General features: G+C 41.1%; 2 protein-coding genes and 1 non-coding gene across 6 annotated transcripts; 1 reads left to right on the top strand and 2 right to left on the bottom strand.

Annotated features, from left to right (window-relative positions):
- CXADR (coxsackie virus and adenovirus receptor) lies at positions 34,618-100,878 on the top strand. Of its 4 annotated transcripts, none has more exons than XM_018052031.1 (8): positions 34,623-35,108; positions 59,566-59,732; positions 66,944-67,148; positions 76,339-76,494; positions 77,393-77,515; positions 78,301-78,439; positions 79,500-79,683; positions 93,775-93,891. In XM_018052031.1, the coding sequence occupies exons 1-8, from the start codon at positions 34,874-34,876 to the stop codon at positions 93,808-93,810; spliced, it is 1,245 nt and encodes a 414-aa protein (XP_017907520.1). In that variant the 5' UTR covers positions 34,623-34,873; the 3' UTR covers positions 93,811-93,891. The 4 variants fall into 4 exon arrangements, with proteins under 4 accessions (XP_017907566.1, XP_017907520.1, XP_017907456.1 ...); XM_018051967.1 differs by lacking the exon at positions 93,775-93,891 and adding an exon at positions 100,380-100,539 and having other exon boundaries at positions 34,624-35,108; XM_018052077.1 differs by lacking the exons at positions 79,500-79,683; positions 93,775-93,891 and adding an exon at positions 100,380-100,878 and having other exon boundaries at positions 34,618-35,108.
- On the bottom strand, positions 101,269-120,759 carry BTG3 (BTG anti-proliferation factor 3; the record flags this gene model as incomplete). The annotated part of the gene is given in 5 exon segments (NM_001289948.1): positions 101,269-101,554; positions 107,005-107,212; positions 112,415-112,552; positions 117,129-117,307; positions 120,708-120,759. Coding segments are annotated over 4 exon segments (759 nt in total). The 5' UTR covers positions 117,302-117,307; positions 120,708-120,759.
- Positions 113,231-113,303, bottom strand: TRNAK-UUU. The gene has a single exon. It is a non-coding gene; the product is annotated as a tRNA-Lys (tRNA).

Below are 144,179 nucleotides of genomic sequence, written 5' to 3'. Positions count from 1 at the left end.
GAAAGTACAAAATGTAGAAGATTGGATAAGTACATCCATCAAAATATGGAAATTAAACTAAAGGTAAAAAAATCAAATGATAAAAATTTCCATATTTTTAAAGTATTCAAATATGAAAAAAATATTCAAAGATGTGTTGAAGTTTAAGGTAAAATACAAACTAGAATTAATATCACAATTTTAAATTAAAATGATTTTTAAATATGGAATTTTTATTTACTGTTTGGCAATTTAATTACATCGTATTCATTGTTTTAAACTAACCATTTTAAACTAATTCACTGTTTTAAACTATGGACCTAAAAGAAGCAGAAGATATTTAGAAGAGGTGGCAAGAATACACAGAAGAACTATACCAAAAAGACCTTCATGACCCAAATAATCACAATGGTGTGATCACCCACCTAGAGCCAGACATCCTGGAATGCAAAGCCAAATGAGCCTGAGGAAGCATCACCACAAACAAAGCTAGTGGAGGTGATGGAATTCTAGCTTTTTCAAATCCTAAATGATGATGCTGCTTAAAGTGCTGCACTCAATGTGCCAGCAAATTTGGAAAACTCAGCAGTGGCCACAGGACTAGAAAAGGTCAGTTTTCATTCCAATCCCAAAGAAAGGAAATACCAAAGAATGTTCAAACTACCTCACAATTGCACTCATCTAGCCAGCAAAATAATGCTCAAAATTCTCCAGCCAGGCTTCAACAGTACTTGAACCATGAAATTCCAGATGTTCAAGCTGGATTTAGAAAAGGCAGAGGAACCAGAGATTAAATTGCCAACATCCACTGGAACATGTAAAAAGCAAGAGAGTTCCTGAAAAACATTTACTTCTGTTTTATTGACTATGCTAAAGCCTTTGACTGCATGGATCACAACAGACTGTGGAAAATTTTCAAGAGATGGGAATACCAGACCACCCTACCTGCCTCCTGATAAATCTGTATGCAGGTCAAGAAGCAACAGTTAGAGCTGGACATGGAACAACAGACTAGTTTCAAATTGGAAAAGGGGTACGTCAAGGCTGTATATTGTCATCCTGCTTATTTAACTTATATGCAGAGTACATCATGTGAAGTGCTGGGCTGGATGAAGCACAAGCTGGAATCAAGATTGCTGGGAGAAATATCAATTACCTCAAATACACAGATGGCACCACCCTTAGAAGAACTAAAGAGCCTCTTGATGAAAGTGAAAGAGGAGAGTGAAAAAGTTGACTTGAAACTCAGCATTCAGAAAACTAAGATCATGTCATCCTGTCCCATCACTTCACAGCAAATAGACGGGGAAACAATGGACAGAGACAGACTTTATTTTGGGGGGGCTCCAAAATCATTGCTGATGGTGACTGCAGTCATGAAATTAAAAGACACTCGCTCCTTGGGAGAAAAGTTATGAAGCATATTAAAAAGCAGAGACATTACTTTGCCAACAAAGGTCCATCTAGTCAAAGCTATGGTTTTTCCAGTAGTCATGTATGGATGTGAGAGTTAGACTATAAAGGAAGCTGAGCACTGAAGCATCAATTGCTTTTGAACTGTGGTGTTGGAGAAGACTCCCTTGGACTGTAAGGAGATCCAACCAGTAAATCCTAAAGGAAATCACTACTGAATATTCACTGGAAGGACTCATGCTGAGGCTGAAACTCCAATACTTTGGCCACCTGATGCGAAGAACTGACTCATTTGACAAGACCCTGATGCTGGGAGGGATTGAGGGCAGGAGCAGAAGGGGACGACAGAGGATGAGATGGTTGGGTGGCATCACTGACTTGATGGGCATGAGTTTGCACAAGCTCCAGGAGTTGTGATGGACAGGAGGCCTGGCGTGCTGCAGTCCATGGGGTCGCAAAGAGTCGGACACGACTGAGCGACTGAGCTGAGCTGAAACTAAGCCTAATTCTAGCATTCACGGTCTGTCAAGTTACCAATACAAAGAATCGTTATCCCATGTCAGTATGTCCAGACATACGTATGCACTTGTATGAGTAACACGAATTCTTCAACCTCACTTGTCACTCTTCCAAATACCATGTGAACACCAAATGGGAACATGAACAGAAGCGAGAAAGCAGAAGCTCCCCAGTAACTGGAAAATGACACGTGCATTTAGCAAGGATCTACTGCATTCACACAATCTGAAGGGAAGGACCTGAGAATCTGTCTTGTCTCTTACCTGGTTTTCCTGCTCTGCGACTCCTCTTCACACCATAAGGCAGGGTGTTTTCCCAACACTGACAGCAGCAGACCTCAAGGCTTCAGTTTGATCACAGGTGGTCTTCAGTTTCAAGAAAAGGAGGCAGGTGAAGTATCTCTCTGGAGCCTGAGAGATGTCAGCCACCGGAGTGACTTCAGGGTCACGGACCTCATGGAACCTCATGCCCATGATACTGATAAAGATGCTGTCTCGGGCAGTTCAGGCTGCTACACCAGCGTACCTCAAACTGGGCAGGCATGAACAACAGATGTGTATTTCTCCCAGTTCTAGAGGCTGGAAATCTGAGCTGAGGGTGCCAGCACATTTAGGTCCTCACCAATTCTTCCATGGTGCATGCACAGACATTAATTTCTCCTCTTGTTTTTATAAGGACATTCATCCCATTGCCATTTCCCCTGCCTTTATTCATCAAGGTCATTTTGAGACTTGCACATCCTCCAAGAGTCAGGTAGGGGAAACAATATGATGCTTGCCTGAGTTATTTTCCAGGCACCTGAAGTTGGCTGTGCCTAGTTGGAACTGAGCTGGTTGAGATTGGATAGGACCACTGACCCTCCAACTGGGCACGTGCAAGTGTCTGTTCAGTGACCTCATGACAACAGGGGACCAGAGATGATGATCAGGGGACCACCCACAGATGATGCTGAATGCCTCCGTTTTTCAATGTGCTCAGGCCTGTAGCTTAGTTACATCTGCACAGAATAACAATTGCCACATCTTTTCCAATCACCTTTCTCCATGTTCCCATGCTCCTGAGGCCTCAGATAGCCCTGCTTCACTATTTTTCTAAATCTGATCATTTTATTTTATTTATTTATCTATTTGGCTGTATCGAGTCTTTGTTGCAGCACGTGGGATCAAACTTCGGCCCAGTGCATCAAGAATGTGGAGTCTTAGCCACTGGACCACCAGGGAAGGCCCCTGCCTCATTATTTTTTACCCCCAAAATGCCTCAAGCTCCTTGCCTTGAAGGAAGTGGATCTGAGACTTGCTCTCCTATCTCCTCATTTGGGTTTGGCTGCCTTGAGTATAAATCCTCTTTTGGTTGCAAATATTGGCATCTCTGGTTGTTCAGACAGTAAAGAATCTGCCTGCAGTCTAGGAGACTGGGGTTTGATTCCTGGATCTGGAAGATCCCCTGGAGAAGGGAATGGCTACCTACTCCAGTCTTCTTGCCTGGAGAATTTCATGGACAGAAGAGCCTGGTGTTCTACAGTCCATGGGATCGCAAAGAGCTGGACACCACTAAGCAACTAACAGTTTCACTTCACTTTTGGCATCTCAGTGTTTTGGCTTGCTGCATGTCAGAAATGAACCTAGTTTCGTAGGTTCAGTAGGCAGTTCACCCTAGTTCAGGAGGCAGCGCCCTCAGGACCTAATTTAACCCCAATGGTTCCCAAAGTGCATGTGTGTGTGCTGAGTCACTTCAGTGGTGTCCGATATTTTGTGACCCCATGGACTGTAGCCTGCCAGGATCCTCCATCCATGGGGCTCTCCAGGGAAGAATACTGGAGTGGGTTGCCATTTCCTCCTCCAGGGGATCTTCCTGACCCAAGGATCAAACCCAAGGCTCCTACGGCTTCTGCACTAGCAGGTGGATTCTTTACCACTGAGCCACCTGGGAAGTCTCATAAAGATCTGATGCTACATACCATCACACTGGGGGCTAGGGTTTCAGCATATGAATTTGGGAGGACACAAATAAGCCGTCCATAGCAGGTACCCATGTGTTCTTTAACAATAATTTGTGGATATTTTTGTGACATGTGTGGCCCTCTCTAGTGCAGGACTCAGGGCAGCAGTGACTCTTGACCAGTTCTGAGAGTTTATTACTGCAAGGGAGTGAGGATTGCTCCCATCATGAGAGTTTCTGTGAACACCCAAGTTGAGATTCCTAGAGTTAGAGCTGCTAGCACAGAGCCCTTTGACATTCTCAGTAGGTTTTCTAGGGCAGGCATTCCTTCAGAGGCCAGAATCTCCAGTGAGAGTTCAAGGGGTCAGCTCTTCTATTTACAATGACAGCAACTCAAAGAGCAGGAGGCCCCAGAAGAGCCAGCTCAGGACAGACAGAAGGGCGAGCCCCTCAGATGTCCTGCTTCTCCTGTTTAGTGCCCGAGGCAGCTCCTCGCTCCCACGTCTTATTTCAGAGGCCCTGCTGCATTATTTGCACCCGGGCCTTGGTTGGGACCACCTTCATCCAAATCTATGAATCTAGCTGAAATCAAACCTCAGGGAGAAAACTTGGGGTGGGGAGAGGCAAGGATTGAAGTATTTATCTCTCCCTTTAAGATCCTTGGGCTACTGATGGAAATGGTTTCCCTCAGAAGCTGGCATTAAACGAAATCCTTCTTTTTACCTTTCTTCTGGGCATAACTCATGTCTTCCTAGTATTCAAAAGGCACAATGAACTACCACCATCTCTACTGGTACAAGGAGGGAGTGGTAACATTTTTGCATAAGAAAAGGAAGAAAATATTTATATAATATCTTCCAGGGTATAAATTTGGCAGATAATTCTATTTGGCAAGTCAGTAAAAGCTTGATATTTATATTTTTTTAATTGAGGGAAGGACTTCCTAGGCGGCTCAGGGGTAATGAATTTGCCTAGAATGAGGGAGACCTAGGTTCGATCCCTAGGTCAGGAAGAGCCCCTGGAGAAGGAAACGGCTACCCACTGCAGTAGTCTTGCCTGGAGAATTCCCATGGACAAAGGAGCCTGGTGAGGTATGGTCCATGGGGTTGCAAAAGAGTTGGACATGACTTAGTGACTAAACAACAGATTTAGGGAAACCCTTCAAACAATTCTGAGATATTATCATAGTAATTGGATATATGTGGTAATTCAATGTTTTATCTAGTTAGTGTTCTTGGAGAGTCTCTTTATGGTTTGTCAAAACTAATACCTTGGTTGTTTATTAGTGGTTATTGTTGATTAATCCCAATGTTGAATGCTTGTCAGGATCCTGGATTTCACCACAGAGAGGCAATCATAACATGTATGTCTTTAAACATGAGTAGGAAATTTCTTAACACTTAGACAAAAATAAAAATGAGTCAGTATTTTTATTTCTTCTTACGTGCACCTCTCACATAAATTGAAATCTTTACTGCCTAGGATATGGATGTTATGCAATCACACTATAAAACACTTTAAAATTATTTTTATTACCTACATTTTTTCTGATTACAAAATTAATGCTCTCTACTGAAAATCTAGAAAATATAGAGAAGCACAGAGAAAAATTAAAATCATCCACATTTTAAAATTCAGATATAAACCTCTCCACATTTTGATGTAATACCTACTAGTATTTTTTCAGCATATATGTGTGTACATAATTTATTTTAAAAACTGAGTTCTGAGTATACATTCAGTTTTACAGTTTGCTGTCTTCACTTACTATATTGCAAATTTTTCATGTTATTCAATATTTTTTGTGATATTTTATAGTTACTTATTTATTTATTGGCCACTCTGTGCAGCTTGTGAGGATATTCATTCCCTGACCAGAGGTAGAACCCAGGCCCTTGGCAGTGAAAGCACAGAGCCCTAACCATTGAACCACCAGGGAATTCCCTGTGATTTTTTTTTAATGGTTGAAGAAGATCATATCATATAGCTCTACTGTTTAACCAATCCCTATTTTGAGACATTTTAAATTATTACTTATGTTTTACTATTATTAAGTCCAAGCAAATTTCTAGAAGTAGATTTTTGAGCTTAAGTATCTATACATGTTGGGGTTCCAGATATGTACTAAAAATTGCACACAGCCAACCACCAGTACCTTTCACTACACATTTACCTGAAAGTCCTTGTATACTCTTATAAGAAATGCATATTTCCAGCACCTTCCATCATGGAGTGTTATACGTTTTTCAGTACTGCCAATTTCTTTAGTTATTAAAGAGGGGTCTCTCTCTTTTTTTCTTTTTTATATATTTAATTGCTTTTGTGTATACCATTTTATTTGAGGTATTTAAGTTTCTTAATGATAGTTTTACTCTGAAAAAATAAACGTTAATTATCCTTGTCATATATTTGCAAACTTTTTCCCAGTTTACCATTTTCTCTGAAAATCTTGACATTTTTTTGACATACAGATGTTTTAAATTATTTGTGCTGTCAGCCTTGTCAATATTCCCCTTATGTTTCCTTCCTTTGCTTTTATGTCATTACACAGAACTGCTCACTCAGTGCAAATTTATCCAGCACACTTATGATCTGTGCACTTTCCCATATTGATATTTCAAAAAAATTTCCCACAGATGTAGAGAGCTTCTCTAGTCTATAACATGCATGTGTACACACACCCAATCACACAAATATATATATACATACAATATATATATTACTTTTAAAAATATGTATTTATTTTATTTGGGGCTGTGCTGTGTCACTGCTGCCAGCAGGCTTCTCTCGAGCTGTGGCAAGCAGGGCCTACTCTGTTGCCGTGCACCGGCTTCTCTTTGAGGTGGCTACCTTTGTTGCAGAGCATGGCTTCTGGGTGCTCGGGCTTCAGTAGCTGCAGCTTGTAGGCTCTGGAGCACATGCTCAGTAGATACGGTTCATGGACTTAGCTCTTCCTCAGCGTGAGGGATCTTCTCGGACCAAGTATTGCACTGGTGTCCCTTGAACTGCAAGGTGGATTCTTAACCACTGGACTGCCAGGGAAAATCGGATTTTTCGTCTACTTCTTTAATCCATTTGAGTATATTGCTGTAAAGGGAATTAACTAAATACATTTTTCTAAATTGTCAATTAATTTTAGCAAAATAATTTTCCTTTGAATAGGAATAAGTTAATACCTATTTCTCGCCAAACCTAAGCATCAGTATAAGCAAAATGAGTAAGATGGATGGATCTCTTGGCTTTTCTCTGTGTAGGAAGTTCTCTGATATAGTAACATAGATGTTGGAGAATAACCTATGGTGATTTAAAATCATAAGTGGAGGAAACACTGAAATTAAATATATTTCATCTAACAAGTTCAGATAGACATGAATAACCAACCTAACAGTTATTATGTTCAATTAGCAAAGTCTATGATATTTAAAAAAAAAAAAGATGCAGCTGAAGGTAGAAAAACTGTTTCTTCCAGGCTTGTAAGGGAAGTGGTCCAGGGAAGAAATTACCAGAAGAAGCCAATCTAGCCACATAGCAGCTGAGCAGTCAGTCCTTTATTTGATGGGCCAGCATGACTGCACCTTCTCTTCCTTTTGGTAATGGAATTTTTGTCTGGTCCTGTGGTTCCTGCACATCCATATATGTCCCCATCGGCTTCTGACATTGATTTTGGTAGCACGGCAGATTTTGACCTTTATGTTGTTTGTTGTTGTTTAATCGCTAAGTCATATCTGACTCTTTGCTACCGTGCGGACTATAGGGTGGGACCCTCTGTCCATGGAATTCTGCAGGCAAGAATCCTGGAGTAGGTAGCCATTTCCTTCTCCAGAGCAGTAAGGAGGGACCCTACAAATTCATGGAAGCAGCTATGCTCCCAGGTAGCTAGAGAATCACCTCCCACCATGGTAACCTGAGGTCCCCTTAACTCTTTGGTCCCTAGAACACGAGGCTTCGTGAAATTGGTACACTGCCTGTTTGACCTAACACTCAGTGTTACTTGCTCAGTTCTGTGCAACTCTTTGCAACCTCATTGTAGCCCACTAGGCACCTCTGTCCATGGAATTCTCCAGGCAAGAATACTGGAGTAGGTTGCTATTTCCTTCTCCAGGGGATCTTCCTGACCCAGGGATCAAACCTGGGTCTCCTGCATTGCAGGCAGATTTCTTTATTGTCTCAGACACCAGGGAAGCCTCAACACCCAGCTGCTCCAGGAATTCTAGGTACCAATGTTTATTAAAGACTCATACAGCCTTTAATATTATTGACAAAACAACCCATATTTATTGCTCAGGGTAGGTGTCAATAAAGAAATCTACTTTCTGTTTACTACTTGGGACAGACTGCCATTATCAACTAACACTGGTTTTCTGTTAGTTTCTTTAATCTCAGGCATCTTTTATAAAAACTTTAGTATCCCTGGGTGTATACTTCTGCATGGGTCTCATTTTGGGTAAAAGAAGTTAGGAGTGAAGAAATGAAAACTGAAGTGTAAGACATAATCATGCTGTTTTGACTATTTTACACTCAAGGGATCTTATAATGAGTTGCGTTTTCTACCAAATCAAGACCTGGTATCTACTCCAGGAGCACAGAAAACTTGTCTGTCCAGCTCCCTAATTTATTACTAATGTATATAATAATATCCATTACATACTTATTGAGGGGAATAAAGGGTATTTTTAAAGTTTATTTTCTGAATAGATAATGTATACACACAGTTCAAAATTCAAAAGATACTACACAATATACAATGAAAACTTAGTTTTTCTCCCATGGTTTCCCAGCCACCCAACTACCCTCCTCAGAAGCAATACCTATCATCAGTGTTTTTCTATAATTTTTCAGAAATAATGATCATAGGCATATCCACACTCATATACATAATGGTATATGACAGACAGTTTTGTACCTTGCTTTCTTCAGTTAACAAAAAGATCCTTGATACATCATTATTGTACAAAGAGAGAAATATTATTGCATAAAAAGCTGCCTCAATGAAAGATATTTTGGTTTTCTCTCTTAGTAAATATATAAAGTTAGTTAAAACTGGTTTTGCCTTTCAGTGAGAACAATTTTGTAAACTAAAAATATGATTTTAAAAAAATATTTGAATTTCCAAGAAGGCAATAACAGTCCAGAAATTAAATGACTTCCCCGATTGGAGTATATTCTACAATTCAAAATTCTTCCAGAATGTGCTAGGTTTCAGATGGATTCAAGTAGAGTCCTCCCAAAGATCTAACAGGATACCTCTCCCTCTGAACTTATGAGTGCTAAAAACCACAAGCAGAAAGTGCCTACCTAAAATAAAGCCAAACTGAGAAAAAGCAGAGCCAAATGATATGGCTAAGTCAAGATGTGTTCATTTGAACCCCTGGATTCAGCCATGCCTGAATCAGGTAGGGACTAGAGTGAGGCAAGTGAGGCATTCATCTCTGGAGCAAAAGTTGAAGAGGATGTGAACAAAACTTAGTAATCAAAAAACCAGAATTTTATGCAAATCAAAACTACAATAAGGTATCACCTCACACTGGTGAGAATGGTCATCATCAAAAAAATCTACAAACAATAAATGCTGAAGAGGGTGTGGAGAAAAGGGAACCCTCTTGTATTCTTGGTGGGAATGTTAATTGCTATAGCCACTACATGGAGGACAATATGGAGATTCCTTAAAATGCTAGGAATAAAACTATCATATAACCCAGTAACCTGACTACTGGGAATATACCCTGAGAAAACCATAACTGAAAAAGACACATGTACCCCAGTGTTCACTGCAGCACTTCTCACAACAGCTAGGACATGAAAGCAACCTAGATGTCCATCGACAGATGAATGGATAAAGAAGCTGTTATACATATATACAATGGGATGGTACTCAACCATAAAGAGAAACACATTTGAGTCTGTTCGAAAATGAGGTGGATGAAACTAGAGCTTATTATACAGAGAGAAGTAAGTCAGAAATAGAAAAATAAATATTATACATTTATGCATACATATGGAATCTAGAAAGATGATGCTGACAAACACATTTGCAGGGCATCAGTGGAGATGCAGACATAGCGAAGAGACTTGTGGATACGGTAGGAGAAAGGAGAGGGTAGGACAAATGGAGAGAGCAGCATGGAAACATATACATTACCACATGTAAATCAGACAGCCAGTGGGAATTTGCTATATGATACAGGGTGCTCAAACCCGTGGTGGTCTGTGACAACCTAGAGGAGGGGGATGGGATGGGCGGTTGGGAGCGAGGTTTAAGAGTGAGGGGACACGTGTTTACCTATGGCTGATTCATGCTGATGCATAGCAAAACCAACACAATATTGTAGAGCAATTATCCTTCAATTAAAAATGAATGTTAAAACCCAGTATTTTAAATAATATTTTTAAGAATCAAAATTAATATAAAAAATTCCTGATGGAAAAGAATATTGACTTTTTCAATGAAAACAGGATCCTACTCTCTTTTTACACCTACCGCACTTTCCTCCCTCTAATCTCAGATCTGAGACAACCTGCTTTAGTGAGCAGGTAAATTTTTAGAAGTTCTTTTTTTTTTTTCCACCCAAGTTAATTTTAGTTCCATCATGTCCAACTGGAACAGTCCTGTCTAAACAGCACTTCGTGATGTCATGGCAAATATTGCATGATTTGATGCACGCATAGAGCTTAGCAAGTATCTGGTGCATATATATACGTGTGTTAGTCACTTGGTTGTGTCCGACTCTGTGCAACCCCATGGACTCTAGCCATCCAGGTTTCTCTATCCATGGGATTTTTCAGGCAAGAATACTGGAGTGGGTTGCCATTTCCTTCTCCAAGGGATCTTTCTGATCCAGAGATCGAACCCGGGTCTCTGGCATTGCAGGCAGATTCTTTACCATCTGAGCCACCAGGGAAGCTGTCAATATAGCTGTCAGTTGTTTGGGCTGAAGTTATTCCCTGATGAGTCACCTCTTCTCCCCCACCATCCTGAAATACTCCAAACTCTACACAAACTTACTACATATATTTTCAAAATTGTAAAACCAACCCTGTCTACATGGTATCTAAGGGACATTCCCAGGTTCTGTGAGCTGAATTCAACACCATATGAGTTCCAAAGTCAGGCTGCCCATGAGCTGCTCCCAGCCAACGGCCCCATGTGGGAGGGAAATAAGGTAGGCTCCTTCCTCACCTGGTGACTTTCTCTTGAGGACTCCCCACTGGCTTGGCCAAAAGTGTTTGAACCCCACTGCAGTCCAAGACTCTTTCCACCCTCCCTTCCTTCTGTTAGGTAGGTAGAATAGGGAAAAGGAATCCAAAATGGCGGTGGCTAAAAGACAAGGAAGGGAAAAGCCCGCGAAGATAGAACAAAAGAAGGTCCGAGGACCAGAGTGAGGACCTCAGGTAAAACACACAACACTCCTGGCTGGCCCAATTTACATAGGACAGGCCCAGGGAGGGATAAACATATAAATAGAGGAGCCAAAGCTAGCTCTCTCTTTCTCCTGCGTGCTGGGGCGCTCTTCTCCTCGTGTCTTTGGATTGACGTGCCCTCACGCCTCGAAGATGGATTTTCCTGCTATCTTCTAAATAAAATAGAGCTGTAACACTGAGCTATAACACTGATTTGTCTAAGAGCTATAACATGGTCCTTTCGAGACCTGAGGGCTATAACACGGTCTATCCAAGACCTGAGAGCTGTGACACGCTGAGGGGGCTTTAATGTCCCTCACTCCAAATCTTTGTTGTGACGAGACAAAGAACCGAGGAACATACACTCGTGTGACACTTCCTTCCCTCTCTCCTTCACAGGAATCAGATCAGTGTAGTTACCTGAGGCCTCTCTCAGCTTCCTCTGTTCCATTTCTCTTCATTCTCCCTCACAGGTATTTTCTCCAAGAAATTCCATGTGCTTCTAACCCTGATTTGACACCTGATTCTTGAAGGACCTGAATTAACACAGGTCATAATCTGTCTTTTCATTCCTGGGTGCATATTTCTCCCTAAATGATTCAGGCCCACACACACATACACACTCAGAATCAAAGGCCAGGGAATTCCCTGGCAGTCCAGTGGTTAGGACTTGATGTTTTCACTGCTGAGGACACAGGTTCAGGGTTCAATCCCTGGTCAGGGAACTAAGATCACGTAAGCTGTGAAGTGTGGCCAAAACTAGAGGCCAAAACTCCTTGGCCGATGGTCAGCCTTAGAGACTTGGAGGCATTATATAGGGGAAATTGGGTTGTGGTTAAATCAGATTCTCAGGAACCATGAGTACAGAAGAATTATTAAGAAACTGAATCATGGGCAATTGTTCCTCCACCTCTGTCTTCTGCTTTTGGCCATAATTTATCTATTTAAATTAGTTAAGAAATAGGAATAACCACAGGGTATTCTAGTTTAATTTTCTAAAACATCTATATTCATGAAAGTGTTGGTCACTCAGTTGTGTCCAATTCTTTGTGACCCATGGACTGTAACCCACCAGGTTCCTCTGTCCATGGAATTCTCCGGGCAAGAATAATCAAGTGGGTTCTCATTCCTTTCTCCAGGGGATCTTCCTGACCCACAGATCAAACCCAGGTCTCCTGAATTGCAGGCAGATCCCTTACCATTTGAGGCACCAGGGAAGCACTACTTATATTCTTGGCAGCCCCAGGCTGGAGCTTCTGACCCATAAACCAGAGTTCCCATTCCCCACCACCCATCTCCAGTTACTAAGGCACCACATGGAAACCACAGGTCAGGGATCCCCAGTCTCGGGGATCTCATACCTGAAGATATAATGTGGAGCTGACACAATAATAATAGAAATAAAATACTCAATTAGTGTAATGTGTTTGAATCATCCCCAAACCATCACCCCTGCCACAGTCTATGGAAAAAATGTCTTCTGTGAAACCAATCTTGGTTGGGACCACTGATGTAGGTCCAACATGTTTCCACCTTTTACTTTCCTCTGGATCCACAGATCCTCTTGGAAAACAAAGACACAGAATTCTTATACCTTCAAGAGTTGTTTTACGATGTCTACACTGACCAGCATCTGTTTAAGAGAAAGCCTGTGTCTCGGCAGTGAACCAGATTGCTGCTGGTCTAGTCCCACAGGGTGTATCAGAACCACTGAACTGTGTGCTACTTCCTTACCAGGAGCTCTCCACACATTCCTCAAGACATAACCCAGCAACAAGAGATATCCAGTGACCCCTGATCCACCACAGCGAAGGAAAGCATGCATACATGTGCCAGGTCTACGCCATGCCCTAACCCTCACCAGTAAACCCAAAAGCCTTCTTCTTAACCTACAGTGGGCAGGGAGGGCTATATTTACTGGTTTTGTGGTGTGGCCTTTGCTTCAAAGTCTTGATGACAGCCTGGCAACTGTGGATATTCTTTCAATGATGGTTCATTTTTCCTAGGTACTGAGAAACTACCAATGCTATCACGCTTGAAACTGATAATGGTTACTACTTCTGGAGAAATTAGAGATGATTAGCAGTCAGGGCATAAGTCATGATTTTTATTTCTGTAACCTCTTATAGTAGACTGAAGCGATTTAGTGTGCATGCATAGTTATTGATAATCACTGTAGCTCAAACAGTAAAGAATCTGTCTGCAATGCAGGAGACCCGTGTTCAATCCCTGGGTCAGGAAGATCCTCTGGAGAAGGGAATGGCAACCCACTCCAGTACTCTTGCCTGGAGAATCGCATGGAGAGAGAAGCCTGGAAGGCTACGTAAGGTCGCAAAGAGCTGGACACGACTGAGTGACTAACACACACACACACTCACACACATACACACAGTTACTGAAGTTGGGGCTATATAGTTGCATTATCCACTCAACAAACAAACTGTAAAATAAGTGATTGTGCTGTTCCTATAGGAATTTCAGATGGTCTTACTAAAATCAAACCAAGACTCAAAATTCACCCGCTAGGGAAGAGACTCACCTTGGTCTGTTTGGTCTGCACTCACAGAAAAGGCTTAAACAACAAATATTTATATCTTACAGCTCTGGAGGCTGGGAAGTCCAAGTTCAAGGTACCAGAAAATTCAGTGTCTGGAGAGGACCCGTTTCCTAGTTCAGTGATGCCTTCTAGCTGTGTCCTCACACAGTAGAAGGAGTAACGTAGAGCTCCGTGGTCTTTCATTACAAGGACTTTAATTCCATTCATGAGGGCTTAACCCCCATGACCTAATTGTCTCCCAAAGGCTGCACCTTCCAATACTAACATATTAGGGGTTGGGGTCTCAACAAGTGGCTTTGCGGGCAACACAAACATTCGCTCTATAGCTACGTTACTCTTCGGTCACTAGGTATCTCTCTGGTACCACACTTTTACAGTGTCTTATTTGTGCCTCCTGCTACAAGAACACATGAGTCTTCCCACTCCACATCTCTGAAGCCCTCTAATAATGGCCTCCATTCACCCATCTAGAACACGGAGTCTCAAGAAAACTATGCTTTCTCCCAGAAGACTTTCCAAGATAGATAGTTCCCTAGCTGGCCCCAGTCACTCTGTACTCACCTTTCAGCAGACTGAGACAAGGTGAAATTTTTCTATAGATCAGCATAGATCCCCAAAGACAGAGCTTCTTTGGCACTTGAAGTGGAACTTTATAATCCCAATAAATTGAAAAATGCACTGATTACTTTTTTTCTAGTGTAAGGATCTAGGACTTTGAATCAAATTCTCCAAGTGATTGACAACTGTCAAAAAATCTTAAGAGTCAGGTAACAGATACTGTAGGTGTCTGGTCTATATATATCCTACATTTACTGTCCCCATATTTCCTAGCTCAGTTGGTAAAGAATCCACCTGCAACGCAGGAGACCTCAGTTCGATTCCTGGGTCAGGAAGATCCTCTGGAGAAGGGATAGGCTACCCACTCCAGTATTCTTGGGCTTCCCTTGTGGCTCAGCTGGTAAAGAATCCACCTGCAATGTGGGAGACCTGGGTTCGAACCTGGGTTGTGAAGATCCCTGGAGAAGGGAAAGGCTATCCACTCCAGTATTCTGGCCTGGAGAATTCCATGGACTGCATAGTCCATGGGGGTTGCAAAGAGTCAGACATGACTGAGTAATTTTCACTTTCACTTTCTATTTCCTATAGGTAAGAACCAATGGCTGACTGACTGCCTAAGGGCTTCTCCAGGTATGGAGTGTGCTAGGCCCCGAAAGGGCAGATGGGGAATGCTGGGGAGTTACTGTCTCCAGGAACAGCCTTGAGCCATTGACAGATGAGAACTTGTGAATAAGTGCCCTGGCTCCTCACTCATCATATAGGACAACTCCAAGACCTACTTTCCGTGTCTTCTAAGATCTTCCATTAAGATTGACTCATTATTCACAGAGCCAATCTTCTCATCAACATACCTTCTATTGGCTTTTTCCCATGGTTATCTCACTTCTCCATTTCCCCTCTTGTGTGTCCTGTGACCTACTGAATAAAAACCTATACTCAAATCTGTATCTCAGGGTCAATCTAAGTCAAACCACTACCCTTTTGGTTCCCATATAGCTAATCCATTATGGCTGTCATTTGGGTCATCTATACTCCAGCCAATCAATACTAAAATCAGAAGGCCTGTTAATGGGCCCAGTCCTATATCCATCTTAGGAAGCCTACCCGCGTCTCCCTCATCCTTCCTGAAGTGGTTACATTAGACCCTGCTTCCTATTCAACCTCACCACGTTCCACACCACACAAGGTAACTTATGGGAAAATACATTACTCTTCCTCTTATTTTAGGCTTCTGTGCATTGCATCACTACTTTAAAAAATCTCAGCAATCCTTTGGGGCCTGAGGATAAAAATGAAAGGAGTGTAAAGGGAGCTGACCTAGGGTATTAGGAGGCTAAGTGTTTATTCCCTCATTCCTTTGAAGATTACAGCCTACTTTGGTTTATTTGTTTCTTTGACTTGAGACTCCTCCTTCTTGCTGCTGTTACTTGGCTCTCACGCTTCCTAAGAAATTAATAGGAGTCTTAGTAGCATTCTAAGAAGTTGGCCCCTGGAATCTGCAGGCGTGTCTTCTGGCAGATGGTTTTTTGCAGTTCTGCAGACCAAACCTAATTATCCTCTTTGAGTCCTCATCTGAGTTTCCATGTGAGTTGCCAATGTTTGTCCATTTGATTCTTCTCCTGTCCATTAAGCAATTTTAGTGCATGAGAGAGCATCTGAAGAAAAAGAATGTCAGGAAACCAACAGCTATGTATTGAGAGCCACATGGGATACACTGAGACATTTACCAGAAATCCATTTATTTTCTTAATCAAGCAAGTAGGAAACACATAATAATGGAGTAAAGAACTCAACAAAGGTATTACCTAGAACACCTACAGTTCAGTTTGGGAAAATCCTATCATGTTAACGGAGTCCAATGTATGCGCCAAATGCATTTCTACTTGGTCAAGCAGAGTGTACATAATCTCTATTGAAAATAGCACTGCATTATAAGCTATAAATTGGAGCTACCTAAATACTTTGAAATAAGTGCATATTAAATATCTCTAAATGTCCTTTTCTCAGTTTTATGTTTCAACAAAGGGTCAACTCCCACTCCGCTCCCTACCCAGCATCTCTTGTTTGTCTGACTCACAACAAAAATTAATCTTCTTTCACTGATTCTCCCTATATTCCTTCCTTGCTTTAGCAACAGCAGCAGCAGGAAAATAGAAAACAAACAAGCAAAAAAACACCCTAAAATCAGCCAGTTTATTTTTATATACAATAAGGTTTCCCTGGCAGTACAGTGGATAAGAATCTGCCTGTCAACGGACACAGGTTTGATCCCTGGTGTGGGAAGATTCCACATGCCTTGGAGCAACGGAGCCCATGTGCCACAATTACTGAGCCCACGTGCTGCAACTACAGAAGCCCAAAGACCCGAGAGCCCACTTTTCACAACAAAAGAAGCCTCCACCATAAGAAGCCTGCACACCACCACCAGAGAAAGTGCATGTGCAGCAACGAAGACCCAGAGCAGCCAAAAGAGAAAAACAGTGAATCACAATTGTCAGAGATGACAAGAATACTTTAAAAAAATAAATAAAAGTGTTAGCCACTTGGTAGTGTCCGAGTCTTTGCAACCCCATGGACTGTAGCCCACCAGGCTCCTCTATCCATCGAATTCTCCAGGCAAGATTACTGGAGTGGGTAGCCATTCCCTTCTCCAGGAGATCTTCCTGATCCAGGGATCAAACCTGGGTCTCCTGCATTATAGGCAGATTCTTTACCATCTGAGCCATTCGGGAAGCCCATGAAATAAATAATAAGGACTTCTTAAATCTTTCAAGTGCTTTTGAATCAAGGATGCCTAGCTTATTTTTAAGCTCATAAAAGTAGGGACAGGTGAGATCACCTTGACAGCAGGCTCATCTTCACAAGAGTAAAGTTCCTCCTAGGACACATTTCCTAGGTCTTCAGAGCTTGAGTTGTAAGTTGAGATAATTTGTTCTCAATACTAGCAATCCCAAACTAGAAATATCCAATTTACCTATGAATGGCTGTCCTAGATAGGGAGTCACCTGGTTATTCAAAGAACAGGCTTTCCCTGCCCATCCCCACTGTCCCTGGGCCCTCTCCACATCACCTTTCTTCTCTTCTTCACTACTGATTAGCAGAACCGGTGGCAGATAAAGGTTCTGTTCCCCAACTCCAATGTGCTTGTGTGTGTGTGGATGCTCAGCCGCTCAGCCTTGTCCAACTCTTTGTAACCCCATGGACAGTGCCCAGTCAGGCTCCTCTGTCCATGGGACTATCCAGGCAAGAACACTGGAGTGGGTGGTCATTTCCTTCTCCAGAGGATCTTCCTGCCCCAGGGAGTGAACCCAAGTCTCTAGTGTCTCTGCTACCAGGCAATTCTCTGATACCATTTGGGTGTCCTACAATTCAACTCAATTCTGACACTGTTTACCTGGATAGTGCATCAGGTTCCACAGGCTAAGAGCTCAGTCCTTCAAGGAGTGCCCCTTCTTCCTCCAACACACACACGCATGCGCGCGCGCACACACACACACACACACACACACCCCCTTCAGAGGCTAGTTGAAAGCTCTTACCACCTGTGCATCTTACTAACTGGCTATAACCACTTCCATGATGGGCTTGATTAATTTGCTGGAGTAGACTGCGGATGCCAGTCACAAACCCATGCTGTCACCTGTACTTCTGACCATCTGACTATAAAGCAGAGGTTCCCATACCACCCTCCTTAGGTTTGCTAGTGTGGCTCCCAGAACTCAGGAAACCCACTAGATTATCACTTTATTACAAAAGGATATTAAAGGATACAAGTCAACAGACAGATGAAGAGATACAGAGAGTGAAGTCCTAAACAAAGGAGCTTCTGTCCACAGAGGTTCGGGCCCAGCACAATGGCGCAGGAAAGAGTTTTGTTTCACCAAGAATTCTTTTGGATTTTTATGGAGACTTTATCACATGAGCAATGATTACATCACTGGCCATTGGTGACTGATTCTACCTACAACTCCTCTCCTCACCCCAGAAATCAGGGGATGGGATTGAAAGTTCCAACCCTCTATTCATGGTTAGTTCACCTGGCAACCAGCCCTCATCTTTAGGGGATTTCCATAAGTCACCTCATTAACATAAACCCAAAGGTGGCACAAAGTTGCTTGCTATGAAAATCAAGACACTCATTCCACATTTATGCCTTTGAAGCATTGTCAGGAACTGAGAACAAGAAATCAAATTTTGTAACAAAAGATTCTCCCATTGCTCTTATTGCTAAGGAAAATTCCAAGAGTGTTGGAAGCTGTTTAAGTCAGGTACTGTGGACAAAGAGAAAATCTATAGGAGTTATATATTCTGATCGTCTGAATGATATATACGAAGTTGATTCAGTCGTGTTTAACTCTTTGCGACCCCATAGACTGTAGCCCTCCAGACTCCTCTGTCCATGGGATTCTCCAGGCAGGAATACCGGACTTGGTTGCCATGCCTTCCTCCAGGGGATCTTCCCTGACCCAGGGACTGAAACCCGGTCTCTTGTGTCTTCTGCATTGGCAGGCGGGCTCTTTACCACTAGCACCACCTGGGAAACCCCATATACATGTAAATGCATATCACAATATTGCAACTGTTATTGTCTCAAACTCATCAACAAAGTCTCCAAAGCTGCCTGGGACCTGTGGTCCCGGGCTTTCTCTTTCTCCTGATTCACCACTCCTGCTAGACACTTAACTCTAACCAGGGTCCTTTACTCCAACTTTCCACAGCATCCCCACGAGCATCTAGCCATGTTAGATCACTTATCCCCACCTGAATCATCTACCAATTCTCTCCCTCACATCTTTAAATGCAAATATAGTCCTCTCTCCCTAAAACTACAAGCAGTACTAGTCTACATCATAAAAATGTGACTTGCCCTTAAACACTGTATGCTCCATTATCCCTGGGAAAGAGAATAAGGTTTGGTCTAGAAATCTTCTCTTCCCTGATGGCTCAGATGGTAAAGAATCCACCTGCAATGCAGGAGACCCAGGTTCAATCCATGGGTCAGGAAGATCCCCTGGAGAAGTAAACAGCCATCCACTCCAATATTCTTGCTTAAAGAATTCCATGGATAGAGGAGCCTGGTCAGCTATATTCCATTGGCTCACAAAGAGTTGGATACAGCTGAGCTACTAACAAACAGAATTCTCGCTCCCACTTCTATAATCTGAGCTAGAGATGTTGCTCTACAGGGGTCCTGCGTTGGCCTTGTAAATTCAAGTCCCCATAGAAGCATTCTGATGAATGACATTTCATCTGCTCTATCAGGAACACAATAGTCTAAATGGGTGTTTGTGGGCTTTCTGGGGAAATGAGCACGGCTGCTACGGGATTTACAAACACTATAAAAAAAGAAACTAATTCCTCAAAGGAGTGTAATCTAGGTTCCAAAATCTGGATCTCCAGCCAGGTCGTCTCTCTTTCTGGCACTTCCATTTAGAAGTCCACGAGGTGCCAAAAAGCTAACATTTACACTGCACCGTACCTGCCTGTCCTCTATTCCCTATTTAGTTAATAGCACTTTATCCACTGATTGTCCAAACCTAGAAACCCGAGATGGCTGTCTGGTTTCCCGTTCCTCACAGGCTCACATCCTGCTAGGCCTTTCCCTGAAATGTGGCCCAAACCTCGGTCACCACCACAGCTTGAGTGCAGACTCCGGCAGCCTTTCTGTGACTATGACAATAATTTCAACAATTTCCTTCCTTTGTTTCTCCCTACTTTCTTCAGATCTACCCTCGGTACAGCCTCTTCTGAAAATACAGGATTATGACACGCCTTGTTGAAAACAAAAGGCAATAGAAACACTAACACCACCACCACCACCACCACACACACACACACACACACACACACATACACACACACCACCTGCTTTCAGAAGATTATTTTTTTTAAGGTATATGACAGTGAAAGTCATTCAATCGTGTCCGACTCTTTGCGACCCCAGAGACAATACGGTCCATGGAATTCTCCAGGCCAGAATACTGGAGTGGATAGCTGTTCCTTTCACCAGGGGATCTTCCCAACCCAGGGATCGAATCCAGGTCTCCCACATTGCAGGTGGATTCTTTACCAGCTGAGCCACAAGGGAAGCCCAAGAATATTAGAGAGGGTAGCCTATCCCTTCTCCAGCAGATCTTCCTGACCCAGGAATCGAACCGGGGTCTCCTGCAGGCAGATTTTTTTTACCAACTGAGCTATCAGGGAAGCCCCTTTTAGGTATATAATCAATTTCTTAAATTTATTTTTATTTTTTTGGGGGCTCACTGGGTCTTCATTGCTGTGTATGTGATTTCTCTAGCTGTGGTGTGAGGGCTCCTCATTGCAGTGGCTTCTCTTGTGGAGCACAGGCTCTCGGGTGTGAGAGCTCAGTAGTTACGGCATGTGGGCTTAGTTGCCCCATGGTGTGTAGAATCTTCCCAGAACATAGGTGGAACCCATGTCCCCTGCAGTAGCACTTCACCACTGGACCACCGGGGAAGTCCTAAAATAATTTTTTTCACTGAAGTATAATTGACCTGTGTGGGCGTCCCAGGTGGTGCCGTGGTAGAGAACTTGCCTGCCAGTGCAGGAGATGCAAGAGATGTGGGTTCGATCCCTGGGTCAGGAAGATTCTATGGAGAAGGGCATGGCAGCGCAGCCCAGCACATTGCCTGGAAAATTTCATGGATAGAGGAGCCTGGTGGGTTACAGTCCGTGGGGTTGCAAAGAGTCAGACGCAACTGAGCAACTGAGCACACACCTCTAATTGACCTAAAATACTAAGTAAGTTTCAGGTGCACGGTGTAGTGATTCGCTATTTCCAATATGTTACCAAATGGTCACCATGTAGAGAGATTACTGCCCACACTGTGTCACTCAGCTGGTTAGTACCTCTGCAGCTTTTGCTGGCAAAAAACCCCCAAGCTCTGATATGAGTCCTACAATAAGGCCAGGGAACAGATGGCTTGAATGTTTCTAGTCTCTCAGTCTTGCTCTATAGTGAGCCCCTCTTGACAGATCAAATAAAAATGACAAGGTGACTGGAGGCCACAGAGACAAAAGGAAATACAGAGAAGAGACCAGTTCTTGGGTTCAAGTGGGGACTCCTGCTACAGAAACAATCTCCTGGCTTTTTCGTCTAATCTCAGATTTCCAAAGACCAGAGAGAAATGTTGTGTTGTTGTGATAGCTCCTCTTAATCAGTTTTTATGCATTCCCCCCTTTCACCACTTTCCTGATTTGTCTCTGGTCGTATTATTAGAATTTAAATGGCTTCAGTTTGAATTAAGTTATTAAAACAGTCTATATATTTTCCTATTCAGATAAATTTAGAATAATGACTTAGAATACCACCATTTTCTTTCTGCTCAAATTCTGAAAGAATTTTGTTCAAATTCCTGAAATTCAAATTAATTCAATAAACAAACATATGTTGAGCCCATATTTAGCAGCAAGCACAAAAACTGGTTCTGGGGCTACAATAGTAAGGAAACCAGGCATGTTTCCTGCCCTCTGGAGCCTACACGAGGGAGAGTTGAATAGGCACTAACCAAACAATCACATAACACGTTCAAGCATAAAACTGCAAGAGCTCTGAAGGGGAGGTGTCTGGTATTTTGAAAAACTATAAAGCTGAAATTTGACTTAATCCACAGGTCTCCTAGGTAGGGACACCTGATCTGAAGCAGGAAGGATGACTAGGAGATATCTACTTGAGAAAGTCAAGTGTTCCAGGCAGAGAGAACAGCTTCTGCAAAGTGGGAGCATGAGATGAGCTTGGAGAGGTAGGTAATAGCTAATCCCATTCATAGGTAAAATGTATCTATCATTATCATCAACACAATGGAAGCCCTTCAAGAGCTAACCTTACCGAGAGGGAATGTGCGCAACCATGTGTGATTATGGTCTAATCAAAGGGAGGGGAAAGTGCAAGTGTTAGTCACTCAGTTGCCTCAGACTCTTTGAGACCCCATGGACTGTGGCCTGCCAAGCTCCTCTGTCCATGGAATTCTCCAGGCAAGAACACTGCAGAGTAGAATACTGGAGTAGCCATTCCCTTCTCCAGGGGATCTTCCCAACCCAAGGGTTGAATCTGGGTCTCCTGAGTTGTAGGCAGATTCTGAGCCACCAGGCAAGAGAGGGGAACTTCTGAATTCTATCTCTGGGATGCCTTGTTTACCCTATAATGCCTCCATGACTCAAGTGTCTTTACCTATAACCAGCTTACGTCAAGGAGTGCAGTCTCAAGCGTTGTGAGAGATTTTAAGAAACAATGAGTCATAATTGCTGAGCTCTTTGAACTCCTTGGATGAAAGATGCCATACAGCCTATAAACGTAAAGCATTGTTATTACCTATGAGACAGAAAGCTGTCTCCAGTCAGAAAGAAACCAGCAAAACATAAAGTATTTGAGGCTTCAACTACTTCTATAACACATTCATAATCTGGGTATAAATTAAATGGGTTTAATGCTGGGTAAACTCAGCATCTTTGATCTAAAATGCCCAGAGCACTCTGCAAACATGAGGTCACCTCTTCTCAAAACACCAGCCACCATAATTCATTCCTGAGAGTTACGACCGAGTTCACAAAGCTTACGTTTCCTTTTAAAGGTCACCACCCAAGGCAGGTTAAAATCCCCAGAAGAGGATATAACCTCCTGGTTTATTCTCCCAGTCCTGTTGTTTGTTTGTTTTTCACTCAAGCAAACAAAAATACCTCAAAACCAAAATATAAACTATAGAGCACAGAGATGGGGACTTCCCTGGTTGCCAACGGTTAAGACTTCACTTTCCAACACAGGGGGTGTGAGTTTTTGATCCCTGGTCGGGAAGCTAAGATCCCACATGCCTCATGGTCAAAAAAAAATCAAATATTGTAACAACTTCAGTAAAGACTCCAAGAAAATAGTCCACATTTAAAAACATTAAAAAAAAAAAAAGAAGAAGAACATGGAGATGAAGGAAGAGGTTTTTTTTTTTTTTTTTTTTAAAGCAATAAACTTTCCCCCTAGGTAAATGTATTCTCTCAGTGGATTGCCATTTCCTTCTCCAGGGGATCTTCCCGACCCAGGGCTTGAACTCATGTATCTTATGTCTCCTGCACTAGCAGGCAGGTTCTTTACCACTAGTGCCTCCTGGTAAGCCCCTATCTCTTTCTTTAGCACAGGGAAAATGAATACCTTATGTATTGTTGCGGCATAAGAGAAAAAGTAGGGAAAAGGAACTGTAGATGAAAAAACGATGAGGATAGAGACTTTGGGCAAAAGAACTAACATAAAGACAGAGATGAGAAGGAAGTCTGCAAGCTGACTCCTCTTCTTTCCTTTCAAAGAAAACCTTTAATATTATTGGTATCTTCGGAACAGCTTATCTTAGGGGCGAAGAAAGGGAGGGAGAGAGAACCAAGGCCCAAAGTAAACTTATCCCAAGCCTGTGAAAATCTTTTCAGTTCTTTTAAAATGATCTAGTCTGGATTAAATTTGTCTCTATATCAACACAGCCATAAAAGATAATGTAAAAAAAATTTTCTTTATTGGTGGGAGGCGTGCATGGAGGCAAAAATACCCAGGGCCTGTGAAAGTTAGCATGAGGCCTTAGAAATGCATTAACTTAGATATTTTAAAGAAAAATTGCTGAGAAAATCATTGACAAGGATTTATTTATTCTACCCAGGCACTAGAGAATCTCATGAAAACAACTGAATATAATGTTTTTCAAGTGATTCAACAAACTGAAAGGAGCCAGCTAAATGAAAACATCTGGAGGGCAATCAACAAAGGAAGACATGGTTTGATTTCTCTATATAGCTAATCTAGAGAGCACAGGATTGTTATTTTATCTAAAAGGGCTATTGAAGCGATGCAAGTGATGAGTCTCATTGAGAATTTATAAGTTCAAGCTCTTCCTCATGCTGGTTTCTGACCCTAATTTACATTAACTGTGCTCTCTGATAAAATCTATTGCAAAAAATTATTTTAAAAATTTTCCTGGATTGGTAGTGCCCCTAAGATCCCAAAGAAGCTAATACAAATTCTCTCTCAAGGGAGGTATTTAAAAATCCCTCAGATGAGTCACACAAAGTTCCACAAATAAGAAGCCAATGATAAGAAATAATCATAGAACATGAAAAAAGAAGTCTAAAATAATCAAGAACCTGTATAAAAAAACAAGGAAAAAGATGAGACACACAGATTTCAAATAAAGTAATTACTGTGCACCTAATCTATATTCAATATACTTAGAGAAATATGAGGGGTATTTGGAAGTATGAGTAAGGAATAAGAAACCAAACAAATAGGAAAAAAGATTAAATGTCTATAAATGAAAAATGTAGTCGAAATTAAAATCCATTCAGAGAACTGAATAGAAGACTCAACACAATTGAAGAGCAAAGTTGTTAACTCAAAGACAAAATTGAAAAAATTACCTGAGATTTAGCTCAGAATACCAAATACTTGAAAAATAAAAGAGAGTGAGATATGAAAGTTCGAATGAGGAGGTGTAATATATATCTAACTGATATCTGAGAGGATGATAAAAGAATATAGGGAAAATAATACTCAACAAAATTTTGAATACTGAGATTTTTCCAGAATTGAAGGATGACAGTAATTCAGGTTCAGGAAATCCTTGGCTGGATAAATAAACAGAAACTCTGAACTTGACACATTGTGCTGAAACTAACAAATTAAAGAGAAGATCTTAAAAACAGCCAGATTAACTACAAAGATCATTAGATTAACTTCATTCCAGCAGCAAAGGAAGACAGAATACACTGGAACAGAATTTTGAAAGCGTTAACAGAACAGACTGACAAGACCCAAACTCTATACCAAGAACTCTACTTTTTAAGAAGGCAGGCAAAATAAAGATGTATTTTTAGACAAACAGAAATCATCTCTCAGTAAACAAAGTTTCCTCAGTAAAGGAATTTGTAAAGGACATACTTCTGGAAGAAGGAAAAGAAGTGGTTTGACATACAGGAAAAAATAAGGAAGAATGGTGAGAATTATGGACTAAAGAAAAATGCAGAACCTGAAAGTTGTGAGGGAGGTTTTATTTGTGGACCATACTGAGGACTATAGCCTGGGGAGCAGTCTCTCAGATAGTTACAGGCATCGGTTCTGAGGAAGTAAAAGGAAAGCTAGCATACACAATATATATCAATTTTCTGTTGAAAAAGAAAAAAAAATACATGTGGTCAAACATCAAAATATTACTACTAGTAACAAAAAAAACAGACATCTCAAGTTAGTAATTTTAGTGCTTTGCTATATGTGGGAGAACTATCATTAACCTCAGATATGCAGATGGCACCACCCTTATGGCAGAAAGCAAAGAACTAAAGAGCCTCTTAATGAAAGTAAAAGAGGAGAGTGAAAAAGTTGGCTTAAAACTCAACATTCAGAAAACTAAGATCATGGCATCCAGTCCCATCACTTCATGTCAAATAGATGGGGAAACAGTGGAAACAGTGACAGACTTTATTTTGGGAGGCTCCAAAATCACTGCAGATAGTGATTGCAGACATGAAATTAAAAGATGCTTGCTCCTTGAAAGAAAAGTTATGACCAATCTAGACATATTAAAAAGCAGAGACACTAGTTTGCCAACAAAGGTCCATCTAGTCAAAGCTATGGTTTTCCTAGTAGTCATGTATGGATGTGAGAGTTGGACTATAAAGAAAGCTGAGTGCTGAAGAATTGATGCTTTTGAACTGTGGTGTTGGAGAAGACTCTTGAGAGTCCCTTGGACTGCAAGGAGATCCAATCAGTCCATCCTAAAGGAAATCAGTCCTCAATATTCATTGGAAGGACTGATGCTGAAGCTGAAACTCCAATACTTTGGCCACCTGGTGTGAAGAACTGACTCATTGGAAAAGACCCTGATGTTGGGAAAGATTGAAGTCAGGAGGAGAAGGGGATGACAGAGGATGAGATGGTTAGATGGAATCACTGACTCAATGGACATGAGTCTGAGTAAACTCCTGGTGATGGACAGGGAGGCCTGGTGAACTGAAGTCCATGGGGTTGCAAAGAGTCAGGCACAACTGAGTGGCTGAACTGAACTGATACATGAGAAGATGCAAGAGTCTGGCCTCACTGAAATTATTAGTTAGATATGCTTCTTTACTATCCAGGGCCTATAGCCAAAGCACAGAATGCTTCCTGTTTTTCTCCATCCTGAACTACCCTCCAGGTGTACATTGGCAGGGGTGGGCTGGGGGGTAGGGGAGGAGGGTAGTTGCAGTTGCTGATGGCTTGATCCTTGTAGAACTGGAATGGCAGGCAAAATTCTTTGTTTACTGGAATGGCAGGCAACATTCCCTTTCCACAAGACAAATCTAATTAAACAGTGCTATGTAACAACAACAACAAAAAAATGGCAATATATAATTATGAGGTAGACAGAACAAAAACAATGGATTACAATAAATTAGGAGAGGGATTTGGAAGGAGTTAAACCAGTCTAAGATCCTCGTATTATTGGAGAAGAGTAGAGATGTCAATTCTCTTCAGGCCTTAAAATTTTCAATGTGCATGGAGACATTTAGCCCCAACTGAGGACAGAGTTTTGAATAAAGAAGGAGAATTAAACACATGCATTTGCCTCTACTCCTCCCAAAAGAAAATCTCAATAAATTATAGTAAATGGAACTTTTAAAAAGGCCTCCAGGCATAGGGACAAAGGTAAAAAGACAGAAGTTAACAATACCAACATTTTAGAAACTGAAAGCAGATGATGAAAGTTTATAGACAATGCACTCAACTAAGCCAGCAGTGGTCCAAGTGAAGCTTCACATAGTTTTGAAACCAAACAGGACCCTGTGGCGTCCTCCTGGGTACAAATACTTTTTGGTCCTCCTGGGTACAAATGTGTCCCCATTCCCTATTTGTTGGAAATAGGCATTATTCGCTTTCCTTGACCTTCCCTGAAGTCCAAAAGGCAGATTCAAACAGTTGCCAATTAGAAAAGTGAGGGAGGGACTTCCCTGGATAGTCCAGTGGCTAAGACTCCAAGCTCCTAACACAGGGGGTTATGGGGTCTAATCCCTGGTCTGGCAATTTGAACCCACATGCCATAACCAAGGAGTCTGCATGCTACAAGAGTTTTCCTGTCGACACCAGAAGACCCTATGTGCTGCAACTGAGATCCAGCCAAATAAATAAATAATCTTTGAAAGAAAGAAAAGTGAGTGCATGCAGAGACAAACGAGGACCAATCAAGAAACAATAGTGTAGGCCTTCCCTGGTGGCTTAGTGGTACAGAATCCGCCTGCCAATGCAGGAGACATGAGTTCAACCCCTGTCTGGGAAGATTCCACATGCCTCTAAGCAACTAAGCCCTCGAGACACAACTACTGAGCCTGCATGCCCTAGAGCCTGTGCTCCACGACTAGAGAAGCCACTGCAATGAGTAGCCCTCACACTGCAATGAGGACCCAGCCTGGCCAAATAAATAAATACATAAAATTATGTGTGTGTGTGTATATATAAATATATATATATATATATCAGTTCAGTTCAGTCACTCAGTTGTGTCCGACTCTTTGGGATCCCATGGACTGCAGCACACCAGGCTTCCCTGTCCATCACCAACTCCCAGAGCTTACTCAAACTCATGTCCATTGAGTCAGTGATGCCATCCAACCATCTCATCCTCTGTTGTCCCTTCTCCTCCCACCTTCAATCTTCCCCAGCATCAGGGTCTTTTCCAATGAGTCAGTTCTTCACATCAGGTGGCCAAAGTATTGGAGCTTCAGCTTCAGCTTCAGCATCAGTCCTTCCAATGAATATTCAGGACTGATTTCCTTTAGGATAGACTGGTTGGATCTCCTTGCAGTCCAAGGGATTCTCAAGAGTCTTCTCCAACACCACAGATCAAAAGCAATTGATGCTTTGGAGCTCAGCTTTCTTCATGGTCCAACTCTCACATTCATACATGACAACTGGAAAAACCACAGCTTTGACTAGACAGACCTTTGTTGGCAAAGTAATGCCTCTGCTTTTTAATATGCTGTCTAGGTTGGTCATAGCATTTCTTCCAAGGAGAAAGCATCTTTTAATTTCATGTCTGCAGTCACTATCTGCAGTGATTTTGGAGCCCCCCCAAAATAAAGTCTGTCACTGTTTCTACTGTTTCATCATCTATTTGCCATGAAGTGATGGGACCAGATGCCATAATCTTAGTTTCTGAATGTTGAGTTTTAAGTCAACTTTTACACTCTCCTCTTTCAGTGTTATCAAGCGGTTCTTTAGTTCTTCTTTGCTTTCTGGCATATGGGCAGAGATGCCAAGAGATACCTGGAGTAACAGGCAAATTTGGCCTTGGAGTACAAAATGAAGCAGGGCAAAGAGTTTTGCCAAGGGAATGCACTGGTCATAGCAAACACCCTCTTCCAACAACACACTAGAAGACTCTACACATGGACATAACCAGATGGTCAATCTCGAAATCAGACTGACTATATTCTTTGCAGCCAAAAAGGAGAAGCTCTATATAGTCAGCAAAAAAAAAAGACCAGGAGCTGACTGAGGCTCAGATCATGAACTCCTTATTGCCAAATTCAGACTTAAAATGAAGAAAGTAGAGAAAACCACTAGATCATTCAGGTATGACCTAAATCAAATCCTTTATAATTCTACAGTGGAAGTAATAGATTCAAGAGATTAGATCTGATAAAGAGACCTCCTGAAGAACTATAGACGGAGGTTTGTGACATTGTACAAGAGACAGTGATCAAGACCATCCCCAAGACAAAGAAATGCAAAAAGGCAAAATGGTTGTCTGAGGAGGCCTTAGAAATAGCTGAGAAAAGATGAGAAGCTAAAGGCAAAGGAGAAAAGGAAAGACATTCCCATCTGAATGCAGAGTTCCAAAGAAAAGCAAGGACAGATAAGAAAGACTTCCTCAGAGATCAATGCAAAGAAATACAGGAAAATAATAGAATGGGAAAGACTAGAGATCTCTTCAAGAAAATTAGAGATACCAAGGGAACTTTCCATGCAAAGATGGGCACAATAAAGGACAGAAATGGTATGGACCTAACAGAAGCAGAAGATATGACAAGCAGGTGGCAAGAATACACAGAAGAACTATACAAAAAAGATCTTCATAACAACTATGGTGTGATCACCTACCTAGAGCTAGACATCCTGGAATGTAAAGTCAAGTGGGCCTTAGAAAGCATCACTACGAACAAAGCTAGCGGAGGTGACAGAATTCCAGTTGAGCTATTTCAAATCCTAAAAGATGATGCTGTGAAAGTGCTCCACTCAATATGCCAGCAAATCTGGAAAAGTCAGCAGTGGCCAAAGGACTGGAAAAGGTCAGTGCCTTTCTCTGGCAATGCCAAAGAATGCTCAAACTACCTCACAACTGCAGTCATCTCACACATTAGCCAAGTAATGCTCAAAATTCTGCAAGCCAGGCTTCAAGAGTACGTCAACTGTGAACTTCCAGATGTTCAAGCTGGATTTAGAAAAGGCAGAGGAACCAGAGATCAAATTGCCAACATCCGCTGGATCACGGATAAAGCACGAGAGTTCTAGAAAAACTTTATTGACTATGCTTTATTGACTATGCCAAAGCCTTTGACTGTGTGGATCACAACAAACTGTGGGAAATTCTCAAAGAGATGGGCATACCACACCACCTAACCTGCCTCCTGAGAAATCTATATGCAGGTCAAGAAGCAACAGTTAGAACTGATGAACAACAGACTGGTTTCAAATTGGGAAAGGAGTATGTCAAGGCTGTATATATTGTCACTCTGCTAATTTAACTTATATGCATCATCCAAAATGCCAGGCTGGATGAAGCATATGCTGGAATCAAGATTGCCGGGAGAAATATACATATGAAACAATACTGCAGCCACGGGGCAGGGTCCTGGGGCCTCCTCAAAGGATATATATAACAATATCTTTGAGTTCTTCTTCAGGATAAGGTGTCCATGCAGGTGGAGGATGGTAACAAGTCTGAGAACAAGATTTCTAGATCATCAACCTGTTACTGTTGTTAAGTCACTAAGTTGTGTCTGACTCTTTTCAACCGCCAGGACTGTAGTCCACCAGGCTCCGCTGTCCATGCAAGTCTCCAAGCAAGAATACTGCAGTGGGTTGCCATTTTCGAATCTGGGTCTCCATCACTGCAGGCTGATTCTTTACTGTCTAAGCCACCAGGGAAGCCCAACAAAGACTCATCTCCTCCCCAAATGACTAACTACAGTTAGCTTCCTTTTTCTCCCTTTAAAAGTTTTCTTGGTTGAGCAGAATCTTGGGAGTTGGATACAAGTCTCCCTTCTCCCCAGGTTGCTGGTCTCCTGAATAAAGCAACCTTTCCTTTCCAGCTAACACTTGTCTGTGAGTGCTGGGTCCCTTACTAAGAAAGGGCAATTCATTTAACAGCTGTGAGTTATCTGTAAGCTTGGTTTGCAGATACCAAACAATCCATAATTTGCACATTCCAGAACTAATGAGATTATCTCACTGCCCATTCTAGGAACATAATTTCCAAGCAGACAGTAACAACAAAGGTTTTTAAGGTGTCAGATTATTTAATAAGTTTCAGATTATTGCATAATTTCAGCTACTGTTTATATGAAATAATGCACTAGTAAACCAAAGTCTAAAGAGGACTTCAAATAATTTTTTTCCCTTTTTCCCCAGTTTTAATGTAATTTCTAAAAGAAAAATACTTCACTAAATAGGATAAACGGCTCATTTTAAAGTTATTTAATTCTTAGATATACTCAAGTGTGTATGCTCAGTTGTGTCTGATTCTTTGTGGCTCCATGGACTATAGCTTGCCAGGCTCCTCTGTCCATGGAATTTTCCAGGCAAGAATACAGGAGTGGGAAGCCATTCCCCAATCCAGGGTATCTTCCTGACCCAGGGATCAAACCCTCATCTCTCTCTTACATCTCCTGCATTAGAAGGTGGGTTCTTCACCATGAATGCCACCTGGGAAGCCCTCTTTACCAGTGCTACCTGGTAAGCCCTTTAGAGATGATTCATTTGGAAAAATCTATATTTAGTAATCTAAAGAAGAAAACATTAATTTAGTGAAATTTACCTTTTAGAAGTACACTCTAAAAGCTATATTAAGACATAATGATTTGTGAGTTACTGTATGGATATTTACATACTCTATTAATATAGTCAATATATTAATATATGAATCAATTCAACAAATCCTGGGCAACCTACTGTGGGCTATGCTCCCCAGAGTAAAAAAGATGAGTAATTTGGCCTTCTAGAAATATTCGGGAAAGAGAAGTGATTGATAGGAATGAAAATGCCTACCACAGAAGGAGGCAAAAAGCAAGAACTGTATGACAAAGTATCAGAATAAAAGAGATTAAGATAAAAATAATTTGGGGTAATTTCTAAAGATTTCCTTTAGTAAGTGACTGAGATGACCCTGGAGGGTGCATTTGATTTCTACGGAAGGAGACACTCAAGATATTAGCAGCAACTTTATAACAAATGTGTGCTGCTTGGAAGTGATTCACTAGAAGGGTCCTCATAAATAGTCTGAAACTTTAATACGTCCCTGGTGGCTCAAATGATAAAGAATCTGCCTGCAATGTAGGAGACCCAGCTTCCATCCCTGGGGCTGCCCAGTTGGCTTCCTCCATCCAGGTGGTGATAGTAGTAAAGAACCTGTCTGCCAATGCAGGAGACATAAGAGAGGTGGGTTCGAACCCTGGGTCAGGAAGATCCCCTGGGGGAGCGCATTGCAACCCACTACAGAATTCTTGCCTGGAGAATCCCATGGACAGAGGAGACTGACGGTCTATAGTCCATGGGGTTGGTTGCAAAGTCAGACATGACTGAGGGATTAACAGGTCACAATTTTTTCTCATTTCATAAAGTATAATGTGAAGTGAAGTGCCAGTTGCTGGCGTGGGTTGCTGTTTCCTTCTCCAGCAGATCTAGCCATCCCAGGGATGGAACCGGGGCCTCCCATATTGCAGGCAGATTATTTACCTTCTGTGCCACCAGGGTGCATGCTAAAGTATAATTTGGTGCATAAAAATTCAACTTCCAAACATTTTATACCGTACTTTCAACTATGGGCTTCCCCAGTGGGTCAGTGGTAAAGAATCCTGCGATGTAGGAGACAAGGGTTCAATCCCTAGGTCAGGACGATCCCCTGGAGAAGGAAACGGCAACCCACTCCAGTCTTTTTGCCTGGGAAATGCCATGGACAGAGGGGCCTGGCAGGCTATAGTTCATGAGGTCGCAAGAGTGGGAAACGACTTAGAGACTAACCCATCACCATCACCTTCAGTTATATCCAGTAGAATTCTTGTTTCCTCAACTAACAAGAAGTCCTTAGCAGCTACTCTGAACTCTCCTTAAATCAGCCAAGATTCCACCGGAGACAAGTTAAGCCAGGATTGCCGGACTTGGTGTTCAGGTATTTGTATTTTATAAAAGTTCTCCAATAATTTTAATGTGCACCCAGGGTTGCAAACCACCTACCTAAATTGCAGGGGGGCAAGCTTGGCCTTCCTGATAACTGTTTCACTTTCTTTGCTGGTTTGATAAATATCAAGACTTTCCCATCACTTCTTACTAGCTTCCACTTTGACGAGCACTTACTATGTATCAGGCAACATGCCAAGCATTCTTTCGTGAATTATCTCATTTAATTTTCATAGCTACCTGTGAAAGTGTTAGTCACTCTGTGACGTCTGACTCTTTATGACCCCATGGACTGTAGCCCACCATGCTCCTCTGTCCATGGAATTCTCCAGGCAAGAACACTGGAGTGGGTTGCCATTCCCTTCTCCAGGGGAATCTTCCAGATCCAGGGATTGAACCTGGGTCTCCCAACTTGCAGGCAGATTCTTTACCAACCCAGCCACCAGGAAAGGCTCCATGAGGTAGGTGCTATTTCCAAGTTACTTGCCAAGTTATTGCCCCATTCTGGAGAACTCACCTACTGCTTTTCTCCTCTAATTCACTCCTGATAAGGAACTCCTGGGTACACCAAAGTCTCTCAGTAGTTTACTGTCAGAGATAGTAAAACTCTGCCTGCAGTGCAGAAGACTCAGGTTCGATCCCTGGGATGCGAAGATCCCCTGGAGAAGAGAATGGCAATCCACTCCAATATACTTTCCTGGAGAATTCCCCGGACCGAGAAGCCATGGTGGCTACAGTCTATGGGATCACACAGTCAGACACGACTGAGTGACTAACATTTTCACTTTCAGTTATAAATAAACATTATCTGCAAAGACCAACCAAGGAGAAGTAGCAAAATGACAGAAGAACAAGTATGGCCAGCCCCTGGAGGCAGAAGCGACATCGCAGGGCTGACAGGGAGAGTCTGGAGATTCAAGATCTCATTCCCAGGTCTCCCGATCACCGCCCTCTTCCCCACCCCCAAGCCTTTAGCCGTCCCTACTTATCCCCACTTTTCAAACTCATTGATCCTTGGCCAATCTCAGGGCTGGAATAACCTTCAAACACAAGGGAGGAAACCCAATCTGGGTATTTCCCAAATTAGCTCCATCATTATTGAAGACTCGGAAAAGCCTCTAGCCTTCTAGTACAACAGCCCAAAGGACCCTACCTTATGGGAGCAAATGCCCAGGGGCTGCCCAGTTGGCTTCCTCCTTCGAGGTGGCACTAGTGGTAAAGCTTCCCTGGTGGCTCAGACTGTAAAGAGTCTGCCTGCGGTGCGGGAGACAGGGGTTCGATCCCTGTGTCGGGAAGATCCCCTGGAGAAGGAAATGGCAACTCAGTCCAGTATTCTTGCCTGGAAAATCCCATGGATGGAGGAGCCTGGTGGGCTACAGTCCACAGGGTCGCAAAGAGTTGGACACAACGGAGCGACTTCACTTCACTAGTGGTAAAGAACCCGCCTGCCAACGCAGGAAACATAGGAGAGGCAGGTTCGATCCCTGAGTTGGGAAGATCCCCTGGGGGGGGGGGGGAAACCCACTCCAGAATTCTTGCCTGGAGAATCCCATGGACAGAGGAGCCTGGCGGGCTACAGTCCACAGGGTCGCAAAGAGTCGGACAGTTCAGTTCAGTTCAGTCGCTCAGTCGTGTCCGACTCTTTGCGACCTATGAACCTCAGGACGCTAAGCATACAAGCCCACTCCGGGATCCTTAGGTGGGAGAGCCCGCCCCAGCAGCAAATCTCCAGAGGTAGGAGGCGTGGCTGGAAGCTCCTACCCCTTCTCCTCCGAGGGTGGGGTAAGTGCAGGCTGGACCAACTGCTTTAGCAGCCCTTTTGCGTCGGGGGTCAGGTGGGCGAGGGTTGTCTCGTACCTTGTCTTTAAGCCAGGGTACGACAGCAGTTTAAATCGTCTGGGGAGAAGAATAGCTGGTTCGACCCACGTGCACCAACACGATTTAACTGAAGGCATGGAGGCGTGGATCCAGGCGCCGGCTTGGGGCGAGTGGCTGCTGGAGCACCTCAACTCCCGAGCTCCCCGGGGCAAGAATGCTTTCCCGGGAGGGTTCCCCGGGCTCCGCGTTGCCGTAGCAACCCCACGCACCCGACGGGGATGGCGCGGGCCGCCTTGGCTTCGCTACTACCGGAAGTGACGTATTTCACCTGCCGAGCGAGGACGGGGTGGGACCAGGCTGCGAGGTGCGGCCGCCGCCAGCCAGTCGGGAGCGCGCGAGGAGACCGGAGACTGAGACCCCTGGGTGAGGGCCGCATACCTGCCGTCGTCTCCCACGGCCGGGCCGCCACCATGGCGCTTCTGCTGCGCTTCGTGCTCCTGTGCGGAGTGGCGGGTGAGTCGGGGGGGCGGTTCTGTCCCTCGGGTCCTCCTCGCCTGGCCAGCCCTCGGGCGCTCGCTGCCCGCGGCCACCCGGGAACAATGAGGCGTGGGGGAGGGGGCGATTTGGGGGCGCTGCGGCCGGCGGTGGCGGTGCGCGCCGAATTGCGCCGGGGTGGTTCTGCAGCACCCGACGCGCGAGCCGCGTAGGTGGGGTCGCTGGGAGGGGAGCCAGGCGGGGACGTGGGGTGCCTGGTGGCGGGGGCGGGCAATGTAGTGAGGGGGTACCGAGCCCCGGGAAGAGGGGGCGGCGGCGGTGGAGGGGCGCCCCTGGCGCGAGCGGGTGGGCGCGGCGTACTGGGTGCGCCTGGCGCTTCTCCCGGACTATTCTTTGCTGCCGGTGCAGGCTTTGCTTTATTTGCTCTCGCCCTTTCCCTTGTTGGCTGCTGTGCCGTGTCCGTCCAGGGTTACCCGATTTCAAAAGCCTTGGGCATCAGCGGATTTTCAGGTGTCTAGCTGCCCAAGCCAGGAGACCGAATTACAAACGCCATGATTAAATGTTACACTGAGCTTCTCAGCGCCTTTGATCGTCCAGGCTACCTCCAGGAAAGAGGCGCAGAGCGATCTGTAGGCTGAGCATTCTCGGTCTCTGGGAAAAGGCGAGCTCGAGCTGTACAACTAGACGGTAACTCGGAGAAGTAAACCGTGGAAAATCGGAAGTAGGTTCCAGAAAAAAAATGCAGTATTGATTTCGGCAGTCGCCGGGCCGAATGCAAAGGAGAAATTAGTAACCTTGAGTTTATAATGTTTTGATTCATGTTGATGATAAGATAGGATGACTTGTACGGGGTAATTCCGAAAGGATCCGCCAAGTACATGTTCCACTGAGCCTTTATCAAGGGAGGGGGAAAAGGCTTTTAAAATAATGTGGACAAAAGACGTACTCATTTGATAGTTTTAAAAAACGGATTTGTTTCCATGTCCGGGCTTTAGCCTACTGATCTTGTTATGTCAAAGTAAGCACTTGTCGCATTGTTGAGCCAAAAGATTTCAGTAAACCACTCACAACAAAACATCCATCGGTGGGACCCTAGGACGCACACTTTGTGTAGCCCCGGAAGGATAATTTTAAGCATTCTGAAGCTGGATGGAGTGGCCCGTTGTGTTGGGATGGCTCTCTACTTCCTGTTGAAACGTTAATTCCATTGTTGGATGCCACAGCTGTGAGCATTACTCATGGGATCAACATTCTATTAACAAGTCTAATTTTCGATCTGAGTCTGTGTAGCATTACCTCCACCTTTTTAATGCTTGTCATTTCGACATGGCTGAAATATCCAAAGTAAAGCTTCCGGAAAAGATGAACGATCAGTTACCATTTTAGGTGATAGGTTTTCACCTTGTTTTAGTCTAGGACTAAACTGAAGAAGTTGAGAACATTGTGATCTCTGTGGAAAAAAAAGGAGAAAAATGTTTTAGGCTACATCTAAAGCAGAGAAGTGGAGGAATATAAACTTTATAGAGGATTCTCCCTCCCCTCCCCCCAACCATATCAGGATAATTTCATATTTTCTGGATGCCTCACCTTGGTAGGCACAATCTAAACCCAGGATATTTTGATAGGTATAGAGTCCTGCTGCTTGTAATCTACACACTATGGTACAGTGTACATCTCTTTAAAGGACTATTGTCTTCAACTAAACTAGTTTTACTTCAGTTTTCTGGCTTAAGCAGCAACTCAAAAACTGTAATTGATATATGGCTTTGAGTATTTCTTCGGATACTTCTTGACACTTGAGAACTTTATTGCCATGAACTCACTTTGAGTGGTAACACAATTGGAATCTGTTTTACAGTTGGCGACATAAGGTGGAGGCTGTCATTAAAAATGAGCCATTAGTAGATCGTCCTCTAGCGCTGTCTCTGTGTGGGTTGCAGAGTTTTGTGGGGTACTCTGGTTGCTGGTGGAACACTTTACATTGCCTTCCGAGTAGCAAGCCGTGCCGCTAGTAGTTGCAGTAGTAATAGAGTAGTAGCAGTAATAGTAAAAGTAAGGCTTGATTTTGCAGTTATTAAATGCCAGGCACTGTTGTAAGGGCTTTACATACACTTATTTAATGTACCTTGCAGCCCTGGAGGATATGTATTGTAATGATCCCAGCTGCACAAATGGAGAAACTGAGGCATGACGTGGTTTTATAACTTTACTTGCCAAGATCATAAATTTCCTCCTGAATCCCTGCTTTTATCACTGTGCTATGACTTTCCTCTTTGGTTACCTCTGATCGTCACCCTAAATTAATGTCACTGGTTATCTGTCATTTATTAAGCACTTTGGTGACCACATGCCAGGTACTGAAGCCTTTTATTAGTAGCCTTTTATTAATAATTTTATAATCATAGTCAAATATTTTCTGACACGAGGATCCAGGGCTTGGACTGGGGTTGCAAGCTTATATGGCGCGTGACCCAGCAGCATTGTTGTCTCCTAGGGATGGCAGTGTTAAACATTTGAGGTGCTGCTGCTTTTCACAGTATCAGTCTGAGTGAGAATAAAGCACTGGCCAATGAGTCTGGTCTCCAGACTACTTGTTAGCCATTCAGTGACAACAGGACCCTGTTCTCTGTGAGCCTCAGTTGGTTTATGTGTCAAGAATACTTATTGCTTTGCTTTACCAGGAGTATTTTCCTTTACTTAAAAAAAAAAATGAAGATTATTAGATGTGAACTTTATTCCCTCTATATGCCTGTCTCTTAAGTACATGCCTGTATTTATACCACAGAAGTCCCCATTATACCTGGGCAACAGTTGCTTTTCCTCCAAGGCAGGCCACCCAGCATTGGCTCCTTACCGTATCTGTTGTGGGGTTTCCATAAAATTACCCAATATATCTCACTGCACTGGGTCTTGGGCCTTATCTGTGTTGCTGTTCACTGTTACAGTCCCAGTGTTAGCTTGTGGTGCCTAGCAGATAGCAAGCGTTCAGCAAATGTTGAACGACCAGACGTTTTCAGCCTCTTTGCCACTAGGCTTAAGGATATGATACAGCTGTCATCAGTTACATCTCTCATTCTCTCCTGGTTTCACCCCCCTACTTCAATTGTCAAAGGTATCAATAATCACATGCCAAATCCATCCATTTCTTTGGAGCTCCATGACACCTCTTTTGGCTCCTTCCTTCCCACTCTGTTCTCCTGCCCTTCTCTGCCTTCTTCACTGCGTCCCTTAAATGTCAGCTACCCCCATGATTTGACCCGTAGCCATCTTCTCAGTCTCCATCTGAAACCTGGATGACTTAATCTATCCGTCACTGCATTCTCAAAATAGTCACTAGGGACTTTAAAATGTTGCCGGCTCACCTCTCCTTTGATTTCTGGGCCACTGTTTCCAACTGCCTTCAACATTCAGCCTTCCACTTTGCATGCGCTTGAGTACCTGAGACTCTGCAGGTCCTCAGCTGAATTTAGCATTAGTTAGCTGATTGAATGGTCCAGTCATTCAAATATTTATGGCCTGCTGCATACTGTGGTTGTGCTGGATGTCCCGACAATTGTACAGGATTTTGCAAGATGTGCAAGATTTGATGGCGTATTCCCAGCAGATAGAGATCTGGAAGGAAACTCAACTTGCCTTGGGAGCTGAGACATTCAGGGCATATAAGGTATCTAACTAGCCCTTCTTTTGATGTTCAGCTGAGTCAGAGGGACGTGTGGGGTGGAGCTTAAAGTTTTGCACGCTAACAGGTTCCGCGTGATGTCATTGATGACTGCACTTTGGGCAAAGGCCTAGAGACTGTGTGGAGAGCTTAGGGGAGGATCGCTGTCTGTCAAGTAAAGTGTTGTCTTGCCCCCTGCTGCCCAGGGGTGGCACTAAGAAGCTCATGGAGGTGTTAAAGAAGAGAGCCTGTACATTGAGAGTGATTCTCTTGAAGAGTGTAGAGCTCCACGGTAGATCTGGAGGCAGGGAGAACCATAGCTCCAAGGCAGGAATCCATCTAGGATGACCTGGACATGTGCAGTCCCTGGAAATACAGCAGGAGTGATGCTGGGCCCCCTCTTTCATCTGAAAAATTGTTCTGAGGGCAGTGCAGTGGAGCCCAACCAGTATCTGGTTGAATGAATGGGCAAGAAAAAGCTGGAGGGAAGGAGTAAGGCTTCTGGCTTGAGTGAGTGGTGATGTCGCTAATCTACAGGGAATCAAGAAAAAAGAGGCAAATCTTAGATGACTGAGCTTTGGACCAGTCGTATTCTCGGTGGATGCCTGAGGGGAATGGAGGTGAAAGAAATCCAGTGGGAAGATTCCAACAAAGGACTGGATCTCAGGAGAGCAGCGGAGATGGGTGGTACAGAATTGAGAATCACTGCTGATAGTTTGGCATCTATGTCAGGTTAACCAGGAAAAGCAGGTAGGACTCGAAGAGAAGGTGAAACTTAAAGCTGTGGAACATCAGCGTCTTACTAGATGGCGGGAAGTGAGGAGCTGGGGACAGTAAGGAGTGATGGGAATGTCAGAGAACTAGAGGATGAGGAGGTCCCAGAAAGCGATGAAGAAATGAGACCAGTGGGTCTTACTTTAGGAAATGGTTGAGAACATTTGGGAAGTTACTGATTCCAGAGAGAGGACAGTTCCTATACTGAGAGTAAGGCTAGATTTTAGTACATTGAGGAGTGGACATCAGGTAAGTAGAGAATGTACTTAGAGATGTACTTTTCACTTGCCATTGGTTTGATAGTATGTGTTGCTGGGACTTCGCTGGTGGTCCAGTGGTTAAGACTCCATGCTTCTGTTGCCGAGTAGCAAGGGTTTGATCCCTGGTTGGGGAGCTAACATCCCATATGCGTGTGTGCATGCTCAGTCATGTCCGACGCTTTGCGACCTCATGGACTGTAGCCCGCCAGGCTCCTCTGTCCATGGGCATTCTCCAGGCAAGAACACTGGAGGGGGTTGCCATTTCTTCCTTCAGGGGATCTTCCCAACCCAGGGATCAAACCAGCGTCTCCTGCATTGGCAGGCAGATTCTTTTACCACTGAACCACCTGGGAAGCCCTTTTAAGATCCCACATGCCCAAAAGACAAACGCAAAAAAGTAAAAACAAAACAAACAAACAAAAAAAACCAGTGCATGTTGCACATGTGCCCTTAATTCCAGGGGACAGTAGCAGACTCCATGGGAGACTGTAGAAACCCGAAGATAAGAGCTCCAACTTGTAAGTGTATGTTTAATAAAGTGTGTGTTTATACACACACACATACACTTTCTCATGTTCTTTTCCATTCTAGGTTATTACAGGGTACTGAATATAGTTCCTTGTTCCATACAGTAGGTGTTTTTTGTTTATTTAGAACTCTCACTTCCAACCACCCCCACTTGGAATCTTGTTCACATGATTATTCTTCCTTGAAACAGTGTATTCCTCTTTACACTCACTTCAGGACTCTGAACGCTTTGGCTTCCCATCTCATTTGTCTCTTATGTAGGGGTTCCCATCAACTTTAAGGAAGCTTGAATATCCTTCCTGACATGCCCTCAACCCTTGTATCCCTCCTTAAGCACTCCCCTGTCTCTCTTTTCTCCACCAGATCTCTTGAAGGAGTTTGCTGCATTTGCTGACTCCAGTGACTTCCTTCAGGTTCATTCCCGTAGAATCTCATTTTCAGCCCCCTCCTGTGAAACTGCAGCGGCCGCTGTGGCTGCATCGCACAGTGGACGTGTCGCACTGTCACCCTCTTAAAGCGAGAATGGCTCTGTTGACTAAGCTCTTTTCCCCTTGAGTCGTCCCTCGTCGTCCTTAGTGGATCCACTCTTCTCCCTCTGCCTAAATGTCCGTTTCTGGCTTCGGTGACCGTTTCTGTCCCTACAGCCTCCAGCTGGTCTCTGGTCTCACTCACCCGAAGCTTTGCCCATAATGTCAAACCACTCGCTCAACACCGCTGCTTACACTTTGCACGGGCATCACCAATCAGTCGAACCTGTCTCCACACCACTGTTCTCTCGCACATTAAATGGCATTTTCAGCCATCAGACTCCCCAGGCAGAAATCTAGGCACCTTACTTGACTTTTCCTATTCTCTCCTCAACTTACACCCATGTTTCTAGGTCACTTGTATCCTTCCAGCCACCACTCGTAGTTCAAAGAGTACTGCCATCTCTTAAGATGGTTGAAATAGCTTTCTAAGTGGTTTCTCATTGAGTGAATAAATGGGGAAAGATGGACCAGGCAGGAATTTCTGCTTGTTGGCTTCAGAAGAGACGTGGAGCAGGGGCAAGAGCATTTGAAGATCAAGAATAGGTATATCATTTGAAGAGGTGAGCAGGGCTGGGCCCAGTGTCCTGCATAGGCTTGCTTTGTGTGCCAGTTCTGCCACGTGCGCAGTGTTGAGGTGAATTTGTATTACTCCTCCAGTCTCATCGTAATCCTCTGCTTGCAGCCTGTTCTCCTCCTCCCTTCAGTTCCTCCTTTCCTCTATCATACTCAAGTGTAAGTAATTAAGTAAAGGCAAGAGTTGAGACTGGTAGCTTTTGTTTTTTTCAAACTTTTTATATTGTATTGGGGTGTAGTCAGTTAGCAACCTTGTGGTAGTTTCAGGTGAACAGCGAAGGGGCTCAGCCATACGTGTACATGTATCCATTCTCCCCCAAACCCCCTCCCATCCAGGCTGGCATGGAACTTTGAGTAGAGTTCCATCTGCTGTACAGTGGGTCCTTACTGGCAATCCATTTTGAATATAGCAGTGTGTACAGACCTTCCTGAACTCCCTAAGTATTCCTTTACCCTGCTTCATTTGGTGGCCAGCAAGTTAAGGATGTGAACTTTAATTTGATGATTATTAAAGTAGTTAACAGGCTTCCCTGGTGGCTCAGATGGTAAAGAATCTGCCTGCAATGCCAGAGACCGAAATTCAGTCCCTGGGTTGGGAGGATTCCTTGGAGGAGGGCAGGGCAACCTACTCCAGTATTCTTGCCTGGAGAATCCCCATGGACAGAGGAGCCTGGCGGGCTAAAGTCCATGGGGTCACAAAGAGTCGGACACGACTGAGTGACTAAGCACACAGCACAAAGTAGTTAATTATTTAGGTAGCCTGAAAAATAATTAAAAGCCAATGAAAATGAGCTTATGGCTTTATCTTACTGTCTTTCATCCACCTTGCTTTTTAAATGATTTATTAAAATATTCATTTGTTGATTTATTTTGGCTTTGCTGGGTCTCATTTGTGTCTCCAGAGCTCTTCATTGTGGCATGCACACTGATCAAGTTCCCCAGCCAGGGATCAAACCCAGGCCCCCTGCATTGGGAGCACAGTCCTGCCCACTGGACCACCATGGAAGTACCTTGCATTTCTAAAGAAAATAATGTTGTAGAATAATTGTTAGATTGATTTTGAAATTAGATTGTTAAGAGTGTGATGCTAAGTGGAAGTAAAGAGCAGTCACCTTCTCTAGCTCTGGCTCCTTTATCTTCTACCTAATTTCTTCAGTGGGGCTGAAATTACAAATGGCAGAGAGTGAGAGGGTGGGGCACTCATCCTGGCACAGCGATCTGTGCAGGCAGGACACTGGTAGTTCCTGGTTTGGGGATGTCTTGGGAGCCTGTTATCAGTGTTCTTTGTAATGTGTTCAGTATGTTGACTCCATTGCTGTCTCCACAGGGAAGAACATGGGCAGGAAGTTGAACATGTTTCTGCATTGAGCGGCGAGATGGTGACTTAAAGGGACATTTTATCTCTTTAGTCCTTTTCCACTGGTTGTAGGCTTTCCCTCCCCTCATGGACTCACCCTTTCTGGTTTCTAATAATGAGTTAGCCAGTTGAAGTTTAAGCCTTAAAGGCCTTTGCTTGACTCAGCAGTATTTGCAGTTCATTTTAATTGGCAGGATTCCGGGAGAAGAAAAATGATTGCCTGCTCTGTTGAACAAGAGGAGGTAGGATAAGGGACAGTAACAGCCTATTTTTAGGGTGGGTGTGAGATCGGGGACATAGTTCAGTTTGTCCTGTGATAGTTGGTGAGAAAAAGGATTAATAGTCACATTAACCCGTGTTTACATACTGAGACAATGCACTTTTCTTTAGAGACTATTAAATCACTTACATTCTTTCAAAGGTACTTTACAGATTCGAGTGGGAATAACTTTGTTTCATTTATTCCTAAAAAATATCAATAAAACTGCGTTTAGATTTTGAGAAGCAGCAACAGAGCTCATCACGGTTCCCTTTTCACTTCTCCATAGTGTCACTGTATGTTCTGTGTGAGTTTTATAGGTTTCTCCAAAGGAAGAAACACCGATAAAAATGCTCTCAAGGAATCTCAAGGAATATGCAGATGCAGTGAAATCAAGTGTGCTGCACCACATCTTTGTTGAATTGTTAGAGTTACTCGAGTTGACCCTCCTCAGCTCTCAGACTCCCCAGTGAAGAGTGCTTTGAACTCTTGAATACCAGGCGATTCCCAGGGGGGTTTTCTTTAATGAACCAGACAAAAACTTCCAAGTGTTTGTGCCCTAGATAGTTCTACAGTAAGAATTGAGAAGACTCTTTGACCTACTTGGTTGTACAACGTGAAATCTGAGACTTATAGAAGGAACTGGTGACTCGGGGCTAGAAGAGTATCTTACTGTGTTTTTAAAGACAATTTCACACGCATCTCATTTGAATCCAGTCTCCTGACAGCCTATGAGTAGAAGGGACACTGTTTTTTTTTTCCTTTTTTTTTTCCTAACAGGAATCAAGTCATAAAGCCAAGGCCTAAGGCCTAAGTCCAGTAAATTATGGCATTGGTCCAGACAGTGCCGTCCTAGTAGAAACATAATGCAAGCCACATATGTCATTTAAAATGTTCTGGTAGTCACATTTAAAAGTGAAAAGGAAAAGGTTGAAATTAATTTAAATATAATTTTGTTTAACCCAGTATATATAAAATATTAATTCTATATGTGGTCAAACTGAACATCAGTAACATTTTTTTTCATACTGAGTCTTCAAAATCTGGTCTGTATTTTTCCTGCAGCACATCTCAGTTTGCACTAGCCATATTTCATATGCTCAGTAGTTGGGTGTGGCTATCACACTGGTTAGCACAGGTCTAGAACCTGGAGCTTTAATTCCAGTCACCTTCCACTATTATTTAGTTTCAGAACATGCTACTGATTAAAATAGCATGGGTGTGGCGTGCCATCAGAACAGCTTCCTCAGTGGGAAGTGCCTTTGGAATTGCTGTCATGAGATTTTATCTAAAATATTTGTGTCACATAATATTCCTGTTGGCAACAAGTTAAATAAAAGTCTCACTTCATATTTAGTTTCTTCAAATCATTAGAGAATTATATAAACTGTCTTTATTTGATAGCTATATGCATTTGTATTTTAGATATAAGGCCAAAACCCAAATATAGGGGAAAAATAATATTTTTAGCTTGCCCATGAAGGAAATAAATGCATTTATGGAAATACCAAAAGTAAGGATAGAGTGGTCCCTGGTGATGGTTGCTAGGGAAATTTGAATTCATTTTGGGATATTAGAAAGGAAATCATGCCAAGATTAAGGCAGTCAAGTTAAATATACTTACAACAGGAATTTTTTTTTTTTTTTTTTTTGGGTAACCTTTTCCTTACTAACGTCACGGTTTTTCATAAGATCAGTTTATTTTCTTGTTCTGCTATAATCTCTTTGCTTTTTTATTTTCTGTGATCTCTCTAAGACACTCCACCGGAGTTTTTTGTTGTTGTTTTCGCCATGTACTCACTTTTTCCTCTTTCATGTTAATTAAAGGAAGAAAAGAGAGCCTGAGGGTTTTTTGAGCAAGAAGGCAAAGGCAGATTTCTTAAAATGGAGCGATACATACTATTCTCTGAAGGTGATGAAAATATTCACCATGGCAACGGATCTGCTTAACCCATAATGCAAAATACCCAATTTGCATTTGTTTGTCAGAGAATTCTGAAATTAGCATCTCTGTATTAAAGAACATGAGGAAAGTAGTATACTACACAGATTGAAAAAGGCTGACACTTAATTTTAATCAAGAAATGAAATTTGAGTTCTTTCCTTAGATGAGTCTGTTTGTATGCCCTTGAGGAGAGGAGGAAGGAGTGGGTCGCAGTCCAGTTCCACAGATGAAGTCTGTGTGCTCACATTCCTAACTCCCCCGTTTGGCTTTACATTGTAATTTGTGTTTTAACTGCTCCTGATTTATAAGTTACATATTCAGTTTCTCATTCAGGACTGCAATCGCCATAGAAGAAGTTTGGGGGAATAAATAATATGTACATGTGGGTTAGGTCTGGCAGTAGGTTCTTTTGGAGACAGGAGGAAGATGTCATTCCAATACTGTGGGCAAGCTTCAGTCTGGAGGAGGGTGACTGGCATTTAATCCTGAATAAAATAAATAAAACCATAAATGAGTAGATAAGTAAATGAATAAATAAAGAAAAACAGGTACAGATTAGGGCAGATGTGCTGTGTGATGTAAAAGCCATATGGTTTTCTGATTATTCTCTCGAGGACCCACTGGCTTCTCCAAACCATTTCCCCCTTCACCTTGTATGCCAGCCCTTCAGCCCACTGTTCTTACTGTCCACTTGGCTACAGTTTTGTGTTTTTTTTAATGTACATTTTTATAAAGCATCAGAAATATAAAGGGTGGAGCCCACAGCGAGGCTTATTGGATCTTAGTTCCCTGACCAGGAGTGGTAGCAAGCTCGCCAAGTCCTAACCACTAGACCACCAGGGAATTACCAGAACATCATGTTTTTTTAACAAAGACAAAATAAAGACAAGTTTTCTGCTTTAATTCCTTCACCTTTTAAAATTCATTTTTAAATAAACCTTTGATTTCCCTGCTGGCTCAGACAGTAAAGCGTCTGCCTGCAATGTGGGAGACTCAGGTTCGATCCCTGGGTTGGGAAGATCCCCTGGAGAAGGGCAGTGGCAACCACTCCAGTATTCTTGCCTGGAAAATCCCATGGACAGAGAACCCTGGTAGGCTACAGTTCATGGGGTCGCAAAGAGTCGGATACGACTGAGCAACTTCGCTTTCTCTCTTTTCTTTCGCTTGTAGAAAAGCGTGCTGTGCTGTGCTTAGTCACTCAGTCGTGTCCAACTCTTTGTGACCCCATGCACTATAGCTCACCAGTCTCCTCTGTCCATGGGGCTTCTGCAGGCAAGAATATTGGAGTGGGTTGCCATTGAACTCGGGTCTCCCACATTGCTGGCGGATTCTTTACTGTCTGAGCCACCAGGGGAGCCAGAAAAGCATGCAGTTTAGAGCATTATTTACCAGTGAGAGAGCATAATCACAAAGCAGACACATCTATACAATTATCATCCAGGTCAAGAGACAGAACAAAACCCACCATCAAAAGTCCCCTCGTGCGCCCTGCAGTCATTTCCGCCCCTGTCTTCTGCTTTCTAACAGCATAGATTGGCGTCGACACTGTATACACAGAATTATACAGTGCATGCTTTTCTGCCTGAGCTTGGCTTCCTGTCACGTTGGTACAGTTGCTTCTGTTGGATAGCTCTGGTTTATTCATTCGCTTTGCCATATGGCATTCTGTCATGTGACTACCACAGTTGATTTGCCCATTCTACTGTTGATAGACATGTTTCTCCTCTGGTTTTCTGTTCTCATGAAAAATGTGGCTATGACGTTCCCAGCCACGTGTTTCAGTGCACACGGTAACTATGAATGGCATTTCTGGGGTCTTGATTACACACCTGTTTAGCTTTAGGTGATGCTCCCAAACGTTTTCCAAAATTAATTGTACCAGTTGACACTCCCTTCTATAGAGATGAGACTTGCTCCAAATCACTGCCTTTCTTCATTTTGTTCTGCTGCGTGTACAGTGCCACACCATTGTAGTTTTCTTTTTTAAATGCTTTTATTATGGCAAATTTCAAATATATATAAACTAGAAAAAAATGGTATGATGTTATGATATAAAATTAGAAAAAACATGATAAATGTTATTTATCATACCAAGAAATAGTGGGATAAATGTCCTCTTCATCAGCCATCAGCTCGTCACCGTTGGACTCATGGTACCATTCTGCAGTCTTTCCACTCTTCTCCCATTCCTTTTCACATATTAAAGATTTGAACCAGTCTCCAAAAGCCTCTCTCAATTCAGTCACTCAGTTGTGTCTAGCTCTTTGGGACCCCATGGACTGTAGCACACCAGGCCTCCCTGTCCATCCCGTTCCCAGATCTTGCTCAAACTCATGTCTGTCCAGTCAGTGATGGCATCCAACCAGCTCATCCTCCTCTCTTGTCCCCTTCTCCTCCTGCCTTCAATCTTTCCCAGCATCAGGATCTTTTCAAATGAGTCACTTCTTCCTGTCAGGTGGCCAAAGTATTGGAGCTTCAGCATCAGTCCTTCCAATGAATATTCAGGACTGATTTCCTTTAGGATTGACTGGTTTGATCTCCTTGCAGTTCAGGGGACTCTCAAGCGTCTTCTCCAACACCACAGTTCAAAAGCATCAATTCTTTGGTGCTCAGCTTTATGGTCCAGTTCTCAAATCCATACATGACTACTGGAAAAACCATAGCCTTGACTATGGACCTTTATTCGCAAAGTAATGTCTCTGCTTTTGAATATGCTGTCTAGGTTTGTCATAGCTTTTCTTCCAAGGTGCAAGCATCTTTTAGTTTCATGGCTGCAGTCGCACCTGCAGTGATTTTGGAGCCCAAGAAAATAGTCTGTAACTGTTTCCATTGTTTCCCCATCTATTTGCCATGAAGTGATGGGACCAGGTGCCATGATCTTAGTTTTCTGAATGTTGAGCTTTAAGCCAACTTTTTGACTCTCCTCTTTCACTTTCATCAAGAGGCTCTTTAGTTCTTTTTCACTTTCTGCCAAAAGGGTGGTGTCATCTGCGTTTCTGAGATTATTGATGTTTTTCCCAGCAATCTTGATTCCAGCTTGTGTTTCATCCAGCCCAGTGTTTCTCATAATGTACTCTGCATGTAAGTTAAATAATCAGGATGACAATATACAGCCTTGAGGTACTCCTTTCCCAATTTGGAACCAGTCCGTTGTTCCATGTCTGGTTCTAACTGTTGCTTTTTGACCTACATACAGGTTTCTCAAGAGGCAGGTCAGGTAGTCTGGTATTGTCATCTCTTTAAGAACTTTCCACAGTATGTTGTGATCCACACAGTCAAAGGCTCTAGCATAGTCAATGAAGCAGAAGTAGCTGTTTTTCTGGAATTCTCTATCCACATATTTTTGTGCCTCTTATATTCTAGGTAAATACTCCATGTCTCTCCTTTGTTACAGCAGAAGAAATGTCCTTCCCTCGAATCTCATTTAAAATTGTCTTATCCCTTTTTTCTAGGTCTCATTGTTTCCTTCAGTCTCTGCGTGTTCTGTGTATTTAACCTCCCATTCCCCTTTCCTTCTGACTTTATAAGCATGCTCTATATTTCTCACTTCAAAGCAACCTTTCCTTGATGACATATCACAGTGCTATTTTTCTCCTACTCTTAAGAGCCACGTTCCTCAAAATAGCAGTCGTTTCTGTCTTTGCTCACATACTCAACTTCTGTAGTTAGGAATATCCCTCCCCAACCTGAAGGCTTTAATTAAAAAAAAAAAAATCATATTTGTTCTAGGTTGCCAGTGAGGTTCTGATTGCCAGATCTAGTATATACAAGGCAGTGTCCTTTATTTACATAACAGATTTTGAGTTCTGTATCTAAGGTGCTGCTCAGTGTGAGGGATAAAAGATACTTCCCCAACACTACATGAGTTCATTTCCTAGTAGGAATGACGGGTTTTGGAAGACAACAGTAAGTTTTCATACTGGATACTGTTTATCGAAGGGATGATACCTAAGAGCTTTACATGCATTATTGTATTTAATCTCTATGTGGAAGTAAGCATTCTTACTGCTAATGCTCACTTTATAGTAGAAAACATCAGTACTTAAAAGACTAGAAACTTGCCCTGCCTAAGCATTTGGTAGGGTTTCCTAGATGGTGCAGTGCTGAAGAATCCGCCTGCCGACGCAGGAGACCTGGGTTTGATCCCTGGGTCAGGAAAATGTCCTGGAGTAGGAAATGGCAACCTGCTCTAGTATTCTTGCCTGGAACATCCCATGAACAGAGGAGTCTGGTGGGCTACAGTCCATGGGGTCACAAAGAGTTGGACACGGCTGAGTGACTGAGTACGCACGCACGCAAGCATTTGGTAACCTCGGTTTGAAATAGCACAGCTCGGACTCCAGAGCCCACGCTACTTGTAGGCAGAACTGCTTGCACAGTTTAGCCTGCTCATATTTCAGAAATGGCTCACTTGCCGTGAGGTAAGCCCAGACAGCTGTCAATACTGGCATTGAGTTGTGCAGGGAAGGGAGGGGATGGGTGTTGGGGGAAGGCTTCTTGTTGGTTGGTTGCTTAATTGATGGTCTAAACTTCGGACATATTTAGATCTGAAAGAGATAATGCAGTTTAACACCTTTAATTTATGTTTGAGCCCCTGAGAAACAACATGTCCAAAGTGATAGAGGTTTTTTGTGTGACAAACTTGACAACAGATCCTAGTCTGGTATATCTCTTGTTTTAAAAATGGGGCAGCCCATACGCCTGAACTTTGTGCTACCTAAAATGCTGTCTTCTTGGAAATCTAGTATAGGAGAGGAATAGAGAAAATTCCAAACCTTCTTCCACCACAGTGACTGGAAGGGGGTCTAATAATGTACTCACTGTATTATTTTGTGGTGATTTTTTTTTTTTTAAAAGGAAATCTCTTAATGTCCAGGGCTGTTGGCTCATGGACTTCTGCTTGCAGGGTGAGTGTGGCTTGGGAGCCAGTCTGCCTCGATTTGTATCTTGCTCACTTAGTAGCTTAGGTACCTCTTACCGTCTCTGTTTCGTCACTGTAAAATTGAGATAATAGTAGTAACGCCCTCAGAGTTGTTATGAGACTTGAAGGAGTTAATGTGTATAAAATGTTTTGAGAAGTGCCTGGCACATAATCTAACACCCATGGTGGCTCAGACAGTAAAGAATGTGCCAGCAGTGCAGGAGACCTGGGTTCAATCCCTGGGTCAGGAAGATCCCCTGGAGAGGGGAATGGCTACTCACTCCAGTATTCTTGCCTGGAAAATTCCACAGACAAAGGAGGTTGGTGGGCTACAGTCCATGGGATTGCTAAGAGTGAGAAACGACTGAGCAACTCACCCTGGCACTTAATAGATACTCGGTCACTGCTCATTACTATTTATGGTTAAGGTGATGGTTTCCCTATTTCCATCTCAGTTTATTTTCTGGGCGCTTGCTTTTTGATTACTCGCTGGGGTTGGGGAGCTGAGAGTTGATTTTTAAAAAACAGCATAGGAAAGCAAATAAGTATACCTAATGTTGTTTCTCATTGTTATTAACTTATCTGACTCTGTTTTATTTTCTTAGCTCAATGGTACATATTAACACACTGTACTGAGTAACACATGGGAATTAACTATAATTCCAAGGACAGAGGAGCCTGGTGGACTAAAGTCCATGGGATCACAGAGAGCTGGGCACGACTGAATGACTAACACTCACACACTAGGCAGCAAAGAGGGTAATTTCTACCTTCCAGTGTTTTTTTTTTTTCCTCTTCCGGAACAATGTTTGTTTAAAGGCCTAGTTGGAGTAGTTAACTACCCTTAACATATAGTTTTTCTTCTTCTTTCCTAAAAACAAACGCTTAGTATTTAGGTGACTTTTAACATTGCTAATCCCAAAGCAGCTCCCTGGTGAGAAGGAAATTGGCAGATTAGATTTAGGGTCAAGGAAAGGGTCTAAATAGCTTCGCAGTTGCGTTTTTGCAATATTTAAGACAGGATTTAAAGCGTCCCAGTGAGTTGCTTGCTAACCCGGGCATCTGATTTGTAGTATTTGTTAATCAGACATACACAAAAAAATTATACTTGTCCCAATCAACTTCTTAAACATACCACTTCCTGATTTTCCCAGTTTATTTTTTAACATTGCCCTAATGAATCATTTTTCAGTGTTTCTGTGTTTTGTATATGTAAGATTCCTGAACTTCATATTCTGAGCTAAGCAGTACAACTGAATGTGTTCTCTATTTAACATAGTAACCTTTATGACATTCTTTAATATTTCTCACAAAAGGCAATATCAAATAAATTCTTTATAAAAATTGACACTAAGATCATCATAACATATCCCTTTTCAAGCAACCAGAGAATTATGCCAGACCTTTGGAAAATGAAGTTAAATTACTCTTATTTTTATTCCTAGTTTCTCTTTTCTGTTAGTATCTTTGGAATGACTCCAGATATTTTGAGAAAACATGCATAAGTATATAACATTTTTCTCATTTTGCTTCATGTTGTTCTGGAGGGAGTTGCAAGATAGACAAGCAACTTTTTCTTCATCCCTAGTTGTGATTTTAGTGAAGTGAAAGTCACTCAGTCGTGTCTGACTCTTTGTGACCCCGTGGACTATACAGTCCATGAAATTCTCTAGGCCAGAATACTGGAGTGGGTAGCCTTTCACTTCTCCAGGGGATCTTCCCAACCCAATGATGGAACCCAGATCTCCCGCATTGCAGGTGGACTCTTTACTGGCTGAGCCACAAGGGTTGTGATTTTAGAATATTCACAAATTAAAGTTTTGATGTCATACTTCTTTCACATTAACATAAATTTGCAGGCTTCCCAAGTGGCGTGAGTGGTAAAGAACCCACCTGTCAATGCGGGAGATGTGAGATCCCTGGATGGGGACGATCCCCTGCAGGAGGACATGGCAGCCCACGCCAGTATTCTCAGCTGGAGAATCCTGTGGACAGAGGAGCCTGGCAGGCTACAGTCCGTGGGGTCGCAGCGTCAGACACGACTGAAGTGACTTACACACAACATAACTATACAGTTGAATCCATATTAATTTCTTATCACATCCGCTAATATTTCTTGTGATGTGAATATTAAAGCAATAAGCATCGGTCTTTGCTCCTGTTAGCATATAGCCAGGCTTGCTCAGCTCCCTCTGAGCTCCATGCATCCCCAGTGGCTTCGCTCTTCCTTTACTCTGCTAGATACACAGTCTGCCCATGGCCCTCCTTCCCAGGACTTTCCCAGAAGGTTTCATGATCTTTTCTCCCATCAGCATTCCTCTTGCAAACAGCTCCTTCACCTTCACTCTGCCGGAAACTCCTGCTCTGCGCTTAAACTAAGCAGTTTCTTCTGAGGCAGGTCCAGGGTGTGTCGAATAAGGCTTGGAACATGCCCTCCAGAGATGAAACCCTGGGACCCTGTTAAGCAACTAAAAGTGTGTGCTTAAAGGGTGTGCGTGCGTGCTCAGTCATGTCTGAGCCTGCCAGGCCCCTCTGTCCGGGATTTCCCAGGCAAGAATACTGGAGTGGGGAGTCACTTCCTCCTCCAAGCGATCTTCCCGACCCAGGGGTGGAATCTGTGCCTCGAGAGTCTCCTGGATTGGCAGATGGATTCTTTATACCCCTGAGGCTTCGAAGAAGCCCTCAGTTAAGTGTGGGAACTTGGTTTGTGCCTGCAGTAGAGAAGCAGGTTGTGTAATTGCGAGCAGGAAGCAATTAGCACTGCCTGTGGGGATGGGGGGGAGGGGGAGGAGGCCACAGGTGAGAGGCGTGGAATGGCTGCCAGGTGCTTCCAGTGGGAGAAGGTGGGCCTTGCAGACAAGGGGAATGTGTGCAAACACAGATGCTCCACAGAGTGTATGCACTTAATTCTGTCTTCCCCCTTCCGTGCTTTCTCCGGTATCTTTGATTTCCTTTGATGATTGGCCCTTGACCAGAATGCCTTCACTGTTGTGATTCCATCTTTGATAGAAAAAGACCTTAACTTATTTTCACCGACTTTTAGCTGCACCTTGTTAATTTTTCTTCACTACTTTGAAATGGAATGTCTTTCATTCGGGTAGATTCTGTTTCCTTCCTCTTACACAAAGGAGCTACATACTTGTGCTGTAGCTTTTCTTTTCCTTATTTTTAACCCAAGCACTAGAAATTTTGCTCTGCTAAAGGAAATCAGTGATAATCAAGAAGCTTTGGCTTCTAAGTCAAATGTGAACTATTCACCTAGGGTGTAGGGTGGGAAGTTACCAAGTCCAAGTTTGCTCTGCTCACCGCATAACAGGCCAATGAATCCAAGACAGGAGGAGTTGAGGCAAAGAAGAGACTTCATTCAGGGAGCTGGCTGACAGAGGATGGCAGGCTAGCTCCTCAAAATATCCATTTTATCGGGGTGTGGATACCAGGTTCTTTTATAGATCAGAGATGGGGAGAGGTGAGGAAGCAAAGTAAAAATGCCATTAATCTTGGAAACACCTCCTAGAATAGTAAGCCTCAGGCAGGGCATGTGTTAATTTCTTCCTTCTTGCCATGCGCAGGTGGACAGGGTTCTGAACAAAGGCACTCTAGTTTAACAGGCAGTTAGAGGGGTGGGAGTCTTAGGGGCAGGCCTTTCTGTATGATTAATAACAAAAGCAAGTAAAGAAACAGTTCCAACATGGAGTCAGAATTGGCTTCTTCTCTGCAAAAGAGCACTTCCTGAGTGTCACTAGTGGAAAAGAACCCACTTCAGTGCAGGAGTCATAAGAGACTCGGGTTTGATCCCTGGGTCTGGAAGATCCCCTGGAGGAGGGCATGGCAACCCACTGTAGTATTCTTGCCTGGACAGAAGAGCCCGGGGGGCTACGGTCCTTCTGGTCGCACAAGGTCGGACACAACTGACTGAAGCGCCTTAGCATGCAGGCACTACAGCAGAAGGACGCACAGTAAAGAAGCTGCTGCTGCTGCTAAGTCGCTTCAGCCGTGTCCGACTCTGTGCAACCCCCTAGACCGCAGCCCACTAGGCTCTGCCATCCCTGGGATTCTCCAGGCAAGAACACCATAGTGGGGACAGTAAAGAAGCAGCCTCAGTAAAACAGGGTACGTGCTCGTGATGGAGGCCTTATCCAGTCAGTCAGTCAACCGATAAGCCCTCCACCACAAGCACGTACCCTGTTTTACTGAGGCTGCTGCTTTACTGTGTGTCTTCTGAGGCAGTGCGTGCATGCCGAGGAGCTTTGGCCATGTATGACTCTGCATTGGGTTGTCAGTTGCTGGACTGCTGTTTTTGGATTCAGTCTCTCGTTGTTTAGTTGCTCAGTCATGTTTGACTTTGGGATCACCAGGATCACAAGGTCCTTCTCTGTCCATGGAATTCTCCAGGCAAGAAGACTGTAGGTTGCCATCCCCTTTTCCAGGGGATCTTCCCAACCCAGGGGTCGAACCTGTGTCACCTGCATCGCAGGCAGATTCTTTATCACTGAGTCACCAGGGAACCCCTTAATTGGGTACAAAGAATGCTTTCTGGGGAAGGGTCTGGCCTGAGACCAAACTAACATGATTGCCCTAAAAGGTGGGCTTAAGCAGGGAAGGCAGTGTTGTAAAGTGTGTGGGTGCTCAGAGTGGGGGTACTAAGCAGCTAAAGGTGGGGAGGTGCCTGGATATAAAGGGTGCTGAGGAGAATAAAGGCATCTGAGCTAGCGTGGACCCACCAGAGGTTTTCAGACCAGGCAGTGATACAGTTTAAAAAGCAATGTGTAGTGAACACTCTGGGTGAAGCATGGAGATGGTTAGAATGAAGTAGAGTGGGTGCAGGGAAGACCTCAGGCTTAGCCTATGGGAGAAATAATAGAGGCCTGAATGCGTTACGGAATCCGAGCTCAGCCTGCTCACTGCACGGCAGGAATTCGGAATTTGGAGATTAGAAAAAGCAAGCAGAAAACCGGGAGATGTTATTTCAGTCACTGCCAAAAAGGGACATGACTCAGCCAGTTTATTTACATAATCTAGTACTGAGCTCTTACTAACAAGACTCTGCAAACACTTAGGGTTGATCATGTGCTACGTATTTCATCACATTCTGAATATAAGGTTGAGTAAAATTGTTAAGAAGGTTTGTTACATGATTTAGTTTAGAGATCATGTTTGAACTTGAAAGTAGTTTACGAGTTAAACTATCCCTCATGTGCTGCATAAATAGAATTGGGCAGTATTAAGAATATCCAGAGACGCAACATGAGACCAAGTGTCTGCCTTTGTCTTCTACGGTTTTTGATTGATGCATGCATCAATATTGAAAAACTATGCCTCCATGCCGAGAGGCCCCTACAGAGTTGCTAGGAAACCCAATAACTGTTTTGTACCATCCTGAGATTTTAATTCCTTTCTAGTGCAACACAATGAAGAGTAGTTGAATGTTTTAAACATTTTTGGAAAACAAAGTACTGCAAGTCTTTAAAAGTCTGTTTAAAATTTCTTATAGCAGTATACATATTGAGGAAATCTCATTATAAAATTCACCTTTCTTAAAATCTCTGTTGTGAAAAATAACTGCTAACAATTTGTCTATCCAGATCACTTTTATATACATGTAACTGTTTTCTAAGATACTCTTTGAAAGAGAAGTAATTTTATGTATCAAACAGGAAAGAATGGATGATACTATCATGAAAACAAAGTTACATTTCATTCTAATGATGGTAGTGTCAGTGCTGAAAACATGAATTAGGAGGATTGGAACTTTTACTCAGTTTAGATGTCTCAGTGATGCCTTCTTGACTTTTCAATTTGATTTTTATAAAATAAAAACTTGAAGCACAGAGTAACTAGGAGGTTTTAATTATTTTTTCTATAGCAAATTTCATTCTTGCCTCCATATTTTTGAGCTGTCTTGATTCATTTGAAATGGAATTCTCTATCTTAGATCATTTGTATGGTATTCATTTCCAGACCAGTTAGATGCAGGCAACAGTTATAGTAGCTGTAGATAGGAGATCTTCAAATAGCAGGACCTTCTGACAAATTAATGCTCTTTTTCAACATTCCTAAAATTGATCAAACTTACAATCCAGTCACCAGTTATTTTCTACTAATGTGCAAGGAACCCAGCAAGAGATAAAAGCCACAATTTCCCCAAACCCTGATGGAGCTAATGAATCAGGGTATACATTTTAAAAATTTTCTTAAAAATACAAGGTGGTATGGGAAGATAAGTTCACTGATGTCTGGAAGATGAGGCAAAAACCATGGAGCCTGAGTCAATTTCACAGTAAAGTTTATAAAAGGGAAAATAAAAAAATAGTATACATTGAGTGCTGAACGAGTGGTAATACAGATAGCAGAAAGTAAAGTACTGTGAGCATTCCAGGAAGACAGAAAGAAAAATCACTGTAGTCTGAAAAGATAGCAGAATGCCTTAAGTGAATGAAGCAGGACTGGAACTGAGTTATTAGAAGTGATAGAAAGTATTCATTCAGAGAATTGAATATTAATCAGGAGAATTAGTTGTAATTATACATATAAGTATCAAATCATACCATCTAAACTAGAAATATGTACATGAAATGGAGATTGGGGTAGTATGGACTTTGGGGGATGGTAAGTAGTTCATTTGGGCTGAATCAGAGATTTTGGCGGAGAAGGCAATGGCAACCCATTCCAGTCCGTGCCTGGCAAATCCCATGGACAGAGGAGCCTGGTAGCCTACAGTCCATGGGGTCACTAAGAGTCGGACACAACTGAGCGACTTCACTTTCACGCTTTGGAGAAGGAAATGGCAACCCACTCCAGTGTTCTTGCCTGGAGAATCCCAGGGACGGGGGAGCCTGGTGGGCTGCCGTCTATGGGGTCACACAGAGTCGGACACGACTGAAGCGGCTTAGTAGCAGTAGCAGCAGCAGCAGCAGCAGCAGCAGCAGCAGAGATTTTGGATGGCATATCATTAATATTTGCTGTTTAACAAACCAACCCAAACTTAAGAGGCTGTAAAACAACGATCGTGTGTTAGTTCACCGTCCTGTCTGGGCTCAGTCCTGGGGCTGCAGGTGGTAGGTGTGGGGCTGGGCCTGTGTTCCAGGGTGGCCGTGTGTTGGGCACTGGTAGCTGTTGTGCTCACACCTCAGCCCTCTCTTAGGTCATGCATATGGTGACGGGTGGCAGGGGTCCTAGTGGGCCAGAGTGGGAGCAGCAACACCTCCCGAAGCCTGGCTGCGGGAGGTTCAGCGGGACTCAGGCCGCAGGCTGTTGGCCAGAAGCAAGGCCAGCTTCTCGTTTAAGAGAAGTTGTGTAGAGAGTCTGTGTCCAGTTTTTGTTGTTGTTTTTTTAAAATTATTTTTGGATGTGCTGGATCTCTGTTGCTTCCTGGTGTTTTTCTAGTTGCAGCAAGCAGGGGCCGATCCTCTCTAGTTGCAGTACGCGGGCCTCTCGCGGTGGTTTCTCCTGTTGCGGAGCACAGGTTCTAGGGCACATGAGCTCAGCAGCTGCGGCTCCAGGGCTCCAGAGCACAGGCTTGGTAGTTGTGGCACACGGGCTTAGCTGCCCTGCAGCATGCGGGATCTTCCCAGACCAAGGATCAAGCACGTGTCTCCTACACTGGCAGGCAGGTTCTTTACCCCTGAGCCACCAGCGAAGCCATGTGTCCAGTTTAAATTTGCTGTTTGATGAGTGCACGTAAATGTGATAAAAGCTTAGGATGCTGCATGAACATAAATGGTCTTGAATATAACTTGACTTTTCTTTCATTCTCAAATCTATTGGCTTCAGCCTTACTAACATTTTATTACAGCTGATAATCCATGTGTATTAAGCCTCTTGTAAGGGCTAATAGGAAGGATCATATAATGGCTGATAATACAATTCTTCATGTTGGTTTGTTCTGTTGGAATGTCTCATTGGAAAACCAGCAATGAAATCATCATTATGGAGAATTTGGACTGGATTTACTTTTAATTTTGCTCTGTGTTTATTTTTACAGTGTGAACAGGGAGAGGGGGGTAGAGGGGAGAGAGGCAAGCCACATGTATCATCATCTTAGCACTTGGGGCCCCTTCCAGGTCATCTTTCAGGCCTGAAAGTCAGGGTCGGATGATGCAGAGGTCGAAGTGATAGAGCTGCTTAACAGAAACCAGTGTGTGCATTTGAAACTTCAGATCTGCATTCATTACACATTTGACTTTACACATAACAAAATGTTGGGTTATCACAAAGAAAACATACAGTGACAGACTGGTGCTGTGCAAACTTTTATAGTGTAAATAGTAAGAAAAAAATTTAAGTTTTGTGTAATAGTTCATTTACAGACTGAATTTACATTTTAATTGTTGGCTGTTCAAACTGCAGTCTTACTATAAGGCATAAGTAGTGAACAGACCTATTTTTATGTGTGTAATTACACTGGATTTTTTTTCCCTTATAGGTAAGAAAGAGCATCATTATATTCATAGTTTGTTCCATCTTTTATGCATGTAATGGATACTAGTTTTGTTACAGTAAGTTGTTAACCACAAGAAGGAGACTTTTTTTCAATTCTTATGGGATTGTACTGAATTTGAAGTGAAGTGAAGTGAAGTCGCTCAGTTGTGTCCGACTCTTTGCGACCCCATGGACTGTAGCCTATCAGGCTCCTCCGTCCATGGGATTTTCCAGGCAAGAGTGCTGGAGTTGATTGCCATTTCCTTCTCCAGGGGACTTTCCCGACCCAGGAATTGAACCCGGGTCTCCCGCATTGCAGGCAGACGCTTTATCCTGGGAGCCATCAGGGAAGCCCAGTACTGAGTTTAAACCATCTCAAAAAATCAGTTAGCAGAAACTGTGTTGGGATTTTTGTTTGGAGCTCTGGATATCTATTTTTGCTTTTAGAGAGTTTTTAAATATTGCTATTCAGCATTAATTCTCTTAGTAATCTAAGTGGAAGTTTCATAGGCTACAAATTTGAAAATAAGTTATAGAATTTTAAGATGTCTTCTTAAAATTATGTAATAACTTTGACTTTTTCAGAAGGGAAATAAGCAGAGATAAAGTAAGAAATGTCTTAAAGATAATATTGAGGTCAACATTTTGGTATGTTTAAAACTATATAAATTGACAGTATTTTTTCTCCTTTTGAATTGTCATCAAAATTTATTGCTTAGAAATATTTTTAAGATTTCAATAAAAGTCACAAAATCAAATTTAATAAAAATTTGAAATTATAGAAGCCTGGACACAAAATGTGTCAGAATTCATCAGCATGTGCCCAGTAATAGGAATTCCAAGTGTGTTTCTGACACCATGGGAAGCATGAATTAATGTGGCCTTGAATTAGACTGATGTAACTGACCTTTCAGAGACTCTAGCCAAGTTCAGTTTTAAACATCTGCCTGGATAATAAAAATCCTCTTAGGTTCTTCCAACTCATGTGAGAATACTGTTATTCCAAATAATATTGAGAAGCTTCCAGTGCTCTGAAACGAAATTGTATTGAATAGGATGTGTATTAGTATTTCTATTTCTACAGAGGCGCACACACACAAACTGGGACCACTGAGTTGGAGTTTCATTACCCTGGTCCCCAGTAAAGTCCTGTTTCCCCCACACCCTATGGTCCCTCTGAACAGTTGAGGTGTCCTGAGGGTGCTGCCAGCCTTGGAGCAAATGCTCAGTCCATTTGTGTTTCATTTTCTAGATTTCACCAGAGGTTTGAGTATCACTACTCCTGAACAGATGATTGAAAAGGCCAAAGGGGAAACTGCTTATTTGCCATGCAAATTTACCCTCGGTCCGGAAGACCAGGGCCCACTGGACATCGAGTGGCTGCTGTCACCAGCCGATAATCAGAAGGTGGATCAAGTGGTAAGTGCTGCTCACTCGGCAGATGTCGGGGGAACCTGTGTTTGGTGTCTGTCACTGTGTTGATACCATAGGTGGGGGGACATGGGGAGCTGTGAAGGAAGCCTGAGACTTCCTCGGCTTGCAGTGTAGGGGAGAAAGGCAGATGCTTGGAAAGTAAGCACCGTGATGTAATGGAGTGAGATGGATAAGTGACTTCAGATTTCAGAGGAAGGAGAGGTTACCAGACTTCTTACAGAGGACTGCAGGGAAGAAGGGGAGCTTGAGCATGTTCTGAAAATCTGGCCTTGGAAATATGTGTGGCCCAGGGGCCTGGGAGGTGTGTACAGAGCAGGCTTGTTAGTCTGCAGGGAAGTGTGTGACATGTCAGGGGCACCGGGGTAAACTGGATGTTGTGAAAGGTTACATAGAATTGAATTTCCAAGTTTCACACAGGGATTCCATCACCAGTATAAGGGTCAAATCTAACAGAGGTGTGAAGGTACATATTATTACAGTCTATTTCCCATATTTTTGCAACTTAAATAACCTGTATGTTGAATGCCTTAAAAAACAAAATAGCAGTTGGCCCTCCAGAACTGTGAGTTCTGCGTTGGTGGATTAAACCAATCATGGATTGAAAACATTCAGGAAAAAAAAAATTCCAGAATGTTCCAGACAGCAAAACTTGAACTTCCCACATGCCAGCAGTAATTTACATAGCACTTACACTGTATTAAGTATTCTAGATAAAGGTAATCTGGATAAAGTATATGGGATAATGGATAAGTGACCTCAGATTTCAGAGGAAGGAAAAGGTCACCAGACTTCTTACAGAGGGCTGCAAGGAAGAAGGGGAGCTTGAGAATGTTCTGAAAATCTGGCCTTGGAAGTGTGTGTGGCCCGGGGTCATGGGAAACGTGTAAGGAGCAGGCATGATAGTTCGCAGGGATATGCGTGACATGTCGGGGATGCCATCCTAGGCCATCTAGATAAAGATACGGGAGGATGCATATGCTTTACCATCTTACAAGTACGTCAGACTTCCCTGGTGGCTCAGTGGTAAAGAATCCACTTGCTAATAATGCAGGAGACACAGGTTCGATTCTTGGTTCAGGAAGATCCCCTGGAGAAATGGCAACACCTGCTCCAGTATTCTTGCCTGGGAAATCCCATGGACAGAGGAGCCTGGTGGGCGATAGTCCTTGGGGTCACAGAGGGTTGAATATGACTTTAGCGACTAAACAACAACATATGTAGGCCATCTTATTTGAGGGAGCTGAGTATCTGTGGATTTTGGCATCTGAGGAAGGGAAGGGGAAAAGAGAGGAAGTCCTAGAACCAACCCCCAACCCCATGGTTACTGAGGGATGACTGTATTGTTACAGAATCTTTTCTAGTTACACTTTAACAGGGACCTAATGTAGAAAACCCCATTGTTCTGTGACCCATAATCAGAGGCATTTTTATAAAGGTGATAAGGAGTTAAAAAAATAATTAAGGCACGCTTGGCCAGTGAAGGCAGGATACACGTGGAAGGGTTTCTATTAGCTGTTCTCTTGTATGCTATTCTGTAAGACAAGCTCACAACTTCCTGTTAGTCACCAGTTTCCATTAACCGTGTGGGGCTCAATTTCAGCCCCATCTGCAAATACGTGTATCACACTTTGCCTTTTAATGGTAACATAATATTTCACTTCATTTAGAATGCTTCATATTAGCTTTGTCTGACATACTTAAATGTCAACGTTAACAAATACTATTAAACCAGGAAGAGAAAAAGAAGTTCAAATGTTTGGAGTAATGTACCAAATTCAGACTCAAATTGAAGAAAGTTAGGGAAAACCACTAGACCATTCAGGTATGACCTAAATCAAATCCCTTATGATTATACAGTGGAAGTGAGAAATAGATTTAAGGGCCTAGATCTGATAGATAGAGTGCCTGATGAACTGTGAAATGAGGTTCGTGACATTGTACAGGAGACAGGGATCAAGACCATCCCCATGGAAAAGAAATGCAAAAAAGCAAAATGGCTGTCTGGGGAGGCCTTACAAATAGCTGTGAAAAGAAGAGAGGCGAAAAGCAAAGGAGAAAAGATATAAGCATCTGAATGCAGAGTTCCAAAGAATAGCAAGAAGAGATAAGAAAGCCTTCTTCAGTGATCAGTGCAAAGAAATAGAGGAAAAGAACAGAATGGGAAAGGCTAGAGATCTCTTCAAGAAAATTAGAGATACCAAGGGAACACTTCATGCAAAGATGGGCTCAATAAAGAACAGGAATGGTCTGGACCTAACAGAAGCAGAAGATATTAAGAAGAGGTGGCAAGAATACACGGAAAAACTGTACAAAAAAGATCTTCACAACCCAGATAATCATGATGATGTGAGCATTAATCTAGAGCCAGACAACTTGGAATGTGAAGTCAAGTGGGCCTTAGAAAGCATCACTATGAACAAAGCTAGTGGAGGTGATGGAATTCCAGTTGAGCTGTTTCAAATCCTGAAAGATGATGCTGTGAAAGTGCTGCACTCAATATCCCAACAAATTTGGAAAACTCAGCAGTAGCCACAGGACTGGAAAAGGTCAGTTTTCATTCTAATTCCAAAGAAAGGCAATGCCAAAGAATGCTCAAACTACCACACAATTGCACTCATCTCACACGCTAGTAAAGTAATGCTCAAAATTCTCCAAGCCAGGCTTCAGCAATATGTGAACCGTGAACTCCCTGATGTTCAAGCTGGTTTTGGAAAAGGCAGAGGAACCAGAGATCAAATTGCCCACATCCGCTGGATCATGGAAAAAGCAAGAGAGTTCCAGAAAAACATCTATTTCTGCTTTATTGACTATGCCAAAGCCTTTGACTTTGTGGATCACAATAAACTGGAAAATTCTGAAAGAGATAGGAATACCAGACCACCTGACCTGCCTCTTGAGAAATCTGTATGCAGGTCAGGAAGCAACAGTTAGAACTGGACATGGAACAACAGACTGGTTCCAAATAGGAAAAGGAGTACGTCAAGGCTGTATATTGTCACCCTGCTTATTTAACTTCTATGCAGAGTACATCATGAGAAACAATGGAATGGAAGAAACACAAGCTGGAATCAAGATTGCCGGGAGAAATATCAATAACCTCAGATATGCAGATGACACCATCCTTATGGCAGAAAGTGAAGAGGAGCTAAAAAGCCTCTTGATGAAAGTGAAGAAGGAAAGCGAAAAAGTTGGCTTAAAGCTCAACATTCAGAAAATGAAGATCATGGCATCCGGTCACATCACTCCATGGGAAATAGATGGGGAAACAGTAGAAACAGACTTTATTTTGGGGGGCTGCAAAATCACTGCAGATGGTGACTGCAGCCATGAAATTAAAAGACGCTTACTCCTTGGAAGAAAAGTTATGACCAACCTAGATAGTATATTCAAAAGCAGAGACATTACTTTGCCAACAAATGTCTGTCTAGTCAAGGCTATGGTTTTTCCTGTGGTCATGTATGGATATGAGAGTTGGACTGTGAAGAAGGCTGAGTGCCGAAGAATTAATGGTTTTGAACTGTGGTGTTGGAGAAGACTCTTGAGAGTCCCTTGGACTGCAAGGAGATCCAGCCAGTCCATTCTGAAGGAGTTCAGCCCTAGGATTTCTTTGGAAGGACTGATGCTGAAGCTGAAGCTCCAGTACTTTGGTCACCTGATGCGAAGAGTTGACTCATTGGAAAAGACTCTGATGCTGGGAGGGATTGGGGGCAGGAGGAGAAGGGGACGACCGAGGATGAGATGGCTGGATGGCATCACTGACTCAATGGACGTGAGTCTGAGTGAACTCCGGGAGATGGTGATGGACAGGGAGGCCTGGGGTGCTGCGATTCATGGGGTCACAAAGAGTCGGACACTACTGAGCGACTGAACTGAACTGTACTATATATGTATATATATATATTTGGAAGGGAAATTTTTACTTGTGGTTCATCTCAAAAAAAGGGATTATCCAGGCAGCAGTTAGTGGCTGAATCAGTGCAGTTAGGTAATTAATTGTTTTTGGCAAATACAAGTAGTGTGCCCATGTTGTTTTTGTGAAGGAAAAAATTAAGGTGCTTTCCTGAGTTGTAAGTGGCTGGGGCCACTCCCTCCAAGGATATATCTCTACCCTGATTCTGATATGAGAACTTCCTTCTCTCCCTGAAGGAAAAGAAATTGAGCCCAACTCCTCCTGTCTACTCAGCCCAGATACCCTGTCCCCCTCCCATCTTGCTCTTCATCCCTCCCCTCTTCCCATGACAGTGCCAATACCCTGAACTCAGGCTTCTGCCTGAGCCCCTGCACGCCCCTCATTGCTTTGCCAGTGAAGTGCCCACCTCCTTTAGAATCCAGGACTCTGGTTCCATGGTTGAGATGCGAGAATGGAGAGCACAGATCCTGGCTTAAGGCTCAGGGGTGAAGCCCTGTGACAAGGTGCCTCTTGAGATCAAAAAAGCCAGTGTGTCCTGGAGCCTTGTGTTTCCATTCAGGGAAGGAGAATCCAAGGACTTCTTTGCTAAGTGGGAGGCCCAAGCCACACAGTCCACAGGACTGAGAGACAAATGTGATAGTGGGTGCTGGGCTGAAGTGTCCATTTCTGGGTTAAGACACCTAGCCTCTAACCTAAAGCACAGTAAATAAGGCCAAAAGAAAGAAGAGTTAGGGAGAGATTGATGCATAGGAGGATGTGTGCATAGAATTACAACTGTATTATAATGCTTGCTAAATCCTTCTTGTAATATTTTTAAGCTAGCAGGCAGTGTGATGGGGGCCTGGGCTGGAGAAATTTCCCTCCTCATTCCCTGCGTGATCTCTTTAATCAGCAGTTATGATGTACTCATTCACTTACCGTGTGCTGGGCTTTATATGCTTTATAAACCCTGGACAGGGTTTTATATACTTTAATTATATATACTTACTTAAGTTTTAAAACAACACCCCAGAATGAAGATCATTATACATTCGAGGAGGAGGAAAAGGAGGCCCAGGAATTTGAAGGAACATGCCCAGGGTCACATAGCTGGCAACAAACACAGCAGGGGTTTTGAGCCCAGATCTTTCCCGACTACTCCTCCCACCCCCCGTGGGAGGTGTTGACCCGTCTGGATTATCTTATACAGTATCATGTACTGCCTCCCATATTTCATAAGCCTCTGTTTCCTCATATGTAAACTAAGAACAGGTACACTTGCTTCTCAGGGTTGTGATAAGAATTTTCTGAAAATACTGTATGGTTTAGTGTTTTCTGAGTCTACAAGTCATACAGAAATGTTCATGTAGGCAGCCTGCAATGCCAGACCGGATGGATGTGGTTTCCATCGCAGCGGTATTGAGAGAGTTGGTCTGTGACAGCCACTGCCTTCCGCACGGTTAAAACGTTAAATGTGGATCGTGCCTCCATCCCCATTGGGCTGTAAAAAGGAATCAAAATTGCCTGGTACATGTTACTTCTCCATTTCTTAGCTACTGTTTGTAAAATTGTTTTCATGAGAACATGACCACATTAGTTTACAAACATGACTGACCGTGAAGACATATTTGTCAGGCCCCCCCTTGAAAGGCTGGGCTTCCACATGGCTCAGTGGTAAAGAATCCGCCTGCCAATGCAGGAGACTCCAGTTCGATCCCTGGATCAGGAAGATCCCCTGGAGAAGGAAATGGCAATCCGCTCCAATATTCTTGACTGAGAAATCCCACGGACAGAGGATGCTGGCAGGCTGTGGTTCATGGGTTCACAAAGAGTCAGACACGACTTAGGGACTGATGACTAGGGCCTCCTAGAAAGGCGTGTGTGTATGTGTAAAAATGAGGGGTTCAAAGTATCATGGGTTGAACTTCCTGGCTTTTCACAACAAGAGAGTCCATGGGTTAATACAGAGGAAGATACATTTAAGGAGTTCTCAGTACTGCTGTTGACAGGTGGATGTGGGCGGAGATGGAGCAAGTAAAGTGATGGCTTGTGTTTACGGAGCAAGTCAGCTGTGGACCCTTCAACTGCTTTTATTTACTTAGCAAGCTGCTATTGAGTGCTTCCTCAGTGCTGACTCTTAATATGTAAGCAAAAGATCTTTAGTGAATTAGGAGCGGGGGCAACATGGTAGAGGAGGTGATGAAAGAAAACCCAAGTCTGTGCTCTGGAGAAATTCCTACACATAGTGCCGATTCCGATCTTACTGAACATACCAGATGAATGGTCTGCAGGATGTATGCTGTAGTTTTCTGATTATTATTTAAGTTTGGTACTATTGCTCTTTGACCCTTGGGTCTCAGATGGCCAGAATGAAGGACTTCATGACTGAATAAAATGTATGAAGTATTTAAATTAATTTTCAGTTCAGTTCAGTCGTGAAGGGTCTTTGCTTTTAGTCTCTGAAAATTAATTGGAAGGTCCTGTTAACCAGGTTGGGCAGACACATCTTAACAGGTTTATGATTTTATCTGTTGTAGTCTGGAACCTTCAAGTGCCCCTAGCTTAGTATATTAAGATAAAAAAATGTCTTTGTTGTTGTTACTGTTCTTAAGTTCCACAGGTAAATTATCATAAGCCCTCTTTGGGGAGTAGTGGTGGTGGTTGATAACCTGATTGTATACAGTTGATTGGCATACTTCTTTCTCTGAGGCAGCTGAAAAACAGAGTGCATAAGAATTCACAAATCCACGCTCTTGTGGGTCTCACCGAATGGCTCGCATAGAGGACTGTATTATTTAATCATGTCGGGTCTTGGTTTCCCCATCTATAATGACCGCGTGTTAAAATACTTAAGGATCATATTGGCCTCTTTCTGTTTTCTTGAGAGCTCGTTTGGAGATTCTAGTAGGAGAGCACAGCTACTCGTTAAACCCTTGACTGAAGACCGATCCTCCTCTATCGGGGATGGTCTTCATCTCCCACCGTGTGTGCAGCTTTGGGAGGGGCGCTCCTGGAGGGGCGCTGCTGGAGTGGTGAGGGAGGGAGGGGCTAATCTAGCCAGCCAGATCAGCTGAATCAGCCCCGGTGATCAGTGGGCTGACAGATGTTGCAAACAGGTCGCCCTCACATCCTCCTTCCGTTTTCTTAACCTGTGGTTTGAATAGTTGTAGATTCCTCAGAATATTGTGTTCTTTTTTTGTTTTTTTGGATCCTTACAGTACTGTGGTGTATCTAGAACTCCTTTAACAAGACAGGGAGTTCACTTGCTTGCTTGTTTTCTCATTGTCTTATTTTGGCTTTCTATCAGATTATTTTATATTCCGGAGACAAAATTTATGATGACTACTATCAAGATCTGAAAGGACGAGTACATTTTACAAGTAATGATCTCAAATCTGGTGACGCTTCAATAAATGTGACAAATTTACAGTTGTCCGATATTGGCACATATCAGTGCAAAGTGAAAAAAGCTCCTGGTGTTGGAAATAAGAAGATTCAGCTGACAGTTCTTGGTAAGTTACTTATTAACAGGGTAAGGGATCACAGTACTGTAGTAGCAGCATTTACGTGAGACAAAACTTAGAATTCTAGAGTAGTAAGTTTAAATATTTGACATACTGTCCTCAAATAGCATAAAACATAAAGCTGGCAATTTTTTTTAATAGAAAAAATAAGTGAACAGCTTCTTCGTGAAGTTCATGAAAGCATTTGATAGTAAATGAAGGAGGTCTGTGATATGGGAGATGAACCATAAGGCAGGGGTAGGGGATCCAGACTTTTTGCCTTGTTCTCAGGTTTGCCCTGGGAATTAAATAGAACATTTCCTGGGCCTCAGCCTACATTTTTGAAACATAAAAATAATAATCATTAAATCTCTATGCAGTCTCATTCAGCTCAAAATTGTGATGTGTGCTTTAAGCTTTATCAAACCGCATGTCCCAAGGAATAAATGAGATTTCTATGACAGCTAATTGGAGTATTTAGAGTAGAGCAGATGGAATATGGTAGCTGGAATATTGAATTGGGGTACGGCTATTAGACCTCGGACAGTCCTTTAACTTCTCTGAGCATCATGATCTTTTCATCCTTAAAAGTAAGGAGGCTAGACAGATGGCCGCTAGGATGTAGCTCTCCAGGACAGTTAAGAAGGAGAATAAGTACAAACTGCTTTGTGAACATCATAGACTGAAAAGTTTATTATCCTTCTCTAGATTCTGTGGTCATGCACAAGCACCCTTAAGCCCTGCAAACTGAGAAACTCTGAAAGGTATTACTCAGAAATATACTTCTAAAATCTTGCTGTGGTAGCTTTGCCCAAAAGTACAATGAGCTGCCATGTATAGAATCTCAATAGTCTGGCACTATTATATGACAGAAAATTCTCGTGTGACCTAAGGTGTCAGGTTTGGGGAATACTTGGGGACCCACTTTACAAAGGAAATGCTGACTGCTGAAATTGCCTTCCATATCCCTGGAAATAACTCATCTGCACAGTCTCCCTCACATCAACTTCTACCTTTTGTTCCTTTTAATTTAGAGAACTGAGCAGGGGTTAAGTGTCAGATTCCAGACTTATTTAGAGCAGGTTAGTTCAGTTCAGTCCAGTTGCTCAGTCATGGCCAACTCTGCGACACCATGAACCACAGCACGCCAGGCCTCCCTGTCCATCACCAACTCCTGGAGTCCACCCAAACTCATGTCCATTGAGTCGGTGATGCCATCCAACCATCTTATCCTCTGTCGCCTCCTTCTCCTCCTGCCCTCAATCTTTCCCAGCATCAGGGTCTTTTCAAATGAGTCAGCTCTTCATATCAGGTGGCCAAAGTATTTGAGTTTCAGCTTCAACATCAGTCCTTCCAGTGAATATTCAGGACTGATTTCCTTTAAGATGGACTGGCGTGATCTCCTTGCTGTCCAAGGGACTCTCAAGGGTCTTCCCCAGCACCACAGTTCAAAAGCATCAATTCTTCAACACTCAGCTTTCTTTATAGTCCAGCTCTCACATCCATACATGACTACTAGAAAAACCATAGCCTTGACTATACGGACCTTTGTTGGCAAAGTAATGTTTCTGCTTTTGAATATGCTATCTAGGTTGGTCATAACTTTCCTTCCAAGGGGTAAACGTCTTTTAATTTCATGGCTGCAGTCACCATCTGCAGTGATTTTGGAGCCCAAGAAAATAGCTGGTAGAGACTAATTTTTGTGCATCCCAGCAACAACTCCCAGGGAGTTGATAGGGCAGTCTTCTGGCAACATCATCGAGGGCGTCCTGGTAAGAGGCACTCTATGCTGAGTGGAACTCAATTCAGAATATGTCTGTGATATGAAAGCAAGTGAACCTAAAGAGGAACTGGGAAAGGCAATATGGTAACATTGGAAATTCTAGCCTTTTGTGTCTCCATTCAGCAAATGTGGAGTTGTCTTTCTTTTTTATAAATGTGGAAGCTGGTAAAAGTTTAATAACTTGTCTGAACTTATCCCAGACCGTGGCATACCTGAAATTATAACCCTGAGTGTATCTTCCTTCTGGCTTCCCTGGTGATTTCAGACAGTAAAGAATCTGCCTGCAGTGCAGGAGACATGGGTTGGATCCCTGGGTTGAGAAGATCCTCTGGAGGAGGGAATCGCAACCCATTCCAGTATTCTTGCCTGGAGAATTCCATGGACAGAGGAGCCTGGCGGGCTACAGTCACTGCTTTCCAGGAAGTGTTGAGTTAGGATATATATGGAATTTTAACTGGTTCCTGATATACCAAGCAGATTATACATGTTTGTCAGAATTATTTACTGTGGAGTCCCTCTTTGATGGGGGCAGGTACACTGGGAGGGATGTGATTGGCACATGTTCCCAAAAGAGATGTGGACAGATACTCTGTGTATCTGTGTGTGTGTGTGTATGTGTGAGAGAGAGAAAGATCTCGTAGGGGCTGTCATAGACTCTGGCCAGGCACACCCGAGGCAGCAGCCATGACTGTCGGGCAGGAGGGATGGCCTTTTACTTTAAACCTCACACCTCTGACATCTTCTTGCTCAGCCTGGATGGGTGGGAAGCGCTGACACTGTAACTCCTTTTGTTAGCTCTGTCTGGGATCACCATGGCAAGCAAGCTCTGGTGTCAAACCAAGGAGGGAGGGAGAGACTGAGTGGGAGGTGAGGGGAGAGGGGACAGTGATGGCTGAAGGGGGAAGCAGGAATGACCTCTGACCGTGAGGATGACCTCTGACCTGGTGAGACTGTCTCAGAGCCAGAGGAGAATTTCTTCATCTCTCCTCCATATTTTCAGATGAGTCAGGACCACTGTGGTAGAAAACACTAGAAGTTTCTCTCGAAAGTGAGAGCTGGATAGAAACTTAATTTGTTTGCTTTTTTCCTGAAAATACTGCTTAGGCAGTCTGGAGGAAAGATGAAACAGGATGCCTTATAGAGACCAGACTGTCCCGTGGAGCTTTTGATTGCTTCACTCTCAGAGGCTCAGCCTGATACTTCGCTTCGATTTGCTTGTCTGGAATCTGTAGATGCCACCATGGTGTCCCCATAGTAATGAAAGCTTGTTCAGGGACTTCCCTGGTGGTCTAGTGATTAGGATGCTGAGCTCCCAATGCCAGGGTCGCAGCTTCCATCTCTGGTTGGGGAACTAAGAGCCACATGGCACAGCCAAAAAGCAATTAAGAAAAAAAGAAAGCTTGTTCAGAGCCCTGGTTGCTGTACAGACATAAATGGGGATGACTGTTAGCTGCCTGGGTGTGAGGGGTAGCGTGTTGCTATCCCATGCTCTGTTGCTAGGGCCCGCCCTGCTCTTTCAGATGCACCAACTGTACATGTGGATGCAACTCAATAAAGAAGCTGGACATGGGTGATGATGACAAGGGTTAGTATGGTGGCTGCTCACTGCCAGCACCTTCCCTGGGAACTCCAGAAAAACCTGTTACTGGGCCCTTTTGGTATAAATAGACTTGGCTATTTTGGTGTATATAGTGTACTCAGACTGCACCCGCACCACAAGAAGGACATGTGCAGGGATTCAGTCAACACTGGGATTTATTTGTTTTTTTTTTTTTCACTTTTTATTCTGAAATAATTTTAGTTTTACAGACAAGTTGCAAAACTAGCAGAAAGTTCATGAGAATGTACCCGTTACCTAATTTTTCCTAAGGATAACATTTTTCAAAATCATAATACAACTACTAAAACCAAGAAATTAGTATTGAAGCTATACTGTTAACTATGGGCCTAATTTGAACTTTACAGCTTCCCATTAATGCCCTTTTGTTCCCGGGTCAAGTCGAAGGTCCATGCTGAATTGATGTCCCCTCTAGTCTCCTCAAGTTAATGTCAAGGGACATGTGTTGTTCTGTCTTATTGTTAACCATGATCACTTGGTCTAAATTTTATCTGATAGATTTTTCCATTATAAAATTACTAATTTTCCCTCTGGGATTGAAAAATACCTTCCCCCACCAAATCCCCAATACCAGCTCTTTGTATATAAAATAAAAGTTTGAAAACCTCAAAAAAAAAAATACTAGCCCTTTTCATATATAAAAGTTTGAAAACTTTAATAATAATAACAAAAATAGTAGCTCTTTGTATATAAAATAAAAGTTTGAAAACTTAAAAAAAAATCCCAGTGGGGGAGCCACTTTGAGACTTTGCAAATATCCTTTCTCCTCAAACTTTTTGCCTATTGATTTTTACCATCTATGCATGGATTTCACCAGAAGTAGAGGTATTTTGAACCAAGCAAAAATACTATTCCTGGGTGGATGACATGGTGATAAAAGTATATTCTGTCCCAAATAGAGATTTAGAGTATTTTCTGTAGTCTGAGGTAGTGGCCCCTAGCTTGGAGGGGTGATGATATAACACACAGATGGAACACAGCATTACTAAATTGGTGGGATGCCAACCAAGTGCAAGTTGAAAGTCATAGATCTTCAACTGAGAAGGATTATTTATTGGTTTTGTCACTGAACATGGTGACGGATGTTCTGAGGACAATGGCTGGGTATCCTGGAGCCCCAGACCAAAGAAATATTAGATGATAAAACTTGATATTTGTTCCCTTTCTGGTTTTATCTTTCAGTCCAGCAAGGTGTCACGGATTAAGAGTTAGTCTTCCCTATATTAGGATGGGTAAAATTATTGTGGTTAGTGGTTGGGGTTGCCATGTAAAAGACTTGCAGTTTCTCCTCCCTTTGGAAAGCAGGTAGCCACCTCTAGGCAGGGTTTCCCAGGTGTCACTAGTGGTAAAAAGCCCGCCTGCCAACACAGGAGACATCAGAGGCTCGAGTTCAGTCCCTGGGTTGGGAAGATCCCCTGGAGAGGATATGGGAACTCATTCCAGTATTCCTGCCTGGAGAATCCCATGGACAGAGGAGCCTGGTGGGCCACAGTCCATGGGGTTGCACAGAGTTGGACATGACTGAAGCGACTTAGCACACCTGCACTCCTAAGCAACACTCAGAACTAGCGTTGGTAAAGTCTTGTTCTGTTGTGGATGGAGTATCTTGAAATCTCAAACTCAGTGGAACCCTGACTTCCTGAGCAGCCACTGTAAATAACTGCCCTTTATTGGGTATATTTGGGAGGGGGACATTTTCAGTAGAAAAAAAGTTTAGGGTTAGAATGCTATATTACCAGTAGATGCTTGATGTCCAAAGCATTGCTTCAGTATCTCACTTACTGCTCGTCTGTGTAATAAAGTATTTATTGGTAGTTTGAAAAAACGGAGAACAAGACTCATTTTGTTGAAGACTCAGGATGAAATCGGAGAAGGCAATGGCACCCCACTCCAGCACTCTTGCCTGGCAAATTGCATGGATGGAGGAGCCTGGTAGGCTGCAGTCCATGGGGTCGCTAAGAGTTGGACACGACTGAGCGACTTCACTTTCACTTTTCACTTTCATGCATTGGAGAAGGAAATGGCAGCCCGCTCCAGTGTTCTTGCCTGGAGAATCCCAGGGACAGGGGAGCCTGGTGGACTGCCATCTGTGGGGTCTCACAGAGTCGGACACAACTGAAGCGGCTTAGCAGCAGCAGCAGGATGAAATAATTGTGCAAAGCTGATTCAAAAGTCCAAATGATGTAGTGTCCAGGGCGACTGATAGATGTGAAAAAGAAACAGACTTGCTTAGGAAAATCAACAACACAGTTAAATGCATCTGTTGATCCTTGTTTAAAAAGTGTACATTGCAACAGAATAACAGACAAAGGGGAGAAATCCAATTAAATTTTAGAATTATCAAGAAATGTGTGAAGTGAGACCATGATCAACACCCTTAGTTAAAGAGGCCCCACTGGGTATGACAGACCCTGTCAGCCAGATTTGGAAAAACAGTTTGACATTTTCTTATAGAGTTAAACATTCACTAACCTGATTTGAAAAAGGAAAACATATACCAGCACTTACAAGCAGCGTTGTTGTTTATAACGGTGCAAAACTGTTTAAAACCCATTCACATTTATTTTTAGTAGTGAAAAAATGAAAGCCCAACCGGAGCTTGAAAGACTCAACAAAGAAAAAGCAGTCCTGCTATCTTTCAGACTGGGAGGGTGGCTGCAGACAGTCAGGTCGAGGGTCTGTGGGAAGGTTGCTCTCCCAAGGGTGTGGAGCGTTGGTAAACTCTGGCCTGCGGCTGTCTCCTCACTGTTGCCCCCAGAGACACCTGCACTACTCCTCCTGTCCTGGGGGCTCAGGTTGCTGGACTGTGCTGCCTCCAGTTTAATCCCTGCTTCTCCTAATCCTGCCGCAGAAACGGCATCAGATTCAGAACTGGTCTCTGCTCTTGCAGACTGTTGCCTGAACCTTCAGACTCTCTCGCTGCCTTGTCCAGTGGCATGCCACCGCTTCTCACAGTGCCTGCTCACCAGTCCATCTGGTTCCCGTTGACTTCATACCTGCTCCTGGTCTAACTAGACTTTGGTAGTAACCCCTAGACAAAACCAGTGTTCATCAATATCTGAATGAAAAAGCAAATTTATGTTACAGTCAATGGGATCCAACTCAACAACAAGAAAGAACAGATAACTGATATGTATACAACAACATGGATCAATTGGATCAATCTCAAAATGAAGAGGAATTAAAGAGCCTCTTGATGAGGATGAAAGGAGAATGAAAAAGCTAGTTTAAAACTCAACATGCCAAAAAACTAAGGTCATGGCATCCATTCCCATCACTTCATTTCAAATAGAAAGGGCAAATGGAAGCAGTGGCAGATTTTATTTTCTTGGGCTCCAAAATCACTGCAGACAGTGACTGCAGCCAGGAAATTAAGATACTTGCTCCCTGGAAGGAAAGTTATGGCAAATCTAGACAGCATATTAAAAAGTAGAGACATTATTTTGCCAACAAAGGTCCATCTGGTCAAAGCTATAGTTTTTCCAGTAGTCATGTATGGATGTGAGAGTTGAACCATAAAGAAGCCTGAGCACCAAAGAATTGATGCTTTCAAATTGTGGTGCTGGAGAAGACTCTTTGAGAGTCCCTTGTACTGCAAGGAGATCAAACCGGTCAGTCCTAAAAGAAGTCAACCCTGACTCCATTGGAAGGACTGATGCTGAAGCTGAAGCTCTAATACTTTGGCCACCTGATGGAAAGAGCTAACTCGATGGAAAAGACTGATGCTAAGAAAGATTGAGGGCAGGAGGAAAAGGGGGCAACATAGTCTAAGATGGTTAGATAGCATCACCAATTCAATGGACATGAAATTGAGCAAACTCCGGAGATAGTGAACAACAGAGGAACCTGGCATGCTGCAGTCCATGGGGTCACAAAGATTTGGACATGACTAAGCAACTGAGAAGCAACAACAGAAGCCTTATGACAAATAAAAGAAGCAAAAGTACATGCTGTGTATTCCATTTATGTGACTCACAGAGAAGCAGAACCAACCTATAGTGATTATGCAGTTGAGCAAGAGGGTATGACCTGCCAAGGTGTTAACTAGTACTGAGGTGGGTTCCATGTAATGGAACTGTTAGCAGCCTCTTTAAACAGTACCCCAGAGAGACCTGGAGTATAACCTCAGAACTGCCTTTTTATAACACTGCTCTCTGAGGGGCTTGGATTGCTTTAACCATGGAATGTAATTGGCCTTTGCTGCTCTTTTGTGAGTTGTCCCTTTTATCAGCTTACCTTATCTTAAACCCCCTGATTGTGGGCTAACAGAAGATTTAACGGTGCACACACACTCCAAGGGGGCTACATACTCCTGGAAAACTATGCTACATGTCAAGCTCCAAGTGGAATAGGTTTAGGACTGGAGGGGAAGCGTCCTTGGGTCTGAAGCAGCCCAGCCTACATCATTCTTGCTTCTTTAGGATGTGCCCCAGGGAGGGGCACAGACCCGCATCTGAGCTGCTGCCTGGCCTCTTACGCAATGGCTGCTTGCCTGAGCTCATTCTCGCCTGTTCTAAGCTGGACGCAGCTAAGGAAACTGGCATTGGCAACCCGTTTTAGTCTTTCAGTCTTGTCTACTCCGAACCCAGGACCGCTGCTCTTGATATAGCAGTTTGCAACATGCTGTGTTTGTTTAAATCAACATTAGAAGACAGCCTTCTGAATGGGAGAAAATAATAGCAAATGAAGCAACTGACAGACAACTAATCTCAAAAATATACAAGCAACTTATGCAGCTCAAGTCCAGAAAAATAAACAACCCAATCAAAAAATGGGCCAAAGAACTAAATAGACATTTCTCCAAAGACATACAGATGGCTAACAAACACATGAAAAGATGCTCAACATCACTCATTATCAGAGAAATGCAAATCAAAACCACAATGAGGTATCATTTCACACCAGTCAGAATGACAGCAATCCAAAAGTCTACAAGCAATAAATGCTGGAGAGGGTGTGGAGAAAAGGGAACCCTCTTACACTGTTGGTGGGAATGCAAACTAGTACAGCCACTATGGAGAACAATGTGGAGATTCCTTAAAAAATTGCAAATAGAACTGCCTTATGACCCAGCAATCCCACTGCTGGGCATACACACTGAGGAAACCAGAATTGAAAGAGACACGTGTACCCCAAGGTTCATTGCAGCACTGTTTATCATAGCCAGACATGGAAACAACCTAGATGTCCATCAGCAGATGAATGGATAAGAAAGCTGTGATACATATACACAATGGAGTATTACTCAGCCATTAAAAAGAATACATTTGAAGCAGTTCTGAGGTGGATGAAACTGGAGCCTATTATACAGAGTGAAGTAAGCCAGAAAGAAAAACACCAATACAGTATACTAACACATATATATGGAATTTAGAAAGATGGTAATGATAACCCTGTATGCAAGACAGCAAAAGACACACAGATGTTTAGAACGGACTTTTGGACTCTGTGGGAGAGGGAGAGGGTGAGGGTGGGATGATTTGGGAGAATGGCATTGAAACACGTATACCATCATGTAAGAAACAAATCGCCAGTCTGTGTTTGATACAGGACACAGGATGCTTGGGGCTGGTGCACGGGGATGATCCAGAGAGATGATATGGGGTGGGAGGTGGGAGGGGTGTTCAGGATTGGGAACTCATGTACACCCATGGCTGATTCATGTCAATGTATGGCAAAACCAATACAGTATTGTAAAGCAAAATAAAGTAAAAATAAAAATAAAAAAAAATAAATCAACATGAGAAACATACATTCCATTTTCCTGTATGGACTTATAACTTAATGTCTTTTCTTAGTTAAGCCTTCAGGTACACGATGTTACATTGATGGATCAGAAGAAATTGGAAATGACTTTAAACTCAAATGTGAACCAAAAGAAGGTTCACTCCCACTACGCTATGAATGGCAGAAGTTGTCCGACTCACAGAAACTGCCCGCTTCGTGGTTACCAGGTACTGCTGATTATACACCTTGATTCTGTGCCATCGATTTGAACTTAAGCCTGGTAGGATTTGTACATGTATGTATAGATGTTTTAATCCCCAAAGCCTTCACTTTCCTAGACAGAGCAATCAGGATTCTAAGGGAATTAGTGTTTTATAATGACAACTTGGTGTCATGTATAAATGAAGAGACATTTTATAACTGTTTAGGGTATTATAATTGATTTCTTTGGTGTGTATTTTTAATTACCGGTAATATTGATGGAAACTTCATTATCATAAATCAGTGGCTAAGCTACAAGAAGAGATGGGTCTTGAGTGTTTTGGCTCGATTCAGGTTGAAGATATGGTTATTTACACATGGCACGTCTATAAAAACAAACAAAAACAATAGCTGTGTGACTCTAACCACAGTGATTCAAATTGTTTAAATCTGATCGCTCATCTGTGTGTTATAATTAATCTATTCAAACTGATTAACCCCCTCCACGCCCTGTCCTCTCTCCACCTCTGTCTTTTTCAGACTAAGAGGCTGAACAGTGGGACCCGTTTACTTTTCTGTTTCTTCTGTCTGGGGGGATGAGATACATTTTGCAGATCTTGCTGCTGCACCTAAGAGCTTTCATGTCACGGAGTATTTTATAATCGGTGTGGCTCTGTTTCAGAGACTCTGTGCCTGGCCGAAGCGTTCATGATTACTTTGGCTCTGACATGAATGAACCAGAGGCGCGATGGTTTGCATTAGGGGAGATATGCACGTCTTGCTGCGTTTGTTCTGCGTCTCGCTTCATTTTGTCTCACTTTTACCTGGATTGTCAACCAAGTAGGGTTTGCCTTTACTAGAAACTCAGCAGTCTGTTATCATAAGAATGGGTTTTGCTCCCTCACCCCCTCTTTCTTCACACAGAAATGACGTCATCTGTTATATCTGTGAAAAATGCCAGTGCCGAATACTCCGGGACATACAGCTGTACGGTCAGAAACAGAGTGGGCTCTGATCAGTGCCTGCTGCACCTGGATGTGGTTCCTCGTAAGTATCTTCCCTGTGCTCTGATAAGGTGGTTTCGTGATGTTTATGCAGCCGCCTTTGGTTCCATCAGCAAGTGTGGGTGATGGGCAGTGGGATGCTGCCTTTGATCACAGCACTCTGGCTTGGTTACTCGCTTTTTTAAGACATGGAAGGGAAAGACGTACTACCTTTTATTACTAAAACCTTCATTATTGCAGCACCATCATGGAGGCAAGAGCTGTCAAGTTAATTCTTGTACCATATTTAGCCAATGTAAGTAAGGCTTCCCTGGTGGCTCTAGTGGTAAAAAAATCCGCCTGCCAGTGCAGGAGATGAAAGAGATGCAGGTTCCATCCTTGGGCCAGGAAGCTCCCCTGGAGGAGGGCATGGCAACCCGCTCCAGGATTCTTGCCCGGAGAATCCCATGGACAGAGGAGCCTGGCGGTCCATAGTCCGTGGGGTCGCAAAGAGGTGGACCCGACTGAAGTGATTTAGCATGTGTGTGACTAAGGACGAATTATTTGGAACATTCTTATGCCAACCTAGATAGCTGTGAATAGTAAAATCTTTCAGAGTGATTTTATTGTTTTTATCCTTGAAATAGCTTATACAGTTCAGAAGAAAGTTCGTTTAGTAGATTTTCCCTTGACCAGAAAAAGCTAGCTAACTTGTCTCTTAAAGTTAATATATGCAATGAAATCAATCTGTTATTGTGTATCATTGTCTTCAGTACGACTAGGTAAAAAGTATTTTTGTTTTGTGTTGTTTTTACTATTATGTATTTTCTTGTTAACATTTTATTCTAGCTTCAAACAGAGCTGGGACAGTTGCGGGAGCTGTTATAGGAACTTTGCTTGCGCTCGTGCTCATTGCTCTTATTGTCTTTTGCTGTCATAAAAAGCGCAGAGAAGAAAAATACGAAAAGGAAGTTCACCATGATATCAGGTAATTAAGCACACAGGAGTTGACTGATACACTGAATTTATTACGTCCTTAAAGCATTGGTTCTCTTAACCATCTGAAGCATTTGGCCGCGTGAGAACTGGATGAAAGCTGTAGCTTTTCCCCTTAACACATTTGAAAGCATTTTAATACTTATTTCAAGTGTATGGAGCCAACTAACCTCTCCCCTATTTGGGGCCCTACTTTAAGAACCACTGCCGAATGGTTATCTCAAGGCTGTTTGCCTTCTCCCAAAAAAGTACAGGCGTGAAGTTTTCAAGAAATGAAGATGTTAAGGTTGGTTAGTTTGTTTTTTAAAGGTCTGATTGTACCTAGTAGCTAGTTAATAGATCTATTGGCAATGTGATTTAATTCTTTAAAAATATTCTAAACCAGTAGATCTTAACTAGAAGTGAATTATAACATTGAATTATAGAACTTGTAAAAATAACAACATATGACCAAAGTAACACCCAGAAAATTGACATTTGCTGAGTCTGGGGTGGGGTCTGGCACTTTTCTTTTTGAAGTGTACCAGAAGTGACTCGAATATATATTCTATGTCAGTGCTTATTATGAAAATTCTTATGCCTGCTTCTCAGTTTTTCCAAACTTAAATCTACTAAGTTTTCAGCTAAAGTCTTAGATGAGTAGCTTTCACAATAAAAAGGATATTTTATCTTGTTCTTTTCTTTTGGTTGAAATATCTGTCGGTTTATTGACTATGAAGTATTACACGACTATAACCAGATTATCTAGATCAGTGATACTAGAATATGGAAATATTTGAAGTTTGTTCTTTGTGAGACAACGTTACAGAGTCATGCATTTTTGAAAAACCCGCATTTCATTGTGTGTGAAGGTGGAAACTCTGTACTGATGAGCTTGGGCCAAACACACAGTTGATGACACTATGCCTTCCTGTGCTTGTTATCTGTGTGTCGCTTGCGCTTTTGCACACTTGATGCTTAAATAGTGGCTCTTCCCTCATCCCTACCCATGATTCACAGCTCGCATAGTCTAAGATTTTTTAGAAACGTTCTTTGGGATCTTCGCTTTCTAGAGAAGACGTGCCTCCTCCCAAGAGCCGTACGTCCACTGCCAGAAGCTACATCGGCAGCAATCACTCATCCCTGGGATCCATGTCCCCGTCCAACATGGAAGGATATTCCAAGACTCAGTACAACCAAGTGCCAAGTGAAGACTTGGAACGCGCTGCTCAGAGTCCGACACTCCCACCCGCTAAGGTAGCTGCCCCTAATCTCAGTAGGATGGGGGCGGTGCCTGTGATGATCCCAGCGCAGAGCAAGGACGGGTCCATAGTGTAGAGCCTCTGTGCCCGTCACCCATGCTCTCTGGAAATATGAACACCTGTACATTTTGCTACCAGCCTCAAAATACATGAGAAAAAGAAAGCTAACCAAAAACTGTAAGAATAATACATCAAAAAGTTTTGTTTGGATATATTGAAATAGTAAAGGCATTGAAGTTGTGAGGATAGATTCATTATCTAAATAATATTTCCTTTAAGAGCTTGACTTTATAGGTTTCTGAATATCAATACTTAAGTCAGATGTGGCACTTTGAGTATGAAATCAGAGGTGAAGAAGGAAATTGGTGAACTTTTGTGCACACCAAGTTGATACTTGAATCATCTGAAATTTCTTCTGTTGTCTTTAGATTGCCTTTTTCCCACTTAATTTATGTGACTCGATAGTGTTCCCCTAACCCCCTCAAAATTGGTAAAGAACGATTCATGGCAAAAATACTTACATGCATTTATGTTTGTTCTTGTTTTCACTTCTTTGAAAGCTTTGTGTTTGAAATATCTCTAATAACTAGAAAACACTACAGTGTTCTAGAAATCACCTAGTTCCATGTAATTCATAAGCCTTGGTTATGAAATGATTTCTCAAGTATTTAATGGATAGATTGTTGTGGGTGGCAGGGACATAGGCTCTTTGGTATGCTAAATTAAAGGAGCATTTATCTGATTCGTTTAAAAAATTTGCTGTTACCTGTGTACGGTGATGACACTAGTGGTGCAATAGTGAGGATGGATTTTGCTGATTAATGTTCCAGTGGCCTGAGGTCTGCAGAACAGTGGCCTGCTGTCAAAGATGTAGAGTATTTTGCAGTTCCCAAGTAAATGCTGGCCCTGTGCTTTAGGTGATATTTTCCTAATAAGAAAAAAAAATTATAACTCATTTATTGTTTGGCAGTTACAGATTGTCATTCTCTAAATTGGTTCTAAATCGAAGAATTTTTTGTTTTCCTGGTTCGGTTTTTTTGTGTTTGTGATGGTGTTGCGTAGTATATGTTCTAGAAAGGTAATCTGAAATTTACCCTCTTGAATGCAGTTCCTGGAGGATATTTTCTTCATAGACTTAGAATGATGAACTAAATTTTAAACTAGTAAGTGTCCTCTGTCAATTCTGTATTTCAGATTTGGGAGGATGTACAGTTGCTATTGTATGGCCAACATGTCTTGTGTAGTTTCAGAAAATCAAGTTGAGCTTGGAGAAGTTTGTCTTACTTAGTTTTGTGGAAGTGACTTAATCTTTTAAAAAAAAAGAGAGAGAGGAGAAATGAAAAGGAATTAGAAAAATACTCCTACTGCCAAATGTGTTAAATACTGTTTTAGTAGATGAAAGTGAATTTATTGTACTTCCCTTAAGATTGTGAGGGAGTGTGGATTTAGTAGAATGAGCCAACAATTTCTTTATAGTAATAAGCTCTGCAATAAATTATTTCACTAGCTCTAAAACCTTTTCCCTAGATTTTAGTAGGGAGTTGGTTTCTGTTCATCTCTTTGGGTGCTGTGGTGGTAAACGCTACATTATACAGTAATGTTGGCATGTATTTATGATTAGGCAGAGTATTGTATACATTTTTTAATGGCAAATTAAAGCTGAATGTGTGTAATGGATTCGTGTATAGTTTTACATATTTGGAAGCATTTTTAACATAGGTTTTTAATGTTACATAATGTTGCTTTTATACTTATGTTAACATTTTCATCCGTGCCTTTTGGGTAATTTAGTTTTATTATGAATTTCTGGTGCCTATGAGCTAGCTATCACCTGAAAGGTGCTTAGAGGTGAAGGTACTGTTCCTGAAAGTACATCACTGTGATACCTATCTGTCCTCATACCTTCAGTCTTGCCTCTTCCTGTTCTTTTTGGATACAAGGTAACTGATTGTGTTACTCATATAAAGTTTTTAAAATGTCAACATCCCCTACACTCTTTGACTACTGTGTTTCTGATTTTATAATAATAACTATTTTTGAATATCAGATCTCTGATCTGTTTTATATGAATAAAATGTATAAGGTATTATAGAAGTAAATAACTGAGCACAGACATTACTAATAAGAATTTTGGTCCTCCCTAGTCCCAGTTTTGTAATGAAAAGTATGCTATCAGTATAAGTAGAAATCCCTACAACAAGTGGGCATATGTAAGACTTTCCTTACCTTAGACTTCGTAGTTAATCTGGGATTTGGCTGTAGAATCTCTTCCGAAAGTGCTTTTCAGGCAAGAATCCTGGAGTGGTTGCCATTTCCTAGTCCAGGGGGTCTTCCCTACCCAGGGATTGAATCCGTGTCTCTTGCGTGTCTCCTGCATTGGCAGGTGGATTCTTTACCGCTAGTACCATCTGGGAAGCCCCCCATTGTTTTCTCTTCCCTTAGACTTCGCAGTTAATCTAGGATTTGGCTGTAGAGTCTCTTCCAGAATGCTTCCTTCCAATCCAGGTCCATTACCACCTTCAGCCTGAGAAACAAGCTCAGGAAAAAAGGCCACTGTCATGACCTCAAGAGACCTGTGAGATGTGGTTGAGTTTAGAGGACAGAACTCAGTTTTCAGTTTATATCTCCAGCTACTCATAAATTTCAGTGAATCCAAAAGTCAGATAGTACTGATAACTTCCTAAATAATTCTGACTGATAGTTTCCACTGAATTAGAGAGCAAATATTTGTTCTGTTGAATTACTGTTGGTAATCATCAAGCAAGTCAACAAAAGATTATTATTCAAGCATTTCGAAACGTCAGTCAAGGACAGCACTGAACCATCAGAGCAAAGCTGTTCCATTCCACTTTGTACCTAAGAGAGTGACACCATCTTTTTGAGTTAGTTGGGGTACCTTTAAAGGAAATATAGAGGTTATAATTCTGTGTTTTGAATATGTAGGTTATAGGTGCTTGTTTTCATATGGCAACCTTACTAATATTTCCCTGTTTGGAGATCAAAAACAATATTGATTAAACTGGCCAGTTATTCCAGGCAGATAACCTTTAAATTTGGGCTGTCATGGAGTTGTTACAATGGAAACACAGACTGAGTGTGTCTTATGGGGAGGTTAATTCAAGAAACACAATTGGATTATTGGTATGAAGACCTCGTTCTTATTAAAAAGATGATTTTTAGGATTGAGTTCTGGAAATTTGTAGCAGGTGAAGGGGCAGATAAGATAGTTTGGTTAAATATGAAAAGAATTCATTGCATGAAGTTGGATATCCAGTCCTGTAATGTATGACTTCTTAACTATTCTCTGTCTTTCTGTGTACGTGCAGCATGTAAATTTGAAGTTATATAAACGTTTAAAGTTTTTTTTCTAATCTTTTTTCATCTCCATAGTGTTTAGGGCTTTCAGATGGCCTTATTCCAGTGTGCAAAGAAAACAAATTCATATTTTTTGTGGTTAATGCTTTGATGTGTCATGTAAGGAGTAGTTTGTAGACAATGTTGGCACAATTTTAACTTTTTAGTGGCTTGTGACATATATTATATATATGTGTATATATATATATATCTTTATAATATTTCTGTGTTTAGTAGTATAAATGTTCCGGGCAAGTTTTACTATTTCAAATGCCTTTGGATATTCTTGCAATAAAGGCAACATGTTCTGTAGTTAGACCTTTTTTACTCATTTGACACTAAAATGGTTCATAACTGAGCACAAATTCTACCTAATAGAAATAGGAATGAACAATATATATATTGGTGAATTGTGGTTCTGTTTGTCTTATGAAAGGTAACACCAATACACATTTGTTGTTTTGGCTTCTCACTGTTAATTAAAATCTAGTTTTGCAAAATATCCTAGTTTGTGCTTTCAGAGTGTGGTAAATGTCAGTAGAGTTTGGTTTAGACCTCAAATACTAAAAGCTTCAAAGAACTCTGTTTTCCACTAGCTTATTTCATGACACAAGTGTTGAGAGAGCCGCAATTCACTGATTCTCCTATTCTCGTCCCTAACTGTGAATTTTCGTGACAAATACACTTGTACTACTGAGGAGAAATATTTTGACACTTCACATATGCAAGTAGAGAACTGCGAGTGTCAGTTTCAAAGATGATTTTTTTGTATTTCAAGTTTCTGGCTTAAATATCCAATGGTGCAGATTTTGAAATTTGTAAGAACAAAGTTTGGTTTCAAAAAAGCCAAAAACTTGCTCTAGTTTTGTGACTTTGTGTACTTTGAAAATAAAATCAAGAAAGCAATTTTTTTGCCTCATGGTGTGGCTTCATTGTGCCTCTTATTTAAAAAGAAAACGTCTACTTTATAATGTTTCAATATACTGTTCTCCCTGCTTTCCTGAGCCAGGGTTTCTTCCCCTGCAGCCCCCTTGCATCTTTTATTAAAGATCAGAACAATCACACAGCAATGAAAACTTATCCATGAAAATTTTTCCAGTCTTGTGCATCTATATGACAGTGTATAACAATGTTTTTGGGGTTGAAGCCTCCAAAATTCCATGGAGGATCATGTCACAATTACAGTCTAAACTCAAGAGTCTTCAGATACATTAAAAATGTGTGTACAGTGACTTCCCTGCTGGCCCAGTGGTAAGACTCCATGCTTCCCATTCAGGGGGTTCGGGTTCAGTCCCTGGTTGGGGAACTAAAATCCCCCATGCCCCATGGTATGGCCAAAACGAAGAAATGTTCATCCATATATGTATTAAATACACATACATCTAGTTATGCTTTATAGCTATTTTCATTGACTCTAAACAGTGATTTCAGAAAAAAAAAATGGGGTAGTAATGCTTTTGTAAGAAGATATTTTGAGAAATATTTTGTTTTTACTATAGTTTCTCAATCTTGGCTCTTTTAACATTTGGGGATGGATGATTACATCTGTGCATTGCCGATGTTTAGTGGCATTGCTGACCTTTACCTACAAAGTGCCCATAGCTCCTGCCCTCCCTGCCAAGAGGTGACAACCAAAAATGTCTTCAGTGTTGCCAAATAGTCACTGGGATGGGACAAAGCCACCCCTGGTTGAGAGTCAGTGGTTTATACTAATGTGAAGCTTTCTACTCACGTTGAAGAGCATAGACTTTGGAGTCAGACATATCCGAGTACCATTTATTACTGGATGCCTTACTTTACTTCAGTTGCCTGGTGTTTAAAATGAGGATAAAAATACCTGCATCACAGGGGATGCTGGAAGATTTTAAAGAAATAAAATTGATATAATGATGAAAATTCTTTGCATTTGTCCCTGTTGGCTGGGATGCTGATAGTGAGGCACAGATTTTCAGAACAGCAAGATTACAATAATATAGGCTTAGTGAAACTACTAAGTATAATTTAATGCTTTTCATTTAGATCATATTTTAAATATGCATGTCTGAAGGCCAGATCATACTTCTGGATAATTAAGTGCCAAATGGCAAAACTGTTGGAATTGAGACAGAATTTTTGTCTCAAATTTGAGCATGAAATAATATATTGTTAAATAAAAATGGTTCAACTCTAAGGTGTAAACAAATGTAATTTCTAAATGCAGCAAAGGCAGCCAAAAAAGATCAGGAAGCCAGTGCTAGAAATTCAGCTGTTTTTCTTGCTGGTATTTCTGATGTATAAATCATATGGGATTTGTTGTTTTTCTACTTACATGATTTTTCTAAATTTTTAAACTATTTAGAGGGGAAAAAAGTCATCCTAAGATAACTGCAGAGAAAGTAGAATTTCCAGAGTTAATGAAGCACTGAGAAATAAATTTTAGTCCAGTTAACCAAGGACTAAGTTCTCGATCAGTATGCCTCTTGGGGTGTAGGACCCTCAACATTGCCAGTATGGGTCTTTATGGCACAGAACCTTTTGCATTCAGCATGCTCAGTGTATCTTCTTGATGAGTTTGACCTTTATCCCCAGTTCTTAACTCTAATTTGCATATTGCATAGTAAATGCTGAATAAATTTTTGGAAGGGACGTTACGGGTGTGTGTCATGTGTTTCGTAAGACGATTGGCCTGATTTCTTCCAAGAAGACAATATCAAGAGAAAAAGGGTGAGTGAGTACATGCGGTGATGGAAAATTGTGCATAGGGCTTAAAAAGATAACTTGTGCAAATAAAGACTAGGTGAACTGACTCAATAAGAGCCAACACAGAAACAACCTAGTTATTATACAAGCCCAGAGCAGTGGAGAAGCATTGGAGAAATACATTTGTAAAGCCCTCCTCAGAGATTCCGAGTAGATTCAGGTAAGGTCAGTGGGTCTATGTCTCTCCCAGGTTATTTTCAATAATCACCCAAACTTGGGAACTTCTGAATTGTTTGGAAAACTCTGTGCAAATGACTGGTGTCCATGCTCCGTCACTTGTAGAATGTTTTTTCTTGAGCTTCACGAACTTTTGAGTCCACCTTCAGTGCGACCAAACTTGTATATCTTGGCCTAATTTGAATATCAAAATAATATTTCAGAATTTAGGGAAACCTACTTAGGTAAATAAAGCAGCATATCTTAGAAGATTTAATTTTTAATGAAAAAAATTGTTTTAGATGACATTAGGTCAGTTGTTTTCAAGTCTCTGAAAAAGATTAGTCTCCCGAACAGACCTGGTCATTTATGATTAATTCTGTGTATAGTTGTATTAGTTTTCTGGGGCTGCCATAACAAAGTACCACGAATTGGGTGACTTAAAAAACAGAAAGTTACTGTCTCACAGTTCTGGAGGCTAAAGATCTGAGAGCAAGGTTATGGTAGGATTGGTTCCTTTGCCAAAAAAATTTGAAGTCTAGTTAGTGGATTTACAATATTGATTTCAGGCGTACAGCACTGTGCTTCAATTTTTTTTTAATAGATTATACTCCATTCAAAGTTATTATAAAACAATGGCTGTATATACATGTGCTGGATGATAAATACTTGTAAGCTTATTTTATACATAATAGTTGGTATCTCTCAATCCCATACTCCTCTCCTCCCCCTCTCTGCTGATAACCACAAGTTGTATATTTATGAGTCTTTTTGTTTTGCATATATATTCACTTGTATTAGTTTTTTATTCCATGTGCAAGTGATATCATACAGTACTGATCTTTCTCTGACTTAATTCACCAAGTATAATATTCTCCAGGTCCACCCACATTGCTGCAAATGGCAGAATTTCATTCTTGTTAATGGATGAGCAGTATTCCATTATATATATATATATATATATATATATATATATATATGTGAGATTATATATATATATATAAATTATGAAATTTTATATATATGGATATAGATATATATGGTGGTGGTTTAGTTATGTCCCACTCTTTGCGACCGCATAGACTGTAGCCCACCAGGCTCCTCTCTCCGTGGGATTTCCCAGACAAGAATACTGGAGCAGGTTGCCATTTCCTTCTCCACATCTTAATCAATCATCTGTTGATGGGCACTTGGGTTGCTTCCATGTCTTGGCTATTGTAATAGTGCTGTTATGAACATTAGAGTACACTTATTGTTTCAAATTTGTGTTTTCATTTTGTTTGACTGTATACTCAGGGATGGAATTGTTGGATCACACGGCAATTCTATTTTTAGTTTTTGAAGAACTTCCATACTATTTTTCATAGTCAGTCAGTTCAGTCACTCTGTCGTGTATGATTCTTTGCAACCCCGTGGACTGCAGCATGCCAGGCTTCCCTGTCCATCACAAAGTCCCAGAGCTTGCTTAAACTCATGTCCATCAAGTCGGTGATGCCATCCAATCATCTCATCCTCTTTCGTCCCCTTCTCCTGCGTTCAGTTTCCCAGCATCAGGGTCTTTTGCAATGGGTTGATTCTTTGCATCAGGTGGCCAAAGTATTGGAGCTGCAGCTTCAGCATCAGTCCTTGCAATGAATATTCAAGGTTGATTTCCTTTAGAATTGCCTGATCTCCTTGCAGTGCAAGGGACTGTCAAGAGTCTTCTCCAACACCACAATTCAAAAGCATCAATTCTTCAGAGCTCAGCTTTCTTTATAGTCCGTCTCTCACTTCCATACACGACTACTGGAAAAACCATAGCTTTGCCTATACGGACCTTTGTTGGCAAAGTAAGGTCTTTACTTTTTAATATGCTGTCTAGGTTTGCCACAGCTTTTTCTTCCAAGGAGCAAGCGTTTTTAATTTCTTGGCTGCAGTCACCATCTGCAATGATTTTGTAGCCCAGGAAAATAAAGTCTGTCAGTGTTTCCATTGTTTCCCCATCTATTTGCCATGAAATGATGGGACCGGATGCCATGATCTTCATTTTTTGAATGTTGAGTTTTCAGCTAGCTGTTTCACTCCTCTTTCACTTTCATCAAGAGGCTCTTTAGTTCCTCTTTGCTTTCTGCCATATTGCATATCTGAGATTATTGATATTTCTCCCAGTAGTCTTAATTCCAGCTTGTGCTTCATCAAGCCTGGCATTTCATATGATGTACTCTGCATATAAGTTAAATAAGCAAGGTGACAATATACAGCCTTTTCCATGGTAGCTAAATATTTTCATTAGTAGCTGTATCAATTTACATTCCCATCAACAGTATACAAGGGTTCCGTCTTCTCCACATCCTCACCAACATTGATTTGTAAGACTTTTCAGTGATAGCCATTCTGACAGGTGTGAGGTAATGTGGTTTTGATTTGCATTTTTGATCATTAGTGATGATCATCATATCATGTGTACCTTTTGGCCATTCATATGTTTTTGAAAAAGTATCTCTTCAGGTTTTCTGCCCCTTTTTAAAAAAATTATTTTTAATTGAAAAATAATTATTTTACAGAATTTTTGTTGGCTTCTGCCAAACATCAACATGAATCAACCATAAGTATATGTATGTCCCCTCCCTCTTGAACCTCCTTCCCATCTCCCTCCCCACCCCTCCCCTCTAGGTTGTTAGCCCCTGTTTGGGTTCCCTTAGTCATGCACCAAATTCCCATTGCCTGCCCATTTTTTAATCAGTTTGTTTGTTTTTGATATTGAGTTGCATGAACATTTTATATATTTTGGATATTAAACCTTTACCCATCTTATTGTTTGCACATTTCTCTCTTTCAGTAAGATGTCTTTTTGTTTTGTCGACAGTTTCCTTTGCTGTGCAAGAGCTTTTCAATTTAATTAGGTCCCATTTGTTTGTTTCTGCTTTTGTTTCCTTTGTGTTAGGAGACAGACCCAACAAAATATTACAATTTGTTTCCAAGAGTATTCTCCCTGTGCTTTCTTTTAGGAGTTAAATGGTTTCTGGTCTATATTTAGGTCTCTAATTCATTTTTAGTTTAGTTTCTGTATGGTATGAGAATATGTTCTAATTTCATTCTTTTACATGTAGCAGTCCAGTTTTCCCGCTTACTGGAAGTCCACTTATTGAAGAGACTGTCTTTTCTCCATTGTGTGTTCTTGCTGCCTTTGTCATAGATTAATTGGCCATAGGTGTGTGGGCTTATTCTGGGCATTCTGTCCTGTTCCATTTATCTGTTTTTGTGCCAGTACCGTATTGTTTTGATTATCATAGCTTTGTAGTATAGTCTGAAGTCAGTGAGCATGCATGATTTCTTCAGCTTTGTTCTTTACTCTCAAGGTTGCTTTGGCTATTGGAGATCTTTTGTGGTTCCAAATAAGTCATAGGATTTTTGTTCTAGTTCTGTAAAAAATGTCATGTGTGAAATTATCTTTCAATTGAAAAATATAAAAATGTTTTTAAATGTCATGGGTATTTTGATAGGAATTGCATTGCATTGATAGATTGCCTTGGGTAATATGGACATTTTAACAATATTTTTCCAGTCCATGAACATGGAATTTCTTTTCATTTAGTTGTGTTTTCAGTTTCTTTCATCATTGTCTTATAGTTTCAGAGTGTAGGTCTTTCATCACCTTGGTTAAGTTTATTTCCAGGTAATTTATTCTTTTTGATACAGTTGTAAATGGGATTCTTTTTCTTAAATTCTCTTTGTGATAATTCATTGTTAGAGTATAGAAAAACAACACAATTCTGTATAATCTTGCATCCTAAAACTTTGGTGAGTTTATTTCTTAGTTCTAATAGCTTTCTTGCTGGAGGAGGTTGGTTCCTTCTGATTGTTGTGAGGGAAGTCCTCTCTCCATGGCTTGTAGATGGCTGTCTTCTCTCTGGGTCACTTCAGGTCACTGTCCCTCTGTGTGTCTATCACTGTGTCCTAGTTTTCCCTTTTTATAAGGACACCACTCCTATTGGATGAAGACCCAACCCTAATGACCTTATTTGAACTAATCGTATCTTCAACAACCCTATTTTCAAATAAGGTAACATTCTCAGGTACTGGAGATTAGAACTGCAGCATGGGAATTTAGGGGCACACAGTTCTATCCATAACAGCAATGATGATTGGAAATCGTGAAGCTGAACTAATGAAATAGTGAAAGTTGGACAGAATACATTCCCAGAAAGTTTCCCTTTTTTTCTTAGTTGTTAGTGGTATGGTAAAAGAAATATCAGCACCTAAGTAACTATGCCAAGATAGTTTTTTCATAGTTGTCAGTGTCCCCAGTTCTTAACCCAGGAGTATACTATCTTGATTTCAAAGATGGAATGACCATAATACACTCTTAACCTCACATCTGCTTGTCAGGTGAAAGAGTCATTGATAAAATGATTATGGATTCTCTTCTTATGAATCTTTCTGACAAGGTGAAACTATTTTTCCAGGGAAATCGATTTTTAAAGTTCTGTGTTTCAAGTTGCTAATACAGTTTTTTGTGACGTGAACAGCTTTTTTTTTTTAATGTTTCAGATAGATAGTGCACATGAGAGAGAGTGAAATGTAAATCACCTCATTCACGTTTTTCAGTTTCTGTCCTCAGTTTCCTTCAAGAAACATAACAATTTTTTTGTTAATTTTTTAAATAAGTAGTTCATTAATGGCGTATAAAATTTACAAGGTATAAGAGCATGTATTGAGAAGTATGATCAGTTTCTTATTTATCCTTCTAGAAATACTTTATACTTACAGAGATACATGTCTGTATTTTTAATACTTACTTTAAAAAACTAATAGTAAATGGATTGGCCATAGGGGTATGAGGGGATATTGAGTGGGAAATGAAAACATTGAATCCTGTTTCTATTAGAAATCATTGGAATCTATGCAGGATGATAGTAGGCAGGTGAATCCTGAACCTGGATCTAAATAGAAAACTCAGGGCCAGAGATATAATTGTGGCAGTCACAAGCATGAAGACAAGAATAGAGCATGACGGAGGAATAATAAAGGTGGGGATTGGAGCCCTGACTCTTTGCGTGTTTGAAAGTTAAGCTAAGGAGTTCAGTTTTGAACATGTTGAAAGTTTGAGAAGTTTGTTATGTGTATTAATGAAGTGTTGGATGGATACATGGATATGTGGATCTAGAGTGTGAGGGGTGGGCTGAAAATGGAAGTCATGCATGTGAAAACTTTGGAGGTTACTCAGGAAGTGATGTAGGGGACGATGAGTGACCAAACCAGGCGCTTCACTTACGGAACCAGTAAGAAAATGAAGGGGGGGAAAGTGTATGTGTGTGAAAGGTTTGATATTGTGGGAGTCCAATGCTGTCAGCCAGTGGAGAGCTAGTATTCCTGGAAACTTTGGAAGAGCTGTTTCAAACCAACTTTCTGTTCCTGTTGAGAAGGTTTTTCTGATATTTTGAAGAGTTTCTGTTCCTCAATTTTGGATTTTTATTTTTTAGGGGATTGCTGCTTTAGTTGGAGAGAAAAGTACCCAGCAGGGATCCATTTATTGAACACATTTTATTTTGGTATTACAAGCAGTCAGTGTAGGTGTGGGGTGGGGTGGGGCCTTCAGACAGGGTAGCACTATAAAATGAGTTTGGAAGACAACTTGCCTGGTTCTATGTGGGTAACCGTAGACAAAACATTTTACCTGTATTCTCCTTTTCCTTAACACTACAATGAGAATCATAGGAGCAACTCTGTGGAATTTTTCTGAGAATGATTAGTGCATCTGAGGCACTTAGGCTAGCACATCGGTGCTCTGTAAGCATTGGTTGCTGTCATGATGATTACTGTGTGTAATAGCAGTATTGGCCTCACATCTTATGGGATTGGGTGACTGTATCCCTTTCCCCAAGACAGTTCTCTTTGCCTGTTATCTCACTGTAAATACATACAGCAAAAGATGTTTTGCTCAAGAAAATGTCTCAGTTTGGACAGCAAGATCTGCCATTACCCTGCCTTTGACATGTATGAAGTCATGGTGATGTAGTACTTGGCATAAAGAAAGGAAATGTCTGTGTTCACTTTTTCTGACACTGTTCAGTGAAAAGCAACACCAATATATTTACATATAATTAAATTTCCTTTATTTTTAGGTTATTCCTACAAGTCTAGAACATGCACCAGTACTAATATAACACATGGCATTGTCCCATGTGTTACGTAGGAATATTTACCAGTATGGAAAGTAGTGAAGAAGCGTCAGTTCCAAAACAGGTTTAACTCATTACACCTTCTAAATTTGATTTCATCTGACTTGAATGGTGGAATATTTTGAAAAACTCTTTCCTTATTAAGATAGCATTGTAACAACAGTAAATGAGGTGAAAAATAATTTCACCTAAATGACGTCACTACCAAAGACCTTTCTGTTCTATTTCTCTTCTAGTATATTTAATATCCCTATTATTTTTAAAGTGAACGTCCTCTATTTGATTTCTTTCTCCTACTTGATATTGTATCATATTTGTATATCTTACCTGTTGTTAAAAGTATTTATATATATATATATCCATTTTAATAGCTGCATGATGCTTAAGATGATCCTGTATAATTCATTTTTTTCCCCACTTTTGGACCTAGAAGTTGCTTCTGATTTTTTGGTTATATGTAATTTGATTTGCATTCCTAGAGTCTCCCCCATTCTTTGAGGTATTTCAGAGCACAAGTATTAAAACAGTGGGTTGTTAGGGCAAGTTAAGTTGTGGGATTTAAGTGAAAGTACTGTTTAGTTGTTTCTTATACAACTAAACTAGATTATTTCACAAGCTGCTTTTTGTGAATGCAAAGCACAATTTGAGGAACCTGGTAAGGGGAAAAAGTGAAGTTCTGGCCTTTTTAAGCCAAAGGCATATATATATATATACATTAAATCTGAAAGAAAAAAAAAAAAGGGAGATGGGGTGAAATCACTCAGGAGAGAGTTGTGTGGGATGAGAAGAGGACCCGAGTCAGCCCTCTGGAGCACAACAGGCTGAAACAGAAACCATTCTGGGAATGAAGTCATTCATAATGATGGACCAGTTCTGATGGAATGGTTGTCCCAACCCTTAGTTCTGTGGGTTGAAGCATGGATGAGAGCTGAGGAGGATCTAGAAACATAGTTAACATTCAAAACACACCCCACTCAGATTAAATCCTACCAAGTCCAAACAGTTCTTGTTTGTCTTCCCATGATATCCCCACCAGCTCTTGAGATGTCTGATTCATAAGATGCAATTTGAAAGCTATATTAGACTATCCTTTCAATATTCTTGGCCATGAAGGGAAGCAGGAAGGCAGAGGAAACAGTAACTAGAGTGGGATAAAGGTTAGTTACTTTGTGAGGCTGCGGAAAAGGAGTCTGGAAAGAGGAAGGGGTCAAAACGGAATGTGGGTAGGATTGAGTTGACGAAATCAAAGAGAACGTCTTCTGAGATTGAGGGGAAAAGTCAGTGAGGTTGGGAGCAGGTTTAATAGGATTATGACTGTGGATGGAATATAATTAGATAGTCTCACTTTTCTCCAGGAAGTAAAGGTGAGGTCATACTCTGGGAGGGTTGGGGGTGGGTGGCTAGGTGGTAAGAGGACTGAGGAAAAAGATGAAATTAGAAAGTTTTGGTTGAAGAATGGAAGAGGGAGGAGGCTAACACACACAGAAAAGGGACCTCAGATCTGAGGGCGCAGATGTGGTTTCGGCCATGATGTGTTATGCCTAGCCTGTTTAGCATCTGGTACTAGAGCTGACTAAAATTAAGTATTCAGTGAAAGCGTGCTTGTATGATTTGTTTCAGCTCTGTTGCTTTTATAAAAAGAAATATCCTTTTCCATTCATTTACTACTTGCTCAGAGAGAACTGGAAGCATCTAACCTCAGGAAGACATGAAGACGTGATTGTTGCTCAGTCACTAAGTTGTGTCCGACTCTTTGCAACCCCGTGGACTGCAGCAGACCAGGCTTCCCTGCCCTTCACCAACTCCTGGAGTCAGCTCAAACTCATGTCCATCAAGTCAGTGATACCATCCAACCATCTCATCCTCTGTCTTCCCCCTGCTCTTGCCCTCAATCTTTCCCAGCATCAGAGTCTTTTCTAATGAGTTGGCTCTTTGCATCAGGTGGCCAAAATATTGGAGCTTTCAGCATAAGTCCTTCCAGTGAATTTTGACTGCTTTAGATAGAAATAATCTATCCGATATTTGAAGTGAGTAGATGACTCAAGGTTAATCTTAAAACACTTCAGTGCATTCCCTTGCTCAAAAGTTTTCCTGGACAACATCTGACTTAAAGTCCACACTCGTCACAGCTAGCTCTCCACTGCAGCATTTACTCTATGCTTATGCTTGCATATATGTACATGTATATTGTGTGTTCAGTCGCTCAGCTGTGTCCGACTCTTTCCGACCCCATGGACTGAAGCCTGCCAGGCTCCTCTGTCCCTGAAATTCTCCAGGCAAGAATACTGGAGTGTGTTGCCATTTCCTCCTCCAGGGGATCTTTCTGACCCAGGGATCAAACCCAGGTCTCCTGCACTGCAGGCTGATCTTTACCACTGAGTCACCAAGGAAGCCCCAATGTGTTTTTAAAATAATGTTTTATGCACACTTACTAATTTAACAAATCCTCTCAGACCATCCTACGTCTATTTATCTATTATCTATCATTTATATGTCTATCTAAAATAATCTTATTTTCAAAACTCTATAATATTACTTCAGAGTGCTACACTGTAACTTACTTAACCAGTCTCCAATTGGCCACTTAAGTTGATCCCATTTTTTTTGATACAGTGAGTAAAATTATAAGTAGTATTTGTCTATATATCAGTTTTCTTATGTGCAAATATATCTTTAAACTTCTAGGAGAGGTATGAGTAAAGTCTCTTCTGATAAGCTGTTATTATAGTATGTTCTTTAATTAGTATAGCAGCTTATGCTTGCAACGGATAAGAGTGCTTTACTTATCTCCTTCCAGTTCCTCAACAATACTCTTAGCCAACATTTTTTATCTTTCCTGATCTCTCAGAAGAAAATTTTGTCATGGCTTAAAATTCTATTTCTGTGTAGTTAATTGAGCGTCTTTTCCTGTTTCAAAACCATTTGTGGTTTTGAGAACTATGTTCATATGCTTTGCCCATGTTTCTTTTATATCACAATTCTGCTTATTTGGTGTGTGTATTGTGTGTGTTAGTCACTCAGTCATGTGACTCTTTGTGACCCCATGGATTGTAGCCCACCAGGATCTTCTGTCCATGGGATTCTCCAGGCAAGAATACTGGAGTGGGTTGCCATTCCCTTCTCCAGGGGATCTTCCCAACCCAGGGATGGAACCCAAGTCTCCCACATTGCAGGCAGTTTCTTTACCGTCTGAGCCGGAGTTCTTAAATATTATAAAAAATAGCCCTTTGTGATATGAAATGCACTTTTTTCCCCTCTTACCAGGTTACGCTTCTTCTTCCATTCTGCATGTGGTCTTACCTTTTTCTGACCTTGTAATCCCAATCTTCCTTCCTGCTACTGCTAAGTCACTTCAGTCGTGTCTGACTCTGTGCGACCCCATAGACGGCAGCCCACCATGCTCCGCCGTCCCTGGGATTCTCCAGGCAAGAACACTGGAGTGGGTTGCCATTTCCTTCTCCAATGCATGAAAGTGAAAAGGGAAAGTAAAGCTGCTCAGTCGTGTCCGACTCTTAGCAGCCCCAAGGACTGCAGCCTACCAGGCTCCTCCGTCCACATGACCTTCCAGGCAAGAGTACTGGAGTGGGGTGCCATTGCCTTCTAATCTTCCTTCCTAAGCTCCCCTAATTTTTTCCTTCTTGAGATTGTACCTTCTGAGGAAACTGAGGGTCCCCCTTCTTCACCTGTCTCCTCTCTGTAAGCAGATGTCAACACTTCTCAAAGACAGATCATGTTTATATCTAAATGATCAATGCATAGTAGATTCAGTTAAACTTGATGGAGTAGGAAATGGCAACGCACTCCAGTATTCTTGCCTGGAAAATCCAAGGGAAGGAGGAACCTAGCGGGGTACAGACCATGGTATCACAGAGTTGGATACCACTGAGCAATTAAGCACATGCACTCAAACTTTGTTAATAATAATCGAAGCAGTTCTATGTTCATATCAATTCATTGCCACAAGTGTACCCATCATTGTGTACTTCTTCATCATTTATCCTTGGTTTCTTCAAGTTTCTGGAGTTTTTGCCCAGAGCAGTTTTATGGAATCAGCACAAACTACTAATGGTGAAAATGAGTTATCTTGCACTTGAAAAAGAAGATGTGTTGGTCGTGTGTTAGGTCAACTGTCACGTTGGCTACTGGCACTGTGTTCTTTTTATGTTGCTAAGTAGGACATTTTTCCTCATGGTGTCCCAGAACTGTCAACAGTGAGAACATTTCTGGAGAACAGTAGAGTGACCTTGCAATTCTGAGAGGAGACTCTGATGGTGAAGATCCAGTAGTTCCCCCTTACCCCTGGGGCATACAGTCCAAGACCCCCCTTGGACACCTGGATCTGCAGATAATACTGAACCCTGTGTTTACTGTGTTTTTCCTACACATACATACCTGTTACTGTTTCATTTACAAATAGGCACAGTAAGACAAATAACTAATAATACAGAACAATTATAACAATATGCTATAATAAAATTTATGTGAATGTAATCCCTCTCAAAAATCTTATTGTACAAATTTAAAGCCTTTTCCATTTAATTAAATACCTGCCCCTCTCCGTGGCTATAACTTGGCAGTTTGAAGTGTGACAGCAAAACCACCACAGATTTTTTTTTTTTTTCCTTTTCACAATTTACGGATGAAACATTTATTCTTCCTGTAGATGTTAGCAACCTCAGCAGTTTTTTCTTATTAAGTAAAGTTTTACATTTTCACTTAAAGGAAGCACTTTATGACTTTTCTTGGGCATATTACAATTACCAGCATCGCTACACTTGCTAGAGCTATCATTAAATAACAAAGGGTTACCGGGACACGAATGTTCATCTGATGACTGAGAGGGTTGCTAAGTGACTAGCAGGTGGGGTACACAGGACAAAAGGATGCTTCATGTCCCAGGCAGGACGAACAGCGTGGTGCAATATTTCGTCACACTGCCCGAACAGTGTGCAGTTTAAAACTTATGAATTGTTTATTCATAACAGTAATATTAAATGGAAAAATGTTTGGACCATGGTTGACTGCAAGTAAGTGAAACCGTGGAAAGTGACACTATGCAGAGGACTACTGCGCCAATGATTTGAAACCTTTTGGACAATCAGCCCTCCATCATTCAGTCTCCACTAGCCTTTTGACCTCCCGATAAGGGGGAAGATGATTAATATGTTCACAGAAACAAGAAAACACAAAGCAAGATAATTACATGAAAGGAAATGTAATCTCTGCCTTGCCAACTTAAAGATAACAGTCTGTTACATCCAAGACACTGGATAGTAGCCAACAGAACTTGATGAACACATGTTTTTTGTAGGTTTGATTTTTTGGTGTGTGATTTTGTAGCATTTTAATTTTCACATTATGGGCAAAAGATTTGTAATATAGTTAAGTGAAGAAAATTCACATAGCAGTTAAATTTGGTAAAAGCCAAACAACCCCCAAGATATCCTTGGGCTATGTTATCTAATTCAGTATCATTTTATGAGGGCTTCCCTGGTGGCTCAGTGGTAAAGAATCCACCTGACAATGCGGGAGACTCAGGTTTGATCTCTGGGTCAGGCAGATCCCCTGAATAGGAAATGCCAACTCGCTCCAGTATTCTTGCCTGGAAAATTCCATGGACAGAGGAGCCTGGCGGGCTACAGTCCATGGGGTCACAAGGAATTGGATATGATTTAGCAACTAAGCACAAACATCATTTTATGAAAATATCAAGATTCAGAAAGGTCTGGATTTACCAAAGCAAACAGAAATGAAATTCAGGTCTCCTGGTTCTATTTTTTTGGCTGTGTGGGCTTCTCTAATTGTGCACTAGTTTAGTTGTGGCATGCATATGACATCTTAGTTCCCCAACTAGGGATCAAATCCTCTTCCCCTGAATTGCAAGGCAGATTCTCAACCACTGGACCACCAGGGAAGTCCTGATATTAGATGACTGACTGTATATTGATACATTTTAAATATTTAAAATGTTTATTGGATAGATCATTTGTAATGGTTTCCCACCTAAACTTTTTGATTGGTAATCCTAATCATGTTAGGGAGGGTAATTTTACAGTAAATCTGCATGCCAAATCCCTGTCAAAGAGCTTGCATTTTAATTTTTTCTGTCCAGATTTCACAGTGACTATTGAGCATCCACAAGTGGTCTTTTCAGAATTATTTACAAAATAATTTGATCTTACAAGCTATCAATATCTGATTTTAAATATGGTCTCTATTAGCAATATTAGGAAACATGAAAAAATCATATTTCACTTTAACTCAGGTGAAAAAATTTGTTTACATTTGTCATGTTCCAGTCACTTTAGACAAAGTTTATAAATTTTAAATACTTTTATTTTTAATCAGTAAATTTTATTTCATGTCTTTATATGTGTTTGATGAATGATCAATAAGATTCAAAAATAATTTTTCATTGAATTTAGTGAAACAGTCCTATTTTTCTGTTGAAATTTTACAGCTTATTAACTCCGACTCGATGAACGTGAGTTAAGTCTGAGTGAACTCTGGGAGATGGTGATGGACAGGGAGGCCTGGTGTGCTGCGATTCATGGGGTCGCAAAGAGTCGGACACGACTGAGCGACTGAACTGAACTGAACTTGATTCTTACCAAATTTATCATGTGTAGACTTTCTGTATGTAAATTAAACTGGCAGCTCTGAAACCAATTTGCTCATTTATTTCTGGACTTCAAAGGAATACCTCCCTCCCCTCAACCATCTCCAACAAAGGAGATATATATTTAAATAATGTGGCTAAGAAAAATTTCCTAAAGAGATCGGTAGCTTAATAGCTACTGATAAAGACTGGTTAAATCAATTAAGGTATATAAATATGAATACCATGAAAATATTAAAGATCATGTTTTAGGAAAAAATGATATAAGAAAATGTTCCACATTTTCAAATTGTGAGACCATAAAACGAGTATATTTCATAACAACAAAACAGAAGTTTATAAAGTAAAAGCTCCCTCTTTTAAATATCTCCATCCACTAAAATAGTAACTCAGCTACTAGATACAATAGTTTGCTAGATAAAATAGTTTACTCAGATGGAAATATTATAGTAATTTTGATCATCTCTTTGTGCTTTTAGGTACTTTTATTTTCCTAAAGGAACTATATATATCTTTTTTAAATTAACAAAAATGATTCCAGTAAGGCAATGTATATAATAACTTTGGCATACTTAACATTATCCATTACAAGTAGCAATTTCTGTACGTAGATGTCTAGGAAAAACAGTGATTTAAACTATAACCACGAATACTTTTCCTTGGAGAAGGGAGATTATTTACAATTACAACCTTTCGTTTGGAAGTTGGAAAAAGAACATCTGATGCCCTCTTGTGGCCAATAGTTTTGATAAAGTGATTTTTCTTTTTCACTGAAATCCAGTCTAAACTAAGAATAATGCCATAGCTCAGTCAGTAAGGGGCTTCCCGGATAGCTCAGTTGGTAAACAATCCGCCTGCAATGCAGGAGACCCTGCCTGGTTCGATTCCTGGGTTGGGAAGATCCGTTGGAGAAGGGATAGGCTACCCACTCCAGTATTCCTGGGCTTCCCTTGTGGCTCAGCTGGTAAAGAAACTGCCTGGGTTAGAAAATGCCCTGGAGAAGGGAAAAGGCTACCCACTCCAGTATTCTAGCCTAGAGAATTCCAGGGACTGTTTAGTCCATGGGGTTGCAAGAGTCAGTCACAACTGAGCAACTTTCACTTCATTTCAGTCAGTAAAGAATCTGCCTGCAGTGCAGGAGACCTGGGTTCAGCCCCTGGATTGGGAAGATACCCTGGAGAAGGAAATGTCAATCCATTCCAGTAGTCTTGTCTGGAGTATTCCATGGACTGAGGAGCCTGGTGGGCTACAGTCCCCGGTGTCGCCAAAGTTGGACACATCTCCACAGTTAACTAGCACTACTGAAGAGCACAGTAACACTGAAACCAGAAGTCTCTGAGGTTTAAATTTTCTGTTGAGACTGCAGACATTTTGAATCCCACATACCCTGAGAGCTATGTATCTTTATGATTTGTGCACTTTTCTGGTAGTCTATACTCAACAGAATTTATCACCAGGCAACAGGAATATCTGGAACAGCCAAGGACATCCAGTGTTTATTAGCAAGTGGTGATTTTTCTGATTAAATAATTTACGACTAGAAATTTAAAGATGTGGATAATGAGAAAGTGTAATGATCTTAGTTTTTTAAAATATACCTCTGGGGAAAAAATCCAATTTTTTTTTTTAATCCAATTTTTTTTAATCTTTTTGTTTTTGTAGTTCAAGTACACTTACGAAACTGATGACACTACAGCGGTATAAATTTGAAGGACCACTGAAGAATCTGAAGTACTGTACTATTTGACTTTATTTAAGACCACTAATAAAGACTTAAACATGCTGAAGAAAAAAAGCACAAGGCAGAGTTTAGAGCATCTACAAGAACATTTCTGCTTTATGCAGTGGCACTAGGCATATAAGCCAGATGTCTTATCAACATTTGTACAGGTCAAATTCTAGGCTAAGAAAATCCTATATATAGTGACTCTGATGACTGAAAGATGTTTCACTATATTTATATTTTCAATTAGCTACTAACGTATTTTAGACTTTTTATATGAATCATTTGCTACTATAGCCTTTGGAAAGTTATGGTTAATAAAAAATAAATTTTTTAAAGAAAAATAGAAATTGCTACATTGCTTTTTCTTTGCTAAATATTTAATTAAACACACTGCAGTGAGATATCCCTTTCACTCTTCTCTGTTTGTACACAGAACAGAAGCACACATTGGCATGCCTCAAACTACTTTTTATTTGCAACTACATGATTTTATGCAATTCTTCTAAACATAAAATAGATTTCCATGTGTATAAATAACTTACATACTTTCCATAAATGCTCAAAGGTGCTAGAACAGATCATCCACTCCTACAGTATCCTCATAAGCAACAGAGCTGATGCACAATATATAAATACTCGTTTAATATTAAAAACTCAGGCACTTGACTAACTTTTATAAAGTTTCTCAAACTATATCAATATATCTAAAGTGCATATATATTTTTAAGAAAAGATTATTCTTAATAACTTCTCTATAAAAATAAGTTTGATGGTTTAGCCCATCTAACTTTACTACTTTAAGTATGAACTTTTAATGCGTAGTCAGGCTTATTCTACCTTCTCTCAACATGACACCAACAGACAAAAGCAGCTAGTGAGGTGCTAACATGTGAGGATTAATCCAGTGATTGCGGTCACAATGCATTCCAGAAGGAGGTACCCATGTTACTGGAATTGGGCGATATGGTTTATTCTTCCGTCCCTGATTTGGATAACCAAATGGAATGGGAGGAGGGTAGTGACTTTGATTGCCATTCCCTCGATACATTATTGGCTTTTTTCTGGGCAACGGGTGCCACATTGGAAGAGGTGGGAATATCAATTCCGAAATCTGTAGGGAAAAGAAAATGGTAAATTAATAAAAAACAAACTCACTCACCCACAACCCAAAGAGTAGCTCTAGGGGACATTCCCTACAGTCAAGTCTAAATATGTTAAAAACTTCAAATATAGTTAAGTGATCAGTGTTTTTCAAATGAACGAAAATTAATAAACTCAAACACACCCCTCGAAAACCAGGTATTCTCTGGCTATATCAAGCAGAAAAGATGAAAACACAGAATGAGTAGAGGCCTATAAGGACATATCATGTTTAAGACCACTGGTGTCCAAAGCTGGCTAAAGAGTCACCTATGAAGCTTTTAAACACAAAAATGTCATGCCCCAGTCCTGTTCTACTGAACAATCTTAACAAAATTTTAGGAAGAGAGGCCAGGTATTTGGATGACACTCTGCAGGTGATTCTAATGTAGCCAGTTTAGCATTTTGGAACAACAGTCTTAGATTATCCTGTAAGTCAAGTGGGACATTAAGTTCACATTATGCAAAATGTTTTCAGCAGTTTTGGACCTCTATGCTCAGAATACTGTGCCCTGTGACTATGAGTTTCAGAGTTCTCTGATTTCTAATCTGCTCTTAGCATAGGGATTAAAAAATTTATATTCTGTATATCAGCATGACATTTAGGATAGAAAATTCAAAAGGCACGAAGTTGTATATAGTGGGAAAAAAAGTCTGTCTTTATCTGATTACCAGCTACCCTCTCAGAGGCAGCAAACACCGATCAATTTTTTGATTATCTTTAGAGATATTCTATGAATATACTTGTGTGTACATCTAAATACACATTAAATATCCACAATTCTGCATACTGCTTCTACACTCAATAAATACGTATCAGAGACATTCATATCAATATATAATGACTTTTTTCATAAATCTACAGCTAGACAGTAATGCAACGACTATGCCATAACTAAATTAAGTGGTATCTTGTTGATAGGACATTTCAGCTGCTTTCAGTCTTTTAAAAAAAACGATGCACAAAAACAAACAAAACAATGCTGCAGTGAATAACCTTAGCATGCACAGCTAATTCTTGATTACCTACAATAATGGGGAAATGAAAAAATTTATTAAGAGTTCCAACTAATAATTGACCTATACTATACCTAAACCAATAGCGAAGTGGAATGTTTTCGTTTCTTTTTACATTGGGGTCCTGGTAAGCTTTTAAAACTCAGAAAGTAGACACAATTCTGGAATAATGATTCCCACAAGCAACCACTGTTCAAACTTCTATCACAGACCGAGTTTTCCCTGTTTGTGAACATCATATAAATGGAAGGTATATATTCCTTTGTGTCTAGCAATATTCTTTTTGGGGGGCTGTAACACATGACTTTTGGGATCTTAGTTTCCCAACCAGGAATCAAACTTGTGCCCTTGGCAGTGAAAACAAGAGTCCTTAACCACTGGACCACCAAAGAATTCCCTGGCAAAATTCTTTTGCTCAATAGAATGTTTTTTAGGTCCTTCCGTACTGTGTCTATTATGAAATGTTTTATTGCTATTATCCTATTGTATGAATGAATATATGACTATCTTCCCCCATTCACTTGTTAATGGATATTTGTTTTTTTTACTGTTATATAAAAAAAGCTGTTATAAACATTCTAGTAAGAGGCTTTGTAGATATGGTTCATTTCTCTTGTTAAATACTTAGGAATGGAACTGTTGGGTTATACGGCAGATGCATATTTAAGTGCCAAGCAGTTTTCAAAGTGGTTGTACCATTTTTTACACTTCAATCAACAGTTTATGAATCCAGCTTCTTCACATCCTTGTCAGCACTTGGTACTGTCAGATGTTTTAATTTTAGCCATTCTGAAAGTAGTGTTTCACTGTGGCTCAAATTTACAATTACCTGATAACAAATAAGATTGAGCACCTTTTTCATTTGCTTACTGGCCATTTATATAACTTCTTTTGTACAAGTGTTTTTTCACATCTTATACCCACTGTTGTTATTTGGATCATTTGTCTTTTATTGTTGATTTATAGGACTGATTTTTAAAGTATATTCTGAAAACAAGTCCTTTGACAAATATACGTATTGAGAATATTTTGTTCCAGCCTATTCTTCTGCCCATTCATTTTCTTTACGGCTTCTTTTGATGGGCAAAAAGTTTTAATTTTGATGAGGTCAAATTTATTAACATTTTTGGAAGAAATCTTTGCCTATCCTAAATAATAAAGGTATCTCCCTATGTTTTCTTCCAAGTGTCAGAGATTTAGCATTTATGTTTAGGCCTGTGACCAATTTAAAATTAGTTTTTTTCTTTTAATGTATGGTATAAGGTAGCAGTTAGGGTCACTTTTTAAAAAATAAATGGATTATCCAATCGTTTCAGTACCAGTTCTTACAGATCTTTCCCCACTGAATTCCTTTGGCACTTATTAAAAAAAATTTTATACATAAGGAGTCTACTATCTGTTCCAATAATATATTTGTGTATTTTTAAACCATTATCACAGGGATTCCCTAGTGGTTCAGTGGTAAAGAATTCGCCTGCCAGTGTAGGAAAGACGGGTTGATTCTTGGGTAGGGAAGATGCCCTGGAGAAGGAAATCATAACCCACTCCACTATTCTTGCCTGGGAAATCCCATGGACAGTGGAGCCTGGTGGACTATAGTCCATGGGGTCACAAAAGAGTCAGACACGACTTGGCGACTAAACAACAAACTATTAACACACTGTCTTGATAAACATAACGACTTGATATTAATGTGAGATCTCTGACTTGATTCTCCTTTCTTTGAATTTTATCTAGAAAAAAACCTTTTGGGATTTTGATAGCAAGGTGAATCTGTAGACCAATTTGGGGAGAAATTATATAATCTTCATTCTTAGTGGAGAATTATCTTTGGAGGTTCCTTTCAGAAAACACAGACCCCCCATCAGAGAACAAAACCCCCCAAGCTAGAAATTATTTTGTGTATACTTTGATAACCTCTTTTTTTAAGGTTCTTCTTGGTAAAGCCAGATTCAAGATGAAAAAAATAGGTAAAAAAGATCTTAAAGTGAACCATCTGCTCCAACTTTCTACACAATGACTGTTAAGAGCTGAAGTATGCTTCTTCATTATGAAATATTTTATAAGTGAATGTAATGTCAAAAAGAACTGTTATATTTTAAAAGCCCATAAAAGACACTTCCATTTCTATGCTTTTCTGTTAGAATTTTATCCCAGTAGTCTTTCAACAAGGGGGAAAACAAGTACAATTTAATTTTAAAAGAAAATCTAAAAATTAACTTGTCAATTTACTTGTAAAAATTAGTAGCAATAAGTTCAATTTGGGATTCATATTCTTGCTTTACTGAGTAACAACAAATAAAATTCTGAGATAAAATTACCACACATCTCAATGAATTGCAGGTAATTTAACAATGGTAATTTGTAGCCAGGACATAGAAGCAACCTAGATGGCCATCAGCAGATGAATGGATAAGAAAGCTGTGGTACATATACACAATGGAGTATTCCTCAGCCATTAAAAAGAATACATTTGAATCAGTTCTAATGAGGTGGATGAAACTGAAGCCAATTATACAGAGTGAAGCCAGCCAGAAAGAAAAACACCAATATAGTATACCAACACATATATATGGAATTTAGAAAGATGGTAATGATAACCCTGTATGCGAGACAGCAAAAGAGACACAGATGTATAGAACAGACTTTTGGATTCTGTGGGAGAGGGAGAGGGTGGGATGATTTGGGAGAATGGCATTGAAACATGTATACTATCCTGTAAGAAATGAATCGCCAGTCTAGGTTCGATACAGGATACAGGATGCTTGGGGCTGGTGCATTGGGATGACCCAGAGGGATGATATGGGGAGGGTGGTGGGAGGGGGGTTCAGGATTGGGAACTCATGTACACCCGTGGCAGATTCATGTCAATGTATGGCAAAACCAATACAGTATTGTAAAGTTAAATAAAAAAATAAAGTTAAAAAAAAAATGGTAATTTGTAGTACATAATGCATCATACAGAGGGGAAAAAAGTCCAAAATATTTATGTCAGTGGTCTTAAAATGATCCCTGAAATACAAATATTATGTTTACTTATCTATATAGGGACTTGCTTGGAAAGGATACAAAAATAACTGGTAATGAACACCTTCATGCAAGGGCACAAGACTGGTGGTTGGGGAAGAGGAGGACATGTCACTGTTGCACTCTGGCTTTCCAGGTGACGCTAGTGGTAAAGAATCTGTCTGCCAGTGTAGGAGACATTAAGAGATGTAGGTACAATCCCTGGGTTGGGAAGAGTCCCTGAAAAAGGGCATGGCAACCCCTCCAATATTCTTGCCTGGAGAATCCCATGGACAGAGGAGCCTGGTGGGCTACTGTTCATAGAGTTGCAGAGTTGGACACACTGAAGTGACTCAGCATGGACGCACATACTGTTTCAAGTTAATTTTTTTTAAAGGTTCAGTCTCTAATACTCGTGATACTCTTGATTTCTTACTCATTAAAGACTAAATTCTCATTTTAGGCCAAATCAAACCCTACCAGAAACCTGTTATGTTTAATTATATCTAATTAAGGCCAACTTAATAAAAATAGGTATATTTAAAAATGGACTCAAAATCAGAAAAAGTACATGTACAGAAGAAGGCTCAACTCGAAAGATTTTTCTTTTTTTACTTGAAAATATTTCCTGTTGAAAAGTACTATTGTTAAGAATTTTTCAAACTATAATACATTAACTGTATGTGGGGTATAAGTAATAAATAAGTGAACAAAGTACACACATGACTGCTGTGTGTTAGTTGCTCAGTTGTGTCCCACTCTTTGTGACCACACAGACCACAGCCTGCCAGGCTCCTCTGTCCATATAATTCTCTAGGCAAGAATACTGGAGTGGGTCGCCATTCCATTTTCCAGGGGATATTCCCAACCCAGGGATCGAATCCGGGTCTCCTGAATTGCAGGCAGATTCTTTACCAACTGAACCAGCAGGGAAGCTCTCATGCTTGCTATATAATTCTTTACATGTTAAGGCAAAGAAAGATACTGTTTGGGCTTGAATGAAAAATTAACTAAAGAAAAATTTATTGAGGTTTCTCTTTAACCACAGAGAGGGAAGAACATGAAAGTTAAACCTGAAGTTACAAATTGGAAGTGTTAAAGGCTACAAAAAAAAAAGTGGCTGTTTCTGAAAGCACTAAGGATTTTAAAACATCAGGAATGTTTTATTTCCATGATTCTTCCTATTCTTTTTGAAATATATTTATCCTACTTATTGAATAGTAAAGCAGACCTTTGATAACATGACTCAAGATGCCTATTCTACTTCCCCTTAATGTGGAAAGGCAAGAACTGTGATCTAAAATCTCAACTCAGAAACCCTGGGCAATATGAGGACTACCCAGGATGACCTTGCAAGCCCTGCTCAGGACCTTCAGTATAGAGCCACTTCATGGTTACCTGGTACACAGGGCTGGGGGTCGCAGCCACAGAATTTGGTTTCACTTCCACTTCCTTACATGTTTCTTCATCTGAAGAAGAGGATCCTGAATGATAATCAGAGGTAACCTTATCAAGGGCCCTGGTAACTTTCTTGGAAATCTCATCCTTGTTCTCATCCTCATTTTCAAAGCTGGCAACAATGAATGCATTATTTTTCTCTCCATACCTAAGAATAAAAAAATCCAAAAACTTAGAAACCCTGAAGTTATATCAACAAAGCAACAATGTCCATAAAAACAACTGAACAGGTCTGGACATGCCACCAGTCCAGGGCCATGAAGGAACCCTCCCAGAACTTGATTCTACATATATAGTATGTTAACCCAGCTCCATGCCAACAGGCAGGCCACAGTTTTCCATTCTATTAACGTACCAAAAAAGTGACCTCATTCATTCTTTTTTCCGATTTTCTTTTCTACTGCCCCAAGAGAAATTCATGGATTACATTTTTGTATGCACCACTGAAATTGGCCATACATTAATGTATTGGCTATTTACATTAATACAGTAAAACTTTCTAATGAATTTTTAATTGACCTCTATATTAACATCATAGTAATTCAAGTCAAAAATCAACTAGATATTTCTTATGGGATTTACTTTTACTGCAATTAAATTAAAAAAGGGGCCTGTGTTTCCTGTATCTACACTGACAAAAATGAGAACTGAGGCAACTGTTGAGGTTAAAGAGAAAAAGAAAATATAGCTACTGTTGAGGAAAATAAAAGGATTTTTCTTGAATTACACTGCTGACTTCACAGAGATTCCTATGATAAATGTTCATTTCCTTTAAACTAAGCAGTGTTTTTTATTCTTCCAAAACATTTTTAAAGCCTTGATCTAAGAAAAACTGTCAGGATATCTAACTTTGGCTATTGGTTACTAGAAAAAAAAATTCTGCGATCAGGGGAAAATAGCATAACACATAGTAAAACTAGGAGTTTTCATTGAGAGGACAGAGAAGAAACCCACAAATCTAATAAATTAGACATCATAAACACTATGAAACAATTTCTAGGAAGTGTTAGGACAAAGGAAATGAACTGTTAAGCAGTCTTACACGGCATGTAATTAAAGTTAAACAAATGATTCCAAGCTTACAAAATATAAGAATGACTTCAATAGAAAAATAAGGTTAACTATGATATCAATTAATTTCATTTCAAGATAACTCATCTCAAATTATTTCTGAATCAGGATATTTACAGTTAAGTAAAAGGCCTAATTACAACAAAGTCTATGAAAGTTTAAACGGCAATCAAGTAGTCTCATAGGTGAGTTCTATTCCTTTCAGCTGTGCTATCTTCTATTCCCATGGGCTGAATGGGGCCATAAATACAATCTAAATACAGTATATAATCCCTTTTTCTATTCTTTTTCAGTCTATCTCATAAACCGCTGTAGGATGGTGGAAAGAGCACAAGACATATTTTTGGTTCTGCTCTGCCATATACTAGCTGTACCCAGGTTCAAGTTATTCAGTCTCTCCAGGCCTTAGTTTCTTATCTGCAGGATGAGGAAGCTGGAAGTAGTTGGATAGTGGTTGTTCTTCAACTGGTGATTCTTCTTAGAAAATGCCTGAACAACTGGGTGAGTTCTTTACAACACAGAATTCATGAACTACAATTTCAACTCAGGCAAAACAGAAAGGCAAGAAATCTGAGAAAAAAACCCTACCTCAGTAGAAACAGAAACCTAAACCAAGGGCAGACATCTAAATGACTGAAGGATCAGCTTTATTAACTCAGATTTCTTTGATACTTGAGCTCAGTTAGGTTTTGCCTTTTTCCCTTGGTAGTATTTTGGCATGAGGGCTCTCTTCAGGGTAAATGAAGCAGCTTACTATATTACTGTAATATTAGAACATACAATTAATTCCTCAGAATTAGTAAGGGACAAGTTTTAAACTTTACAATTTAAAATTTAAACACACTGCTGAAACATTAAGACCAACTGAGTTAATTTGAAAAATATCAATAGTATCTAATGCTCTTTATCTTCCAGGAAAAGAAAGGATTACAGAAATTACAAACAAGAAGTGTAGACTACTGAGTAGATAATAACATGCCAGCTATTTGCAGGATTTCTCCTTATAGGAAAGATCTGTTTTCTATTTAGTATAATCTGAAGTAGTTCATGAAGTGATAACCTTTCTAACTATACAATGCTTTTGCATTCTTCCAATATATATCCTGATGGAATAATTCAATGAAAAATGTTCTGAGTAGATTTCAAATGTTTTTTAAAACCATAGTCTTTAGTATACAATGATTTATTATTTTTAATGACTCAGATTATTTATTCAACTATGTAACTGCTATATCAGTTTTAGTTTTCAGAATATTCCCAGTTTGGATTCAAAAGCACTAATAAATACCTCAATTTCCTTTATTAATTTATAGCAATCATCTCTACCCAATTACTAACACTTTGTTTCCCCTGGGATTTCTATCATCACTTAATGAACATTCTGAAGATAATTTCTAGTAACTGTGAAGAAACTCACATCATAGTCAATTTGAGGCAAAATTTTGATCATACAGAAGGCAATTCAAGGATTTTCTTATACTAGCAAGATGAGAAAGCTCAGTAATTTTTCATTATCTGGTATTATCAAATAATGAAGTATTCACTTAAGTAAAACAGAATGCCCATGTAACTAAAGCTCTCATCTTCAGGTGTCAAGATACAGTTTAGGCATTTCAAATCAATATGTCCAAAATGTTCATGTAATTCGCCAACTTCTTAAACATCCTTGGATACAGAAACTTTCCCCTAATGATTTAAGACTGTTGTATTAAACATTTCTTTATTTGACAGTGTGATAATATATTTGGTTCAACTCTTGCTTTTTTGTTCCCACTTCTATGTTAGACTATTACTTTTTTTTGTAGATTTATGACAACAGTATCCTGGGGGACTGGTTGCAGGACCATCCCCTCCCCTTCCTCTCCCAATGCCAAAATCTATGGCTGCCCAAGTATTGTACCTTAAATAAAATGGCAAGGTATTTGCATACAACCTGCCCACAGGCTCCCATACACTTTAAATTATCTCTAGATTACTTATCATATCTGCTGCTGCTGCTAAGTGGCTTCAGTCATGTCTGACTCTGTGCGATCCCATAGATGGCAGCCCACCAGGCTCCCCTATCCCTGGGATTCTCCAGGCAAGAACACTGGAGTGGGTTGCCATTTCCTTCTCCAATGCATGAAAGTGAAAAGTGAAAGTGAAGTCGCTCAGTCATGTCCAACTGTTAGTGACCCCATGGACTGCAGCCCACCAGGCTCCTCCGTCCATGGGATTTCCCAGGCAAGAGTACTGGAGTGGGGTGCCATTGCCTTCTTTGCTTATCATATCTAATACAATGTAAATATTATACAAATACTTTGAATGTTATGTAAATAGTTGCATAGCATGGCAAATTCAAGTTCTGCTTTTTAGAACTTATCTAATTTTTTGCCCTCAAATATTTTTTAACTAAAGTTGGTTGAATGCATGGATATGGAATCGTCAGATATGGAAAGTCAACTGTATTTTGAACAATCCCCCTTCAAATGTCATGTAAGTCTTTATGGGCTTAAAAAACTACACAACTAACTTAAAGAACTGTGCATGAAGTAAGAGTAATCAGGATCAAAGTGTAGGCCTTGAAAAGTAAGTATTTCAATATAGTCAACTTTGTGATAGCTATTTCTTGTATACTGAAAAGTCTTCTGCAGGGATTCAGTGGACCAAGTCTACAAAACAAAGTCTGACCCTGGCCGGAGGTAAGTCCTTCCTTAGTCCCAGACTCTAAAAATTGTCTGACCTTCTAAGCACAAAAATCGCTGCTATTCCTTTTTATGAGAAACAAGTACTAGAGAATCTACGTGTCCCCAGCTTCCCAAAGCAATAAGCTTACATAAGACACCAGTTTATATCAAGCAGCTCCAGGGTGGTCCAGGAAATTGTTGCAGAACCACCATGTATTTATCCAGCATGTCTTCATCACCACTTTCATTGATGAAGATGAAGTCACAGCCTATGACCACCTTTAGAACATATTAGGGTTACATCAAAAGCACCTCTACTACAATCAATGGGTGAACTGTACCTCTAAACCAAAGAGAAAACCCTAAAGAAACAGCTGTAGGAAACCACTCGCAGGGAGTTCCATGCATCTGTTCATTCTGTTCCTCCTGCCTGTGCAACACCCACTTTGTCATCTAGTCAACTACAACTCCTTCCCCACTCAGCTCAAGTACCACCTACTCAATAAAATCAGTCCTCTGTACCCATGGGTTCTGCATCTGTGCACTCAGCCAACCACAGACCAAAAATATTTGGGGGGATAAAAAATCAGAAAGTTCGTAAAAGAAAAACTTGAACTTTTTCAATTTAAGGCAACTATTTACATAGCATTTACATTATATTAGGTATTATAAGTAATCTAGAGATGATTTAAAGTAAATGGGAGGTTATACATAGGTTATATGCAAATACTGCACTATTTTATATAAGGGACTTGGGCATCCAAGGATCTTAGTTCTGGCTGTGCATGTGCGTGTGTGTGCGTGTGTGTGGTGAGGAGTGTCCTGGAACTAATCCTTCACTGATATACCAAGGGGTGACTACAGTCTTCCGTGAGGCAGTAACTTTCTCTTTTGTGCCACCAACCAGTGCATCTTGTACATATTTCTATTATAGCATAAATCTCACTCTGTTGTTATCTGCTTATTCTTTCTTCTCCCTTATTACACTTTAAACTACCTGAAAGAATAACGTCGCTTTCATTTCCACAACTAAGAATGCCTGGTCCACAATGAATGCTTTTAGAGTAAATGAAGTTCAATTTCATACCTAACACACCTACCTTTTACAATTCTGCTCATTAGGAGACAAGAAATAATTTCCATTATGAAAATAAAACCATGAAAATTTCACTCAGCCACTTAAAAGCCAAAAAGCGGGGAGAGAGGCAACAGTGAAAACAAACAGCAACAGAGACCAACCAAAAGTAATTATCCAGTATTATTTGGGATTAACAACTTTCCTAGTTTGAAGACGGGAAAGACAAGGGCACCATCAATGGGAGATGGTAATAACTGACCTACAGGGAATCAAGGTATCTAAATTCTACAATAAACTTGGTAAATCTCTTCAAAAAAAAAACTCTGCTCTATTATTTCTTAAGTTTCTTTAGTTGTAAAACAGGAGTGTAACCTGTCTTTTACTATCACCTCCAAGAAAAATAGTTTACAAAATTAACTTCTGAGAAAGCCAAACAACCAGCTCCTGGCCATTAAGATACGTGTACAGGCGGTACCTGAGAGAATTTCATAAAAATCAGTTCCAACGTGGTAATCAGTTCAGTTGCCAAACTCACCTACAGCACACCTCACATGGGTCCACCCATAGAGTGAGTTCCTTTGGCAAGCCCAGGTCACTGTACAAGATGCAGCTGTTCTCACAGGCTTTCAGGACATCAGGATCAACTCTCTGAAACTTATTGACACGAATGCATCTACAAAAAAGTGGAGTAATGTTAATAGCTTTAAATAAAATTTAAATCAGAAACCTAGTTATATCTATATTTGCCAACATGAACTTAAAAAAATAAAACCCTGGTAAAGAACTCAGGAATACCTATCCTAAATAGATAACAAATCTGAACTAAAGGCAAAGAGGCAGCAGCAGCATCGCTACCCAGCCTGGTAGAAAGAAAAGGGCATCTGCATGAGCACAGGGAAATCAGTAGGACTGGCTCTACCTCATTTCAGATAGTAACTACTCAACCTCACATGTACTTCAATAAGCAAGGAGTATGTAAGTGCATGAAATTACTTAGAACTTTGAATGCAAAAAATTAGCCAAATTCCTATATAACAAAATCTCCAGCTAACAAAAAGACCTCAACTAATGTTTTAAACAATATTCATAAAATTTTGTCACAAGTTTTGCTCTGTCGTTACTTTGCTTAAGAAGGGTATCCTTTGCCTTACCTGTAACTGTTCTCTAAATACCAAATTAATCAAGGACACAGAACCATTTATATCATGTATTAAGAGTAAAATATAATCCAAAAGTGTTACTGGCTTATTTAAGTTGTGTTACTCGAGGGTTTTCTTATTTAGTTAGCAAAAAGGTGAAAAAATTCTAAACCAATAAAGACTGTTCTAGCACAGAGTTTATAGGATCTTAGTTCCCTGACCAGGGATCAAACCTGGGCCCACAGCAGTAAAAGCACAGAGTCCTAACCACTGGACTACCAGGGAATTCTCATCTGTCCCATTTTTTCTTTTAACCTAAGAAGTACCAACCACGGCTACCTAACAGAATGCTCAAAGATGGCTCTCAGTATGAATGCAAAAATACCTGTTAAAAGTAAGTATCCTGCTTGCATAGAGAAATTTTTAGTTACAATAAAAGTATTTACTGCCTACAGCTAAGAAATGAACCAAGAGAATCCAGGTTTTTGTACTAATCCTGATTTATAGGGTGAAAGTGTGAAACTAAAAGTGTTATGTCTCTCAGTCATGTCCAACTCTTTGTGATCCCCATGGACTGTAGCCCCCAGGTTCCTCTGTTCAAGAGATTCTTCAGGCAAAAATACTGGAGTGGGTAGCCATTCCCTTCTCCAGGGGGTCTTCCCATCCCAGGGATTGAACCTGGGTCTCCTGCATTGCAAGCAGATTCTTTACCATCCGAGCCACCAGAGAAGCCCACTATTTACAGGGTGACTTTAGATTAAATCATTTTACTTCTTTTTCAGACCCAAAGCTTTAAAATATAGAAAGTATAAGTTAATTGACAAATATTGATAATACTACTAACTATAATACTGTAACATCAAGAGAATAATGTGTTTATATTTAGTCAATTTCCATTTTCATTTAAAACAGTGAAAAAGTTCTCATTAGATAATAGCTAATATATATTTCTAAGTAATAATAATAATAACCCTTTTTGAAGGTTTACCATGCAATGAAGAGTTTTCTAAATACTTTGTATGTATGGCCATACCTCGGACATTGTGGATTGGTTAAAGACCAGGGCAATAAAGCGAGTATCATAATAAAGCCAGTCACAAATTTTTGATTTCTCAGTGTATATAAAAGTTATATTTACACTACACTGTAGTCTATTAAGTATGCAACAGCATTACATCTAAAACACAATATACATAGGTTCATGCTAAAAAATGCTAACCATCACCTGAGCCTTCATCAAGTCTCTGTAATAGTAACATCAAAGATCCCTTATTACAGATCACCAAAACAAATATAATAACGAGAAAATATGAAATACTGTAAAGAATTACCAAAATGTGACAGAGACGCAAAGTGAGCAAATGCAATTGCAAATGTGGCACTGATAGACTTGCTCAATGCATGCTTGCACAAACCTTCAATTTATAAAAACCACAACATCTGTGATATGAAATAAAGCAAAGTACAATAAAACAAAGTATGTCTATATTAACTCTTTTAATTTTCACACTGATCCTGTGAGTTACATACTGTTTTCTCCATTGCAAGAAAGAAAGGAGGCAGAGAGTTTCAGTAACTTGCCCAACATTACCTGGCAAGAAAGTGGTGAATGGACAGTTCAGATCCAGACCAGATGCCAAAGTTCATCTTATTAAACAACCCAATTAGGCCTATATTTTTCATAACATCACCATTAACAATTTGGCAAATTCAGAGTAAAAATTAAAAACTAGTTTAAAACATGTAAAAAAATCTTTGTTCCTTTCTATGAGATGGTCTTATGTTATAGATTCTAATGTTGTGTAGGTTGATTGAAAAGTCCCATGTGCTCAGGATCAAAATCAGTTAAGGGTAAGGAGATAGATCTTACATGTATATATGTATGTGTTTTTTAACATACAGTGAAGATATAGGCTCTAAGCTTAAAAAAAATATATGTAAATATAAAGGCTTAGAGACTCTGCTTCAACAAAATCTGCATACCATACATATTTCTACGCTGTTTTTTTTCACTCTAGATACTGTGACTACTCACCCATTAGCCACTCTTCAAAAACAAGATTTTAAAAGTTGCATAAAAATAGTCTATCATTTACTTGACAGTGTAGTGCTTTCCAATTTTTTGCAATTATAAAGTGCAAGAAATATCCATATTCATACATATTTTCTGCATTTCTGATTATGCTTCTAGAATAGATTTTAGGAGACTCAGTTTTCAAAGACTATGAATATTTTTACAGATCTCCGTAATGTTGCCAAATTGCCCTTGTTTGTATATGTTGCAGAGAAACATACTAATTTATAAAAACTTTAGAAGAAAAAGAACACCTCCAACCTACTCTATGAAGAGTCTAATAACTTAGGTTAATTCTATAGCCTACTCATTTTTATAAAAGAAACAACCCACTATTAACTCTAATAGTTTTCTACTTCAAAGATGGCTTCAAAATGACTCAATAATGATAGTTCTGATTACATGCCAATTTAATCCTGTTTGGCTAACTTTTTTCCTCAAGTTTTTGAAATTAATGGAAATGAAACTGTACACTGTCTGATCTTTAAGCATTTACTTGACAGTGTCTCCTTTTTCAGCAACAGTACAGTGGCTTGGCACTACCAAAAGCCTTAGTCCAATGTCAATTACATCAATGTAAAAAGCCTCAAGAGCTCTAATTCACAAAAGCTGTTCACTTTATCAGAAATGAAGATGTGCAGGAAAAAATTAAGAGAATCAAGTGAGAGGATAAAAAACAATAACTTGAATTACATCCACATTTCTACTTTCACTCACCATATCTTCCAGTATACTAGGAAACCTCTTTGAATAAAAATGAGAGAGAAATATATCAATTACTTGATTCTTTTCAACAGATCACATGCTTACCTTGCTTTTCACAAATGAGAACTAAACAAGTCATATTTTCACCTCCTTTGCACACTCTGTGAATAGTCATACACTTGACAAGAGCTCAGTGACTGAAAGAAAATTCTTTTTACTGTCAAGCGCTGATTTGTGGAGGAATCTTTAGGGGCAGCAATATGCAAAAATAAAAGAATTTGTATTCATGACAGTCACAACTGTTCCACTTTTATTTTTTTGGTCACATCCACAAATGGGACACAGTTTGACAGCTGAGTTTAGTAGAACATTCTCAACTTAGGTTCCCAAATACTCACTTAAATACTAAAGACAGAACATGCCAGGACATGTTTTACAGGAGTCTGCTCTTCTTTAAACTGTATATGGAACTTATAAACTGGAGTACAAAAGACAGCTGGGAGTGAGAATTGCCTTCACTCTCAGAGACAAGGCAGTGGTCAGACTGTGGTGTAACAGAAAGCTCCTAAAAATTTTGAGTGAGTTAGACCTGAATTTAAATTCCAGAGCTAGTATTTACCATTTGCGAATCATAGGTAAGTTACCTTCATCTATAAAATGGTTACACTGGCTTCTACTACAACGAATTATGCACAGTACAAATGAAATCATTCCTGTGTCAAGAACATGAGTGAGTGAAGTCGCTCAGTTGTATCCTACTCTTTGCGACCGCATGGACTGTAGCCTACCAGGCTTCTCCGTCCATGGGATTCTCCAGGCAAGAGTACTGGAGTGGGTTGCCATTTCCTTCTCCAGTGTCAAGAACGTATCAGGTGTCTAATAATCTTATTTCTCATTTGCCAGAAAACTTTTAATATGTCACATGTGATTTAGATACAAGGAACTCATTTCTCTCAACTCTTTCCATGCCCTTTTCTAAGTGATAGTTTTAGGGGTCCTCTACAATTGTAAAAATCCTCAACTACCTGTGACACACAAAGGAAAACACTCAGGAGTCACACTACGACCACAAGACTAATTCCCAGGAGTCTACAGATTGGCCTCTCAAGTCCTGGCAGTAGGAGTCCCAACAACAAATGCTTGTATTTTAAAGTGAACAAGGAAAAAATAAATGAACCACCCCTGAGCTGGGTATGATGCAGCTATACTGTGAAAGACATGGACAGGACACCATCACTCCTCTGGCCTGGCACTTATTTGAGGAGCTGATGATCATCCTCTTCACTCAGTTCAATTCAAATGTCCAGTTCAATTCTAACGCCCAAGCCTACCTGTAGGCTTGTCCTTTTGATGGTTTTTCTGGATACCAGTGATTTTTATATTTTTCTTGAAGTATCAGGGTCAATTTCTCAGCAAACCTCTCGACTGCTTCTTTTTTCAATTTATCATGTTTTCGAACCAGTCTTGTGAAAAAGAAGACTACAGCAGCGATTTCGTTCTTCATTTTCTCCTGCAAAGATAAAATAGTTTTTCTCAAAAAACTGAAACATCAAAATTTGAAGATAAAGCTCTGTGAAATATACCTCCTTTACAGCCCCCTTTCCTCCTCCCAATTTTATCTCGTGTTTCATTGGCTGATATCTGGAGCAGGAACAGTCACTAATTTATGCCATAAAGACCTTATTATTAAATACTGCTTAAGAATTTTATCACCTTTGTATGGAGTTCACTAAAGAGAGCACACCAAGTTGTTCCTGTCAGCTAAAATAAAAATCAGAGATATCACTCAAAGAGAAGCACTACAATGATACCACTATATAGTTTTTATTACATGCATAAATATTTAAGTACAATAACTCAACTTTAAAATTCTAAGAACTTGTACTTTAAACATTAAAAAAATTCCACTTTAAAATCCAGTATTGTAGAGCCAATATAGAAAACAGTTTAGCAGTTCCTAAAAAGGTCATATATATATGGCTACCATATGACCCAGCAATTCTACTCCTAGCTCTATACCCAAGAAAAATGAAGCCATATGTTCACACAAAAGCTTGTCCACAAATGTCCACAGCAACATTATTCATAATAACCAAAAAGCAGAAACAAACTAAATGTGGAGCAACTGATATATGCATAAATAAAATGTGGAATATTATTCAGCAACAGAAATGACAAACTGATAGGTGCTACAACATGTATGAACCTTGAATACATTATGCTAAGGGAAAGAGGCCAAAAGACCAAATACTGTATAACACTAATTACATGAAATGTCCAGAATAAGCAAATCTATATGAACAGGAAATAGGTTAGTGGCCTAGGGGTAGGAGAACGGGGGAGAAGGAGTAATGTCAGTGAGCGTAAGATTGCCTTTTGAAATGATGAAAATGTCCCAAAATTGACTGTGGTGATGGCGGTACAACTTAGTGAATATACTAATACCAATGAACTGTACATATTAAATGTGCGGATTATACAGTGTGTGAACTATATTTCAACAAACCTGTCATACACGAAGAAAAAGATCCACCATCGAGCTTCTATAAGCATTCTTTCAGGACCAGAGACGTAAATATGACCAAAAAACCCAGCTCTATGAAAGCATATTTAAGAAAGCAGAAATCTGGGGTCATTCATGGAAAATCAAACTAAAAGGAATAATTAGAGATTCAGCTGCATTTTGGAACTGCCTCAAGAAGGATTCTTTATAAATGTCAGATCTGATTTATCATTGATTAATCCATAAAAGCAAAAACCTTGTACTGGATATCTTGTACTGGGATTGTTTCAATGTATATTCTGTCTTTACCCGATGAGCTCATTCATTTGGCTGCTGTAACTTGGAGTTATCAGATGCTGCATTTACTAAGCAACACCACCTTTTCAGAACCAATTATTAAAGACATACAGCCCCTGCTATGTTTGGTGTAAAAACTGACTAACCTACCTATAGTTCTTTCAGATTTAAAAAGTAAAGCTGATTCTGTTAGCTTCCTTTTTCTTTTACCAAACTTCCTCTTAAAGTCTGTCTTCATGATTCCTTTCCTCCTTGTGCAAACTCAAACAAGGGATGTCAGTGTGAAATAAATTCTGTATGGTATTTGAGAAGTATGCTGGCAGCCATAGCTACCCTGATCCTAGATGGGAAGACAGGCAAACCTCCCTCCTGGAACCCTAGAATGAGTTTCTTCTATGGCCAGCAGCACATAACCCCAGCCCTCTCCAACTGCTGTGCAGCCTCCTGTTGAAAAAAAACGTCAGCCATTTCCACGTATAAAGCTATATTTATACTCCACCACGTTATGACAGAAAAGAAAACCCACTGAAATTTAATATATGCTTTGGGATGAAACTTGCTGATGTAACTACATCAGCCTCCACCCCACCAAAAAAAATAAGGAATCACGCTAAAGAAATACACTCCATCCCCAACTAACTCATTTTCTTCATTCAATTTGCCAACTCAGCTCTACATATGAGTGTGGGGTTTTGTTTTCCTTTCCTGCTCCCCTCCCCCCTACCCCCGCCCGCTCGGCCCTCTGTTTCACATCAGAAAATAAAAGGAAGAAAGGAAGGAAAGAACCACTTAGTGGTGGCTTTGGGTTGTAACACAAGATGAGTCATATGGAATTTTTTTTTTTTTTTCACTTTTGAAGGAATAGTGCCTGAATTGCTGACAATTTAACCCACCCTCACAGGTCAGTATTCCAGGAGGATCCAAAGGGTAACCCCCAGAGGGGAGAGTTATAAAGTCAGGAAGCAGAACCCAGCAGGGCCCAGAAGACCCGAGGTACGCAAGGGAAGTTGTCTCGAGTAAGGGGCCGCAAACCCTCCACCCACACTCGGGGCGAAAAGCTCCCATTTTAAATCTCGCACGGTGACGTCATCCGGGGACGTAGTCACCGCGGCTGCTCCTCAAGTTCTACTTTGTTCCACAGTCTCCTCGGCTCCGGCGGCGGGCCGAGAACCCCAAGGAAAACCCAGCCCTGCCTGCCAGGAGTTTATAACTTTGTACTTTTCCCTCCCTTGTAACGAGAGGCGAGTGGCGCCCGTTTCTGGAAACAAGTATTTTTCCGGACAGATTTTCCCAAGGTTGAGGGAATCCCAGCGGCGGGGGGTGGGTGACGAGCCCCGCGGCGCCACAAAGCGGGCTCCGGACCCCGAAAGGCAGGATTCCCGCGGCGCTGGGAGGTGGGCTTATCAAGCCCCGGCACTGGCACGGGGCTCTTGAGGAGCGCTAGGTGAGGGGGCACCCCACGTATCCACCCACTCCTGGAAGAACCGCCCGCGAGCGCGTCCAACTTCTGCAATCGCGGTTTTTCCCGAGTTAAGGGGGCAGGGCCCAGAGCCCCGTTCCCTTCCTCCCCCGCGAACAGTCCCGCAGGGTCCGCCGCCCCCGAGCAGGTTCCAGCCTTCGGAGGCCCGGGTTCGAGAACTCGACTGCCCTCAGGCGCGACCTCCCTCCATCCCCGAGACAGCAAGCCGGGTCTCCGGCTCCAGAAAACCCACGGCCGCGCGAGGAAGGCTGTCGCCCACCCCGAGCGGAAGGTAACGCGCTGTGGAAACGTGGCAGGAGCCTCTAGGCGGCGTCTCCGCCGTCGCGATGCCCCTGAGGGTCTCGCGGAAACCCTCGAGGACCGCCCCCTTCAGTCCCCAGCCCTTCCTTCGCGCCGGGCCGGAGCCGATGCAAGCCTGTTCGACCCCGCACTCCTCGCGGTCCCCCCACGCACTGCCCGCCCGCGAGCCTTCGACGTGGCCTCCAGAGCGCCCGGACCACCCTCCTCCCGCTGCCCTCAGCCCCGCCATGTCCGCCTCCTCCTGGCCCAGTCCCCTCACCGCCGCCGCCTCCGCTGTGGGGCCACAGATTCGGCGACCCCGACAGTCCCCGGGCCGGGAACCGAACGTACCGCCTTAGCGGACCGGCGCTCGGTGGTAATGAGCGCAGCAAGCCTCGTCAGGCTTGTGAGGCTCCCGCGTCGTCGGGCTGCCAAGCGCGCGCGGAGAGGGCGGGCTGGCTAGCGCGCGAGAGCTAGCGAACGCGGCCCAGAAGCGACGCGCGGGGGGCTCGCGGGCCGGAAGAGGGGCGGGGCGATGACCCGGGAAAGGGATGGCGCCGCTCAGGACTGGCTCGCGCTCCTAGGGGGAGGAGTCTGAGGCGGGGCCTCGCCTAGGCCACGCCCCCGGGGTCCCTGCCTCACGGTGCGGGCGGCGAAGCACCCTCAGTCGTATCACGCGCGCGGCAGACCCTCCAGTCCGAAGACAAGGGCAACAACGCCATCGGCTTCTCCCTTCCGGAAAGAATGGCACTGAGGGTCTAGCGCCAGCCCGACCCACCTGCTGCAGCCCCTTCGGGGGTCGCGTGGGCCACTTCCCCTCTGCTGCTGGGGCCTCTGCTTCTCCCTCTCGTGTCCTTGTCGCTCTGCGCCCTGACACCCCGTGGCAGGGAGGGCGAGTTTTAGACCCTGCTCTGTAGAGGCCCAGCTCTCTAGTCCGCGGGCTTGGGGGGCGGTGGTGGGGGGTGCGAGTAGGGGGCGTTTACACAGATCAGACGAAAGGCAGACGTTGCTTTGATGGACAGAACCTCTTCATTGGTTTGATAATTAGGGGCACGTCAGCTGTGCAGCTTCCTGGTGACATTTCAGTTTGTTTCAAAGTCCTAGTTGCGCCCCTCCCTGAGCGGCGGGTAGCTCCCTGAGAGCAGGGACTGCCGCTTGCTGACCTTTGTGTCCCAACCGGACACAAAAGAGGGTCTCCTGCACAAAAGAGGGTCTCCAGGGATATTAGCTGAATGAAACCTTGAGAGTCCAAGCTTTCTATTTCCCAGACACGTCTAGTCAAGAACTTCCACATGCAAAGTTTAATCTTTGAGCAAATACACATGTGAAAAATGTATATTAACTTTCTGGGGAAAAAAAAAAAAGAAACATCTTTCTAACGTTTCTTATTGGTGTCATAGTATTCGTTTTTTGAAAGCACTTTAATACATTTAACAGGCCAGAAAAATACAAGATATTTCTACTTTTTTTCTTTTAACTGAAAGCTAGCTTTCACTGTTTCTAGACAAAGCACAATGCAAATTACTCAAGAACTTATTGTTTAAGTTATATGTTGACCAGATATTTCACTGCCTGCTAGGCCTGGGATCATGTTCTCAGCCCAGTTCTATGAATATTTTAAGTTTGCATTACTGATGGTGAGTGTAGCCTATTTGCAATTCAAAATGCTAATTTTTAGCAGTAAAAAAAATATGCAATTCCCAAACCAGTACAATAAAACTGTGTGTGTGTGTGTTTGTATAAAGTATACTGTTCTAACTGAAGCTACTCACCGGTCAGTTTAAAGAGGATACTTAAATTCACACCCTAGTCTATTCTAGGAGATATGAAGGTGTTTTCATTCTAATCTCTCAACTATCTGATTGAGATTATTTTACTGTTGAATACTTTTCTCTCTACAATTTAATAAAATAGCTAGGCAGTGACAAACACTACTCAGAACTTGTCCAGAAATTTATATAGCTCAAGATTAGTATGTTGATGTTTTTTAATAAATCTGTGACTCATATGGTCCAGTCTTAGAGCACTGCTGCTGCTGCTGCTGCTAAGTCACTTCAGTCGTGTCCGACTCTATATTCAAAACACACAGGAATATCTGAAACCCAATTTCAAAATCCAAAAAATTATCATAGCCTTGAAACTGGGAAGCAGGTAGTTAACAAACTATCTTAAACACTTCTCTCTCATCAACTGTTCTCACACAAAGTAACTGATTGTGTGCCTCTTTTTTAAAACGCCCTACTCTTCTTCAGTCCTGGCTGTGTGTTTTAGATCTTTCTCCCTCAGCTCTTAATTCAGAGTCACACAAGCCCAAAAGAATTGGTCTCAATGCAGGTCCCTACTCTAGGAGGCTGGAACAGGGGAGCAGAGCTGATACAAACAATTAGCCATTCATATGGGTTTTTTCCCTTCACAGTTGATTTCTTTTCTCAGTTCACTCTAAATGTTCACTAAATCATGTATTCATAGATGTAGTTTTCTTTTAGCACAAGCTGTTTCCTTTGAGAATGAGCCACCTAAATGAGCCTAGGGCAAGGGCTCTATAATCACACATATAAAGTCACAGAGATCATGACTCAACAATCACCAGAATTTCAAATCTGTTATTCCTTTGAGCTCAGAGAAATTCAGCATTGAAAGCACAACAGTCTCAGGTACCATCTTCTCAATCCACATTTCAAGTTTGGATCTGAATACAAAACTGTCCACTTTTTAAAGTGGACAGAGAGAGTTCTGTTATATAACATTAGGGGAAAGTGTGCAGCCTTTGAGGGCCTTTGGAGGTCTACCAAGTGGGATTTAAGACTTTTTAATTCTAAAAACACTTCAACATATTACTTCAAAAATTTCCAGGACCTAACCACTTGGATGAATTAAAAGAAACTAAATCTGCTTTCTTTGCTTCAACTTCTTAAATATCCATAAACTGGCAGTAGTTTAAAACAACATAAGCATAAAGAAAATTTGTAATCTTCATTATTTTCCCCATTACATCATGCAATAAAACTGACTTCCAAGAGTCGCAACACAAACTCTCTTGATGAATGAGGCAATGGAAACTGGGCAAACCAACATCTTATTTTAAGTTGCATTAACTCTTAAAACCCTCCTCTCTGTCCCAAATATGGCCTATATTTTTTGGAAAAACAGGTTTTGATCAAGCTTCTCAGTTTATTAGAAGTTGGTTTTTGTGTTATTGTTTAGTTGCTTAATTTGTGTCCCACTCTTTTGAGAGCCCATGGACTGCAGCCCACCAGGCTCCTCTGTCCATGGGATACCCCAAGCAAGAATCCTGGATTCCTGCCATTTCCTTCTCCAGGGGATTTTCCCAACTCAGGGATCCAATGGATTGAACCTGTCTCCTGCATTGCAGGTGGATTCTTTACCACTGAGCCACCAGGGAAACCCATGGAAACTGCTTAGGATTTGTCAGTTCCTATGAATTGGCTTAAGAAAATCTGTGTGCTTAGTCATTCAGTCGTGTCCGACTCTCTGTGACCCCATGAACAGTAGCCCACCAGGTTTCTCTGTTCATGGGATTCTCCAGGCAAGAATACTGGAGTGGGTTGCCATTTCCTTCTCCATAAGAAAATCTCTAGGACATAATATTTAGGTAGGCTGCATACTCTGGACTCAAATAGAGGTTCATACTGGAAACTTCTGGTATAGGATTTCCCTGCTTGCCAGGAGAGGTGCCAGTGTTGTTGGATTCCTTGCACAATACTCTCTTGTTCTTCACACCAGCAGAATTTACTATTAGTAAGTGGTATATAAACTCCTGCTGCTGCTGCTGCTGCTGCTGCTGCTAAGTCGCTTCACTCATGTCCGGCTCTGTGCGACCCCATAGATGGCAGCCCACCAGGCTCCGCCGTCCCTGGGATTCTCCAGGCAAGAACACTGGAGCGGGTTGCCATTTCCTTCTCCAGTGCATGAAAGTGAAAAGTGAAAGTGAAGTCGCTCAGTCGTGTCCGACTCTTAGCGACCCCATGGACTGCAGCCCACCAGGCTCCTCCATCCATGGGATTTTCCAGGCAAGAGTACTTGAGTGGGGTGCCATTGCCTTCTCCATATAAATTCCTAACCCTATTCAATATAACAAAAGTAAGAATATAGATGTATTCTTTAAGCAAAACATTCAGAAATACTGTGAAAGAAAGAACTATTTAGAAACACAATTGTATTAGTCAGGGTTCTCCAGAGAAACAGAACCAAGAGGATGCGTATATGGTGAAAGGAATTGGCTCATGTGATTGTGGGAGCTGGCAAGTCTGAAATCTGTAGGCCAGGCCAGCAGGAAACACGAAAGAGTCAGAGCTGCTGGCTTGCATCCAGAGTCCATAGAAGGGATTTTTATGTTAACCTGTTGAGGAAGGAGTAATAATCCTTCTACTCTGGTGAAAGTGAAAGTGAAGTCGCTCAGTTGTGTCTGACTGTTTGTGACCCCATGGACTGTAGTGTACCAGGCTTCTCCCTCCATGGGATTTTCCAGGCAAGAGTACTGGCGTTGGTTGCCATTTCCTTCTCCAGGGGATCTTCCCGACCCAGGGATCGAACCCTGGTCTCCCACATTCCAGGCAGACGCTTTAACCTCTGAGCCACCAGGGAAGCCTAGATCTCATTTATTTGCTCTTAAGGCCTTCAAATAATTGAGGCCCACCCATGTTATTGAGGGTAATCTTTTCTTGAACTCCTAATTATAAATGTTAACTAACATCTACAAAATACCATTAACAGCAATATCTAGGCTAGTGTTTGAGCAAACAGCTGGGCACCACAGTCTGACCAAGTTGACACATAAAATTACGATACCTTCATTCAATAGTATTTCCTCACTAGCTATAAAAATATAAATTCCCTTAGTGAACATTGTAAAGCTTGCTTTTAATAAGAAAACGAATCCCAAAGTTTTTTTCTTTGCTCTTTTCAGTCAGTTGTGTGGTGATGGGGATGGGTGAGGGTGAGGGAGAGAGGATTGGATGTTTGTCTTCAGGTGCTCGAGTCTGCTTAGTGATGTCACATATCTATGCTAGAGTATTGGGGACAGGACCGTGTGTCCATTCAAGAGGATCTAAAGATGAGCAAATGAGTTGCTCACAATCTAGTGGAAGACAGAGATGTAAACAATCCACCTGACATGTTAACACATGCAGAGTATATCATGAGAAAAGCTGGGCTGGAGGAAGCACAGGCTGGAACCAAGATTGCTGGGAGAAATATCAATAACCTCAGATATGCAGATGACACCACCCTTATGGCAGAAAGTGAAGAGGAACTAAAAGGCCTCTTGATGAAAGTGAAAGAGGAGAGTGAAAAAGTTGGCTTAAAGCTCAACATTCAGAAAACAAAGATCATGGCATTTGGTCCCATCACTTCATGGCAAATGGATGGGGAAACAGTGGAAACAGTGGCTGACTCTATTTCTGCGGGCTCTAAAATCACTGCAGATGGTGAATGCAGCCATGAAATTAAAAGATGTTTACTCCTTGGAAGGAAAGTTATGACCAACCTAGACAGCATATTAAAAAGCAGAGACATTGCCAACTAAGGTCCATCTAGTCAAGGCTATGGTTTTTCTAGTAGTCATGTATGAATGTGAGAGTTGGACAGTGAAGAAAGCTGAGCACCGAAGAGTTGATACTTTTGAACTGTGGTGTTGGAGAAGACTCTTGAGAGTTCCTTGGACTGCAAGGAGATCCAACCAGTCCATCCTAAAGGAGATCAGTCCTGGGTGTTCATTGAAGGCCTGATGTTGAAGCTGAAACTCCAATACTTTGGCAACCTGATGTGAAGAGCTGACTCATTTGAGAAGACCCTGATGCTGAAAAAGATTGAGGGCAGGAGGAGAAGGGGGTGACAGAGGATGAGATGGCTGGATGGCATCACTGACTCAGTGGACGTGGGTTTGGGTGGACTCCGGGAGCTGGTGATGGACAGGGAGGCCTAGCGTGCTGCAGTTCATGGGGTCGCAAAGAGTTGGACACGACTGAGTGACTGAACTGGAACTGGACATGTTACAAGTTGTATTATGCTGCTGCTGCTGCTGCTGCTGCTAAGTCGCTTCAGTCGTGTCTGACTCTGTGCGACCCCATAGACGGCAGCCCACCAGGCTCCCCCGTCCCTGGGATTCTCCAGGCAAGAACACTGGAGTGGGTTGCCATTTCCCTCTCCAGTACATAAAAGTGAAAAGTTGAAAGTGAAGTCGCTCAGTAGTGTCCGACTCTTAGTGACCCCATGGTCTGCAGCCCACCAGGCTCCTCGTCCATAGGATTTGCCAGGCAAGAGTACTAGAGTGGGTTGCCATTGCCTTCTCCGACAAGTTGTATTATAAAGTCCCACAAAAAGTATATAGGCAATAGTGATGTAGGTATATAAAAGGGAGTGGATGTGATTGGGACCCTATCTGAAAGGAAGTTTCACAGACTTGGAAGGCAGCATTGCAAACCTTCCTTGCTACTTCTTCAGTTCAGGTGGGTGGAGGGGGAGAGACCATAAGCATAAAGAAATTGCTCCCAAGGCAGAGTCACTCCTCTGATGCAGCAACATCAGTTGCACCACAAAGATAGCTAGAATTAGTCAAATTCACACAGCATGTCCTGACACTTGATGGCTTAATTAGGATGATTATGGGTGAACTTTTAAAATCTGCTTTGTCAGCAGATGATCCCATGAGATGTTACCATAAGGAGCATGTTCCCATCCCTCACCCAGCCCAGGAGAAGCTCCAAACATGGAGCTAACGTTAGCACATTAATAGTTTGTGATGTGGTTGATGAAAATATTTTGTAATTGTGTTTACAGGAGTACTTTAGGTATTTTAGTACTTTAGATAATTGCAACAGGTCAGGTTTTTTTTCTGTTCAGTTCAGTTCAGTTCAGTCGCTCAGTCGTGTCCGACTCTTTGCGACCCCATGAATTGCAGCATGCCAGGCCTCCCTGTTCATCACCAGCTCCCGGAGTTCACTCAGACTCACGTCCATCGAGGCAGTGATGCCATCCAGCCATCTCATCCTCTGTCGTCCCCTTCTCCTCCTGCCACCAATCCCTCCCAGCATCAGAGTCTTTTCCAATGAATCAACTCTTCGCATGAGGTGGCCAAAGTACTGGAGTTTCAGCTTCAGCATCATTCCTTCCAAAGAAATCCCAGGGCTGATCTCCTTCAGAATGGATTGGTTGGATCTCCTTGCAGTCCAAGGGACTCTCAAGAGTCTTCTCCAACACCACAGTTCAAAAGCATCAATTCTTCAGCACTCAACCTTCTTCACAGTCCAACTCTCACATCCATACATGACCACAGGAAAAACCATAGCATTGACTAGACAGACCTTAGTTGGCAAAGTAATGTCTCTGCTTTTGAATATACTATCTAGGTTGGTCATAACTTTTCTTCCAAGGAGTAAGTGTCATTTAATTTCATGGCTGCAGTCACCATCTGCAGTGATTTTGGAGCCCCATAAAATAAAGTCTGACACTGTTTCCACTCTTTCCCTATCTATTTTCCATGAAGTGATGGCACTGATCTTCATTTTCTGAATGTTGAGCTTTAGGCCAACTTTTTCACTCTCCTCTTTCACTTTCATCAAGAGGCCTTTTAGTTCCTCTTCACTTTCTGCCATAAGGGTGGTGTCATCTGCATATCTGAGGTTATTGATATTTCTCCCGGCAGTCTTGATTCCAGCTTGTGTTTCTTCCAGTCCTGCGTTTCTCATGATGTACTCTGCATAGAAGTTTTTTTCTGTTAGGTTGTTGCAAAAGTAACTGCAGTATGCATTGTTGAACTTTGCCATTTGATATTGGAACATATTCTTAAATGTGGTTATGTTTTATATCATTTTAATGCTCATTTCTCACTTTTTTTTTTTGCTAATGACATTACTTGATGCTTATTTTATATTTATTTTAGACTATAGAAATGATGTTATACAAAAAGCAAATTCAAGTGGTTTATTTCATTCAGGTTCAAAATGTGTCATAAAATAGCAGAGACAACTTGCAACATAAACAGCCATTTGGCCCAGGAACTGCTAATGAATGAACAGTGCAGTGGGGTTCAAGAAGTTTGCAAAGGAGATCAGAGCCTTGAAGATGAGGAATGCAATGGCTGGCCACAGGAATTTGACAACTATGAATTGAGAGGGATCCTCTTACAACTACCTAAAAAGTTGCTGAAGAACTCAGTGTCGACCATTCTATGGTCATTTGGTTTTCGAAGCAAATTAAAAAGGTGAAAAAGCTCGATAAGTGGGTATCTCATGAGCTGAATCCAAATTTTTTAAAAAATTGTCCATTTGAAGTGTTATCTTCTCTTATTCTCTTCAACAACAATGAACCATTTCTCAATTGGATTGTGATACGTGATGGAAAGTGGGTTGTATACAACAACTGGCGATAACCAGCTCAATGGTTGGACAGAGAAGAAGCTCCAAAGCACTTCCCAAAACCAAACTTGTCCCCACAAAAAGGTCATGGTCACTGTTCGGTGGTCTGCGGCCTGTGCAATCCACTCTAACTTTCTGAATCCCAGCAAAACCATTACATCTGAGAAGTATCCTCAGCAAATCGATGAGTTGCACCAAAAACTGGAGCTGGCATTGGTCAAGAAAAAGCCCAGTTCTCCACAACAATGTCTGATTGCACGTGGCACAACCAATGCTTCAAAAGCTGAATGAGTTGGGCTATGAAGTTTTGCCTCATCCACCATATTCACCTGACCTTGTGCCAACAACTACCACTTCTTCAAGCATCTTGACAACCTTTTGCAGGGAAAGTGCCTCCACAACCAGCAGGAGGCAGAAAATGCTTTCCAAGAATTCACTGAATCCCGAAGCATGAATTTTTATGCTACAGGAATGAACAAACTTATTTCTCATTGGCAAAAATGTGTTGATTGTAATGGTTCTATTTTGAGCCTAGTTATAAAGATTTAAAATTCATGGTCTGAAACCACAATTACTTTTTCCCCAAACTAATATCTTGTAGGAAGATTGCACCAACTCTTTGTGATACAAAAAGTTTTATGTGTAGGACATACACATATGTATTTACACACAGATATGTATTTGTATATTTGTAATACATAGATATCTATATAACATATATGTATAAATAAAAGCTTTATCTCTGAGAGAGAGAATAAGACAGAAAATGAGAAGTCATGATACAAAGAGAAAGATTTATGACAGAGTTGAGGGGTTTTTTTTTAAGTGTTTTTATACTAGCCTAGTATGAAGGCTAGCCTAGCTGAAGCTGAAGCTCCAATACTTTGGCCACCTGGTGCAAAAAGTCAACTCATTAGAAAAGACACCGATGCTGGGAAAGACTGAAAGCAGGAGGAAAAGGGGACAACAGAGGACAAGATGGTTGGATAGCATCACCGACTCAATGGACATGAGTCTGGGCAAATTCAGGGAGATGGTGAAGGACAGGGAAGGCTGGTGTGTTACAGTTCATGAGATTGCAAAGAGTTGGACATGACTGAGCAACTGAACAACAAAATACTAGCCTAAGGGCTTTCCAGGGGGCTCAGTGATAAAGAATCTGTCTGCCAAGCAAAAGATGCAGGTTTGATCCCTGTGTCAAAAAGATCCCCCGGAGAAGGAAATGGCAGCGCACTCTAGTATTCTTGCCTGGAAAATCCAATGGACAGAGGAGCCTGGCAGGCTACTGTCCATGGAGTTGCAAAGGGTCAGATATGATTTAGTGACTGCTGCTGCTGCTGCTAAGTCACTTCAGTCGTGTCCGACTCTGTGTGACCCCATAGACGGCAGCCTACCAGGCTCCCCGGTCCCTGGGATTCTCCAGGCAAGACTTAGTGACTAAACAACAACAAATACCAGCCTAAAGTGCTCACAAATACTTTTTTTTTTTTTTTTTTTTTCAGAAGGAAAGTTGGTGAGAGTAAACTAGCTATGACCCATATCATGACTAACAACTGACACACAATGGTGGCAGTATGTGTGGAAGAAAACAAAGAGTAGAACAAAGCTGCTGGGTTGGTAATTTTCTGTTTTTGTTTTTTTACAGACATGTAAACACTGACTTCTCATAGTGCTGAGGTACCAAAAATGAATTGAAAAACAATACCCCTCACCAGATGTTTAGCATGTTATATAAAAATGGACTTAATTCTAGGATGTTAAAATGCCTCAGAGCAATGGGGTAATATAATTTACTAGGTTTTTGATATGGGTGTGTAGCTTATGCTGATTTCACTGGGCTTTTTCAACTCTTTGTTCTGTCTGCCAAGTGAAAGATGCAGGTTTGATCCCTGTGTCAAAAAGATCCCCCGGAGAAGGAAATGGCAACGCACTCTAGTATTCTTGCCTGGAAAATCCAATGGACAGAGGAGCCTGGCAGGCCCCAGTCTGTGGGGTCACAAAGAGTCAGATACATGACTGAGCGACTTTCACTTTGACTTTCTTTAAGTGATGACGGTGTATTTGGGGTTTTCTGTGATAGTATGGGTTTTATTCAATTTTCCTATTTTTTAAGACAGAGAATTCGTAAAACATGTAACTAAATATTTTAAAAATATTTTAGTTTCTGGGGTTATTCTTATATTTGTATTTATAAATTTAAAAAAAAATAGCATCTAGGAGAGAGTTTTAAAAAGGGGGCTTCCCTGGTGGCTCAGATGGTAAAGGATCTGCCTGCAATGCTGGAGACCTGGGTTCAGTCCCTAGGTCAGGAAGATCCCTTGGAGAAGGGAATGGCAATCCACTCCAGTATTCTGGCCTGGAGAATCCCATGGACAGAGGAGCCTGGCAGGCCCCAGTCTGTGGAGTCACAAAGAGTCAGATAAATGACTGAGCGACTTTCACTTTGACTTTCTCAGCCAGGAAGTACCATTCTTCTCTCTTTGTACTCTTTTCCATGGCATTTGAACTCAGCATCTTAAGACTTTGGACACTGTTGATGGGAGAGAACTCCCTAATGAATAGTTCCAGCTCCAGATAGTCCTCTGAACTCTAGACTTTTGCATCTAACAGTTCAATGAACATCTCCACTTGGAGTCTGATTGGCCTTTCATATGTATGTTCCCAGATGAACTCTTCTCTGCCCCTGGTCCCCAGTCCCCCTTAGACTCCCTCCTCCTGCATTGTTAGTCATCTCAGTACTACACTTCTACCCTTGCCTCAGGCCAGTGGTTTTGGAATCAACAATGACTCCTCTCTCGAAAGCATGCCGTAGGCCATGTGTGCGTGCAGGCATGCTTGGTCATGTCTGACTCTTTGTGACCCTTTGGACTGTAGCCCACCAGACTCCTCTGTCCATGGGATTTTTCAGACTAGAATACTAGAGTGGGTTGCCATTTCTATGAGCCAATCTTCTTGACTCATCCTTTGATTTTCTACTCTTTTTGAGCCCACTCAGATGGCAATTATATATACTTCAGTGTAATGTACCCAAACTCTGAAGTCTTCTCTCTCTTACAGTTTCCCCAGGTTTATATGGTTGTGTCAACTACTACAGCATCCATCTAACTGGATTCTTATACAGGATAGTTCAAAGTGATCCTTTCACAACGTAAGTTTGATTATGTTATGCCTGCCCCAGTCCCCCTTTGACTTCTCATTTCACCCACAGTAAAAGACAAAGGGCTTACTACAGTGGTCTACAAGGCCCGCAGGAGCTACCCTCATGTTTACCTTCTTCTAATCCATGCTTTCTAACGCTTGTTTCATCTCCTATTATGTTCCCCCTCGTTTCTTTTTCTTTTTTTTGAACTACGTAATTCTTCTTTTAAAAAAATTATTTATTTTGGTTTGCTTGGTCTTTTGTTGTGTTTGGGCTTTCTCTAGTTGCAGTGAGCGAGGACTCCTCACTGTTCTCATTTTGGTGGCTTCTCTTGTTGTGGAGCACAAACTCTAGGTGCACCGGCTTCAGTAGTTGCAGCACAGGGGCTCATTAGCTGTGACCTGAGGATCGTAGAGTGTGTGGGCTCAGGTAGTCGTGGCGCAGGGCCTTAGCAGCTCCACAGCATGTGGAATCTCCCTGGACCAGGGATCGATCCTGTGTGCTCTGCATTAGCAGGTGGATTGCCATCCACTATACCACCAGGGAAGTCTTCCCCCATCATTTCAATCCATTGTTGTGGTCTACGAGTTTTCAATTGCTGCTTATGGCCCCAAAGGGGGGTGGGGGGGGGGGTGGGCCGGGGGCATGCTTCCCAGGTGGCTCAGTGGTAAAATACATAATTATGTGGGACTCACCTGGATAAACCAGGATAATCTATTTTAGGATCTCAAACTTTAATTCCATCTGCAATGTTCCTTTGCCATATAATATAGCAAATTCACCCCAGGGGCTCAGTAGTAAAGAATCTGCCTGCAGTGCAGCAGATGCAGTTTCGATCCCTGGATCAGGAAGATCCCCTGGAGAAGGAAGGGCAACCCATTCCAGTATTATTGCTTGGGAAATTCCATGGACAGAGGAACCTGGCAGGTGACAGTCCATAGGGTCACAAAGAATGGGACACAACTTAGCGAGTGAACAACAACAACATAGCAGATTTACAGGTTCTGGGAGTTAAGACATGGACCTCTTTGGGGAACTATCATTCTGTTTACAGAGGGCCTCTTGGATAAGCATGCTTCCATCTCATGGCTTATATACGTGCTGTCCTGTTACCTGGAACAGTCCTCCTCAGATAATTACACAACACATTCTATCACTTTGTCCAGGTCTCTCAGTGAAAGATCTGTTATCACCATATCCTATCAGCTTCTCTGATCAGCCTTTAAAAGAAACCTCTCCTTACTCGTTTTTTTCTCTTTAACCTGCTTTTTTAATTTTTTCCTTTCTCTCACCAGTACCTGACAAAAGACTATAACCATTAACTTCTCTGTTTTCTTCCTCACTCGGCCACGTCCTTTGAGCTCAGGGACTTTGATCTATTTACCATTGGATTCCCTCTTTCTACAGCAGTTCCTGGCACATGGTAAAATGTTCAATACATATTTGTTGTATTAATGAAAATCAATAAACAGACCCAGAGACCACTCCATTAATCATCTCTGAGAAAAATTAGTCAAGTAACTATGAATTGGCCTACTAATAGAATAATGTAAAAAAAAATCTTATTCGTGAGAATATCATTAGTTTGTCAAATGCCTTGCTGAAATCATTAATGGCAACTTCCCTAGCATCTCCCCATCTATCATAAAAGGAAACAAGGAGCTTGGTATTTGTGTTCTTGGTGTACCTGAACTAGCTCAAAAATTTTATTCTCTTCCATTTCTAAGAGCTGACAAGCTTTTTAATAATCTGTTCTAAAATCTTGAAAGAGCTCAAGTCTGTAGTTTTCAGAATTCCTTTTTTTTCCTTCTTTCAAAATCAGAATATCTCTCATTTGAAAATTCTTTAAAAAATGTTTTTATTTTATTTATTTTTGGCTGCACTGCGTCTTCATTGTGGCACAAGGGGCTCTTTGTTGCTGTGTGCAGACTATTTCTTGTGGTACACTGGCTTCTCGTTGTGGTAGCTTCTCTTGTTGTGGAGCACAGACTCTAGGCCCGTGCTCAGTAAGTCACAACTAAGTTGCAGACTCAGTTGCCTCGTGCAAATAGGATCCTAATTCCTGGGCCAGGGATCGAACCTGTGCCCTGTGCATTATCAGGCAGATTCTTAAGCACTGAATCACCAGGGAAGTCCCTCATTTGCAAATTCTTGATACTTGTCTTAAATATTCCCTCAAGATGACTGACAGTGCACTCTCAGTCTATCAGTGACTCTATAATTAGAGATAGGAATCCCTTTAACATTACCATTTCTTCTTTTGCTTAACCTCCAACCATCCCACCCCCCTCCTCTGTTATGTTTCTTTTGTTTATTCTTATTAAGGTTGCTTTGCTTGGAGCAAAGAATCAGCACAAAATGAAACTTTAAGGTTTTGCTGTCTGTCGCCAGCTGCAGCTGAGCAAAGATCTGAACATTTTCTCTGGACTTAGCTAAACAGCTGCTTGAGAAGTTCTGACACATTCTGACAGTTAACCTTCCCCTCACCACTGTTGAGGGTTGCAGTGACTATCTTTTTTACTTGTAGCTGATCCATCAGACAGCACCTAGTGCAATCTCTTTGGTTTCCTATGGATTTTCTTCTTTCCTTTCCTCTTGGGTAATATTTTTAATAATATGGGCAGAATATTTTGGTTTCCCCTTCTTCCTGAGCCATTTCCTGGTTTAGATCTGTGTCACCACAAGTATACCTACACTTCTGAATTAAAACAGATTTTTCAAAAAAAATTTTTTTGAAACCAAGCACAAGCAAAATGTGCTGTATGCAATGGAGCAATTATTTTGTCAAGGTGTGCTCCCTGGACTACCTGGATTAGGATCATGGGATAGGGAGCGGGCTGCTTATTACAATATAGATCATCAATTGTGTGTGCACTCAGTCATGTCTGACTCTTTGTGACCCTACGAACTATAACCCAGGCTCCTGGGCTCCTCTGTCCAAGGGATTTTCCAGGCAGGAATACTGGAGTGGGTTGCCATTCCCTCCTCCAGGGGATCTTCCCAACCCAGGAACTGGACCTGAATCTCCTACATTGGCAGGCAGATTCTTTATCCCCAAGCCCTCTGGGAAGCCAGAATTGGAAAGAGATGGATGGCAGGCTTGGTAATCAGCATTTTAAACAAGTTACTGAGGTTATATTCTTCAGAGTTTGAGAACTTTATTTGTCAAAGATATGCAGGGGCATAAATTCTTGCTATTAAGGAGGTAATGCTATATTTAAGATGAGGTGTAAAAATAATATATGTCAAATGAATGGCCTAGAGAGTAAGTGCTTTCACTTGAGTCAGCAAATCCAGCTGTCAAGGATGGGGTGGGGGTGGTCAGGTTGGCTTCATGAAAGAGGCATTTATTACTCATAAGAGATACTCAAGAATTGTTTGTTGAATTAATGACCGATCTGTCCTGAAAGGTGAAGAAACCATAACTTTTCTTTAATGGTGAACGAATTCAGGATCCTCTTGTTGTATATCATTTTTATGCAAATAAGGAAACTGAGTTCCAGAGAAGTTATTTGACAATCGCCCCATGTCACACAACATGGTAGTATTGAAAAAGACTGAAATGGAGGTTTTCTAATTCCGGAATTTGGACTGGGATAAGAGTAAGGGGAAGGCATTCTGAGAGCTGGAGTAAATTTAGTTCAGTGTGTAGAGAGGAAGGGCAGAGGCTTTGATTGAGAGTTTAATAATGACAGACAAACCTGAAAAGGTAGATTGGAACCAGATGGTGAGCAACTTTGAATACTAGAATAATGGATGTATCAATAGATACTGGATACCTGCTGAAAATTTTAGGATGAGGTAAAAGCAATTTATTAGGAAGATTTACCTATAATTGCTACAAAGATGAGAAGGATGAAAGGCCAGAGTGACGCAGTGAGAAGGAGCCAGATTCATGGTCCGTGATGAGAAAATTCAGACCCAGTTTGACAGAAAATGGACGTGACCAAATTTAAAGAATGAATCAATAAGACATGGAAACTAGTTAAAATCTGGTCTTCTTCAGTAGTTTCCTTCTTTTTCTAGTTGACTAACTTTTCAGTTGCAGTTTCTAAGAAGCTAGGGATTCACTTTTTGTCATTCCAATATAGGGCCCAACTTTTTTATTTTTTCCCAAAAATAAATAAATAGTCAAATCTAAGTCTTACACTTAGGAGACAATAAAAGCACTGTTTTGAAATACCAATTCAGGGAATTCCCTGGCTGTCCAGTGGTTGGGATTCCATGCTTTCACTGATGAGGGTCCAGGTTCAGTCCCTGGTGGGAGAACCAGGATCCTGCAGGTAGCATGGCATGGCCAAAAAAAGAAAGAAAAAGGAAAAAACATGCCAGGTCATTCAGCAAACCTTTAAAAGAAGCATCTCTTTCTTCGGCACTGTACCAGTTCTGGGAGCTTAGAAATACATGATTTATGGTCTCTGTATTAGTCAGAGTTCTCCACAGGATCAGAACCAATAGGGTGTGTGTGTGTGTGTGTGTGTGTGTGTGTGTGTGTGTGTGTGTGTGTGTAAATAAAGATTTATTTTAAGGAACTGGCTCATGCAATCATGGAGACAGAGAGGTCCCAAGATCTTTGGAATGAGTCAGCAAGCTGGAGCCCCAACTGTATTTCTAGTTCCATGGTTAGCAGACTGGAGACCCAATAAGTCTCCAAATATTCAATTTGAGTCTAAAGGCAGAAAAAAGCTGATGTTGTTGTTTAAAAGCAGGAATCCTCTGTAACTTAAGGGAGGGTCAAAATTTTTGTTCCATTCTGGTCTTGAACTGATTGGATAAACCTCACCCACATTATGGAAGACAATCTGGGTTGCTCAGTCTATTGATTTAAATGTTAATCTCATTCAAAAACACCCTCACAGAAATACCCAGAATAACATTTAATCAGATCATCGGTCATTCGGTGGCCCAGTCACGAGGCCACATAAAATGAACCATCACGACTGCTGTCTTCAAGGAGGTTACACTTTTTTGGGGAGAAGACAGACAAGTAAATAATAACACACCGTTTTAATGCTCCAATGTATGTACTTTAACAGTACTATGACAACAAAGGGAGGAGGATGAATTTTGCCTATAGAGAAAGAGAAATCAATGAAGTTATACGACAAATAGGAAAACACCTGGACAGACCATTTGTTCATGGATATCAGGCTCTCTGAGCACAGCAGTATTAACCCACAATACTCCAAATTGTCCCAGGTGGGAAATAAACACACTTTTGAAGTTTAGATGTAGCCAGGAGATTGTAAGAGCTAGATTCCAGGAAGAAATCTAGGCAACCACAAAATGTATTGAGCTAGTTCTTAAATGGAGAAAAAAGGCCAATGAAAATTTCTAAGATTCAGGATTAGTGAGAAGTTCTAAAAACAGGAATATGTTATTTTTTACATTTAAATTAAAAAATTGCGTGAAATTTAAACACATGCAAAAGAGACTACCACAGCAAAGTTCCCTATCCATCAAGATTATAACAGTTATAAAGATTGTCCCATACTCAATCTGTTTTCTCTCTCTGCTAAATATTTGAAAACAAATCTCAGAAATGCCATCATTTCAATTGCATATACTTCAATAAAAGCATCTCTAAAAATATGGACATTTTATAAACCTTAGCAATTTTTAAAAAGACAATGCAATTTTGACATCTAACAAAATTAATAATAATTCTTTAATATCATTTGAATATTGTCAAACACCCAGTTCATATTAAAATGTTCTATTGTCTCCAACATTACATTTGAATGCACTGACTCATGAATCTTTTTTATCTAGAGAGGACCCACTTCTTTTTCTTTTTCTTTGTTTCTCATGCTATTGTCATATTGAAGAAATTCAGTCTGTTGTCATTTAAAATATCCCACATGCTGAGTTTGTTCTAATATTTATTTATAATTTATTCACTATATTGTTCTTCAATATAATCCTCTATCTTTTGCTCTGTGTGTATGTGTGTTAGTCACTCAGTCATGTCTAAATCTTTGCGACCCCACGGACTGTAACCCGCCAGGCTTCTCTATTTATGAGATTCTCCAGGCAAGAACACTGGAGTGGATTGCCATTCCCTTCTCTAGAGGATTTTCCCAACCCAGGGATCGAACCCTGGTCTCCTGCATTGCAGGCAGATCCTTTACTGTTTAAGCTACAGGGAAATCTTTTGCGCTGCACCTTCAGGCATTTCTAGTCCCCACTCTGCTTTAAGTCAGAGGTTCTTATGGGAGCAGTAGACTTGGAGAGATGCTTTCCAAAGGAGAATAGTGGATCATGGAAAAGGGAACGGCTGAGTAGAAAGTGAAATGGCAAAAAGACAAAGGAGGGGCTTTCCTGGTGGTCCAGTGGCTAAGACTCCATTTTCCCAGTGCAGGGGGCCTGAGTACGATCCTTGCTCAGGGAACTAGATCCCGCATGCCACAATTAACAGTTCACATGCAACAACTAAAACATCCAGAATCCCACAACTAAGTCCCAGCACACCCAAATAAGTTATAAATAAATAGGGATAAATATCAAAATAGAAAGAAGACAAAGGAAGCAGAAATGGAAAGAGAGATGATGAAGAGAAACATAAAGCCTTGCCACAGCTCCCCTACATCTACCAAAGAAAGTAAATGAAATTTGAAGCAATGGAGACATCAAGTATAGATATTAAAATAATTATAAAAAGATCACTATTACACAAGGAGTAAATGATGTAAATTTGAATAGTAAAATGTGTTAAGTCTACTAAATAGATTACTGTTACTGTTACATTGGCATTGTGGGTTCTTTGGCTGAAATATACAGCTAACAATTTCTTCTTAAGGAAAGATTATAACACTTTTTGTAGAATAATGTAGAATTCCATGGTAAATGGTTTAGTATAGCTTTACAGTTTGTAGCTTTTATAGTCTTAGACTATAAAATAAAAGAGTTGGACTGAAAATATCTTGCTCTTACCCAGTTTCATCACCCCACTGCTTTCCACACTCTTGCTTTTTGTTGGCCAGCACACTCCTTCATTTTAAGCCAAGTATTTGAAAGTGTCATGTAAAAGTTCTCCTGCAGCCAGGCAGCAGCTGACTTTATTTTTACTCAAGTGTGAGATAGCACTCACAGATGTCAGCTTGTATTCTTTTTTAATGAAATAACCTTTATGAATTCCAAATACACTAAAACACTGCCAGAATTATTTAGAAACTTAGTGTACAGTGATCAATGCAGACTCCAGCAACACCTCAAATATATCAAATATCCATTCTCATAGAGACCAGGTGAGATCAACATGACAGGAGTAACAATTTTAGCTTTTTTATAAAAATTCACTCACTATCATTTTCATTTTATACATTTCTCTATGTTGCTTCCATCTAAGATAGAGTGAAGCCGAAGACATTTATTTGTTCTGCCTATTAAGATGACAGTGATATTTCACACTATTTAAAAAACATCTGAATTTGGAAACTTTTCAACAGGAAGAAGCAAACATGTTTGAGAATTTGTGTATAAATAACTATTTACTTATTTATTTCCAGTTTCATTACCACATAGTAAGAGATTCAGAATGGACCATTTGAAGTTGACAAAATTCACTCATCTCTTCAAAGGTGAAGGGTTATGCAGTCTGTAGGTTAAAATTGGGGCTTGAGTTTAAAAGTCTATGAAATACAAAGTTTAAGGGTTCAGAAGGAAATCTAAGAAAATACAACACAAGTTAAGAGCCTTAGGAAAGATCAAGGATGGGAAGAAATATAAAAACAACAGATAAGGAAAGCAAACAGAATAACAGAGTTGCATATTGGTGTGGAGGCTCAGCTAAAAGGAGATTAAGACACATTGGCCAAGGTTTCCCAAGGGTGATATTTAGGAGACACAAGCCAAGTTGGCAACTTCATTGGTCGTTAGTAGTTTCACTTCTATTTAAAACTAAAGGAAGAGTCTTGGATCAAAGCCCATGCCAGGAGGTATGAAGGGTTTGAAGGAGGGAGTTTAGATCCTAGTTAGAGCTATGGTTAAGATGGTCCCAAGGTTTAAGTCTAATTCTTTAAAACCGTGCTAAGATAAATGTATAGCACGAGACCACGTCTGGAATTTTCCTTAACTATATGAAGTTTGTATCTCAGAATAGCCTCACACATAGTAGTAAAGATTAGCAATTTGAGACTTCCCTGGTGGTCCAGTACCTAAGTCTCCATATTCCCAATGTAGGGGCCTGAGTTCAATCCTTGGTCAGGGAACTAGAGACCACATGCAGTATCTAAGACACCTCGCAGCCACAATAAATAAATGCATATATATATATATATATATATATATATATATATATATATATATATATATATTTAAGATTAGTAGGGCTTTTGGACCAAAAGTTCTCTTCTGGGATAAAGTGAACAGAACAGGAAGGAACGTTTCTAAAGGTCATGAACCCAGGAGTATGATCTTCAGAAGAGAGATTTCACTTCTCTTAAAATCTACATGGACTTCCCTCGTGGCTCAGATGGTAAAGAATCCGCCTTCAGTGTAGTAGACCTGGGTTCAGTCTCTGGGTGGGAAAGATCCCCTGGAGAAGGGAATGGCAACCCACTTCAGTATTCTTGCCTGGAGAATTCCACGGACAGAGGAGCCTGATGGATTATTGTCCATGAGGTCACAAAGAGCTGGATACGACTGAGCAACTAAGCACGAAACTTTATGTAATGGTGGAGCCCTATATGGGACCTGCCATCTGGGAACTGCCTAGGGCAGAATAAGATAGGGGGTACCTCGTTCTAACACAGCAAAAAGACAAAGTATTTTTTAAGACTGAAAAAGTTTGCTCATGTTGCATATCTTTTAAAAAATTATGGGTTTTTATTAATACGGTAAAAAGAGAGAGCCTAAATAGGGCTCTTTTCAAACTAAGATCCAAATAGGCACAGTAACTCTTCCAGTAAGTCAAAGATCAGAAATACCAGAGGGAAGGACTAGTGGCTAAGACCAGTCCACTGGGTAAGACTCTGAACTCCCAATCAGGGAGCCTGGGTTCGATCCCTGGTCAGGGAACTAGATCCCACAGGCCACAACTAAGAATTTGCATGCAGGCACTAAAAGATCCTGTGTGTCCCAATTAAGACCCAGAACAGCCAAATAAATAAATATTTTTTAAAATATCAGAGGAAGCTTTTCAGATATAGCTAGAGAAAAGTCAGTTGGTGAATTGAACTACTTATTGTTATTTAGAATCTTGAAATTTTTTGGTTCACTTATGTATCCTCCGATACTCTAGTTTTCTCTAGAAATCAGTAAAGAGAAATAACAGTGGTATTTCAGGCATGTAATGTGTCAAAGATGGAGGACTATAGAAAGAAGAAAAAATGGGACCCATAATCAATGATGACAACATGCTAAATGTCTTCTTTACTATTTCTGGGTGGTGAAAGGGAAAACCATTTCATAGCCTCTGATTCCTTGAACACAACCACAGCGATCTCCAGAGTAATATTCTACAATAAAAATATGTAAATTACAAAGAATTGGAGCTTATGGAGAGGATATGAATGGAAATTAACTCAAAAATACAGAAAGGCTTAAATACAAATTTTAGCATAGATCTGGAAAAAGGCTCTTAGAAATTATTTCCTGTAGTAGCTTCCTTTATAAAAAAATTTTATTTTATATTGAAGTACAGATGAGTAACAGTATTATGTTTGTTTCAAGTATACAGCAAAGCAATTCAGTTACACATACATCTATTCTTTTTCAAATTCCTTTCCTATTTTGGTTATTAAAGAGTATGAGCAGAGTTCCCTGTGCTATATATTAGGTCCTTGTTGGTTATGCATTTTAAATAAAGCAGTGCGTACATGTCAATCCCAAACTACCCAGCTATTTCTCATTCCCCACCTTTCCCCTCTGGTAGCCATAAGTTCTTTCTCCAAGTCTGTGAGTCTATTTTGTAAATAAACTTGTTTGTATCATTTTTTTAAAGAGTCCACACATAAGCAATATCATGTGATATTTATCTTTGTCTGACTTACTCCACTTAGTATGGTAATCTCCAGGTCCATCCATGTTGCTCCAAATGCAATTATTTCTTTCTTTTTCATGGAGTAACCTCCTTTTGAAAATATCAAGACTCTGATACAGAGGAGTAAAGTGACCTGCCCAAGGTCGGATAAGTGATAAACTCAGTATTAAAATTTTAGGTCAGCAGATTCCCAGATTAGTGCATTTTCTGGAGCTTCTGAAAAGTGATATTATTACTCTTTGCTGCATTAAAGCATAATTAATAAGCATCAAATATTTATAAAATATCTTCTGTGTCATAGTAAATTTTCTTTTTATTTATCAGTAAGTTTACTCCTGATTTAATTTATTTAGTAAATTAGATTTTTCTCTCTGCTCATCATATACTTCACTTACCACACTTCCACCCCATCCCATTCCCCTCACCTGGCTGAAGGAGGGAGTTATTTGTAAATAAAATGACTTGTTTCTTCCTTTCCAGTCTGTTTGTTTTTATTCCTTTATGATCTTAGAGCCTTCAGTGCAATGATGGGAGTGGACATATTTGCCTTGTTACCCATCTTAGGAGGGATATGTTCAATCTTTCACCATTTATATAACACTAGCTATAGGATTTTCATATATGCCTCTTATCAGGTTGAGGAAGTTCCATTCTGTTTTTCTGAAGTAATATGCAGACTGCAATAGTAATTGCCAGGTTGGCACAATTTTGAGTAATTAAAACATTATATCTCAACTATGTTTTTTAACTTTGATGTACATCATCTTTTCAATAGGATTTTCATCAGTAATAAGAGCTGAGTCAGTTGCAGCTCCTTTCTTGCCTTGGACAGAAAACTCAACATTGGCTGAAGTGAAAAGGAGAGGGTATTTGACCACATGACCGAAAGGCACTGGGACTTTTGGTGTCCCTAGGTCCAATTTCTCTTGCCCAGGCTCTCTGCTCTTCTCTCTGACACAATTCTTAGGTATCTTCTCTTCTTATGATGTTAAAAGTGCTGTAGGACTCTTTGTGGTCCTATGGACTGCAGCCTGCCAGGCTCCTCTGTCCACGGGGATTCTCCAGGCAAGAATACTGAAGTGGGTTGCCATGCCCTTCTCCAGGGAATCTTCCTGATTCAGGAATCTTATCGGGGTCTCCTGCATTGCAGATGGATTCTTTACCAGCTGAGCTACCAGGGAAGCCCAACAGCACTTACATTCCCACTTTCAATCTTCACAACTGCCAAAGAGAAAGGTTCTATAGTTTTCCCCACTTTATAGATGAGGAACCTTAAAGATTTTGAGAGGTTTAGTAATTTGCCCAAATACAGACAGTAAATGGCAGAACCAGGAATCCAACTAGGCTGACTACAGAGCTGGTAGGCTTTATTACTATGTTAAACTTTTTTCAGTTCAGTTTAGTTCAGTTGCTCAGTCGTGTCCGACTCTCTGCGACCCCATGAATCGCAGCACGCCAGGCCTCCCTGTCCATCACCAACTCCTGGAGTTCACTCAGACTCACGTCCATCGAGTCCGTGATGCCATCCAGCCATCTCATCCTCGGTCGTCCCCTTCTCCTCCTGGCCCCAATCCCTCCCAGCATCAGAGTCTTTTCCAATGAGTCAACTCTTCTCATGAGGTGGCCAAAGTACTGGAGCTTCAGCTTTAGCATCATTCCTTCCAAAGAAATCCCAGGGCTGATCTCCTTCAGAATGGACTGGTTGGATCTCCTTGCAGTCCAAGGGACTCTCAAGAGTCTTCTCCAACACCACAGTTCGAAAGCATCAATTCTTCGGCGCTCTGCTAAGGGCTTCTCTAGTGACTCAGATGGTGAAGAACCTGCCTGCAATGCGGGAGATGCAAGAGATGCGGTTTCAATTCTGGGTCAGGAAGATCCCCTGGAGAAGGGAATGGCCACCTACTCCAATATTCTTCCCTGGAAAATTCCATGGACAAGGAATTCTTCCTGGGAGGCTACAGTCCAGGGGGTCACTATACAGTCAGTTAACTGAGCAAGTTTCACTTTCAATTATTATTTATTATTTTTTTTCAGAGTGCATGATGACTCTCAACCTAAATGAAATTATAACAAATTAGTAAAATAGGCATAAGTAAAGGTTTCTTCTACTAATTAAAATTAGAATACTAATAAACCAAAGATATAAATGATACTTTTAGTCTCCAAAATTTGCTTTATGCTCTTGTTCTTCCAAAGGCTGGCCCTTGGTAATAAATTCTTTGAATAAAATATACCCCAAGATGTTCTTTGAAATGATTTTATCAAATGTCTCATAAACCATAGATGGTTCCTTGCTATGGACTGAATGTTTATGTTTTCTCCAAATC

Source organism: Capra hircus, chromosome 1 (assembly GCF_001704415.2).
Source record: "Capra hircus breed San Clemente chromosome 1, ASM170441v1, whole genome shotgun sequence".
Taxonomy (NCBI): Eukaryota; Metazoa; Chordata; class Mammalia; order Artiodactyla; family Bovidae; genus Capra; species Capra hircus.
The sequence above is the reverse complement of the archived record's forward strand: the minus strand, read 5'-3'. Positions and strand labels throughout refer to the sequence as shown.

Coding starts and splice junctions, on each gene's coding strand:
- CXADR (XM_018051901.1), top strand. CDS start 34,874: ATGGCGCGGGCCGCCTTGGCTTCGCTACTACCGGAAGTGACGTATTTC. Junction 67,149..76,338: donor GATTCAGCTGACAGTTCTTG/GTAAGTTACTTA, acceptor GTCTTTTCTTAG/TTAAGCCTTCAGGTACACGA. Junction 77,516..78,300: donor GCACCTGGATGTGGTTCCTC/GTAAGTATCTTC, acceptor ATTTTATTCTAG/CTTCAAACAGAGCTGGGACA.